The following is a 139,231-nucleotide window of genomic DNA, read 5'->3' as shown; positions in this document are numbered from 1 at the left end:
CTCTCTCCCGCCTGCTGCTCTCCAGGCATCCCTCCGGTTCCTGGACAAGACATATCTACTCTATTATTGAGTCCGTGGGCCCAGAATGGTTCTCCTGGTTACTGGTGTTTGTAAACGTGGCTGCTGAGAGTTACAGGGTTGTGACAGAGTGGATGCTGGCTCCATTTCCGTCCCCTCTCCTTCTATGTCTCAGGGGGTCGCCCACCTTGACTCCCGATACTTTCACTCCCCCAAGGCCTCCCCCACTCCGCCCCTCCAGGTCAGTAGATTGCCTCGAACTCTCTCGCAGAGCTCGCTCCTTTGCCCCGGTCCCCTTTGATGTCAATGGTGCAACCCTCCTCCAGGATCTCGCTGCCTTGTCTCGTGGGTGTAAGTAGAGCTGGAGCCCTGCTCTTCCCCGGCCCCACTCCAGGCTTGGCTGACGGGGCGGCTTGTTCCCCCCAGAGAACGCCTTTCGCTGAATGGTACAGCCCCAGTGTTTCTGTGGGAGAGCCCTAGAGCAGGAGGTTGACAGCAGCGGCGGGGGGGGGGATTGGTATAGGACTAAAAACGTCCTTCCATAAAAGCACCCAGTATTGCCCCTCCTTCCCCTCCCTGGAGTTGCACTGTTAATTATTGCTCTTGTGAGCTTGCTCATCTCCCCCCCTTCTGGTGACTTCGTGTAGCTCTTGTCACCGCCTTCCACCCGTCCTCCCCCGCGCCTCAGCAGTGGTGCAGCCTCCTCCTCCTCCTCCTCTGTCTCCCCTCTGGGGGCACTTAGGTTGGTATCGGCCCTCCCTGTTCTGGGCCGGGGGCTCCAGCGCTCTAGTCGGAGTCCGACCCTGCGCCTGCTGCGTCTCTATTCGGTCCTCCTCCTCCTCCTCCCCCTCCTCCCCCTGCCCCTCCTCCTCTTCTAGCCACCGCCTCATCCTCCTCCTCCTCCTGCTGCCCGGCCGCTGGTCTATGCCCCACCCCTGAGCCCGCAGCAGTCCGCGACATGTCCACCCCGGCTCGGCGGCGCCTCATGCGGGACTTCAAGAGGTAAGGAGGGGCAGCGGAGGCTGGCCGGGGGGCTCGGGGCTCGGGGCGGGGTGCCAGCCGGGTGCACGAGCCGGACCGGGCCGGGGTCGCGTCGGGCCGGGCCGGGCTGGGCTGGGCCGGGCCAGGCCGGGCCGGGCAGGGCAGGGCTGAGCTTCACCACTTGGCGCTCCCTCCGCAGGCTGCAAGAGGACCCCCCCGCCGGGGTCAGCGGAGCCCCGTCGGAGAACAACATTATGGTGTGGAACGCGGTCATTTTCGGGTGAGTCCTCCCAGGGAGCCCTGGGGCGCGCGGGAGGCGGGGGAGGCGGAGGAGGGGGCCCGGGAAACTGGCTGGAGCGGGACGGGACGGGTGCGCCGGGACGGCCTCAGGGCCGTCCCGAGCCAGGGGCTAGAGTAGCCGCTGCTCGGAGTGCTGCTGCCTGCGGGGCTGGGAAGGAAGCAGAAGCGGCGCGCTCCGGGCGGGAGGCCCGCGCCCGGCGATGCCAGCAGGGGCCTTCCCGGCCAAGGGGCGAGGGCAGCCGAGTGCCCTGCCAGGAGCACTGACTTCGCCTCGCTTCTCCCTCTCTTGCAGGCCCGAGGGGACCCCATTTGAAGATGGTAAGAAGCGCTATCCTTCCTCCCTTTCAGAGCCGGCTGTTGAGCTGGGGAAGGAGTGGGTCCCCATTCATCCAGCCCCGTCCCCCTCTTTCTTCTCTACCTCCCGCAGGCGAGAGTAAGCTGCCCTTGTATGGCAGGTTGTTCAGGCTGCTGACCACCTGACTCCAGTTTGGTACCTTGTATCCGGGCTTGTAAAGGGGGCACTAGAGCGCTGATCACAACTGTTTATTTTTGTAGTGTGGGTGCTGTGTGGCTGGCCCAGCGGAAACCCGGCCCCTGTCCCGGGCTTTCAAACTCATTTCCACACCCGACCTGTTGTTAATGAAGTCATAGAATCTTAAAAGTTATTGGACATAAAGATCGCCAACCCCATTCATGCTCTCAACCAATACCAAAAAAACCCCTTCTATTCCTCTTCACCTCTCTTCGTCCCCTTCACTTGAAGGCCTGTCATTTCTAACACATCCTCATTCTCGGGGAGTAGATAGGATAGATTTTATCAAGTATTTGAAAACTGTCCAGAGGAAGAAGGATTAGCCAAGATAGATGGGAAACGGTACAAAGAGGCAAACTTCCTAACAATTACAGGGAGTCAGATTTAGGAGACTTCTTCACTGGAGATAGATTATATACAGGGGATTCTTGTTGGGGTAGGAGTTAGATTACATGGAGTCCAAGGATCCTTCCAACTCTGAAATTCTGAGATTATTTTTTTCACTTTTTGCCAAACTAAACTAAACTAAACATAGTTTAACTGTGCCCTTTAATGGCCAATTAAGGTAAAATACTCAGCAATCCCAAAAGTCTTAGCAGTTTTAAACTATTAAAGATTTAATAATCACAACTTTTGTTTCTTATATATTAAAAAATAATTTCCAGTTGGTGGAATCCACTATCTTGGTACCTCTACAAATCTTAAATTAGTTCTCATTTAACCCTGCATCTTGATGGTGAAAGTGTCTAGAACTAACATCAATGGCCACCTGAATATCTTGAGGTTCTCCCTTCTCTCCTTTCAAGGGGTAACCTTGCCTCTTCAGGTGCTGTTTAGCGAAATAAAAGTATTAAAATAAAAGAACTGATAGAGCGTAAGAAGGCAGTTTGCAAAGGCAAGGTTAAGTGGATAGATAGGTAGCCTCTGAGGCTGGATGACCTGGGTTCAACTGTGGCCTCTGGCTGGTCAGGCTATGTGAACCTGGGCAAGTCACTTCACCTCACTTAACCCCAAGGCATTGCAGATCAGCATTGGTAGAAGTAGTTTCTTCATCCAGAGTTCCCTATAATACCAACAAAATCAAAGGTCTGAAAAATCAGTTGAATGATTTCTTCTATGACAAGAGTTGTTACTTGTACCTAGATTTAATTTTTCACTAATAGATTTGTGTCTAGTTCTTTAAACTTAAGCTCTATGTGCACATTAACAGTGTGTATTTGTTTTAGTAGCTGAGCTTTCCCAGCATTTGTTTTGGTTGGCTTCCCATCTCATTTTCCTCAGAAAGCTTTCTGCTGGGCACAGCTTTATTGTACAGCAAGCACTGTGATGGTTGTTGGCAGTTTAGCTATTTCACAACTGTGTCTGACTTTGGGGGGTGAGGATGGGGGGGGGCTGGAAAGAATTTCTTACCTACCTGGACCTTCCCTTAATAGTGGTTGTTTGTGATGATGTGATAAGTGCATACTGACCTCATTCTTAGGACTAAAAGGCACTGCCCATGCTGAATATGTCTCTCTTTTTTTTTTAAACTCCTTAACAATCAGTATCCTTTTGTATATACTGTAGCTTCCTCAGGTTACTAATCACCTGTGGCTATCTATCTGTCTGTCTATCTGTGATCTTTTTACCAGTCTATGAATATTCATTTATCAGACAAAAGATTTACATAAAAAAGAATTTACCTACCTACCGCATTATTGCCTTTGGCCATTTCAAATGTATTATGCAAATAAGGAGCAATAGAAAATGTCCAAAACAGTTCTTAATCTACCCTTATAAGCTTCAGAGCTTACGGGACCTTACTATCAGTCTTTGGAAGTTTCTGGAATGACCAGTTCCTAAAGGAAAAGTGCAGTTTGAGCCGGAGGGAGCAAAGGAGAGAGGTTGCTGAAGTTATTTTGAAGTGAGAATCATGGGGAGATAATGTCTCATCATTTAAATGCATGCAAAGATTAGACAATACCTTAAATCATAAAAAATTGGCACTAGACACATTGATGTTTACGAGAGACTTCTGAGAGTTTTCTTCAATATCTGTACATTTACGAGAGACTTCTGAGAGTTTTCTTCAATATCCGTACATTAACCTGCTGAAAACTGCTACCTAGAAAAGCAAAAAAAAAAAATTTAATAGCTGGAGTCTCATGCATTTCTAAAGCCTTGTATAGGAGTAGCATTTCAGGGACTCTCAGTAAGCTATAGTGCTTTAAGATTACAGAGTGCATTCCTCACAACAGTTCTGTGAGGGAGGTAGTACAGTGAGTGATATTATCTCCATTTTACAGATGAGGAAACTGAGGCTCTGTGGAAAGGTAAAGTTACTTGCACAGGGTCACACAGCTAAGCATCTTAAGGCATGATTCAAACCCAGGGCCCTGGCTCTAAGTTCCTCAGAATTCTGTCTTAATACACCGTTCTACCTCTCACCCCATTAGTTCTGCAACCACACTTTAAGAGAGTAGATTCAGTACATCGAGGACCTCTCATCCATCCCGTCATTGTAGCATAGGTGCTCCCTCCATCTGTGCAGATTGTAACTGAGCTCTAATTTAGGAGATTGCCTGAGAGTTATTGTAGTAGTTAAAAAAAGATCATCCTGCCGTCAGTCTGCTGGTGAGCCTCTCAGAGTCCCAGCTGAGATGTATTCCATCTTTCCAGCTCGTTAGGACCTGCTAGAACTCATAGCCAAGGTGGGCATTGCATCTTAGGGAGGAAAAATACCTTTTTATTTTAGAGATATGTTCCTAAGAAGTTATGTAGAAACCTTAAAAAAAAAAAAACTTAACCACTTTGAATGCACTAAGGGAGGTTTCAAGTTAATGGAACTTGAAATCCTTCTCTATAAAGTGAAGACTCTTAGTATTGATATTTTCCTAAGTTTGACTTTTTAGTCATCAGATTTCTCTAAAACAAGGTATGGAGTCTTTCTGCTAATGGCTTAGTTGGTACTTTCTCACATTTTGGCCTTCTCAGAAGGCTTAACTTAAATTAAACCAATACAGATTATATAACACTAAGGTTTAATTCTTAAAGAGTTGTTTAAACAAGCTCAAATTTTTGAGGTACTAAAGAAGAGTTAACATAAATACTTTCCATTTGCAAAGTGCTTCGCATATATTACTTGAATTGGACATTTGCAATCATTCTGGCTGTTAGGTACTAGAGATGTTCTGGTTTTATGGGAAACTCAGCCTCAGAGAAGTTACAATGACTGCCCAAGGTCACATAGCTAGCAAATATTAAGAGATGAGATTTGAACCCAGGGCTCCTGACTCCTAAATTGAGTGTGCCCTTGCCCCATGTCTTTGAAGGTATCATGAAATCTCTTGGCTTCAGTGATAAGATGTTTGTCACACTGGTGTTCATTGTTCATCTGGCTGAATTAGTGCTACTGAGTTTTGGGAAGGAAGCTCAGTTCAAGATGATTTTGTAAGTACCTAGTCACCATCTTGCAAAGAAGTTTTGTATTTTTTGTGTCAGCAGAGAAGGAGCCTCTTAAATTGAGGACATTACAGAAGTTGGTGTTAAATTCCTTTTCTAACCAATGGGTCTGGGAAAGATATAAAATTTAATCTGAGCCCTTTGGAATTGTTATTCATGTGTATTTTAATACATATGTGATATAGTCAGATTCCTGCTTTAGGATCTTAGAAAACTGAAATTTAATTAGATTCTGAAATTGGAATAAACATACCATTTTGGAAGGGATGGGAACTCTTTGAACTTTCTGAAGCTTCAAGCACTCATGCAGTTCTGTGTATTTAGAAAGTCCCTGCTACTAAAGAAGAGCTTAAACTTTTTTTTTCCTACATCCTCTAGATGTAGAAAGATCTAAAAGATGATTTGTGACCAGGTGGTAATAAAGAGTTTATTAGTTTATTCCATGACATTTGATTTCTTTTTTTTTTCCTTAAAAAAATGCTTCAAATATCTGCAGTTTTGTTGGTGTGAGTATTCTTTCTTTCACTGACAGAGTCTAATTCTTCTTTAACTGAAATGGCTGTCAAGAGTTGCAGCAGAAAAATTCACCAACTTGTGGCCATCATATAGTGCTCAAAGCCCTTCCAGTTTGGTACAGGGCTTGAGCTTACACTCCACTGGAATAACCTTTGGGAACATAAGGGTATCTCCAGACCGTTTTGAGGATTTGGGGAAATATTATTAAAATTGTAATGAAGGAATCATATAAAATGAGCCTGGGAAGGTAGGTTGGAACCAGACTGGGGAAAGCTTTAAATACCAGATGGAACAGTTTCTATTTTATGCAAGGCATTTGGGAGCCAGTTGAAAGCTGTTGGGCAGTTGGTGATTGGTTTTTCTTGGTAGCAGAGAAACTTGAAAAAAACATAACTTTGGAAAAAGGAATAATGTCAGTCCAAGATAAGCTTCTCAAATTTATTTTTTAAATAGTTATTAGAAGTTTTACAGATCCCACAGTTCTTGAGTAAGATCTGGTTTATCCTTGTCTGATAAATAGAACCCCAGTCATTCTATCATTGATGCCCATTTTTTTAAAGTCAGGTAAACATCTCTGTTTAAGGGTCACCTCCTCTACCATGGTGCATGGATGCCCACTAAATAAATGCCAGTTCATTTGAGTATCAATCTAAACAAAACACAAATAGGAAGACACATCTGTTGGAGTCATATGGGACATTCCAAAACCAAATATGAATGATTTCTGGATGACCTCTGTCACTCATCCCCTTATTAGTGTGAATAATGAAGATAACTGTTTATTGGTGATTTGAATGTCAAGGATTTTGTATACTGAAGTGCTGTGTGATACAGGCATGAAGGGAATGTAGTTTTCAGACCTATGTTCAATTAAAATCTTCCATTTATGGCACTTATAATGGGATTTTATTTACAGAAATGATTAGTGTGTAAGAATATCACTTAAATATTTGATGTTGAATGCTTGAGTAGTATATTTTTTCCTCTAAAATTTTAGAACATAAATCACAAAAAGTATCACAAGAAGAATTACAAAAAGTGCTGTGTTGTTATAATTAGTGCTATGTTGTTCAAATTCTCTGTAGTTGGGATTTTTTTTTAAAAAATGCAACTTAGAGCCTAACTGCTAGGAAGTAGTCTGTACCTTTTGCTAGTTCTTTGTTGTAGCCTGACTGTTAATTTTGTGTCAGACTTACACCTTCTGTGTTTATCCATGGACATGGACCATCCCCCAGACTGGGAATGGGATATTGTTTTCTGGAATCTTAAGTGTTTCAGGAATTGTACTTCTAGGAGTCACTGTTTAACTAATGTTCCATATTGGACAACTAAAGTTTCAAACTGAGAGTTTTATTACTTTTTCTACTTGAAATGAATCTTAAGTCTGGCTATGTTTCCTTTAAAGCAAAGGTGTCAAAATATGCTGCCCACAACACTCCCAAGTGCAGCTTGGACCAGAATAAAATGTAATTGGGAAATATTTAACAAAATGAAGTATAATAAAACATATATAATATTAACATGTGATTTTCTAAGCCAACCTGCAGTCTACAGGAATCCTTATGTATGGTTTAGGGATCCCCGTTTTCTAATTGAGTCTGATACCACTGCTTTAAAGGACTTTACAACTCACAGTTTCTGTTCCCTACTTTTGGTTTAAAAAAGAGAAATAGTAAGTGCTTAGTGGGCATAATATACTATTCTAGACACTGGAGGGAGAAGCAAATAGAAATAGTATGGAAGATAGGTGTGTGTATTAGCGTATCTTAGTTTATGTACTTGGACACACACTACATCTACAAGGATTATAAAATGCTATAGAATCAGATTGCTTGAATTCAAGGGACATTTGAGCCCAGCCTAGAAGGGGGGATAGATCGACTAGTTGAGATGGGAAGGGAGGCATTACAGGAATAGGGAAGAACTGGGGAAAAAGAGCATGGGCCGTGTTGGGAGGAAGGAACAGGAACGGGAAGCCTAGTATATGGTTGGAGCAGAGAGTACACCTCTGGGGGAAGGAGGAGGAGGTAAGAAGGGTAGAGCCATTTTGGGGGGGGCCTTGAATGTCAAGCTAAGGAAAGTGGACTTCATAGAGTAAGTAGTTTTTTAGAAAGTGGTTTTGTTTTATTTTAGGTTTGCTATGGTTAGTTATATCAAAGTTAGTCATTCTGAGCCCAAGATGGACTGTTCTAAAGTTTGAGTAAAACAGTTTAAGCCATGGGTGGGGAATCTGTGGCCTTCTAAATTTTATAGAACAAGGATGGATTCAGTCAAAAGGCTGCACGTAAGGACCTAGAAGGCCACATGTGATCTTAAGGCCGAAGGCTTCTCACCCTTGGTTTAAGCAATTTCAACATTTAGAGTAGTAAAACAGAACTTGTGTTAAAGAGAGTTGGGTGGTGTCATCTCTGGAGGTGTCATCTTGCCTGCCTTTTCCTTCTCTATATATGTGTGTGTATACACACACACACACACACACACACACACACACAAATGATATGCATAGACGTGTATGTATCTGTTTTGCTTGATGCAAATTCTGTTAGCTATGATCATGGGCAAATCTATTGGCCTCCCTGAATCTGTAAAAAACGAGAATGGCTTTTGTACTCCTTCCGTGCACACTGCTATGAGGAAAGAGCTTTGCGCCCCCTAAAGCCAAATACAAATGTAAGCTATTACTAAGCAAATCAATATTGAGTTGAAAGGCTTGTAAATATGGTGGTTTAAACTTTTCTATCTACAGGCACATTTAAACTTACAATAGAATTCACAGAAGAATATCCAAACAAACCACCTACAGTAAGATTTGTCTCTAAAATGTTTCATCCAAATGGTAAGTATAGTGATCATTTTACCTGTCTTTCTTGTGGGAGGGTACTTATCTGTACAATGCATTCCAGCTGGTTTTGCTTGCTTCCAGTTCAGTAAAAGCAGAGTATTTTGTTGAAGGGGTGGGTAGGGGGAAGTGAAATCACTTCCTAGACCAGCAGTCCTCAGACCCTAAATTCTCCCTTAAAGGACTTGAGGTTTTGCAGGCCAAAGTAAGGTTTTGTCTCCAAAGTAAGAGCAGTTAAATGGCTCTTGGATGAGGCTTTCCTAGTAGTTGGGCAAGCTCCCTCTTAGGCACAGTGGGATCAATATTTATTCTCTATAAGCTGAGTCACAATCCCTGCAGTTTGAGTGTGGCTATGGCAACAGCAGCAGAACAGTTGAGGGATTATGTTATTGGGGGGAAGGAGGGGGGAGAGTTAAATTGGGGAAAGACCTGAAATGGCTTAAGAGCAACCCTTCTTTTTCACAGCACAGCCAGCTTTGGTTTGAAAAATGTTTTTCTATTATGATCGTCCTTTAAGGACATCTTGTGAGTTCTTAGTTCTGACACTTTACTCTTTTATCATAATTATCCGTTGGCATATTTTAACATCATTTGCCCTTCTGGCCTTTTCCTTTTCGGAGCGAGGTAGATGATATCTGCTTTCTCCTGGAGACAGAGATGTTTTCTCTTACCTGACCAGTATCCCACTGCTTAGTCAAACATCCCACATGAGGGAGGCCTGCTAGAATCACAGAGGAGCTGAGCTGTGATAAAATGCTGAGCTTGTTGGCCAAGGCCACACAGGCGAGTGCCTTTTAACATGGCCTATTAAAGAACTACACCCAACTTTGTGTACACTGTCAGGGTCATAATAGCAGTGGGTACAGTATGTGTACTGATACAGCTATGCTTTTAGTCTATGCAGATGGTAGTATATGCCTGGATATACTTCAGAATCGTTGGAGTCCAACCTATGATGTTTCCTCCATTTTGACATCCATACAGGTGAATTTTTCTAGTTTCACTAACGTCTATTGAGCATTTGTATACATAATTTAATGTTATAAGGGAAGGGGAAATTATAGCTGAGTTTTCCTTGCTTAATTCTTTTGATGTTTGTAAATTATATTAAGGCACAGGCCACTAGAAAATATTCTACTAGAATTGCTGAGACTAGACACATTTCCTGTCTAGGCACTTGAGTCAAATAAATAGCTCTGGTTCATAGTTTAGCTTTATTTTGAAAAAAAAAATTTTAATGTTGGCAAGTTGAACCTTTATTTTTTTTTTTAGTCTTTACTGGATGAGCCTAATCCCAACAGTCCAGCAAACAGCCAGGCTGCTCAGCTATACCAGGAGAACAAGCGAGAATATGAAAAGCGAGTTTCGGCAATAGTAGAACAGAGCTGGCGTGATTGTTGACCCAGGATGATACAAACGAACAGTCTGGTCATAAGGAAAAAATCCTGTCTGTCCCTTGCCTTCTTTTCCCATTAGCATCATTACCTTAATTTTGTTGAAAACAAAACAGCTGTTACGCTGTTGCCACCCTTCCTTGCTGAAGCTTTCTTTCCTCCCTCCCCTTCTGACATCTGAGAACACCTACTACAAAGTCAAATGTATTGTACTTGGGTTACTTGTAAAAGAATTACTAATACTGAATTCCTTTTCTGTGGTACTTCAACTCCAATTTTAGGATAGTATCGTACATTAACCGTACTTTCCGCTAAGCGTTTAAAATAATGGTTATACACAAGGGTACTTACTTATGTAGCTTCATAACATATTTCTATGCACACATGCACATTAAAAAAAAAACTCAATTGATTAAAGTGATGGAAAATTAGTCCAGGCTGGTCTTGGGAGCATGAGTTTGAAGCACTTACTCTACCTAGAGTTTTCCCACTTGGGAAAACTTGATTCCATGTAAAGTAATCCATTTATAAAGTTGGTCTGGGCTATTCCTGGGAGATGGTACGTTAATGACAGGAAGGAAAAATATTGTTAAATAGGAGCATTGCTTAAATAAGAAAAACAAACCCCACCCACTCACATTTTCAGGTATTAACTAGAGCTATAACTGTGGTCTAGTAACTAGGTATGACACTGAAGGGAAAATCTGTCGGTTTTGAGGTCGGGAGGTAAAGAAACTCCTACTCTGGTTTTTATGTTGGTTGAGAACAAGAGATCCATTATTGACTTTGGAGGATCGAAGCTGTCCCTACAATTTTCTCTCTCTCTTCTGAGTTTAAATTACCCAAAGAATGAAGTACCTCTTGGCAAAAAGCATCTTGCTTCTTCATATTTGCCCAATCCAGAGCTCCGTATCAAGCAGTAAGTATGTGTTAGCCCCTTCAGATTCACGACAGCCTCCTCTTTTTGGTTCAAAGTCCAAAAACCCTTCAGGCTAAGGCTGTCTGGACTTTGTGACAAATGATACCTTTATTAGGACAGTGTGGGACACAGCTTATAAATGTTCTGTTTATGTCCATTGTCATCTTTTGTGCAGCTCAGTCTGTTCAAGTAATTTTGCACAAGTAGCCCATGTAAAAAGTGTACATTTTCCCAGAAATTGTAAATAAAAAGTAACCTTAAATTTAAGGCAAGCTCTCCCAGTCCTACTTTGTTAGCTTAATATGACTTCACAGTGATCAGAAAGTTAGCAGAATCTTGGTACCTTCCCAAGAGCCTAGTTATCGCTTAAAATCAATACCAACATCAAAATTTGACATATTTCTTTTGGAGAGGGGAAATAACATCAGCATAAGTAATAGCAATTTAAAAAAATTAATATGTACAGATGAATCTTAGAAAATATAAACTGTCAGCATAAAATTATATTGGGAGGCGGGGAGAGGGTATGTAAAATCAATCTACTAGGCTAAAAATATGGGCAAACTCTAATCTTACATAAAGCTGGGACAACAGGAACATTATTCCAGGAAAGTAAGACCTCTTTCTCGGTGTCTTTACGTCTTGTGGCCTTTTGGTGGATACTGCCATTAAAGAACATGTGGAGTGTCTTAAAAGGTCTTAGTGCAGTTTGAAGCTTTAGTAACGTAACATACTGTATTTTATTTTCACAATCAAAGGCATAAATGTCATCATTTCAGTGAAATTGAAGGCCTGGAGAGTTCTCTGGAAACCATGAGAGCACCAGTACCTCTAAGAAGTCATATAAACAGCTAGGTGTGTAGTGGATAGAGCACTTGGCTTGGACTGAGGAAAAATCATGTTTTTGAGTTCAGATCTGGCCTCAAATGTTTACTAGCTGTGTGATCCTGGGCAAGTCACTTAACCCTGTTTGCCTGTTTCCTCATCTGTAAAATGAGCTGGAGGAGATGGCAAACCACTCCAGGATCTTTGCCAAGAAAACTCCAAATGGGGTCACAGAGAATAGGACACAAGTAAAAAACGACTGAAGAAACAGTAAGGGTTATTGGGGGGCCTATTCTATATACCCTGTGAGAGCATGGCAACTAGCAGGTTTCACATTCTTCATATTACACATGACAGGATTGTACTGTTGCTATAGAAACTTGCTTTTCACTTTAAATACTTAAATAAAAAAATTGTAAGGAAGTTTTGAGAAATCTACATATGCCAGGAAGCAGGTTGCCTTTTACTGCCTTTGTTTATGCCAAAAAGCCAAGATCAATCAATCACTAGCTTCACAGCCACAAACTATTCCAAATATTCTCTTGCATTTTTCTCCACGAGAAAACTTTGGGGGGGGGGGGTGGAGAAGAATGTCAGTAATAGGTGTGGTGGTACATGGGCAAAAATCATGATTTAGGGTAGGGCACAGCTCTGACATATTACAAACAAATGAAGTTAATAGCAACTAATACTTTTGAAATGGGCAGGCATTTAATGTATGTAAACTTTTAAGTATTTTGATGGCTGTGATGATAGTCAGCTTTGGTGGAAAATTAGGACCTTTCTTCATTGCAAACTGTACTTGTACTATACTACTGAAAATAATTTCTCACATTCATATAGTGCTTTCCTCACAGCCCGTGAGTGATGTAGGGAAGGTGTCATCTGATTTTCATCCCCATTTTGTAGGGCAGCAAACACGTTCAGAAGTCAAGAGGCTTTTCCAGGGTCACAAGCAGCACTTCCCAATTCCAAGACTAGAGTTCATTATACTGTAAGCTTCTTGAGGAGCAGGGACTGTCTGCTGCTTTTTGTAGCCCCAGAGATTGAGCACAGTGCCTGGCACATAGTAGGCGCTTAATATTTATTGACCAGCTTCTATAACGCCAGTCAGAAAAGAGGGGAAAGAGATAAATATCCAAAATAATGTTTAACTTAGCTTAGAAGCAGAGTTGAACCGCTGGTGTCTTTCCTGTTCCCAATTCCTAGCATCTTAAAACTCTAAGCAATAAATCAGGACTACCTTTCTGTCCTAGAACATTGGGGCAGGAAGGAAAAACTCAAAAGTTGTTTCTTCTAAATTCCCAGACACTTTGATTCAGAAACCCAGCATTTAACCAAAACACAAAAAACAGAAGCTTGTTCTACTCACTAACTGAACACAGCCACAAGATGCCTTTAAGATTCTTAGTCACGGCATTAAGGAGTAATGTTCACTAGCTTTCTTCAGAAGATATGGAAGCCAGTCCTGCTCTTAGCAAATAGTGAAACTCACTTTTGTTTTCTTCCTATCAGCAACGGTAGAAGGGGGAGAGTCAGATCCTCTGGAAGGAGGGTAGTTAGGAGGTGAGGACCATGTAGGACATGGTAGGTATGAATCAAAGTTGAATATATTCATCTGCAAAAAAGTAAAAAAAAAAAACCACCCTAAAAAGGACTAGCAACTTTTTTTGGTTTTGGTAGGCAATGGGGTTAAGTGACTTGCCCAGGGTCACACAGCTAGTAAGTTTCAAATGTCTGAGGCCAGATTTGAACTTGTGTCCTCCTGACTCCAGGGCCAGTGCTCTATCCACTGTGCCACCTAGCTGCCCCTACAGGACTAGCAACTTTTGATGAAGCATGAAAGGTTAACTAGGTACACAGCAATCTTAGACTAAAGACCATTATGGTGCTATTTTAGATTGACACCTAATTGTTCTTAATGATACTTCCCATTATTCACTTGGTTAAGATTACAACTTGTAATGAGTACAAAAAAGAAAAAAGAGCAAGTTTCAATAATAGCCTGGAAACATTTACTCAATCCAAAAAGAAAGTTCTGTGATGGATACATCCAAGGATAAATGGTTACTCTGGTTCAAACTTGTTCAAGTGTTAAGATATCTTAATGCTTCAAAGATAACCTGTCCACCATTTCCCAGTGAGCTCCTACTGTTTTTTATAGTATTGACGACTCAGAAAACATTCCTTCAAGAGTATGTGAAAGATAGAGGCTGGAGATATGGTACAAAATTGTTCTTCTTAGGGAAGAGGTGTCCATCTGCTTCATGGCTATGTTGTAATAAGTACAAGTAATTCAACTTTACTTTCTTGAACTTTGATTTTTAGGATATTTTAAAAATCCTTTCTATGCTTCTCTCAAGTGCCGTTTTCCTATAAAATGTCACTTCTCAAAGACTCACTTATTTGTACACTTAAGAGGTTCAGCAACTGTCTAAACATGGTGACTAGGATAAATTATCTGGATTATTGGCTGATACTTTTTATACAAAGTGTATGTTTATTCTTGAAAAAGAAATTAAAAGTTTTTAAAGTACCTTAGCACAAAGTATGAGCTAAAATACAAAATGTTGTTGACAGTTGTAGTTTTATTGTAGTTAATATCATTAACACATTTACTCCAAATCGCTTTGCTCTTTAAACAAATTAAAAATTCTTTTAGGGCAAAATTCAAGGTATACTTCAAAGGGAAGGGGTACATTTGGGTGCATTTTTATTATCACATGATCACATCACAATATAAAATAACTAGTGACATCGAGGACACTTCTGTCTTCTGGACTATATACTAGTACAACTTGAACGAGAGCCTTCCTACAAAAGCGTAAGTAAAAAGAGCAAAGTTTCACAACACTTTAGAATGAGTATTTTCTACAACCAGAGAAAATGCAACATCCTCTTCTATTTCACAAAATGCACAAGTTGTTTACATGATCATTTTGGTCTCAATCTGCTTGAGGCATGACAAGTTCATAATGTCCAACGTGGCCTTCCTGTTTGAGCTGATCTAATAAATCTTCCTTACGCCTTTTTCTACCTACCACCAAATATCTTTCACGGCCTATTCCATGAGATTTGCTCCTAAGACCATACTTCTGGGCAATTTGATGTATTTGTTTCCGTTCATCATTGGTAAGCTCTGTAGAAAAAGTTAAATCAGTGTGGCTATCTGACCGTGCATAATTTCTGATGATCTGTTCAATATCTTTCTTGGCAATTTTATTTCCTCTCTCTACATCAAGACCAAGCCCTTCCCGTTTATGCTGTTCTTTGACTGAGATGGGCTCACGGATACCCTCCCCACATTTCCCTAACCCACCCCCTGTCCACCCCATTTTTCTTAAGAGCCGATTCCCAATGTTATCCTCTTTGATTTCTTGTTTATAAGCTTCTTCTGCTGAGCGACCTCGAATTTCATTTCTTGAGATCACATCCTCAATGGTACCTTTCTTCAGGTTGTTAATGACAGTTGGCTGTGTCTTTTTAAGGATTTTCACAGCTTCTTCTGCAGCCGCATGCTTGACAAATTTTTTCACCCCAACTGCTTCTGTGATGAATTCATTCTCCAGAATCACCTTGCATTTCCACCTTGAGTCTGTCAGCCTTTCAAAAACATACTTGACAGTCATTTTGTTGAACTGAGCTGTATCGTTTAGTGTGCATACAGGGTTTGAAGAGTTCTCATAAATTACAAGATCCTTTAAATCTTTGTTTCCAGATCCCTTAGGTGAATAGCCTACTGTTTGAACCTGTGTAGCTTGGACAACTGGGGTATCAGATTGTGTTTTTTGAAGAATTTTCAATGCTTTAGAAGCAGCTGCATGTTTGCTTACTTTTTTGCTTCCATAACCTTCAGCTAAGCAGTGTCCCTGCAAAAACACCTGACAGCGCCATGTGCGATTTGGCATCATCTCATGCTTGTATTCAATTGTCATTTTGTTGAATGAAGCAGAATTGTTTAGGATTCCAATAGCATCGTTTGCATTTTCTATAAGGACAAAATTGGTCCAATGTTTGGAACTAGAAGCAGAGTCTGACTGCTCTGCCCCATTCTTGACAGAGATATCTTCTGGGGCTTTTAGGGCTGGAGGAAAATCATATGATACACCAATCTGACATACCACAAGGTCATCTTGATAAATATGTCTGAATTTCCTCTTAATTACTCTAACCTCAACAGATTTTTGCAAGAGCTTTATGGCCTGCTCAGTAGCTCGATCCCTAGAACCATTTTTGCTGCCAGCATAACCTGTAGTCAGATAGATACTCTGGCACCTAACTTCACAAGCAAAGCCATCAATTAAAAGTTTTTTACTTCTGGGGATGTCAATAGGGGGGATTTCTTTTAAAGAAGCATATATATACTCAGGATTGGTCTTACATGCCTGAATGCAACGAGTTAACATGTATGTATAATTAATTTTATCACCTCCAAGATTCATCCCTGAAAGGCTCTTGCAAATAACTGCAGAAAGTCTTTCAATAAACTGTTGCTTCCCAGCTACTTCTGATTCTGAAAATTTTACTGAGGGGGAAGCCACAGCAGCTGACTGAGAGGATGGAGGAGGATGGGATGTAGCACTTGGGGCAGGGTTCACACTAGCTGATAACATGCTGGTTGTTGCAGTCTGGTTATTAGTGAGAGCACAACTTGTTTTGGAATACTGAGACTTTTGATCTTGGGAACTGTTGTTAACATCATCTTGGTAGGTGTCTAATGGCGTGATGGTAGAGTCTGCTTGCTGTGTTTTAGTGTCTGAAGGATCTTCCATTCTTTCATCTTTACTACTACTAGCTACAAAGTGTACAGGTTCAAAACGAGGTTTCACCTGGAGTCTGGAAGCAGTTTGCTTTTTGGGAGGGATTTGACCTACGGAATGAGTGAAATTTATAGTTAAAGAAAAGAAGAATTTCAAATATCATTCCCCAAACGCCATACTACAGTTAGTTGTGGTTCAAAATAGAATCTTCAATAGCTTATTTCAGGTTTTTCAACTTTTAACACTATTAAGTGATGGATGTTTCATTAACAGACTATTCAAAAAAGGTCTTTAGTTTCACAGCTGACAATGCTTGGCTTACCTGGGGGGGGGGGGAGGTAATACAGTGTTGCACATGTCAATTTAATTTTCCTGTGTAGGGGGAATGCAACAAGATCGAAAGGGAAAAAATAAAACAACACTGATCTAAAAAGGCACTTATCACTATTAAAATAGAAGAAAAATGTCTACCCAAGTTAAAGAAAATCTCACTATATCCCAGTTGCTAAATAAACTGCTCCCATCATCTCAGCCCAGGCAGTACTAAGAAACACAGACTATCAGAAGCTGGTAGGAACCCTGTACTAACCCATACCTCTTTAGCATCCCCAACCATAGGCCTTCTAGTTTCTGCTTTGTATTATATGACAGCAGTGGCAAAATAGAAAACATCCAATTTCCAAACTTGATCTTAAGGAAAAAAAAAGTCACAGCCTACTGTCCTCCAATCTAGAATCTAGACCACTAAACATGACATTTCATAGTTCCAATTAAGAGTCCTGTACATGGAGGGCAATTAAAGGAACACCAGACTGGATGTTAAGAGACCGGGGGGGGGGGGGGGGGAAGCTAGATGGTGCAGTGGATAAAACACCAGCCCTGGAGTCTGAAGGACCTGAGTTCAAATCCGACCTCAGACACTTGACATGTATTAGCTGTGTGACCCTGGTGGGCAAGTCACTTAGCCACATTAACTAGCAGCAAAAAAAAAAAAAAAAAAGAAAAAAAAAGAGAGAGAGAGAGAGAGAGAGACATGGATTCTGGTTGAGGGCTCTGCCATTAGGCTTAACTGCAAATGGGAGGGCTGGACTAAATAGTTTCTAAGGGCTTTTCCAGTTTTGACATTCTATGATTACCATATTTATAATATAAGTAGAATTTAGTGGTGAGGCATGGCAGGGGTGAACATAATATAGCCAAGATAACAAATGGCTGTCAAACGGTAACAAAAGATGCATTATTAATAATGGACTAAAAACATATATATCATGGGTCTTAATACTACACACCTCCAGAAGCCAACGAAATAGTGACAACAGTGTACCATGTGTACCCAATCATGGTTTGACATAGAAGGAATGTTAAAGCATAAAGAAAGGAGACACCCAGTGGTTATTCACCGGGTGAATTACAGTGTAAAATACTGGACTGCTGTATCTCTGGCCTAGGAAGGTGATGTCACCTTTTCACTAGGGAAAGCCATTCATTTAGGCATAGAGGGAGACATTATTTGGACTATAAAAAAGAAGTTAACTTGTAAGACTCATCTGCCTGGGCTGAGAGGACTAAGGTGACCCCCCCCCCCCATAGCTAAACTTTGTCAAATCCTTGGGGGAGTACAGAATTAACATGAGAAGATGGAGTATACTCTAGGATTTCGGGTCATTTTTACAGGGAAAAGAATTAATTTTTCATTATCACCTGATATAAATTCAATACACAGTAAGTCCGACCTATGTGCCTCCAAATCAATGAAATACATTCTTTTTTTGACTTTGAAGGCTCCATGGTTTCTTTGATCTGAGTCTTTCTACCACCAATTTAGATTATAACCCCTTCTGGCCTTCTCATTCTGGTTTTCTCCCAAATACTCCAGAGAGGAGCATTCAAAATGTACCACTTAACGTTTTATCTTGATCACTCTCATGATTTTCTGTTACCATATTTTACCTACACATCCTGCACACATTTGGAACAAACTTGTGTTGATTAACTTTTCAGAAGACCTTATTTTGAACAACCTAATTGTCCCAAGACTGAATCAGATTAATGAATGGCTTAATTAATGAGTGGCTCCAAATAGAAAAATTTCTGCCTGTGTATATATTATAGCTTATGTCTGACTAACCCTTGGGCAAAAATCTGTCTCCAGTATCCTTGTTCTGTGCTCAACCCCCACCCTTTAGTGGCAGCTTTGCCCTTTCCCAACACATTCCCTAAAATCACTTCAACAGATTATCATTTCATTCTTTCAGGGTGCACACTGTCACCCCATGTGAGGGGCAGGGGAGGGGATTGGATCTGCTCTAGTTCCTAGAAGCCTACTCCTTGGAGCTGTTGGAAGCAAAATAGCATGTGTTTCATCATGTTCAGCTTCTTCCAGCCTATGGCTCACCCAACCTGAGCACAGTTCCACCAGGCTGGCCCCCTCTTTTCCCCAACTGGAGTCATTCCCTTTTGCCTCTGATGAAGACTCCAAGATGCTGGTAATTCAGAGTCCAGTAGAGAGGCAGTTTGGTGGAGTGGAAAGAACGCTGGCCTTAGGTGTCAGAAGAGAACTGGGTTTGAATCCTGCCTCTGACATTTACTAGCTGTGTGACCTTGGGAAAGTCACTTAGCCTCTCTAAGCCTCAGTTTCCTCACCTGTAAAATGGGAACAATTATCACCCAAAGTAACATGAAAGTCAACGTTAAAAAGCAAAACAAAACAACCACCTTGGGTCAAATGTTAACAGACAATATTGATATCATATCATCAAAGTTATAGGCTATAACCTTTCTGTCAACAGCTACAAAAGTGCAAAGTGATGTGAGATTTATCAGTTGTTTAATTGTTAGGGGTATGTGTGTGTGTGCGGTGGAAATACCTTGTAAGGCAATTTGGGTATTTATGGTAAAGTATATTAAAATGGCTAAAAAACATCTGCAGTACCTACCTCACAGGACGGTTGTATAGATTAAATACGGTAATAAATGGTAAGTGCTTTATACACGTTAAGAGTGACCTGGGAATGTCAGCTCTTATTATCACCAACTTTTCAACCCTCCTCTCACCATCCTTGGTCTGGGTTTTCTTCATAACATTCATCCATCTTGGTAGTTGTACTTCAGCATCCCCACCCCTCCCCCCCACCCCTCCCTCAAGCCTTGTGGTCTGTGTTCTCCAGGGCCCGTAAATCCTTCAGCAGCTAGAAAACCAAGAGTAAAGAAGGCCTTGGGCCGGGGCACAGTAGGACTGCCAGGAGCCCCACTGTTGAATGGCAGTCTAACGTCACAAAGATTTATCACCTACTATAAGCACAGTACTGTGCCAGGTGCTAATGGGGACACAAAAAACCAGACATAGTCACTTGGCTGTGACAGAAATACAAACATCATATATACCCTATGCAGGTCACTGCAAAATTCTCCCTATTCTTCATTCTTGCTGGGTGCTCGCTGGCAGTGAGATCCTCAGTTCTTTGTCCTTCTTGCTAGTAGCACGTCCTGGAGAAGTGCTGGGGCAAGCTGATTGGGGGGAGGGGGGAAGGGGGGGGAGGGAAGGAGCAAGGTGGGGAGGGAGGGAGGGAAAGGGAATCTTCAACTCTTGAGTTGTCACTCCCCTTCTCACTTTATTAGCACACACACCCAACTTCCCCTGCATCAGATTCACCTTCCACATCTGTCCACTCACATGGCCACCACCCTAGTTCAGGCCCCAACATTCCCTCTGCATGCATTACTGTAATGGCCTCGTCTTTCCCCACTCCAATCAATTGTCCACACGGCTGCCCAACTGATATTCCTAAATCACAGTTCCAACCATGAGGCTTTCTCAAGAAGCTTAGATGGCAACCTCTTCCTCAAATCAGTATTTAAAGCCCCTCACAATCTGGCTCTGACCTATCTTTCTAGAATGATTCCATATTCCTCCCCACCCAACATTCTGGCCATCCCGGCCTACTTACTGTTCCATGTACATGACACTGTGTTGCATGCCCCTACACCTGGAATGCTCTCTTCCTTCCTCATCTCCACCTTTGGGCAACTTCAAGGCTTACCTCCCAGAGGCCTTCTGTGAGTCCCTTCATTGTCCTTGTCCCTTTCCCCCAACTATTTGGTCATTTAATCTGTAGATTTCTCATATTCACTTATCTGTGTACATGTTTGTTTTCCCCCAAGTAGAATGGAAGTTACTTGAGGGCAAGGATAATTTCATTTCTGTATTTCCAGTGACACATAAAGAGCTTAATAAATACCTGTTGAATCCTGCCCTCAAGGAGCTTGCCAGAGGAGAGAAGATGTACATACTATCAGAGCCATACAAATAAAATATCATGGCACCTAAGAAGACGGAGAGACTGTTTCTGGTCGGGGACATCTCTAGTAGGCAACCAGAAATTTGGGTACAGCCACATGTGTTGTGCATACACAAACAAATCAAGGGGCCATTGTCCCTAACCCTAAGAAAACTTGAAAGGGACAGGCATGTCCACCGATATTCAAATCGTTTTTTCATTTAGGTTGTTGCTACCTAAAACAGACAACCATTTGACTGGCACCCAGGAATCCATCATCTGACAGAATGGGATTAAACAGTTAAGATGATCTTATATTAACTTTATTAGGCTCAGGCAAAGAGATCCAGACTCCCATTCAAAATTCTATTTGCATTTTTCCAAAGTAGAGAAATTGTAATATTTGAGACCTTGTGACCCTATTCTCTCCTTTGACACTTCCTATCTTATTTAACCAAGGGTCTGGGAGGGATGGTGGCAGTAGAATGGCTACATTTTACAATTTCATAAAGAAAAAACAAGCAGTCTTAAGTCAAATATCAATAGGGGAAAAAATCTGATGGAATGTTTTCCAGGTATTAACAAGTCGACCTTCACAGACATACTTTGGTCAACCTCCTATAGTGTCTACTGGGTCCAGTGTCCAAGTTCAAAGCCTTCTACTCTGCTCTTTCTGACTCATGACTAATTCAGCAACATGTGGAAGGTAAAGAATCAATCTGTGGTGGTATTTAAAGAGCTGGAAAAGAGATCCCTTCATTTTCATAGATGAAGAAATTTTTGGCCCAGAAAGGTTACAGAGCTTCCCCAAGGCCACACAGCTAGTCTTGGCTCTGGTTCTTTCCATTCAAGCATCTGTTAAAACTCCTATTTTACACAAGATATTGGAAGAGGCCAAAGTCCCAGTTCTCAAGGAGCCCAGAGTCTACTGGGTGTGACAAACCGATCAGTACAACTTCAAGCAGGGAGCCAAGAAGATCCAAGTGTTCTCACCTTCTTCGAATTATTCTAGAACTAGAATTTTCAGTTAATACATTTTACCCCAATTCTCCTATTCCAGGGCTATGTAGGTAATAAGGGTTTATTAGTTAAGGGCAAATTTCCCATCCAGAGACTATATAGATCTGTATTTTCATAGCAACTTGCAGGCTAAAGAAGTAGGTTCATTTTTAAAAGCTCTAGGCTGTTATCTTTTAAAAATCAGCAGGATCAGTTATTGGGAGCTGCTAAGTTTGTCCATTTAAATGTTTTTTTTTAGAAATTAAGATGAGTAATTTTCATCTCTTAATTAGTTGTTTGGCCAGTCTTACTAGATAAGAAGGACTTCGTACCACATCCATGCACTCAAATTGCTTTTTTTTATATGAAAGAAAGCTAAAACACTAACAATTTTAAGCATTTTAATATTGCAGATTGTAATTTCACTTAACTGCTGATTTTTTTTTTTTGGCTAGGCAATTGGGGTTAGGTGACTTGCCCAGGGTCACACAGCTAGTACATGCTGTGTGTCTGACAGCAGATTTGAACTCAGGTCCTCCTGACTTCAAGGCCGGAGCTCTATCCACTAAGCCACCTAGCTGCCCCTTAACTGCTGATTTTTAAATAGGACAGGTTGGAAGCAAGCTGCACCAATGATTTATACAACTCGTATAAAAACAGCATCAAGGGTGTGTGTGTATCAAAGACGGGCCAGTCTAAGGAGAATGAGACACAATAGATGGAGAGAATCCCAGGGTTATATTGGTCCCCTTGAGATATTAAGAGAACCAGAAGATGGCTTCCAGTGAGTGCACTGGCTAAATCAAATTCTCCTGGGAGGACACAGACAAGAACTGCACAGAAGAGGTTACAATCTGTGTGTTTGTTGGGGGCAGCACCAAATCAAGGAGATCAAAGGTCCACCCAAAGGGGAAAAGTGTGGAACACTAGTCTTCTTTATCACTTATAAATTAATCATAATGAAGAAAATGGTTTTCCTAATAGAGTTCTTAAGAGAGAATTGCCAATTTCTAACCCCTGCCTTAAAGTCTGTTTTCAGGAATGACCTTGGTCCTGACCCATCATACAGAAATAGAATCCATTTTATTTTTAGGAGAAAAAAGAATAATATGGCTGGATTAGGAAAATGAGGGTGCTAAAGTTAAAACTACAGAAGAACTTACTGCCAAGATCTATATCTATAGATAATAGGTATATAGGTATATAGTATATTACACTTTACATATGTGCACGAATACTGTTACCTCATCTGTGCAAGGCACTGTGCTGGGTCAGGGGCTGAGTGGTGTAAAGATACAAAAATGCCAAACCAGACCCACTTTCAAGGAAATGACCACTGAGTGAGGGACACAGCCTACATATATAGAGAGATCATTTTAATAAGCTAAGCACATGAAGGAGGTAGAAAGCAAATGCTCTTCAAGTCCAGAGGCGGGAGCTGTGACATATCAGGCTAGGCAGATCGAAGCAGGGCAAGCAGCAAGTGGGCAGCTGAGGGGGCTGGCATGTGGGCCTATGTGGAAGGAGCAGCACAGGGCGTGCCATTTGAGGAATAGGCATAGTTCAACTGGAACAGAACCAAAGATGTGAAAAGCAATTTGAGCAAAAAGGGAGAAGAGAAAGATAAGGCTGAAAAAGGAACCTGGGGTCAGATCTGTTCAGAGGATTGTGAATGCCAGGCTAATGAGTCTGGATGCAATTGGACAGGCAGAAGGTCTTTGAGCAGTTAAGCGGTTTAGAGCAGTCCATTAGGAAGAAGAATCTGGAAGTGATAGACAGCCTGGTCTGGAGGGGGTCTGGCACAGAAAGAAGTTAAGGAAAAGCTACTGCAACTATCAAGGCAAGAAGTAATGGGTTCTTGATCTAAGTTGGCAGCAGTGGGGAAGCCCTCTGAAGCCAGGAATCCTGTCATACCTAAACTTGGTATTCCCTAGCCTTAGCCTACCCTACCCTAGCCAACCCTAGCCTAGCCTAGCCCAGCCCAGCCCAGCACAGTGCTCTGCCCAGACTAGGGCCTAAGTGAAGGACCCTGGTCACACACTACAATGCAAGAGCATTGATTGTGTGTGTGTGTGTGTGTGCACGCGCGCCACACACACATGCCATCATGAGCAAGCTCCATCTTGGGGGATCTGGTTTAAGTATGGCATGATTTTTATTTATAAGAGTGGATCCCATTCCATGGGCCTCTATGATATCTAGGATACTTATTATTTTATTAAGTGCCCATTCTCCATAAAACTGTTAATAAATGAAAGGATAACAGAACTAACAACTCTCACATCCCAAGTTTGAAAGTAACCATTTTTTACACTTACAAGAATTAAGTATCACCCTCATTTTACCAAATGAAGCAGAGACCTCAGGTTTCTTCAGATCACACATGGAGGAAAAGGAAATATACTCACCAGCACAAGGCGAGGGGGGACGTTTTTGAGCTTTGGGAGCATTAGGCAATACCAGTTCATGTGAAGGCATCTCCCCAATATCAATACCTTCAGCCATCTTGAAAATTTTTTCCATCAATTGTGGGCTATACCTATGTTTGAAGTAATAAAAGATGATGTTAAAACATATAAGAATTAAACTAGCTCCAAAACTTCTAAATGGGCTATTCCCATTATAAGCTGTTATACCTCATGCATGGAAAACTACAAAGAGGGTCTCTGAAATGGCCATGCCTACTTTAGCTCAAAGGGCAAGGGATCCGTACGAGTTTTGGTTTTGACTCGTAACCACTTCCCACTCTTACCTTGGGGTCCCATGAGTGTCATGGAATCAATGATGCCATTTGGGGAGAATTTTTTAAAATGGATGGCAAGTGCCGGTGCTGAATTTGAATGAGGGTGAGAACTTGTCATTTCTGGCATAGTATGCTCCTCAGACCCAACAGCCCCTTTTCCAAGCAAAGCAGAGAAGTCAGTACACAGGTAATAAGCCCACAACCATCCCTTAGAGCTTACGAAGAAATCTGCTCAGGTCTATCAACTCCGTTTCTGAATAGTTCTTCCCAAAGTTAAAAGGAATATGATCCTAGTCTTCTTAAGTCCTTTCCCTCATACCTCCAAACATCGCTGTCTACCCTAAAGTTCCCCATCTGGTAAAGACCATCCTCTATACCAGGCTGTTAGTGGTTCCCCTGTGCTAGCTGTGCTTCAGGGTGGTTCTGGGTAAACCCCCCCCCCCATATTAATGTTTCTGGCTTTTCCAGGGGGAAAAAGTTTTGATAAAAACCCACCAGCACCACCTACTGGCAGCTATTGGCACAGCATATTTCCATACCTGTTACTTCACTATCCACTCCAGATACATCAAACAGGACATTTACTCTATCTGAACTTGGGAAAATCATGACAAGTTACATAATATAGTGGGATCAATTACAAATCTGATATTTTCGAGTCAAATTAAAGCAAAGGAAGATATGAAAAGCCTAGACAACTTCAAGTGGAGGGAACTAAAGGAAATGCCTTCACTGTACTTACATCCACCACCAGAACCCAGGGCTTTAAATAGTCACAAGCTCAAAATTGGTCTTTAGGTCCATCCAAATCCAAACATAGAATGCAATGATCAATTCCATGTGTGACATCCATAAATAACACAAAAATGCTCATTACAGAAACATCCACACATTTGTCCATTGATTTTTTTCTTTTCCAGCAACGCCATTAGTTATAACCACTGCATTCACTCTGCTATGAAATCCAACCATTCTAATCAGACAAAAATATACCTCGGTGTAGGATGGAAATATACTCAATTTCTTCATCCTTTAATAAGAAGCTACTTAAAGTTTAACATTTGGTAATTCTAATGATCAAGGTTGGCTTGAAAGAGGAGAATGAGTTTCCCTCCTTTTTCTGCAGGATGGGGTGGGGATGGGGATCTCCAAGTGTGGAACGTTGCATATATTGGGTAATTTGAAGGAATTCCTCTCCTCTCCCCTCCCTTTTCTTTCATAAACTTTGTTACCAACTGGAGAGTGGAAGGTAGATTTAGAAATGAAAGCGATGGAAAAACAAAAGAGATCAATAAATATGTTTTTTTAAAGCTTACCTAGCACCTAGTTAACAAGAATAGTTACCTAGTGATCAGAGGAGGTATATGAACTATTTACCTCCAGTAGCTCAAAAGAATGCCTCTCAATGCCTTTTTGCATTAGTTTCACTTCTTCATTTGCAGACTCGATGCAGTTAATCTTGACTTATAAGGTTGATGGGGCGCCCCCTAGCCGCCCCCCCCCCCCCCCCCCCCGCCACAGGCCCAAACTGCTCATTTAAGTTAGAAGACACCTTTCCCAACAGCAAGTCCCTCTGAAGCTACTTACCAATGAAACCCAACCCCTCCAGTGCCAGAAATCACTGGGCACAGTATTTAAAACTTTACCATTCAAAGAAAACCACAAACATCACCTCGGATGACAGTATTCCAGAACTCATTGCCATGTATTTTTAATTTCGCAGGAAAGCAAATCATAGTGCCTACAAATCTCAAACTGGGTGCAAGTGATCAAACCTTTGGTCCCCCTCCATTTTCTATCGTGCCTCCTCACTCACTCAGGGACTTGGGGATGTAACAAGCAAGGTGTCTCTACCAAGTAGTGTGACTCTTGAGTTGTTTTCAGACACAGCACTTTAAAACCTGGATAGATTTGACTAGAAACCCTTCTCCTTTAAAACAAATAAAAAGCTTCTGAAAAGTCCTCAGTCCAGTCTTAAATGGTGATTTGCCATGTACTGCTAAGTCAAACAAGAGACACACATCTAAACAAATACACACAAGCTGTGACATTTGCCCTAGAGTAGCTCCCATTTTGGGACCTGGAACAGACACACACACACAGACACACACACACACTCACTCTCAGCAGCATTTACAAACCAGCAATATGCAAGAAAAAAAGGTGATAGATATTCTAGGGGAAAACCAGAATCTATTGTGATTTTAAAAATTCATGTTTAAGCTGTTCAAAAATCAACAAGCCTAGCATTTTGCCAGTTTGCCTGGAATTTAGCATTTTCAATATATCAAGAGTCAATAGCATAAGTAAAAATGAGGATACAAGATGCATAGAGAGGATTTAATAGTTTGACTAGTAATGGCTTACCAAAGAAATGCAGAAAGGATTAAATTGCTCCATTAGGTCCAACCAAGTAAATGAGAGTTGGCACTTGAAAATTAAGCAGAGGTTAGGATTTGTAGTTACAAAATTACTTGTTCAGAACTATTTACAGACTCCTGCCAGAAACTGAACCAAACTTATGCAGCCAAGCTACTGCTACCAACGTCTAGTTGACAGCAGAGGACAGGAACAATTTCAAGTAACTTTTACATAAATCATTGGAATTATTCAGAATGAGCCTTTTAAGTCATAAACCTACCTCTTCTCCTGAAATGATCAAGAAATCCCAGATTTGAAAGGGAAAAATCCTTTCAAAAGCTCCCCTTCTTCCTTTATCAGCAAAGTGATTCATCCACATCACCCACTAGACCAACTGTTAATTTCACAACCTATCCCTAGCCAGCATCTACCATCCTAGGACCAGTTTTAGACCAGTACAGAAGAGATGTTCTTAATAAATAACCTAGGCAGAAAAGCCTGCTTAATTTTAAGATAACTTTCACAATATCAAGCAATTTCTCACAAACAACATAATGGCCAAAATGGACTGCTGGCTTGGTACATACAGCATTGAACAATAATGCTTGGGGAAACAAACTTCTGGCTAATTGAATATTAGCCAGAGTTCCCATATTTAAGTATAACATCATTTGTCAAAGAATTAGGATATAGCAAAAATACAACTGATGCTAAACTATACTAAACACAGCTGTTATTCTCATGATTCCAAATGCCCCTCCAGAGCAATATATAAATAAACACCAAGAATCATTTCATAGGATCTTAGAGCTAGGGCTGGATGGGACCCAAGAAGCCACCTAGTCCAACTCTCTCATTTTACAGAGGAGGAAACTGAGGCCCAGGAAAGGAAAGAGACTTGTCCAAGGTCACACATATGCTCCTAGATCTAGAACGAAAGGGACCTCAGAGGCCATCTAGTCCAACCTCATTTTACAGAGGGGGAAACTGAGGCCCAGGGAAGGGAAAGGACTGGCCCAAGGTCAGAAAGCTACTAACCAAATCTGAACCCGTGTTTGGACACCAGCCCAGAGTCAGAGCTCTTTCCACTGTACCACAGTTGGTACAGATACAGTTGCTAGAAAAGAACAGTGTACCTAAAACGTACTCAAGAAAGGTCTCTCCAGAGTAAATCCCTGATATTATTTTATTACTCTATTTCTCTTTCATAAAGAAGAGAACGCAGAGAAAAAGCTCCAATTATCCAAATTTTCTAGTAGTTCAGATTTTGCATAAAAGGGAGTTTGGGGGCTAATCCTTTAAAACCGTATTTGTGCTGAATAATCCTATGAAACCTGAGGCATATGAACCATACAGGTTTGTTTCTTTTATAGGATAAATTCACAGGAAGATAGACCTGTAAACCACAAACCTGTAAATCCACACCTCACCAACCCCTTGAATCTTTTTTTTTTGGGGGGGGAGCTTCCAGCTTTGTTTTAACCTACAAATTTGAAAGGCATGTTGGTAGAGTGCATAGAGACTGAATTCTTACTAACAAGCAAAGTATAAAAGATATCTTGCTTAAAGAAAGGAAATGAAAATGATTCCTTCTTCATCACTGCTATTAGGCTAATTAAGGCTATTAATATGAGGCAATGAAGCACCATGGCACTGGATCTTGAATCTGGGGATCTGGGTTGGAGCCCTGCCTTTTCCCATTACTCCTTGTGTGACCTTACCTCTCTGGGCCTCAGTTTCTTCATTTTGAAAATAAAGGGGTTAGACTAACTAGATAACCTCTTGGGTTCCATAAAGCTCTCCATCTGTGATGCTCTGAACCCCTGATGCCAGCTCATTCATTTAGCTCTTGAAACAGCAAAGGAAAGAAAAATTCAGCAAAATTTTCCACATGGAATACATGTCAGTCTGGTTTATGTTTCGGATCTGGATCATCTCTTGGAGGCAGAAATTATACTAGGCAAGAAGAATAGAAGAAATGGTTTGTGAGGGTGGCAGCAAATGGAAGCACCATTAACGTCAATGGAGAATGGTAAACTTATACTAGCATTAACCCAAGATAGCTGAAACTTTGTTAGACCTATGCCCTGTTAACTCAATTTTTCATTAAGAAAAAAAAAAAGTCCCACTGAGTTAACTGAGGGCCAAATTTCAGTCAGAAAATGATCAGCTTAGCCCAGACTGGGTTTTGATGGGTGGAGCTGCCCATGGATAGTTTAAAGAAAAACTCGACCTATGAAATGCCACATGGCAGTTTCCTTTGGATTGAACGGGAGGGTCCAAATACCTCTCTATCTGGGAGGCCCCAAAAGGAAGGGGGTGGGGAAAAAAAGACCTGAAGCCCAATCCCTAGGCAGAATGCTACTGATACCTAATTCCACTTGGGGCAAAAATGAAAGAAATCCTTTTCTACAGTAGATTTTCCAGTTCCTCAGCCAGCTTCACTGGCAAAAGCAGGAGACCATGTGTATGTTGTGGCCCAGGACGCTGAGGAAGGAGCCTTCCTAGCTACTGAGAGCCAAGAGAAGCAAAAGGATGTGGGCCAAGCAGCAGAGGGAGAGACACATTCCCCCTTCCAAGGGGAAGAAAGTGCCACACAGAGCAAGAAGGGTGACTGGAGACCAAGGTCCCTGGAAATGGAGGAGGTGGGGAATGGTTTGATGTGAAATCAGAGCCAGGGCCCTAGACCCACCGGGAGGGCAGGGAAGGAAGAGAATGAAACTCAAAGAAAAAGGATGGTAATTAAGAAGAAAGGAAGAGGGAAATGGAAGGAAAAAAGAGAAGGGAGAGGAAGGAAAATGAGAGGGGTGAAGGGAGGGGTGAAAATGAGAGAGGAAGATGGAAGGAAAAGAAGAGACAAGGATGGGAGTGAAAGGAAAATGGGAGGGGTGAAAGAAGGGAGAGGAAGGAAAATGGGAGGGGTGAAAATAAGAGAGGAAGGAAAATGGGAGGAGTGAAGGAAGGTGGGGGAAGGAAAATGGGAGGGGTGAAATGAGGAGAGGAAGGAAAATGGGAGGGGTGAAATGAGGAGAGGAAGGAAAATGGGAGGAGTGAAAATAGGAGAGGAATGAAAATGGGAGGGGTAAAGGAAGGGAGAGGAAGTAAAATGGGAGGGGTGAAGGAAAGGAGAGGAAGGAAAATGGGATGGTAAAAGAAGGGAGGGAAAGGAAAATGGAAGGGGTGAAAATAGAAGAGGATAGAAGAAAAAAGGAGAGAAGAGAGGGGAAGGAAAATGGAAGGGGTGAAAGAGAGAGAAGGAAAATCGGAGGGTGAAAACAGGAAAGGAATAAAAATGGGAGGGGTGAAAATAGGAGAGGAAGGAAAATGGGAGGGGTAAAACAAGGAAAATGGGAGGTGTAAAGGAAAGGAGAGGAAGGAAAATAGGAAGGGTGAAAATAGGAGAGGAAGGAATATGGGAGAGGTGAAAATGAAAGATGATGGAAGGAAAAAAGGAGAGAAGGATGGGAGGGGAAGGAAAATGGGAGGGGTGGAATAGAAGGAAAATAGGAAGGGTGAAGGAAAAGAGAGGAAGGTAAATGAGAGGGGTGAAAGAAGGGAGGGGAAGGAAAATGGAAGGAGTGAAAACGGAAGATGATGGAAGAAAAAAAGAGAGAAGGATGAGAGGGGAAGGAAAATGGGAGGGGTGAAGGAAGGGGAGGAGGGGTCGAGCCGGGGAGAGGGGAGTGAGTCGGGGAGGGGGAAAGCGGGGGAGAGGGAAGGGGAAAAGAGGGAGAGCGGGGGAGAGGGGAGGGGGCGAGCCAGGAGCGGGGGAGCCAGCGGGGGGAGAGACAGAGAAGGGGGAGAGACAGAGAAGGGGGAGAGAGGAAGGGGGGAGGAGAGCCGGAGGGGGGCGAGCAGAGGAGAGACGTAGGCGAGCCGGGGAGGGGGGGAGCGGAGGAAGGGGGGTGCCGGGGAGGGAGTGGGGGGAAGGAAGGCTCCCCGAACCTCGGCTCTGGTCCCCCCACACACACACGCCGCCCCCCTCTCTGGTCCCCCGGTCCCCCAGTCCCCGTCCCCGCTCACCTGCAGCCCAGGAAGATGTGGTTGGTCCATGCCGACGAGAGAGCCAGCAGCTGGTCGAGCGCGGCGCCGGGGTACTTGTGCAGGTGGCGGCAGATAAAGGTGCGCCGAAGCCCCCACTGCCAGTCGCTTTCGTGACTGTAGCGCCACTGGCTCACCACGGCCTCGGGTGGCATCACCGAAGAGGAGGGCGGCGGCAACAAGTCGCCCTCCCGCAGCAGCCCATCGCCACCCTGCGCCATCTCCAACTCGGGTCTCCGCGGCCACCCGCACAACTGCCAGCGACTGAAGCGGAGGTGGGTGGCTGGATGGAAGGCAGGGCTCGAGGGCTGCAGCGCCGAGGCGGTCCCCGGAGACCACTCTCAGGGCGGGGAGCAGAAGCCGGCGAGCCGAGGTCGCAGGACGAGACGATGGTTGTAGCACATGAGGAGAGGAGCGAGGATGTGGGGAGGCTGCGAGCAGGGGAGCTTGGGAGCAGGGGGCGGGGGGAGAGAGGGGCAGGGCGCTAGGGAGACAGGCACGCGTGCGCCGGAAGAGGGAAGACTGGGTTCCAGTGCCTCCCCCTCCCTGCCTCACGCAAACTCATACGTTACGCGAGACCATCCGCTTTCGACATGCGGCCCGAGAGTCCCGAGTGCGCACGCGCTTCTCCCTACCCACCTTTCTAAACTCTCGACCAAGACTCTCGCGAGATTATTCAGAACAAAATCAAATACAACCAAATAATGGCTGGTCACGCCCCGCTGTGACGCCATTATACTGCAAGCAGTGGGACTCGAAGAACTTGATAGAATGTTCTAGAAAGGAGCCCCCCCACCCCGCCCCGCCCTGGAAATGAGTCCACTAATGTCCCTCCCGCGGCGGATGGTGGTGGTCGCCAAAGACCATGGGCGCAGAATCCTTCGATTTCCGCAGTCACGTGGGCGACTCGGCCCTCCAGCGGGGCGGGGCTTAAGGCCCTCAAGCTTCATTTTGACACTTGCCGCAGTATATGTTGCGAAATGCGACAGAAAGATCCTCCCCGCCCCTAACCACCTCAGGAAAGAGATGCTGCAGGGATTTTGAGCCCCATTTTATAGATGAGGGCGCAGGTTTAGAGTGCAAGAGGACCGAGGATAGCTCTTGAACCCAGATCTACCTGACTCTCAAGCTCAGCACTTCACACCACACTCTTCCCTCCCTAAAGATAAAGCAAATGTGTGTCAAACACCCACTATGTGCCAAGGCCCTGGAGATATAAAGACACAAATGAAAATGGACTCCGCTCTCCAGCAGAGACAACATGAACACGTATATACAGAATATACAGAACCTGACCCTGCAATATTTTCTAATAAAGGGAGTGCCCTCTACCAATGCAGGTCAGTCAATAAATGTTTATTAAGTGCCTACTATGTGCCAGGCACTATGCTAAGCTCTAGGGATACAAAAAGGGAAAAGAGACCCTGTCCTCAAGGAGGTCGATCTAATGGTACTGGAGAGACAACATCTAAACAAATACATACACATACACATACATACACACACACACATACACACACACAGACAGAGCAAGCTATATGCAGGATAAATGGGAAATAATTGAGAGATGGCTCTAGGATCAAGAAGGGCTAGGAAAGACTTTCTGTAGAAAAGGAGATTTTAGTTGGGACTTACATTGTACATAAATAGGTGCCTGAAAGATACATGCAGAGTAGATGGAAGCTAACCTTAAATGAGAAGGCTTTAGCAGCTGAAGGTATTATACCGAGAAATTAGCGAGTTGACCACCCAAGCTAATTTTAAATTGTGGACTTTATTAGCGCGCGGCTGCCAGGGATATTCACATCCAAATCAAGCAGCACCCATCAGGGGTTGAGCTAGGGTTTATATAGTGAGTATACAGGACAGGGAGGGGGATGGATCTTTGAAGTCTGGCAAGAGGAAGAGGTTTTTTGGGGGCTGGTCAAGGACACCCTTTTCCCTCTGTGTAGATATGATAATGCTGTGCAAACTTTCTCACAATGGAGGCTTCCAGAGATATGATCTGAGGGCTGGAGCCTGAGCAGCCAGATAAGGGTCTTGCTAAGGAATTTGGAGTTTTCCATGGCCTAAAGGGTTCTACTACCTAAATGGTAAAATAATGTTCTGCATTACAAAGGGACTGGGAATAGCTTCCTGAGAAGGTGGTGTTTGAACTGAGTCTTGATGGAAGCCAGAGATTGTAAGAGGTGAAGATTGAAGAAGGAAAGCCTTCTAGCCATGGAAGAAACACCAGTTTAAAGGCAGAGATGGGAGATGGAGTGTGTATGAAGGAACAGCAAATGGCCCAGGACAGTTATCCAGTACTGACATGTCCTTTCTCAAAGGAATGGGAGATTTGATTATTCCTGTGTCTAGAACAGGATGGGGCAGGGGGAGATGGCAAGAAGATGGTAGTGAAGCCTGGTTAGGTGGATGGGACAAAATATATGGGAAACTCTCCCTAATCCAGCAGCATGACTGGAAGGCAGGAGCTGGGGGTCCGATGGGAAAGGGCACAACCCCATCGTGACAAGCCAGAGTCACTTCACCAATCAATCAGTCAGCTAATAAGCACTTGTTAACTACCTACTACCAGTCAGGCACTGTGTGAAGTACTGGGAATACAAAGAAAGTCAAAAGACAGTTCCTGCTCTTAAATAGCTTGGGAGAGACGACTCGAAAACAGTAATGTACAAACATGATATATACAGGGTAAACTGGTGATAACCAGGGACATCAGGAAAGACCTTTCCTGGAAGGTAGGATTTTAGCTGGGACTTGAAGGGAGTCTGGGAAGCCAGGAGGTAGAAATGAAGAGGCAGAGAATTTTAGGCATGGGAAACAACCATCCAAAATGCCTGGAGTAGGGAGAGGGATTGTCCTATTCAAGGAACAGCTGGGAGGCCAGCGTCACTGGCCAGACACATATCAGAGTATGTAGGGGTGAATAAGGTATAAGAAAACTACAAGGGGGTGGGATTGTGAAGAGCTGTAAAAGTCAAAAAGAGGATTTTTATTTTATCCAGCAGATGATAGAAAACCATTGGAGTTTATTGAGTAGGGGAAGACATGGTCAGACCTGTACTTTAAAATCACTTTGACAGCTAAGTGGAGGGGTGGGAGGATTAGATTTGAGGCAAAGAAGCTCAACTAGCAGGGTATTGCAATTGACTAAGCCTAAGGTGACCAGAGCCTGCACCAGAGTAGTGGCAATGTCAGGAGAGAGAAAGGGACATATACAAGAGATATTATGAAGATCAAATGATCAAGTCTTGGCAATAGATTGGATATGGGGGGGTGAGAGGGAGGGAGGAGCTGAGGATGACACCTAGGTTGGGAGACTGGGTGATTGGGAGGTTGGTAGTGCCATCAACAGTAATGAAGAAATTAGGATGAGAGGAGGAGTTGGGGGGAGGGGAGGGAGAGAAACATAATGAGTTCAGTTTGGGACAAATTGAGTTTAAGATATCTACAACTTTGTTTTCTAGAAATGTATCAAGGGAAAGTTGTAGTTCCTTAAAGCTTTTGTGCTTTAATTTCAAGGATATTGCCTTGGGCACTAGAAAATCTAGACAAAAAGAAAACTTCTTATACTTTGTTTTCCAGCTTGTCTAGGTAATAAAATTACAATTTCCCTACTTAGTCTAATCTTCTGGGAAGATTCCTCCATTTTCCCCAAAGTATGATCATGCTATTTTCTGCCCAAGTTTTGCTTTGTTTCAGCACTTCATCCTAAACATATTTTCCCATCCTGAGCTGAAATAAGTAAATGAGCTTTTAGATCCCAAGTTGGCTATCCCATCCAACTAATCACTGCCTTAGAATCCCTGGGAACTAGAAAATTCAAACATTTCAAATGTGTGTCAGAGTTGGCACCTTTTTCTTGCACAAAGAGGGAAAGTATGTATCCATTTGATGCTGATGGGATGCTTGGGTGCCTTGAGGCTAGAGAGAAATACGATCTTGGAAGTGGGGTCTGTACTTGTACTTGGCATCATATTTCTCCCTAGCCTCAAGGCATTCAAGCACCCCATCAGTGCCAGTACCTGGAGCTAACACTAGGTACTGGTTATCCCTTTTGTTCACCCTCCCCCCCTAGATCTGAGGCCTTAGCTCTGGCTGAATGGTAGTAGAAAGCCAGCCATTTTGGGTTCCCCAAACTCCAGACCCCTCTTCCTCCTCCACCTCCAAAGTTTCCATTGAATCCTTCACTAGCTATTTGGGGAACTGTCACCCTTTCCCACTGCCTTCCCCACTAAGAGATTGGGATCCCAGAGCTCTGCTCAGATAGCTGGTGGAGCTAACTGTAGGCACAGATTGGAGGACCATGTCTTATTTCTAGCTCCTCTACTGGCTTCAAAGAATATCCTTCAACAAACCTCATTAGGTTTAGTGCCTGTGGCCTGTTTCGCTGTGAATGGCAGTTAGTTGATCACAAAAATCACTTAATCGAAAAATCATTTAGTGGCAATTGTCCATGAAAGTAAGAAAGAATTACTGTCAGGGTACACTATTGCCTAGATCAAAACAACCACCAAAAAAAACACCAAACCCTGCCTGCATCATACAATTCTTGGAAAAGTATGTGAGAATCTGAGTGAGGGAAGCTTCATTCTGGCAGAAAATACAGAGTCTGGGTAATGTCCCTTAACAAAAAAGATTCACTGGAACTCCCTGGGTGCTTTTACAGGTCTGGGTACAAGTTATAAATACTTGCCCTGAGGCTTGTTAGAAACTTGAAACCAGAGTGTTAAGAAGTCATTTCCCATAGAAAGAGGGAGTAATCTGAAAGAAAGGTCTTACTGATGGTTTAAGGTAAATCAGTGGACACCAAAGCTGGGAAAGGCCTCCAAAGTCATATACTTTCACCTCCTCATTTTGCACATGAAGAAATGGAGACCCAGAAAAGTGAAGAGACCTGCCCTAAGTTACATGGGTAGAGAGTAGCAGAGGTAGAGTTCAAACCCAAGGCTTGGGAAGCTAAGGCTCCACTCCACGTTCCACTATACCCTCCTGCCATCAAGCTAGATAAAGAATTTTTTTTTTAGGCAATTGGGGTTAAGTGACTTGGCCAGGGTCACACAGCTAGTATGTGTCAAGCACTAGCAATACATAGAAGCAAGACAGTCCCTACCCTCTTACATTCTAATGGGAGAAATGGTTTCTAACTATTCTATCTTTATATTTATTCTATTTTATCCTTCATGCTTTCTTATACTGGAGTTTGGGATACATTGTACAGAGAGGACTAAAAAGGCCTAAAAAGTGTTCAGATAGAAGCCCTTCCCCCTCCACTCCTCAGTTTTCTACTAACTTCACTCTTCCCACTGGTTTAGGGCACATATGGCCCCTATTAGCCCTCAGACTATTCCAAGAGCTAAAGTGATTGACACACCCTAGTCACTGGAGGCAGAAGAGGCTAAATTTGATTGGTTTTCAAGAGGGGCTAATTACCTCTCTCCAGCTGAGTCTCCTGATAGTTTCCAGAGCCTTCCTTAAGGAGGGGAGAGAGGGAGGGTCATGGGAAGATGAGGGAAAATATAGAAGAGGAATGTGATCTTCCCCCCCTACTTCATGCTCCAATTCTTTCCACCTTTATATAGCTTAATTGCCTGCATTAATTGTTCTTCCTTTCCCTTGATGAGATCCAATGGGGTTGAGGGTGTTGGGCGGGTGGGGGATGGAGAAAATGGTCTGTGCTCTCCTCCTACCAGCCCCACCTCCCCATTTCAAATTTCCTTGAGCTCATTTCAGTGGGTTTAATAGCCAAGCCTGTGATCAGAGAGAGTGACCCCTCCTTGAGGGAGAAAAATCAGTGAAATCCTAGAGTAATATTGCCTCATGTGTGGTCAGTCAAAAAAAAAAAAAGATTTATTGATCATTTACTATGTATCCGTCTCTGAGCTGAGCAGCAGAGATACAAAATCAGTCCAACTCTCATTCTAATGGGGAAAACAATGTTTCAACAACTAAGTACATACAAGGTACACATAGTGTTGAGGGAAGGTAATCTGAGAGTCAAAGAGACCAGCCACTGGAAGAAACCAAAATAGCCTCCTACAGAAGGTGGGCTTTGAGCCCAGTCTTGAAGGAAGTTGCCAAAAGCAAGAGGTGGGGGTGAGGGGGCAGAGCACTCCCGGCATGGGGGACAGTGTTTGCAAAGGCAGCAAGATGGAGTGTCCTGTGTGAGGAATGGCTAGTATTGATGGACTGTGGAATTAATGGAGAGGCATAAAGTGTTAGAAGACTGGACAGAAAAAAAGGCCCAGGTTGTGAAGAGTTGTAAATGCCAAACAAAGACTTTTATATTTGGATTAGAGTGAGGAGACCTGAGGCAGGGAGTCTTAAAAGTCTATTTCAGTGGAGCAGAGAGAGAGAGAGAGAGAGAGAGAGAGAGAGAGAGAGAGAGAGAGAGAGAGAGAGAGATAAAGGATATAATATCTAACTTGTGACTGGGAGGATGTGGAGGTATCTTCAACAGTAACTGGCAACTTGGGAAAAGTGGAGGCTGGGAGGAGGACGAGTTCTGTTTTAGATGTGTTGAAGTTGAGATGCCTACAGGACAATCTGTTTCAAAATATTTAAAAGGCAGTTGGTGATTTGGGACTAGAGCTTAGGAGAAAGATTAGTCTTGGATGAATAGAGAAGAAAATCATCTACATAGAGATAGATGATAATTGAACTCATGGGAGCTGATGAGATCACTCAGGGAGAGACTATATAATGAAAAGAGAAGAGAGTCCAGGACAGATTCTTGGGTTCTTCTAAAATTAGTGGGCACAACACAGATGAAGAGCCAGTCGAGGAGATTGAGAAGGAGTGGTCAGACAGCTAGGAGGAAAACTAGGAAAGAGCAGTGTCACTGAAACCTAGAGGTTTTTCCTCCCCTAAAGGGGAGAATCTATAGGAAAGGAGGTTGATCGATAGTGTCAAAGACTGCAGAGAGGTCATAAAGAATAAGGATTGAGAAAAAGCCATTGGATTGGACAACCTCAACTTAGACAGCTTCTCCTGAATTCCCATCTAGGACTTTGTTCTGTTTCCCTTTAGTGAAAGTCCCTGGGACTTTAGCTTGTTTCCCCAGTGGGCATACAAGGAATCATTAACTAGTTCTCCAAGTGGTCATGGAAATGCCAAAAAGGGGGCTGGGGTTAGAGTCAGAAAATCTGGGTTCAAACCTCTGTCACTTACTGAGGTGTGACCTGAAGCAAGTCATTTCACCTCTGCCTCAGTTTCCTCATCAGCAAAATGAAGGGTCTTAGATCTGATGGTCTCTTAGGTCCCATGTAGATGTAGGAGCCTATAGTCCTTTGAAAATAACAATCACAGCTGATCTTGCCAACTTTCTTAATGCCCAGGACATTGGTAGATACTAATAGTAGCTACATTTATTTAGCACTTGAAGGTTTGCTAAGCAAATCTGCCAACAACTCTGGGAGATAGGTGCTTTTCTTATCCCCATTTTCCAAATGAGGAAACTGAGGCTTAGAGAGGTTAATTGACTTGCCCAGGGTTAAAAAAGCCATGAAGTGTCCGCCCTGGGATTCAAACTCAGGCCTTCCTGACTTGAGGTCTGGCACTCTTAGTGCCATGCCAGAATGCCTCTCAGTACTGGCTGAAGGGTGGTTTCTGTTTCCTAGGGGTGTTCTTCCTCTAGGTTCATAAATTTAGAGCTTGCAAATAAGAGGCCATTGAATCCAACCCCTTGCACCTCCTCCCATCCCCAGAGGGAGATAAAGTGACTTACCCAAGGTTCACATAGGATCCTAGGTCTGAAGCTAGAAGAAACCTTGGAGGCCAACTACTCCCCCCCAACCCTGCCACCTGATCTTACAGGGTGGTGAAGTGTCTTGCCTAGGGTCACAGAGAGAATAAATGCTCAAGGTAGGATTTGAACCCCGATCCTCTAACTTCAGGGTCAGTGCTCTTTCCACTGTACTAAGCTGCCTCCCTTATCTAATGATGTCTGTGATACATCTTCACTCTTCCCATTTTTTTAAGCTTTACCTCTGTTTTTATCCCTCAGGGGTCGATAGGACTGTTGTGGAGCCTGTTGCTGGGCCTTAAAGGGGTGTCACAGAAGAATTAGACATTAGTGCTGAAAGTAACAGCCCCTTTTATTTGGGTTGTTTGAGGGGAGGCTTAACTGGAGATATCCAGAGTAGGAGGTGAGGGATAGGTATGGGGCAGGGGTAACAAGGGAAGGATCCTAGGACACTAACCTCCCATAGCAGGGAATGATGGGCCAACACCTCCAAAGTGGGGCAGGGAAGGGATACGAGTAGGGAACTGGCCAGGCCAATTTGGCTCCACAGTCTTCAGGCCTTGGCCTGAAGGAGAAGGGGCCGCACGATGATGTTGGGAGCACACAGCTCCCCAGATCCATAAGTAGGATTCCTGGCTCTGACATTTCCTGCTGCAGAGGTGCTCGAGGAAGCTAAACAGAGCCAGGTGTGGAGGAAGGAGGGGAAAGGGTTTCTCTTAAGTTCATCTAATTGGTTTCCCATCTTTGACATCACAGGCAAGGAGATGCCAATTAGCTAGGAAGCTGGAATTTTCTAGCTTGGAAGGTTCCAGACATTGGGGATTTCAGAAAATGAGCAGAGAAGTAGGGAGGGGACATGTCTATGGCCGGGTTAGATGGTGCAAATCAGGGTTGGGGTTTTTTTTCTTCACACTACAAGGATTTTGTACATAGCATTCACCGACATTTTCTATCTTATAGAGAACAGTGGCTGATCCCCCTACACTCCAGACTAGCATTCGAGCACCCCCCCACACACACACATACACACATACATACACATATTCACATAGACACAGACACAGACACAGACACACACACACACACACACACACACACACACACACACACACACCCCTTGAGTAAAATATGCAAACTCACAAATCTCAATGCTGAGGGCCTAGCTTCCCTTTGCCTTGTGGCCTCTTGCTGTTCTGCACTTTTGTTTCATTAAAAAAAAAAAGACAGTAAGTAGAGAACTATATTTTTTAAAAGTTTAATTGATGCCTTTTAAAAAATATCACAGTTATTTCTAGATATCTGCCTTCCCACTTCCACCCCAGGAGCCCTCCGTCCCTGATGACAAAGAAAACCAGTTAAGGAAAACCAGCTGATAACAGTGCCAATGCCTGACAGTATATTCAACATTTTGTACCACTAGTTCTCACCTCTCTGCCAAAGAGAGGTAAATTTCAGCATCTGTTCATCTGTTGTCATCATTCAGTTGCCCCAGGTTTATTGCTGTCTCTATAGTTTCCCTCTCCCCAAACTAAAGCCTACCTGACCTTTGCCTCATTCCCTCCAGCTGAAGCTCTCTTGACTTTTAGCTAAATTCAGCCACACCAATGTGAGAAAGGCCCAGGAAGCACCCTCTCCACCCCTAAACAGCTGTGCCCTTGGCTACTAGCTGGATATGGGTCAACAAGGTGACATGTCTGTCAGTCATGAAAGCTAATGCAATCTTGGGCTGCCTTCCATGAGGCACAGTTCGAGGACTGGCATCCCATCTTACCCTTCCTGGGGCACCTCACATCTGCAGTATTACATTTGTTTCTGGGTGCTCCATTTAATAAAGAACATTGGCATGATAGACAGTAGCCAGGATTCCAAGTGCCCTGAAGCCCGGGTCATTCAAGAACCAATACTAGGGGTGTTTGGCCTAAGAACGAAGAGACTTGGGGAGATAAATGGCATTCTTTGAGTATATGAAGGGCTAGATACATGGAAGAGGTATTAGAGTTGCTTTAGTCCAGAGATTCCCTAACTTATTTGGCCTACTGCCCCCTTTTAAAAAAAATTTACTCAGTGCTGCACCCCACCTCAAATCTACTTTCCTTAACCCTTTATTTTTTTTAAGTTTGCATCATTTCAAAAAAATATAAAAATGTTGTTTTTAAAAAATGACATATCTTAAATTTAATAATGTATTATAAATTTGTGGGGTTTTTCCTGCACTGAAATTTTAATGACACAATATTGCATCACGTAATGGTATAACATTGCATTGTAAACAAGTCATTACAAGCACATATTACTGCCAATGCATTCTGGACTTCCCCACAAAGGGAAACACCCTCATCTGCCAACACTTGCTTGTTAAGATCTGTAGGGGGACTTGACCACTGATTAGTTATAACTTGCATTATGTGTATTTATTTGGAAAAAAATGTAATCACTATGACTTTAACTCATACAACAGATGAAACATGTACCAACAGTCTTTCAAAATTTTCTTGTCTTCTCTTCTTTCCTTATGCTTCCACTGCCCCTTATTTTTATTCAACACCCCCAAATTGCACCCTAGGCTACCACTGCCCCCCTATCATTCCAGCACCATCCCCCAGGGCGTGGTTTTGCCCACTTTGGGAACCTGTGAATTAGGCAAACCAGCCTAGAAGAATCAGCAAGGCACTGGGAGGAGGAGAAAGGAGGTAGCATGGCAGTCCAAAAGGCACTTATTGGGGCAGCTAGATGGCGCAGTGGATAGAGCACTGGCCCTGAAGTCAGGAGGACCTGAGTTCACATCTGGCCTCAGACCAAACACTTGACATTTACTAGCTGTGTGACCCTGGGCAAGTCATGTAACCCCAATTGCCTAAAAATTTTTAAAAAAGCATTTGTTAAGTACTTACTATGTGTCAGATACTGTGCTAAGTGCTGGGGGCACAAAGAAAGGCAAAAGAAATCCCTGCTCTAAAGGAGTTCCCAATCTAATGGAAGAGATAATATGCAAACAACTAACTGCACATAAACTATATATAGCATAAATTAGAGATAAATAGAGAGAAGGCTAGCATTAAGGTGGATTGGAAATGTTTCCTGTAGAAGGTGGGATTTAGTTGGAAGAAACCAGCTTGGCCAGCTTTAACTTAAAGGAAGCCAGGCAGCAGAGATGAGGAGGGAGCAAATTCCAGGCATGGTGGAAACAGCCAGTGAAAACACCCAGAGTCAAACATGATAGGAATGCCTTGTTTGAAGAATAGCAAGGAGGTCAGAATCATTAGATCACAGAATGACTGGGGAGAAGTAAGGTGTAAGAACAATGGGGAGGTGGGAGGGGGCCAGGTTGGAAAAGGCTTTTTAAGGCCAAACAGAAGATTTTCTATTTGATCCTGGAGGTAAGCCACTGGAGTTTATTGAGTAGGGGGAGGTGGTGGTGATACGGCTGTATCTGAACTACAGGAAAATCAGTTTGACGATTGAGTGAAGGGTAGACTGGAGTGTAGAGAGACCAATCAGAAGGCTATTGCAGTAGTCCAGTAGAGTGGTGATAAGGGCCTTCCCCAGGATGGTGGTTGTGTGAGTGAAGAATAGGGGTCGTATAGGAGAAATGTTATAGTGGTAAAAATGACAAATCATGGCAACAGATTGGATATGTGCAGTGAGTGAGAATGAAGAGTTGAGAATGGTACGGATTTTGAGGAGTCAACCACCACCATCGCTTCCCTACAGGTCCCAATGAAGACAGCCCAGGACATTGAAACCAAGGGCCTGGCCTTCCAAAACCATCATTGAGAGAAGCAATCCTCATAGTAAAGGGGCCTACCTTCTTTGACACCACCAACACCAACCACTGATTGACTGCCACTAGTGGGTGGGCAGGTAAGCCCAAGAGCCCCAGGAGTGGCAGTGTGCCCCAGACCCGGAGACTTACACCACCACCACCTCCTCAATCATCAGCCCTATTTCCAGCTTTGGCCCCTGAGCCATCATCTCAGGACCAGCCCCCAAGGAGATGCAATCTGGGGATAGCTTATGAAGATGCTGTATCCCCACCCCCCCTCTCATCAGCAACCTCAGCTTCTAAAGCCCTGGAAAAGAAAGTTCTCACCACCAGAGTCCTTGGCATTGTCAAACAGTTCAATATCAGGAACAGATATGATTTTATCAATGGAAACATTATAGAAGAGACATTACCATCTGTTTTGCTGTTGCATCTTCAGGACCATCTGACACAGCTGAAACCTTCCATTTCTGTTGTCTCACCCATTAGAATTTGAGCTCCTCGAGAGCAAGGATTGTCTTATTTTCCTACTTCTATTTCCATCAGTTAGCACAGTGCTTTGCATATTAAGTGCTTAATAAATCCTCATTCATTCATTCTGCTTTGCCCCAGAGAACAGAACAAGATTAGTGGCTGGGAGTTAGAGGCAGATTTGGGCTCTACATAAAGGCAAAAATAAATAATAATAATAACGATGATGATGATGATGATGATATAACTAGCATTTCTATAATAATTCATGATTCACAAAGTGTTTTATGTTATCTTATTTGATCCTCCCAACAGTCCTGTGAGGCAGATGTGGTTATTATCCCCATGACCATTAGAGATATTCCTAAGTGCCTAAACTGGTACTGGTATTCCCCTCACCAGAAGTCTTCCAGAAATGGCTGGACCACCATTTATTGAGGGATATTGCAAGAGTCAGAGTTTTTGTCTTTGAAGATATTGGCGTGGGTAAGGCCACCAGGATGGCTACCTTTCAAAACTCCCACAACACCACACCCTGCCACTTGAAATCTGGACTTGACTTAGATCCTTCCTCAGGATCTGGGGTAGCTGCTCATTCTTACCCAACATCTCTCGAGTTTCTGTGTTTTTTTTTCTTTTTCTCTATCCCACTCAGCGTGATTTTTATGTTTACATCAACTTGGGCAACATTCAGCTCATCTTGGAGTGGATAGCATGGTTCTCATTTCCCCTGCAGTTTGACCAGATGAACCTAGGCTGCCAAACTTACCTCTGTGCCCATTGGGCCACCCATCCTCCTTCCCCAGCAGATGCCATTTATAGGTGACAGTGGATGCAACATACAGGTGCCCACTGTCTGTAGGGCATATTAGCTTCCTGATACATGAGGCCTTTCCAACCAGCTAGAAGGGGAGGGCGACGCCATGGCAAGGCATTGAAGGAGATGTTAGAGGGGTAGGGGTCCCATAGCAATGCCCCTCAAATCACACCCCCTGTATGTGGCCTCTCAATTTGCTTGACCACTTCATTTGAAAACCCATCTTGAGCCCTGGGACATTAGCTTACCCTTTGTCTCCCCCAACCCAAATCTCTTCCTCAAATAGAAACTGGGAGGAGTTCAGAAAGCCAACTCAGGTATGCTGTATAAGTTAGAATTGATCACCATAACTGACTAATCTCATTCCCCAGGCAAGAATTTAAATTGCCTCTTCCCTCCTCCCCGGGCAATCCTAATGGCATGGGACACTTGAGATAGTAGGTGAACATTTCTTCTATTTTTTGAGCTTTGCACCCCCAAGTATCTCACTTGCCTTGCCCTTGTTACAGCTCTGCTTTCCATCAGTGCTCTTACCTCCTGCTGGTATATATTGTGTTGATGGGAAGAGATGGTGTTACCACCCTGTCTGCCACAGTCTTTCTCAACCCAGGTCCCAGTGCACAGTTGGGGATGCCAAGCTCTGCCCTTCCCTGGGCAGTGCTTACTCACCAGAATCATGCTCATGTTGAATCCATGTTCCAAACATCCTCCTCTCTCCCTCTCACTGAACCAGAAAACCACAATTGACAACTATGAGTGCTCTTAAGACAATTCCAAACTCTTTGGACACAGCCTTTGGAGCACTGGCTCTCAAACCAGCCTCTTCATCTCCAAATCACCCAGCACCAGCCCTGAAGTTACCATTCACCAGCCTACACTCTGAAGTTAGTCTGGTGAATTGTCTTTTAACCGCTGGGGATGACATTTGTCTATTTTCCTTCCTCTAATCCACAGAAAGACAAACTCCTGAGAGATGAGATGGATCAGATCACACCACCATTTTGCACGTTTTATTTTATTGAAAATTGACACGGATTGTAGAAAGGCTTTGAGCTAAACAGTGCTGGTTCGGAGGTGTTTCTTTTGGCCACTGAGGGCGCTTTGAGTGGGGACACCTTTGAGCAAAAACGGCAAAGGAGAAGAGGATAAGGAAGAGCCTGGAAAACATGCAGAGGGCGGGGTCCCTCAAGAGTCAGCAGAACAGTGGCAAAGGGTGGAGGTGAGGGTGCATGAGAGAAACTAAGAGCACATGGAATCTAGGTGTAAGTGAATCCAAGAATTCAGGACAGATTGACCACATATGGCTAGCTCTTCCTCCTGGCTCCTGGTCTGAGCAGAAACCCTCTCTTAGGATCCCAAAGGGTCCAGAAGCTTGTATTAAAGGGTTATCTTTATTCCTACTTGATTGTACCCTCCTGTCTCTCCCGCCACCTGGGTTTAGCTGGTAGATCCATTTTTCCTCACTTGTTGAAGGACAGATGATGTCTCTTGAATTTCTCTTCCGTGTTTAAGAATGTAGGATATCAGCCGAATACAGAAACCCTTGAACTGGCTTAAAAAAAAAATCCAACCCAAACCAACCCACTTCTACCACACCCATGTGTGGTCTCAGATTGGCCATGAGCCCAATTGGCTCATGTGGTCTCAGACCCTGAGCCGGTCTCAGATCGACCCTTCGTTGCCTCTGGGCACTTATGAGGTGGGCAAGGCTGGCATTGGGCTGAGGCTGGGTGATTGCTGCAGCTCTGTATGACTGAAGTTTGGTCCCCATCAAAGCTGGTTCTCTTGTGCCTTGTTAGGTAATGACAAGGCACTTGCATATAAGAAGATGGCCTCTTGCCCGGCTTAGGGACACATGACCATTGGTAATACTTGTGGGAGGGGGGGACACTGGGGCTGTGTTGTGAGACAATATAGGACCCTAACTCTTCTACAGTGGCAGTCTTCTCCTTTCCACTTAGTGCAGCTGCCGAAGACAAGATTAAAAAAAGCTAGAGAGGTAAAGAAAGAGAGAGAGAAAGAAAACATGAAATTAGCCAAAGAAGTGCATTAAAAGCAAGGAAGTGGGGGAGGGTGAGAGAAGATCCCAGTGCACCATGAGTGTTGGACTCTGGAAATCAGGGCTCTCCAGAGAGCCCCAGGAAATCTGCTGAAAGGGGCTTGTAAGAAGACCACACGCAAGTGAAAATCAGTTTGCTTTAATTAGAACATGCAAGCACTTTTTCAAATCAGCATTTAATATCAAAATGATCTCAAGCAATGGTTGGCAGCCCGAGAGCCAACTTCTTGGCTCCATTTGGGGTGGGGGAGCTGTCCAAGGTACACATAGAAAAGCCCTGGCCATGAGGAGGTGTGCCCTAAAGGCAAACTCTTAAGGCCGCCTTTTGCTTTATATCATAGCAACAATCAAAATTTAGAAAGCTTTCTAAAGGAAAAAAGACATTCCTTTTGTCTTTACAGTAATATTTGGTTACCTGAGAAAGTAAATGTGTTCATCCATGGTTTAATAGCTTGGGTCAGAATTTACTTTCACACATGGGTTATAAGGGGAAAGGGAAGAGCATCTTCTATTCTCCCCAGTGCTCACTGGAAACACCAGGGGCCCCCTGACACTGGATATCCATCCCCATCTGTCAAATGAGTGGGGGTTGGCCTATATAGACACTAAGGCCCCTTTTCAGCTCCGACGGTCTTTGGTTCTATGATGCCTAGGGAATTTATGAAAAGTTCTACAGAGAGGTTGGGCATTGACAAGAAAATGGAGTTCTGAATAAGGTTGTCCATTCTGAGAAGCATGGCAAAGGCAAAGGACCCTGTTTTATGGAGAAGCAAACAAAGGTACTGGGAGGGAAAGGGACTTCACAGGATCAAAGAATGTCTGAGCTAGAAGGGACTCTAGAAGTCATCCAGTTCAATGATCTCCTGTGGCAGATGGGGAAACTGAGGCTCACAAAGGGAAAGGGATTTGACCAGGATCACACAGATAGTTAACTGAGAGATGGGACTAGAAAACAAGTCGGTTGGGTTCCACTGTTGCTGTGTAAATCATATATCCAGAGGAGATGCAGTTTGATATAGTGGAAAGAATGCTGACTTTGGAGTCAAAGGACCTGGGTTCAAATCCCAGCTCGAATACTTTCTATCTGAGAGCCCCAGGACAAATCTCTGGATCTCAACCAGCTCTCCAGTAAATCAGGGATTCTTCCCTTCTAAGGTTCAGGCAAAGATCAAATGAGAACAATTCTCTACAGCTCACTACTCTACAGGGAGATTTTCTTTTTTAATGCAAATAGTCCACCATCAGCGGGAATCATTATTGCAGAACATACTCCCCTAGGTTTCTTTGGGGATATTAGGAAGAGTAGAGATTTTCTATGTCAAACAGGCAACAATACAGCTTCCCTGGGACCAGAAGCCACAAAGACGGCCAAGTATTTGGCTGTTTGGGAGGGGAGCACCACTAGGTATTCACTGGAGCCATTTGAAGTATCTTTGCCCACAGACCACTGGCCCACTGGCCAATCAAGGTGAAGATATTTCAACTCCCCAGTGACTACACCATGCCCAAATAGCATTGGCATTTGGTTGGCAAAAAAGGGAAATGTCTACTTCCCTAGCTTTTAGGGAAAAATCCTCTAATACTAGATGTCCTAAAGGCTAAGGGGGACTCCCCCAACCTCCCCACTAAAAACTCAAAGCAAATCCATACGCCTGTGTATGAACTAAATAAATGAGCAGTGGAAACTGCTGGCTGCACTGGGGAAGGTGACTCAGGCTATGGGGGGGGGACAGACAGTGGTAAAGGGAGGGGCTGATTATTGCAGGGGGGCCATAGCTGGCATGCTAGAAGAAGCTCTCAAAGAGGGAACCTCAGCTTAAAAGGCCAAGTGTGGGTCCATTCCAGCTGTAGCAGGGAAAACTATTCCGTACACAGCCACGGGTTACTGCAAAGGAAGGTCAAAAAGACGGCATGTTAGCTACAACATCATTGCCACAGGACTCCTTTTCTTTCAATCCCCAAAGATTCTTCCAAACTCAGACGCTGCCTGGCACACCTAAAAACTGGCCATACCCTTCTTATGTGGAAATGGGCTGCTCATTTTTAAAAAAAAACTTCTTGAACCCCTGTTATGTGGGAGCCATTTGAAAATAAGTCTCAGGTTGTTAACATTTTTGAAAAGTCCAAATTTTTGGCCAGAAGTCACGTTCAGGACCCTCCTTTGTATCTCCAATATTTTTTCATATGACTATAGATAGCTTTAATTTCTTCATCTGAAAACTGCCTGTTCATATCCTTTGACCATTTACCAACTGGGGAATGACTTGTATTCTTATAAATTTGACTCAGTTCTCTATATATTTGAGAAATGAGGCCCTTATCAGAAACACTTGCCATAAAAATCATTTCTTGGGTTTCCGCTTTCCTTCTAATCTTGCATTGGTTTTGTTTGTGCAAAATCTGTTTAATGTAATGTAATCAAAATTATCCATTTTGCATTTCGTTATGTTGCACTGGTTTTGTTTGTGCAAAACCTTTTTAATTTAATGTAATCAAAATTATCCATTTTACATTTTATAATGTTCTCTATCTCTTGTTTGGTCATAAATTCTTCCCTTCTCCATAGATCTGACAGGTAAATGATTCCTTGCTCTCCTTATGGTATCACCCTTTATGTCTAAATCATGCTTTGTATCTCCAGTAGACACTGCTATTTGCCCTGGGCACTTTGTGTTTTATGTGCTTGACATTTTAAAATCAGCAATGATTTGTCAAGAAAATAAATGACGAGGTGATAAAGAGTCAGCAGGGCATACTCGAATACCTAAATATTTTGTGAGATCAGTTTTTGAGTCTATGGAAGGGAACTGCCACCCCTGGCCCTGGCCAGGCCTTTTGGGCCATCATAAGCAAAGTGCTCCAACATCTCCAAAGAGAGAAGTCTTATCACTCTACTTGTTACTATTGATAACATAAAGCCCCATTCTCCCTCTGGGCTCCATAGGAGTGTAATAACATCCTCTTTGGAACTCACAGAAGAGAAAGCTGTCCTTTTCCTCCTATACCAGCTGAGGAGGGAAGTGCTCTGGTATCCATAAATTCACCATGCTCCCAAGATAAACTTGCAGAGAGGTTTATGCCAACCCAACTTTCAACCTGCAATTCAGAGAAATGGGGCAACTGGATACACCACAGAGCCTTCTTTCACATGGCCTGCCAAAGCCTGGAATTTGGCCTTTCAGACAAGGGGGTTATAATTGGAATTACCAAAGGGACCTTCCTTGGTATCCCGCCCAGTCTCACAACAAGGCCACGAGGACACATGTGACAGGCAAGGGTCATGGTAATAGATATTTCACAAGAGTAGTTATGTGACATTCATATAGAGGGACTCAGGACTGAAAAAGGATGAAGAAGTCGGGTTAATGAGGAGATGAATGAATTTATCAAAAGTCCTCAAAGCAGCAGGTGAAAACCGTAAAAGTCACAGTCCCTAGTGAATAAGCAAGTTAGAGAATTATTATATTAGGCAGAAGAGTCTGGAGCCAAGTCAGAACTAGGGAGAGGCAAGGCAAGCAGCCTTCTAGGGGAGAGCATGTGATGGGAGAAGACATCTGAGAACACTTTTTATGCATGTGTTGTCAATGCCAGAAAACATCTGAAGTGCTGCTTTTGTGACTGCTAGCAGTGTGGGAGCTCCAGAGAGGCACTGCTCTCAGCCCTAGCTGGGCCATACAAGGAGTGGCCTGGAGCCCGAGGACAGGACTGCATCGTCACAAGCTGGAGGAGAGTGGTCATACCCAGCAATGGCGAATTCAGACCTCTGGGAGGTGACTGGCATTAGCTGGGAGGAAAATGATAGGAGCCAGTCTTCTGGGAGTGACAGCCAGCTGGCTGATGGCAACACAGAGGTTTGCTGTATCCAAGATGTGACAGAGAACCTCCCAAAACTTGTCACTTTTGGTGATTCATACGGGTACAAAGGACACCGCCAGAAGGAACCTAGAAAGCATGGCTAAAGATTAGAAAGTCTGAAGTAAGAAAATTGAAGACCTAAGAAATGCAGGTGGTGGAGGTGGGTGGGGCTTTTTTTAATTAAATTAAAAATGTTTTTTAAAATCATGGCTGTCCAGTGAAGGCAAGCAGATTTGGGAAGTGAATTGCTGTTTAAGAATATGCTGTCTGAGAATGGTGATTTGCATTTATGGCCCATGGCTTAAATATAGGAATGACAGGGTCAAGGCAGGGATAGAATACACCTGAGAAGACTTGGTAAGAATAGATTTGCCTGCGGTCTTGCAAGATGAACAAGAGGTCCTGGTGCAAGGAGGCAAATGGGACCTCAGGAATGTCATGGAGATTGGTAGAACGAGAACCATACCAGGAATATGGCTCTGGAAGGGTATAGCTACTTTATCTCAAAGAATCAGGCTAGGTAAAGGTAGGGCAAAGGAGCACTGTATATTATGAAGATATACTCATGAAGAAATCCAGTAACCATAGTGAGGGAAACATGGTGGAAAGTCGGGTTATGAGCAACTGGGGCAGGAACAGAAGTGATGTTAACATTGGAGTATATACTATAGGCAACCTGGACAAAGAAGAACTAGGGAAATTTAGGAGACTGAACGCAAGCAGGACCCAGAACCAGCCTAGGGTAGAGGCAGGGAAAGGACCAGGAAAGGCAAAGTCACAAGAATTTCCTCACTTGCCTTAGCGATCATCTCATCTTCCAAAGGTCAAACAAGCAACAAGGGTAAATTCTCTTGTGGGTGTGAGTCTCACCAACAGAAAGGACTTGTTGGCGTGGGAAATGATGGGAACTCTGGAGAGAAGTGTCCATTTGGTGCTAGAGTTTGTGATAGAGAAGAGAGGAAAGCAGAGCCTGACACATAGCCTAGATTTGGTGAAAGTCAGTTATAAAAGAGAGCAAAGTTAGGTAGGACCCTGTCCATGCCTTACAATCTGCAGGAGCAGTAAGCCCAAGAGGGATGGGAAAGTCCTCAAAAATAGAATTCTGAAGACACAAAGAGAAACAATTCCAATGAGGAAAAGGGGGAGCTGTCTCCACTACTGGTGTCAAACTCATACAGAAACAAGGGCCACTAAACCACATACAAGGATGTCTGCTGGCTGGATATTGACTTAGAAAACCACATATTCACATTATCTGTGTTCTACTGTATTTTCATTTCTTTTGTTAAATATTTCCCAATGACAATTTAAGTTGGCTGGGCTGGTGGGCTACCACTTGTCTGACACCTCTGGTCCAGAGAGATCACTTTGGATACAGAGGGAACTCGCCAACCAATGGAAGCTTTACAACCCCAGGGACTAAAGATGGAAACAAGGGGGGAACAAGAAAGATGAATTCAAAAGCCTCACACAGTCTGGCCAAAACAGTGTCAGGAGGGCTAAAACACAGGAGGAAATGAGGATAGCAAGGAAAGTTAAGGACGATAAACAGGGGTTTGCATGTATATGTACAGTATACCTGTGCATTTGCACATGTACATGCTTGCATATAAGTACTATATGTGTATATATGAGTTTGTATGCATGCATGCTTGTGTATATGTAGGGTGCAGGCACACAATGCACATGTACATGCATGTTTGTGTATGTAGGAGCATGTTTGTATGCGTACAATGCATGTTCAGTGTGCATGCCCATGTACATGTATATGTGTGTGCAGTATACCTGTGCACATGCACATGTGTATATGTAGGTACATGCATTATGTACACGGGTATGTATACAACTAGCTGTGCGACCCTGAGCAAGTCACTTAACCCTGACTGCCTCACAAAAAACAAAACAAAAAGATATACTGGGGAAACAGGAAGATCAAAGAAGAGTCAGAATGGCTGCTCAGGGTGTGGGAGACACTGACTGATGATGGAGAGAAGACGTCACTCAACTCTTTTTTGGGGGGGGGGGCACTTTGGTTTTCTCTGCCAAGGAGAATGTCCTTGGCCTGGAAGAGACAGGAGAAAAAAATGCTAAAAGGAAGCTTCTAAATAAGGGAAGAGGAAGAGCCTTCCCAGCTGCCCTCTAGGAGCTTGAGTCACCTGATCTGGATAAACATGGACAACGGTCTAGGGGGTTGAAAAAATCAGAAGAAATTTCCCTTTCTAACAGGAACATAGACTCACCCATAGAATGGGAGAGTGTTCTATAGTGTGACACAGCCTAACGCTAGTCCTATGGACAAGATGGAACAATGAGATCTAGAAGCTAGTAGGCTTCTGTGCCTGGCTCTGTGTTGGTGAACAATTGTATCAACAATCAGCATAAGGGCAGAGATGGCCTGGCCATTCCCTTGGTTGATGATATCAACCTGGGAGGGCTAGCTAACTGAGGGACAATGCGACAAGAGTCGGGATTCCAAGAGACCTTGACAGGCTAATAGCAGATAACATGAAATAGAACAAGTATAAATTCTTATACCTGGATGAAAAAAAAATAAATTTCGGGGCCGCTAGGTGGCCCCAAAGTCAGGAGGACCTGAGTTCAAATCCAGCCTCAGACTGAACACTTGACACTAGCTGTGTGATCCTGGGCAAGTCACTTAATCTCAATTGCCTAAAAAAAAAAAACCCACTTCACAGGGACAAGAGAGGGGACCCTTGGCTAGACACTAGTTCTGGTGAAAAGGACGGGGGCGGGTGGTGGTCTGCAAGCTTAGTAAAGATCAACAGCGTGATATAGCACCAAGAAAATCACCAGGTTCTTAGCCTGCATGAAGAGGACGCTGTTTCATGCAGGGTGGCACATTTTAGGCAGGACACGGACGAACTGGAGAGCCTTGATTTAATGCCATTTAAGAACTGGACATTTAACCTAGGGAAGACTGGGGGAGGGGTGTGGAATACTATAACTGTTCTCAAGTATCTTAAGGGATGTCACGTGGAAGAGGGCTTGTTCAGTTGAAGTTCCCCTTTATTAGAAATCTTCAAGCAAAAGCTGGATATCACTCCCTTATTGGGGGGCAGGGTGCTTTAAATGGCATTCCTGTTTAGGTATCTGTTGGTCTAGAGGGTTTTTAGGCCCCTCCTAACTCAGAAATTCCAGGATTCTTTAGCAGATGTTAAGTGTACTCTTGAGGACCTACAGAATTCTATAACCCTATACAGAAAGGAAAAGAAGGGACGGCTCACTGAGTGGCACGTGACTCTGGGGAGGGGGAGCCTCCAGGAAGGCTAGGTCTACCGGAAGTCCAAACTGAAAGTTCCATTTCGGAGGGGAGGGGGGGAGAACATTTTCAAAGTGCTTAATGAATAAACAAATTCAAATGTAGGCAGTTTTACTGAACGAGTTACTGAGAACATGTTTTTAGTAACCCTCATACACATATGCACACTTCCCCCTCAGCAGCCCCAGAATGAGCCAGCAGCATCATTTAAACCCCTTCCCCCCATTATTTTCCCTTCTTCCTGAGCACTGGGTCTGAACCTCAGTACCCCTCTTCACAATGAGGAGACTGGACAATTTCTCAGGAGGCATGGCTGAGTGTCTAGATGCTGCAGGCCCCTATATCTCCTTTCTTACTGGGAAAATCAGAAAGTTCAGATTTTCCCCTAGGCCTCCTTGTCTGCTTAGGGGAGGCCCCTTTAGCCCCTGCTTTTTCTTTTCTTTTCCTTTTTTTTTTTTGAAGAAAAAAGAAAAGAAAGAAAAATTTTCTAGATGCTTTTTGTGTTTATAGCACAGACCTTTATCTGCTTCCCACCCCCAAATTGAGCCCTCTCTTGTAGCAAAAATAATTAAACAAAAACATTTGATAAAGCGATTGGATCTGACAAGGCATACACCATTCTGGCCTAGTTGTCCCCTGCCTCTCTGCTGTGAGAAGGGAGGGAGCTTTCATGATCGGTTCCATGGGCCCACCGTTAGTTTTTTTGTTTTTGTTTTTTTAATTACTTAGAGTTGCATTTCTTCTTAGTGCCTGATGCTTTGGGAGGAAGCTTGGGTAACTGAAGTTCCCTGCCTTCTGCCCTAGGTGGAGAAGCTACTTCGGTATCCTGGGGGCCCTGAATAGAGATACCAGAATAGCCAGAAGAATAGCGCAGATAGTGCTTGAAGCTTTGAAACAAATTTCATCTTATTTGAGCTTCAAAGTCCTGGTAGATAGGCAGGGCAGGCACCCCCACCTCCAACTAACAGATGAGTCCCAGAGAAAGCAAATGACTAGGCCAGAACTGGAACCCAGGGCTCCTGCTTTTCCTAGTTCTTTCCCATGGGCTACACTGCCCCCCCCAACCCCTGAGTCCCCGACACTGTGGATCTCAGTCAGCTAAGGAATTTCTCCAGTCTTTTAAACAAATTATCAGCAATTTTAGGGACAATCTCAGATATGCATATAAGTGCAATAACTGTAAATGGACGTATTCATTAGGCTTACTCAGCAATAACAACAACTCATTTTTCTAGAGCTTTAAGGCTTACTAAGTAAGCACTTTGCACACAACAATCCTGGGGGGTAATAACTGCAGGCATTAACATCCCCATTTTATAGAACAGGAAACTGAGGCTCAAAGAAAAGTAGAGTCTTATTAAATGTCAGTCAAGACACAGCTTGCCGGTGTCAGCCAGGATTAGAACCCAGGTCTTTTCTGACTCCTGGCACTTTATACAGTACAGGAAAGAGAATTGGATTAAGCTGTCCAGCATCTCAGAGCCATAGTTTCTCTATCTGATTTCTTTTAAAGGTGTGTGGGGGGGGGCAAAGAGGATGATGACTGCTCCCCTATCAGCTCCAGAGCATTGTTGTGAGGATCCAGTGGGGTGCAAGATTTTGTTGTTGTTCTTCAGTCATTTCAGTTGTGTCCGACTCTCTGTGACCTCATTTGGGGTTTTCTTCGCAGAGATCCTGGAGTGGTTTGCCACCTCCTTCTCCAGCTCATTTTACAGATGAGGAAACTGAGGCAAACAGGGTGAAGTGACTTGCCCAGGGTCACAAGCTAGTAAGTGTCTCAGGGCAGATTTGAATTCAGGTCTTCCTGACTCCAGGCCTGACGTTGTGACACTGTGCCACCTTGCCACCCTACACAAGATATTACTTTCATAAAAATCTGCAGGTAGCCTCCCAGGACAAAGAAGCTATGAGAGACCAGTCCTGGCTGCAGGTATGAACTTGCTGGGAACAAAGGGAATCTCTTTGATGGTGAACCTGGCACACAAAGAAGGGGTGCCTCAAGCCGTCCTGAGAGCAGGTAGTAGCTAAGCCTGTGGCAGAGAGTGTTTTGGGGGTTGACTGACCACAGACCCCAGGAAGGACTCAGGGATCGGTCCCCACCATAATCTCCCATAACCTGGGAAAAAAGGCCAAAGTTTCTAATGAATTAGGGTTTGGTTTGGCCTCCAGTTACAGCAAAACTGACTTAATGAGCTATAATTTGATACTAGTTTGCCTGGGGTTATTTTCAGTGGTGGCCAGAAGAGGACTTGCTCTGAGAATCCTAACCGCATCAGTGGCTAGCCAAGTGCAGTGAAATGGTGATTACATGGAACCCAGCGAGTGGTCCCTTTTTTTGCTCCTCTTCCCTTTCATTAGGAGGAGCCAAGCCCAAGATCAGCGGTTCAGGGATTTAGGACTGAAAACATCATCCAGGGCCTGGCTTGGACTCTAGCCATGCCCAGCTCCATCCCCAGGACTGGGCAATGAACAGGTGCTCTCAGAACAATGACACCAAGGCCTTCATTGAGAGGTGGACTGGGCCTTGGATCTGGAGTTAAGAAGCTGGGTTCAAATCTCAGATCTGTCACTTACTACTGTGTGACCTTGGGCAAGTCACTTCCCTGTTTTAAACCTCAGTTTCCTCAACTGTAAAATAGGAATATAATATCTGTAGCACCTATCTCACAGAGAGGTTGTGAAGGACCCCTAAAGTGCTATGGAAATTGAGAGTGAGTAGTATTAGGAAACCCGAACTCAGGTTGCCATACTCTATTTACTAAGGCAGGAAAGTAGACTTAGACATTTTAGAAAAAACTTTCCATTCAACCTAAACGTTCATTTAAGCACCTATCAAGAGACTACCATGCTAGGCACTGAGAGTGAGACCAAGTTTCAAGAGGGGAAATTTTTTTTTCTGGATGATTAGTCAGTTTTTTCATTACCCAGAATACCCCATTCCATAAATATTCCAGTGAAATGAGGTTTGATCAAATTACACAAAGGAGTGGGGGGACACTAGAGTAAAGCTCCCCCCCCTCCCACTTTGAAATTCTTGCCTCTTCCCTAGGCTTTGAGAAGGGTTGATGAGGCCACACTGAGGCAAGTGAGAAGGTACCTGCTGAAAAGATTGTCTCTGTTTAATGTCTTAAGGTACCAGGAGGTGACTGACCTTTCAAGCCATACCCTCATTTGGTGGCTCCTGGGCTGTTCCCACCATTTGGGCTGCTCAGCAGCAATGCCACCTGCCTGATGAAAGCACCAGCATGCCAGCCACAGGAGCGGGCTTGGCCACTGCCAACACTACCTCCATCTACATCATAACTTCTTCACTGGTAGGGCCTGTATCTCCTAATGACTCTGGCTTTCCCCACAGAGTTGGGTTCATGACCCTGAATGCAATGAGTGCTCAATAAATGGATGAATGAATAGTCTGAGGGTTTCTTGAGCTCCAATAAACCCAATATGCAATTGAGTAGAGGGAGCTCCCTTCCATCTCTGGGCATTCCCTCTCCCCACTCCCTACCAATCCTCAACCAGGCTACAGAGAGGACAGGCCTTGGCCTTAGTGCCAAAGACAGCTTGTTTTCCATCTTCCTTTGGGGCCCGTTCTGACCTGAGAAGCATCTCTTTAAAGGGGCTAGAGAATTCCAAGCACTACAGTCACTAGTGCCCAAGAAGATGCTGCGTTGAAAGGCAGAAGAGGAGACTGGTCTATTTTGGAATTAATCAAAGGACACAAGGAAGCCTTTCAGGACTTGTAGCTTGGGGAAGCCCAGGATTTATACTCCAAACACTGAACTGGGACCACAAGAGATGGAGGATGCCACTCACTGGTTGGCTAAGCTCCCAAAAGCCACAGGAGCTGGAAGAAGAATTATTGTGCACCTCTCCCCTCCGAGCTACCTGGGTCTATTCTTGCCAAGCTCAGAAAGGCTCACCAGTCAAACCTGTATCCTCACAGTGCCTAGTATAGAACTGGGCATAAGGAAGGGGCTCAGTCAATACCTTCTGAATGGTTAATAGGAATTTGTCTTTAGGGTGGCCCGATGGCCTCAGAACTGAGGCCCTTTGCACATGGTGGATGATGGGGTCTTGCTTCCGGGCCGACAAAGTCTAAACATCTTCCCTTTGTGAATTTCCTATGTTTAGCAGTCATGAGGATACTGGCTTGTGCCAAGGGGGAGCCCCTCTCAGACCTGTAGCTCCATCAGGCTACTTCTTCATTCCAGAAAAGTCCAAGACAATCAGGAAGATGGCTCTTTTTTTTTTTTAAATGGAGGAGGGGAAGTGCCCCAGAACCCACTGCCAGGTCTATTGAATTAAGGAATCACAGAATCTTACCAGGGCCCTCGCGCTCACGCAGCATGCAGCAAACAGCAGAGTTAACTGTAAAACAGTGAGAACTGATGAAGATGGAGTGAGGCAGGGAGGGGGCAATCAATACATCATGCAGGTTAGAGGGCGGAGAGGAGACAGGTGGGGATGGTGGGAGGCTCGGGGTCACAGTCCCTCCTGCCAACCTACCAGCAAACATCTGGGTGTGCAAAGTCCACCTTACCTGAACCCAAGCCTCACAGCCTAGAGGAGAGAGCCGTAGCCACCCTGGCCTACTCTCCTGAGCTTCAGGTGGTAGAAGGGCCACACGTGGCTAAAGAGCCTGCCTGGGCTCAAAGCAGGTGAGTGGCTTAGCTCTCATTCTGGAGTTGGGCGAGCTCAGGTGAGGAGTTCAGCTGCTCTAAGCTTCAGCCTCCCCATCAGTAAAATGGGGATAACTACCCTGGACCTACCAACCTCACAGTGCAACTGATGAAATGAGATCATACACAGCAAAGGGATGGGGCCTGGACCCGGGATTTCATTGACCCAGGGAACTTCCAGATCAAGAAATTCCCTCCCCCAATGCTGCTCGGGACCTCCTGGGCAAATGTCTAGGCTTAGAGCTGCTTAGAACACTGAGAGGGGAAGAGGCTTGCCCAGGGTCACACAGCCAGTCTGAGTCAGAAAGTGGATTTGAACCCAGGGCTTCCTGACTCCAAGGCTGGCTCTATGCACCATGCCACACTGCCTCTGTATTCAAGAAGGTCCTTTGGGGAAAAAAAAAAAAACATTTAATTGAGTCAGATCAGGTTATAATCCTGGCTCTGCCACTAACTTGCTGGGTGACCTTGGGCACACTCCTTCCTTTCTCTGAGCCTCAGTGTTCTCATCTATAAAATGAGAGCATAGAAATAAATCTCCTCTGAATTCCCTTCCAGTTCCTACATGAAACACACATGTACTGTAAAATACTACATATGCGAGTGATAGCTCTTATTCTTTGAGTGTGAAAGCAGCCCATAGCAATGTGGAAGTGGACAGTCTCTGTGCTCTTAGGACCCTGCTTTCCTAACTTTTTGACTGACTCCTGTTACTCAAGTCTGGATTTTAAGAACATTTTCTTCAGCTCTTTCCAGTGCTTAGTAATTTCTCTCCTGGTCTCCCTCAAGCAGGGGTTCTTAACCTTTTTTTGTGTCCTGGACCCCTTAGGCAATCTGGTGAAGCCTACAGATCCCCTCCTGGAATAATGTTTTTACGTGCAGAAAATCAAATATATAGAATTACCAAGGAAACCAGCTATATTGAAATAAAGTTATCAAAATATTAAACTAGTTCATGGACCCCCAGATTAGGAATCCCTGGGCTTGAGACAGATGTTTTCCTAGATAGCTCTCATGCCTGGGGGCCTGGAAACCTGAAGGAACTCAGGGAAACACTGAAGGGCCAGGAGAAGTCTCACTTTTCTGGACAATCTCCAAGAGTCCTACTCCTGGATCAGTCTCAATGGGAACAGGAAAGCAGGTGAATCAAGGTGACCTCCTAGAGTAGGCAGTGAATGGCCCTAGGGATTTTGCCACATTTCATACAGTGAACAGGATGCCACTGAACACTAACAGGACATGCAGAAGCTTTTCCTAGCTTACAAATAAGGTTCTGTCCCATTGGTTTACCTCATTCAGATCAACAAATTACCTCCCACTGTCTGCTGAAAGAGGAATCTGGGCACACTCTGCAGACCAAGGACTCATAGGCCCCAAATGGCCCATGCAGGGTAGCTGTGGAAACCGCTGTCTCCTGGAACCACACTAGACAGGGTATGCCTGTACATACATGTACATGTAGGTATATACATGATAAAGAGTGGCTCCTTCCAGGATGCAAACTGATTTCACAAGGCACATCTGCTAGCTTTCAAGGATTTATGTTGCTGATGGCTTCACTATACTGGGTTACCAATTCACTAAAAAAAAAAATAGTTCCTAAAATGATCACTAGAAAAAAAAAAAAAGAAAATCCTGAAAATCATTAACCCTTCCAAATGGGCCTGGAGACAAGGTGGAGGTGACTTAGCTGTGAAATTTAAATCACTCTCTTGTTGCACAAACTTCACTGAAGTCTTTTGCTGAGTGGAGAAAGGAGTCTGTGTCTCTCATTGCTGGATACCTGGGGATCGAACCCAGGACTAAAGAGCTGATGATAAGAATAACAGCAGCTTACGTTCGATAGGGCTTTATGTTTCAAAGTGCGTACCTCATCCTTTATACCTACCCGTGGAGTTAGGTAAAGCAAATAGCATTATCCCCATTTTTCATATGAGGAAACTGAAGCTGAGAGAGAGGAAATGACTTGCTCAATGTCACACACACACATACTACATCATGTATACATACCACACGCATATACCATGTACACACACACACACACACACACACACACACTCCAACAAAGAAGTGGCAGAATCATGGTTCAAAGTCCCAAGCCTAATGCTCTGTCTTCCATCCCATGGGGCCTTTTCCAATATGTCCCCCATCTCCCTGGTCTCCTCTGGGGGGCTGAATGAACACAGTCAAAAACACCTTTTCCTTCTTCTGACTTTGGGAGAAAGGGCTGAGAATGCTTTCGTCTCACCCAGCTGGAAGTCAGCAAAGGAAGCACAATTAGGCTCTCCTTCTGCTAGCTTGCCAACTCTGATGATATGTACATCAGCCTCTCAAAAGTTGAAAAAGTCTTCCCCCCAACTTGGGGTCAAGTTCTAGACCAGGCAAATAAGCTACAGTAGCCAGGGGGCCTATAATGGAACCAGCTACTGAGGGGCAGATGAGGGGCATGGAAGGATGGGAGCAATGGGGAGCCTGGGGCATGGAAGGGTGGGAGCAATGGGGAGGCTGGGGCATGGAAAGGGAGGGGCAATGGGGAGGCTGGGGCATGGAAGGGGAGGGGCAATGGGGAGGCTGGGGCATAGAAGGGGAGGGGTAATGGGGAGGCTGGGGCATAGAAGGGGAGGGGTAATGGGGAGGCTGGGGCATGGAAGGGTGGGAGCAATGGGGAGGCTGGGGCATAGAAGGGGAGGGGTAATGGGGAGGCTGGGGCATAGAAGGGGAGGGGTAATGGGGAGGCTGGGGCATGGAAGGGTGGGAGCAATGGGGAGGCTGGGGCATGGAAGGGGAGGGGCAATAGGGAGGCTGGGGCATAGAAGGGGAGGGGCAATGGGGAGGCAGGGGCATCGAGGGGGAACCCAGCAGTGCTTGCTTGGGTAAGCTGCTCCATTCACTGTTAAGCTGTGTTGGCCACAGCTGCTGATAGCAGCATCTGGATGAGAGTTTAGTTAAACAGCAAGCATGGGCCAAAGCCTAAAGTTGGGTATAGAAGAATTACAGTTGACCTAGATGCTGAGCTCACCCTAACTCCCAGGCAATATGCTTCCCATTTTGGTCTCCTCTTTCTCTCTCTCCCACTGCCTTTTGCTTTTCCTTCTGGCCCCTCCTGGTCTTTTCTCCTCTTGTGTTCTCTCTCTCCTTTTTCTTTCCCTTACCCTGCCAGCTGCAGTCACTGAAAGGGCCAACCCTCCCGGACAGGCAGAGCCCCTGGGGCCCCATTTCCCCATGCCCTCCAGGCCTCCACCCCAGAAAACCTCGAAGCACCAAGGCTATCCCAATACCAGGCCCGATCTTCAGTAAGTTCAGGGTAAGAGCCCCAACTTTCCTGTGAGAATTCGGGGGAGTTGCACAGACAAGATTCCCAACAGCAAAGTCCCTCCCGCAAAGGCCTATTCATACCTGAAGCTGCCCTGGGGGGAGCAGGAGGAGGAAGCTAACCCCAAACCCCAATTGGCCACTTACTTCTTCTTCTCCTTGTCTCTTTTGAGAGTCTGGGAGCTCCCTGCCTGCTGTCCCTGGGACAGCTCAGCAGCTGACTTCCTCTGTTTAAAGGCATTCATTTCTTCATCCAGAGTCTTCTTTTTGTCCTCCAGCTTCTTCTTCTCCTCTTGGTGTATCTTCTTCAGACGGTCAAATTTCTCATGCAGCTGTAAACAAAAGAATGAGGGACAATAAGCAATTTTATTTTTAAAAAAAATCTGCACAAACAAAATCAATGAAGCTCAGACAAGAAAGGAACCTGTCAACTGGCAGAGGGGGGAAATCTGCATCAAATATTTCTGATGAAGGTCTCATAGCCAAGAAATTTAGGGAGCTGATACAAATCTGTAATGCCAAGAGGCAACAAGGCAGTTGGGTGAAACTCAGATAGAAAGAGGGACCATAAGGATCCCTGCCAGTGCAAGCAACTTAGAAAACCACACATTAATACTATGTCCTATTGTATTTTTATTTATTTTGCTGAATATTTATTTTGTTAAATATTTCCCAATCTGGTTCCCTTCCCCCTCAGCTCAGGAGTGTTGCTGGCCAGGATGTGGACACCAGCTGAAAGTCTGACACTACTGTAGTAGATAGAGCTAATCTTGGCCCACAGGGACACCAGGGTTCAAGTCCTATCTCTTACATGTGCTGGCTGTGTGACCCTGTGCAGGTCACTTAATCTCTCAGTGCCTAGACTAGATATTGCAGAGAAGGGGCCAATCTGAATTGGTAGAATGATTTTCTCATTTGGGAGTTTCCTAGACCAGTGAAATCCAGGTCTACTGCCTATCCCTATAAAAGACCAATTTTCTAAAGCAGAATTGCAAAGTATTAACAATCACATGATGAATGCCCCAAATTCCTAATAAGGCACTGTACTGGATATACAAAGACCAAAACTGGAAATCCATGGAATGAAAAGCCAGGGGAGATTGGGCAGAACAATCTATAAAGTAGCTACTTCTTTGCCCCTGGTTTCACAAAAAGAAGGAGAAGAATGTAGATTACAGTTTCTTAACCTTGGGTCCATTACCTTGTTTATAAAATATACTTTGACAACTATCTTTTCATATAATTGGTTTCTTTTGTAATCCTTTCTATCTCATCTTAACATGTTTAAAAACATGATTCTAAGAAGGAATCCAGAGGCTTCACTAGACTGCCCAAGGGGCCTAGAACATACAAAAGGCTAAGAAATCCTGATATGAGACTGTCCCTGACTGTGTGAAGCCACATCAGGACCTTGAACTTTCAAAATTGAGAAAACAATCAGGCCTGTGCAGACCTTGAGGGCTGAGGGCCCAACGACCCTATGGTCTTATCTATCCAGGCAAAGAACACATGTGCCGGACAGCAGCTGCTGTCCTCAATGTCCTCTGGGGATGAAGGGATCTCATCAAAGCCCCTGGCTTTTTCCTTCCCTTCACTGTTAGAGGTAAGCCAGGGCTGGGCCTCAAGTTACCTCTTTCTCGGCTTCTTTGAGCTCTGCTTCTTTCTCTTTGACTCTTTGGACAAACATTTGCCTCATTTCCTCTTCCTTTCTCTGTAGCTCTCCCAGGAACTCATTCCTCTTGGCTTCGTAGGTCTCCTGCAAACTATAGAGAAGACCAATTCATCAGCCCATTCCTCCAGATGGCTTGTTTGGCAGAAGCAAAAAATAAAGGTCCCTGATGATAATATCTGGTTCTTACTGGCTCCTCAGAGGCTCTATCCCACCCCCAGTTCTGTAGGTGATGGACACACTGGGTCACAACGCTGCAGCCAGACCACCTACTTGAGCATGGGGAGTGCCAAGATCCCAGCCCCCTCTGACCCCTACCTGCCCACTCTCTTAGAGGGCTAAATCACCCTTCTTTTCAAGCTAGGCCTTACGTGCTCCCTTGTCCCACAAAGTATCTCTTGGACCTGCCCGGTGATGCTAGGAAGGCTTTTTATCCCACAATGAGAAATAAAGGGTGGCTATCAGATGTTTTCAACTTTGGGCAAAGGTGGGGGGAGGGCTGGATGCCAATGGACAAGAGCGCTGTTTCCAGATTCAGAGGATTCAGGGTCAGAACCACCTCTGACACTTACTTTGTGACATCGGCTAGTCACTTCACTTGAGCTAAAAGCTCCAGCTCTAGCTAGAGCTTTGATCTGTGTGACTGTGGATATGACCTTTCATCCCTTTGGGCCTCAGTTTCCTCCCCTGTATAAAGGAGGTGGGGTGGGTGAGCTAGGGGGTCTCTGAGGTCCCTTCCTGTCAGGGCTGTGCTTGGGCTGGCTCAAATTGGCTCTCAGAGTTGAAAGGCAAATCTTCACTGTGAGCATTTATATCTCAGAAATTACCCAGTGCTACAGATGAGGGATGGATTTTTTTTTTTGTGGTTTGTCTAGACCGGAGCTATCAAACAGGCAGTCCCTGGGCCACAGCACTCCCCAGTGCAGCCAGAACCAGATTCAAATATGACTGGGAAATATTTAATAACTAATAAACAAAAATACAATGAAACAGAGATAACACTACATTTTAAAACTAAGTCAATATGGGCGCGGGGGAGGGTAGGGATTCCTATGTATGCATTAATGGCCTCCATTTCTATTTGAATCTGACACTGTTCTAGACTTAATAAAGCGATGGAAAAAAATGTTAATGTGAAGATTACACTTAAAAGTGTGTCCTGTGCATATTTTTCCCCCAGAGAATCGATTGTTAAACATTTACCAGCAAACCCCTGCTTCCAGCTCTACACCTAGGATCTTTGGTGTGACTTTGGACAATTCACTTCATCTCCCTGGGCCTCAGTTTCCTTTTCGGTAAAATGAAGGGGTCTAGGACACCAGAGGTTAAGAACTTCTGCTTATAAAAGCCAACCTTCTAGAATGCTTTTGACTAAAGTTAATCTGACGCCCTCTGGTGGCAGCCAAGGCGCAAACGTTGCTAGATTTTCTGCAGGCTGATTCTCTCATAGGCTTTAGTTCTTTCCCCCTAACAGCAAGCTTCATGAATGGGCCCCAAAGCCTTCCTCACCCTCAGCTAACCACATGGAGAAGCTAGCTAGTGTATTTTGCCAGAGGGGCATGCCTGGAGTCCCAGGTCTCCCTCTGGCCCAGGCTACTTGGCCCAGGCCGTACCTAAAAGGTTTGTTGTCTGGGTCGGTGTCCTGGAAGCCCATCTCCTCCAGTTTGCAGCGACGGTAAAGCTCGTAGTGCCGGCTGTGGGTCTGCTCCCGGAGGTCCTCCATGTTGACTCGGATCAGCATCTCCCGCAGCTTCACAAAATCACAGTGGGCCTCATTCTCGACTGCACAGTTAGCACGGCCCAGTTTGGAAAAAGGAAGAGCCCAGCAATGGAAATCAAAGGAATTTATGTTAGTGAATCTCATCACAACAATTAATAACAGGCCTCATTTCTAATTTTCCATTGTGTTCACCAAAGCTAAAAGCCCAGCACATCAGAATGAGGAGAGAGCCCAGAGGTCATGTCCTCTAACCCTAGGGCCCTTTTAGAGAAAGGGAAACCCAAGAAGTCAAGATGACCCCAAGGTGGCAGGCAGCCAAGGCTGGAGCCCAGGGCATCTCACTTCTAATTCAGTGTTCTTCATAGCACACTTTGCAGATCTGACTTCACAACTGCAACTTTTTAATATGAAGAATGAAAATGAAAATTCCAAGCCCCCAAATCTTTAATACTGCACTGTCTAATAAGTGCTACAGCAGAATCTCTACTAGGCAAAACCCAAGTAACCTTAACCATTTAATCCTACTCTGAGACCAATCATAAGAAAACAAGGTGATGCCTGGGGCTAAAGCAGAAGGAGAAACTTGCAGGGAATGGTCTAGAAATGAGGGGTCCTTAACCTCTGTGGTGGTCATGGACCCTTTTGGCCTGAGTCTGGTGAAGCCGATGGTCCCTTGTTTCCCCATGATTGATGGAAATGCCAAATTTGCAGTTAGAGGTTAGTGAAAATGAAGACCTGACTTTCTCCCCATCCAAATTCATGGACCCCTTGAAATCCATCTACAAAGCCCTGGTTTTCTTAACCAGGCTCTGATCCCCAATTGGCCTGGTCTCCTGAACCTTCCCCATCACCATCTCCAGGCATGGGCAGGGATCAGAATCCTCAGCCAGGAGATATTGAGTCATGCTCACTAGACTCTGCTTACTGAGGTGGAGAAGTAAGTGGACTCAAGCATTTTAGGGAGATTTCTTAAAAACCAAAGGGGCAAAAGATCCTTACTTAACCAGAAAACCAAGCTGCTAGCTACTGCCTAGCTCTCTGGGGCACCAGTTGGAAGAGGAGTGGGCAGCCAGGATGGACGGGAGTGCTGTGACTTGATGACAAGGAATGGAGAAGGAAAGCCAGTGTAGATGGCTCCTTCATTCTAACACTTGCCCTACAGATTCCCCGACACAGTGCTGTGCCCTATGGGTACTGCCCTGCAGACTCCCTCTCACCCTGCACAATGCCCCATGGGTACTGCCCTGCAGACTCCCTCTCACCCTGCACGGTGCCCCATGGGTACTGCCCTGCAGACTCCCTCACTCACCCTGCACAGTGCGCCATGGGTACTGCCCTGCAGACTCCCTCTCACCCTGCATGGTGCCCCATGGGTACTGCCCTGCAGACTCCCTCACTCACCCTGCACAGTGCCCCATGGGTACTGCCCTGCAGATTCACTCACCCTGCACAATGCCCCATGGGTACTGGCGGGCCTTCACCATCTTGTTGCCAATCTTCAGTTCTTCTGTGCTGCCAACAACTGCAAATGGCAGGTGGCCCTGGAATGGAATGCACGTGCATTCAGGAACACAGGGAAGGCAAAGGGAAGCTGCTGCTGATTTCAATATCCCTGTCACCAGAATGAGTCACTGACTTTTGTGCATCATTACTGTGCTCACTCAGGCTCTGCCCCTGAAGGCCTACGAGCGAAGACAGTGCCCACACAGAGGACAGAGGGATACAAAGGGCAAACAAATCCACATGGTGGGACAGAAGGGACCACTCAGCTTTCCTCTAACAAGCTTTATGAGATGCCTCCAAGGCACTGTGCCAGGCGCTGGGGCTAACAGAGTCAAAGCATTTAAAAGATAGTGCCAGCCCTCAAGAAGCTTCCATTTTATAAGGCAGGAAATACTTCTTTCCAAGGGGAAATGCCCTCCTTCGCTTCACTGCAGAGATGGTGGACTATGGCTGAGGAACACCAGGCACACTAGCAGACCCAGACAATGAGCTGGTTGCTTTGGCTAACCTGCTTTTTCCCTCTTTCTCCTGTAATCTTCGTTATGAAGGAGGGTCCAAATGCAAGGGGGGATGAGAAAGGATATTTTTGGAAATGGAGGTGATATAATAAGAAAAGGCAACAATAACGATTTTTAAAAGAAGAACCCATTAAAAACAAGAAAAGAAGGGTCGTTGTCCATTCCTGTGGGATGTAGCTTCTTGTCACGCCTTCCAGCCCACTGGCTCCTGTCCCCAGCCTTTCTTCTGGCCTGCAGTAAGCTAAGCAAGGACTCCGGAGTCCTGGGCTTTGTTTGGCTATGTGATGCCAGCCATCGAGCTTGGCAGCAGCCTCCCTTGCCAGCCTGGGAAAGTGTAGGGATTCATCAGCAGATAAAGTCTGGAGCTTCCCCCGATCCCCGGAGGAATGTTTTCACGCCACTGAAGATGCTCCTCTCCCAGGACCTGGCTCTGCCCCCTCCCTGGCCCTCTGGCCCATCCGCCTCTACCCTAGTCCAGGGCAGTGTCCCCCAGCGATAGGCACAGCACACAGAGACACAGAGCCGCTTTAGCAGGCTCGGAAGGGGGAAGGAGCAGCAATTTCACCTGAGCTGTTTTATCTTTGGGGAGAAGGTGAAGCCATGATGGGAGACTCAGTCTGGGGCTCTGTGACCACTGGTATAGGTATCTAAGCCAGGCCATCCCTGGGGGCTATATAAGTCCCAAAGGTCTCCAGGCCCCATCACGATAGGTAAGACTGGGTAGGGCGCAGAGGCTGACGGGCTGCAACACAGCCTGTCTGGGCCTTTCCTGGATGTCATCACCACCCTGCCTCATCAGCAAGAGGGACATGGAGGAATAAAAGTGAAAATTGGGAGCCATTCCCTTGTGCTCAAAAGCTCCCAAATCCCAGGAACATAATGAAGGCAGGAAGACTCAAGGCTCCCTGGAGGGAGTTCTGTTCATTTCAAAGTGGCTTCGTGATTGCCAGTGTCAGGGTCACTCCAGCCTCCTCTCTCGAGTGTGGCATTTCATGCCTGCAACTCCCTCCCCACCAAGGCTGCTTTGGAAATGTCACAAGACTTCCCAGGGCAAACTCCCTTTAAATTGGCTTCAGAGTCTGTTCTAATAATACTTCCTATGGTGTTTGCTCACTTCAAAATGCTTTCACATCTCAGACCTTATTCCATCCTAACACATGCTGGTGAGTCAGGCTGGGCCAGTATTCTTTGTTAACTCTAATTTGATAGTTGGGGAAACTGAGGCACAGAGGAGTTGAGTGGCTTCCCAAACCACAATGCCAAGTGAATAGAGCACTGGCCCTGAAGTCAGGAAGACCTAAGTTCAAATCCAGCCTCAGACCAAACACTTGACACATACTAGCTGTGTGACCTGGGCAAGTCACTTAACCCCAATTGCCTAAGCAAAACAGAAAAAAGAAAGAAAGAAAGAAAGGCACAAATCACAAAGCCAGTATCCTTTGTTAATCCCATTTGATATTTGGGGCAACTGAAGCACAGAGGAGTTGAGTGACTGCCCAAATCACCACGCCAGGTAGTGTCAAAGCAAAGAGGAAAAGCCAGTCTGCCAACTCCCAGCCCAATGGCTTTTCATTGCTTGGTTTTCCTCTCCTGTCCCATGATGCCCCAGCAGTCAACCACAGCACTGCTTTCTTTTTCCATGACAGAGGGGCCCTAGAACAAGAGGTCCCTGGGTTCTGCCCTCAGAGGCTGTGCACACTGACTGTTGCCTGCTCCAATGACCATCATGCCCTTGCCCAGAGGTTCGAACACTGGCACTGGGGAGCACTTGGCAGAACCCAGCTGCCCCATGTCCCCAGGGCAGCAGAGAGGATGCAGTTGGCCCAGCTGCTCTCCCCACTGAGGGGATAGCAGCATCTGATCTGCCTCCCAGCTAAATGACATCTGATGAAAGTCAGCTAACTGTGCAGGGTAGGAAATGCAGAAGAGCCCTGGCCCTGACCCTCTTTCCCTCTGTTTGAGAGAGCTGCCTATCCAAAAACAAGCCCCAGCATCATGTAGGGCAGAGTGGAACAGGGACACACACACACACACACACACACACACACCCATACAACTCCTCCCAAACATACACACACACCACCCCACTTGGGAGACTGGAATCTTGGTTCCATTCTTCCAACAGGAAGAATCTTCTAGGTTCCTATGAATTGGTTCACATCTCTATAGGCCCAGGCATCAAGACATTACCAACTCAGGGGGAAATTTACAATCACTCAAGGGACAGAGGAGATCACCTCCCAAAAAGATTATTTTGACTGCACAAAATTAAATAGCTTTTACACAAACAAAATCAGTAGAACTAAATAAGAAGAGAAATCTGACTGGGGAAAATTTTTTCATATAAAATCTCTCATAAAGGTCTGATAGCCACCGGCCCTGGAGTCAGGAGGACCCAAGTTCAAATCCGGCCTCAGATACTTATTAGCTATGTGACCCTGGGCAATTCATTTAACCCTGACTGCCTCCCCCCCCCAAAAAAAAATAGAAATGAAGGTTTGCTAGCCAAAATATATAGGGAATTAACAAACATTTATAAGATCAACAGAGGCAACATCGCATAGTGGGTAGAGAGCCAGCCTCAGAGTCAGGAAGACCTGGGTTCGAGTGTTATTTCTGATATATACTGTGTGACCCTGGACAAATCACTTAACCTCTCCCTGGCCCCAGGATGCTCTCTAAGACTGTGGTTGCAGAGAAGGAAGGTACCAACTTGCCCTGGTGAAGGGAGTTTCCTCATCTGAGAGGCCCCTATATGAAAGCAATCCCAGCTCTAGTTCTATCCCTATCTATCCTTATAAAAGAGCAAGAGCCATTCCCCAATAGCTAAGTGATCAAAGGTTAAGAACAGCAGCAGTAAGACATTCTTTATAAATCAAGTGACTGACTGAAAGGCAAAACAAGACAAAAAGCAATCAGCAAGTCACACGGCCTGCCTTCAAGCAGCACTGTACCAATGCCTCCCAAAGACTGGTGATCGCCTCTCATCTCACAGATCTCCACCAAAAGAAACCGTCAAACTCTTCTATTTTCAGTTGAAAACCTTTCCCAATCTGTTTGCACTCTACCTTTCCAAAATAATTTCCCATGATGCCCCCTCATGCACCTTGAAGCCCAGCCAAGTTTGTCTCCTTGCTGTTCTTTGTCCACAATATTTTATCTCCTGCCTCTGTACCTTTGCCTAGGCTGTGCCCTATACCTGGACTTCACAACCTCCTTTCCTCCTACTCAAAATTCCTAGCTGCAGTCAAGGCTCAGCTCAGGCAACACCTTAAGAAGTCTTTTATGATACCGCTAAGTACTGTTTTCTTGGTCCTCAACTTCTATTGTATTTATCTGTTTACTATCTCCCTGTCTCCTCCTCTCCCAGGAGACTATAAGCTCCTTGATATAACCGCATCCACACTAATAGGCCCTAATAACTTTGCCAACACAACAGAACCAACCCTAGCACTCACTTTGGGGGATGAGGATAACCTTACATCTCCAGGCTTTCTGGATTAGTGAGGGCCACAGGACCCGTCACAGTGTCCCAAGGGGCAAGCTTTGGCCCACTGATAATCCGCCTGGTAGCACGGGACAGTCAGTCACTTTCTAATCCCACTATGTGAGTTCATTCTTTCCTGGACCAACCTTGCTTCTGATACTCTTGCACCACTTTGGTGCAATGGAGGCTTCCAGGACCCTCCTTCTGCTGTTCTGAAAGACTACTCAGACTGGACTTGGCTTTCTCTCAATTCAGCTATTAGCTCCCATAAGCCCTGTCCATTAGGAGCTCCCTCCATTCAAACAACGTTCTGCTGAGGCCACGGAGAAGCTCTCTCCCCATCCGTCTCTCTCGTTAGTCACTGGTCATTTCCAGGAAACGCAGGTCTTGTCTATGGAAATTATGCCACTGAGCCATTGTGCATTTAGACTTGTGGGCTCCTCGCTCTCACCTCAAACAGGGAGCCAAGGCGAAGGTAAGTTAGACAGAACACAAGTATTCTCTTCCCTGAGGGAGCAGGAGGCTCCCAGGGAAGCCTTGGGAAGGGGCCTCAACGGGATCCAGTGTCCCAAAGATACTGGGGCTTCTTGCTCTTGGCCAGTGCTAGACTGACTCTATGACCCTGAATTCAGGTTCTCCTTCAATATCCCATGAAGCCCTTCTAGTCCTGATCACAGCTGAGCTTTGTTTTATTCCATAAGCCTCCAATCAAGAGGGAGGGAGGGATGCCACCGCTATCACAATCTGTTCTCTAACCACCAGGCAATACTACCCCCTGACTGGGTGCTGGACAGCACAGAATGAGCCAGAACCAAGAGCCCCACTGGGAGACTGTACCAATGGACTGGGGCGTAGCAATCGCTCAACCAGCATTCACTTCTGAAGTGCCTACTATGTGCCAAGAGGGCCAGCCAAACTCAGAGACACTCAATCCTCCGCCCTGCTCGTTTGTTGGCCGCCTCGCCAGCCCTGCCGTGAACACATGGACAAAAGGAACAGCGGACCACTGTCTCAAAAGGGCTTTTATTACCAGGTCTTTCCTGAACTTGGATCCACAAGCCCATGATGTCATTAGGAAAACTGATGCCTCTCAGGAGAGGGAGAGAAAGCCTTTCCCTAAACAGACCTCTTCTGGAAGCCATTAGCTCCGCCAAGGCCCAACACTGGGGATTGTGTTGGGGCCTGATGAACTGGTGGGCTCTCTGCCGTGTACATTACTCATTCCTCCGGAAAGGAGGGAGGCATCTGGCAAACTCTGGGCTTCATTCATATTTCCTCTAAAGTAAAACAAAACCTTAGGCAGGAGGAAAGAAGAGAAAGGAAAACATGGCTCCCCAGCCAGAAGGCGGCCCTGTGCACCCCAAGTTTCATTCTGTGCTCCCTCCCATGTCAGGCCTGGACCCTTTGTGATCTGAGGTGGGAGCATGCCGGGGCTCCCCAAGCCAGCTGCCTGACCCACAGACTGCAATCTCCTTGTGCCTTGGGTTGTAGTTGCTTCCCCAGCAAGGCCCCTGTTCTGCTGGGGTTAAACAGAGTAGGTGGCAAAAGGGGTGGAAGGAGAAGACTGGCCTCCCTGCTCCAGATTCTTCCCAGCGTCTGCCTTTCCCCATCCCTAACTCTCTTGCTTGTGTCTTGAGAAGTTGGCCTAATAACCGGCTTGGGGACCCAGTGACTTTGTCCCAGGGTGCTGAAATGGGGGCATTCCAGTCACTACCATAATGCTACAGCCGTCTCCTGGTGCCTGGTAGTCTTGTGCTGCTATATAGTAATATATATAATATAATAGTAATCACCCCGAGCCTGCCAGAGCCCCCTCACTATGACACCCTCTGATATCGACAGAGGCCGGCCTGGTCTGTCTAGCCCCAAGCCCAGGGTGACTGGACGTGAGATCGCTGGCTATCTCCACTCCCCAGCCCAGGTTTCCTTCTCCCATCTGCCCCCATTTAAAAAGTCCCATCCCACGTCACTATTAAGATCGCCCCCCTGGCTACTCAGACATGGTGTGGAGGGCCCTCAGTGGCCAAGCTAAATAAGGGCCAGCCCTTAGGACGCCAAAAGAGCACAATTACCCAGGCTTTGCAGTGACTTTAGCCAAATAACCCTATCTAGCAACTGTTTTTGCAACAGATTAAAATATTCCCAGCTACGATTCTGTATGGAGCTAACAGATGTGACCAGGGTCTATGAATGATCAAAACAACGCCTGGAGCCGGAAGGGACCACAGAAGCCACCTACTTCAACCCCCTCATTTGTACACAGGAGGAAACTGAGGCCCAGAGAGGCAAAGTGGGTGTCTGGGGTCATACACCTAGTAAGTGTCTCAGGCAGGATTTGAACCCAGATCTTCCTGACTCCAAGCCTACCCCCCTTTCCACAGCACTACTTTTGTTCAGTCATTTCAGTCATGTCCAACTCTTTGTGACCCCGTTTGGGGTTTTCTTAGAAGAGATACTGGAGTGATTTGCCATTTCCTTCTCCAGTTCATTTTACAGATGAGGAAACTGAGGCAAATGGGGTTAAGTGACTTGCCCAGGGTCACACAGTGTCTGAGGCTGGATTCGAACTCAAAAAGATATTTTCCTGACTCCAGGCCCAGCACTCTGTCCACTGCAGCACCACCTAGCTGCCTCTCCTATTGTCAGCCTAACCTGCTGGACTGCTTTTGTGTTAGCCACAATCCCTGAACTCAGATTGCCAAGAACTGCCTGGCTGCTCCTGCAATATGATGGTTCAACTGCAGTTTTCCCTTCTGGAGCTGAACCTCAGGGCTCTGACTCACGTTCATGGTCCCGTTGAGCTCAGCCACCGACTCATCATCAGTAGGGAACTGGTAGATTTGTACTCCATTGCTCACCAGCTCGCTTGTGATTTTGATTTTGAACTTGGTTAGTTCACTCTTGGCAATAGCATCTGATTTGGCAATGATGGGGATGATGTTGACCTGTGGGAAAGAAAGTGATGAGAAGCCACTCCATGGTCAGTGGAGCTTCGGGAAGCCCTAAGTTCTAAGCGATTGAGGCAAGAAGCTCAAGTCAGATCTATGAGTTATATGAGGAGAGCAGGCCCTTGGTTGGGATAACGGAAAGCAGATAGCAATTCCTGGAGAAGAGACAAAGGCTAGAGGGGCTGGAAGATGGCAGGTGCCAAGGGTCACAGAGGAAAGATGGGGCCTCTACCTCCCTCTCTCCCTTCCAGGACAATGGGGACTGGGCTCGGGTGGGAGTCAACACCTACCAAACAGGGATTTTCATCAAAGGGGACCTTCGGTGGCTAGCGAGCTAGGCCCAACCGTCCAGGATAGAAAGAATGGCCACACTTTGAGTGTGGTGATGTGTGGGTGACGGTGTAGTGCCCCTCCCCAATCCACCCCCACCTATTCTCTGGTGCTTAAGGCAAATCCTTTCCTTCCAGTGTTAGAGAGGAGGCTCAAATGTGTCCTCCTTCCCCCAAAGAGAGGGCCCTCCCTGACTGACATTCATCCCCATGTGGAAATGAACGAGCAGAGCCTTCCCTGACAGCGAGCGGTCATAGGGGAGGAGAGAGGAGGGAGCCTGGGTCCACTGACAGATGCTTTGCTTCCAGGGCCCAGCCAGCCATCACCTTATGCATGGGTGTTCCTGGCCCCTGAAGGACCCAGCCTCACAAGTGGCAAAGCAAGTCAAAGGTCAAGTCCCACTGGCAGGGAGTGGGTGAGGGGCATTATCTTGCTAGATGAGGGGTGGCTGGCTATGGGGGACATGAGGGCCAGACAAAGCTCAGAGAAGCTGCCAAGGCCCTTTGTCTAGAAGGAGCCTCACGTGGTTGACCTGTGGCCAGTTGAGTGCCCAGCTGCTTCTGGCCCACTACCTTGCTGTCCAGCTTTTTCATGGTCACCAGGTCCAGAGACTTCAGGGAGTGGCCCGTGGGGGCAATGAAATACAAGCAGACATGGATGCGGGAGTCGTGATAGCTGTGTAGTACCCTTCGGATCTTCAGCTCCTCCTGCAGGTATGCCTCGAACTGGGCATCAATGAACTCCACAATGGGCTTGTAGCTAGAAGGGAAGAAGAGAAAACGTGGCCCCCGGGGGGGACAACAATGACCTCAGAGAGGCCCCTTCCCAATCTTCTTGATGACAGCTAGCGTTGCATAGTGCCAGAAGACTCGAAAAGTCCTTTGGAACCTCATTTGATCCTTACAACAGTCCTGTGAGGTCGGTGCTATCAATATCCCCACTTTATAGATGGGGAAAATCAGGGCCAAGAGCCCTTAAGTGACTTGTCTAGGGTTACAGAGCTAGTGTTTGAGGTAAGACTTGAACTCAGTTCTTCCAGACTCCACTATACCACCTGTATCAGATCTTCCGCACTCCTAAAGCCACCTATATCAGCTTAGTTTCCATGCCTCCCAAACAGACCAATGACCTTCCAGTCAAATTATTCCAGTCTTCTCACTGGTGGCTACAATGTGCAGGATCATTTGTATTTCTGGGTTTTTGCTCATAGGCTCCTAGATCTAGAGGGACGGGACCTCATGGGCCATCTTGTCCAACCCCACCCTCCCCATTTTACAGGTGAGGAAACCAAGGCTGAGAGAGATACGGTGATTTCCCTGGGCTCATGTAGCTACTAAGGATCAAAGGTAGGATTCGAATCCAAGTCTTCCTGGATCCAAGTCCAGCACGAGAAAGAAGGGGAAGATAGGTGGTGTCTGATCTGCAGAAGCACTTCTAAAAATGGTGCCTTTTCTTTCCTCTCATACTCCCTTGGGAGGAACACAAAAGGAAAGGAAAGAAACAGGAAGAGAAGAGAAAGTGTTTCCTGTTCCAGCAGCCTCTCCATTATTCATATGTGTATGTGGAAGGGGTAGGGGGCAGATAGAGCACATAATCCCAAACCCCCACTAAAACAAAAATCTCTTCTATGTAGCTTTGGAATGCACTCCCCCCTTCCTAATTGGAGGGGGATTCAGGATATTAAAATGTACATGACCTGGGGCAGGGGATATAGAGAGGGAAAAGAACAGGCCTGGGTTTGAATAGTGTGGGGAAAGAATCCTTGCTGGGATGACACAGGTCTGGGGGAAAGATGGAAGAGGACATGAGGAAGCCAGGAGTGGGGCCAGGATGGACAGCAAAGGAACAGGCCATGGTGACCAGGGAGACCCAGATGGCCCGCTGGCTCACTCCCCAAGGCGGCCCTGTCCTGCCTTTAGGGCAGAAACCTTCCTAGGCCCGGCCAGGCCCTGCACAGCCCCTCCTCCTCCTCACCTGTCCTCCTTGTTGATCTGGTCTCCAAAGCCCACGGTGCTCACCACAGTGAGCTTCAGGCCCACGTTACTCTCCTGGAGGTCATAGGTATTGGAACGGAGCTGGACGCCGGGCAGGTAGTGGGTGGTTGTCTCGCCTTCCAACTTGGTGTTGAACAGCGTGTCCATGAGGGTGGACTTGCCCACACCTGTCTCCCCTGAAAAATCAAAAGGCCCAGGGGCCTTCCATTACCGCCATAGCCCCTTCATGACCTCCTTACCCCCAGCTCTGAAGACAGCAGTGTTCTGCAGTCTCCCTCCAGCCCCCACATTACCACCTCCTAGCTTCCTTCAGATCCCAGCTAAAATCCCACCTTCTACAGGAAGCCTTCCCAGATTTCCCTTGGCACAAGGGCCTTCCCTCTACTGGCCAGCTGGCCAATTTATCCCGTATAGGGCTTGTTGGTGAATACCTCTTTGCTTGTCTTCCACAGTGGATTGTGAGCTCTTTGAGGACAGGGCTTACCTTTTGCCTTTTCTCCTATTCCTAGCACTTAGCAGAGCATGTGCTTCATAATGCTTACTAACTAAAGCAGTGACATCAAGCTCAAACCGAGAGGGAGGGCCCCCAAAGCATACGTAAGCATCCCAGATGGCAACACTTTTATTTTTGTTGTTCAGTTGTTTCAGTGTGCTCTTTGTGACCCTACTTAGGGTTTTCTTGGCTAAGATACTGGGGTGATTTGCCATTTCCTCCTCTAGCTTATTTTACAGATAAGGAAACTGAGGCAAACAGGGTGAAGTGACTTGTCTAGGGTCACACAGCTAGTAAATGTCTGAGGCCAAATGTGAACTCAGGTCTTCCTGACTCTCTGCCCAAAGCTCTATCTACGACACCACCTAGCTGCCTCAATGGCAGCATACTGACAGCTTTAAGGTATAATGTTATCTGTGTTTTATTGTATTTTTTTTTGTTTTGTTAAATATTCCCCAATTACATTTTAATCTGGTTGGGATGCAATGGGAGTATTGGGTGCCCCACAAAGCCACGATGGTGTTTGACACGTCTGGATTAAAGTGATCTTCCTAAAATACAGAACTGACCATGTGTCTGTTCCTCTTCTCCACTTAAAAACCTTCACTAGGGGGCAGCTAGGTGGTGCAGGGGATAGAGCACCAGCCCTGGAGTCAGGAGGACCTGAGTTCAAATCTGGTCTCAGACACATAACATTTACTAGCTGTGTGACCCTGAGCAAGTCACTAAACCCCATTGCCTAGCCAAACCCCCCCCCAAAAAAAACAAACAAAAAAAATCTTCACTAGCTCTCCATTGACTTGAGGGTAAAGTACAAACTCCTCCAACTGCAATTAAGCCTCCTAATCTGGTTCCCACCTACTTTTCCAGCCTTATTTCATAGAAATTCCCTTCACAAGCTAGCCACAGCTGTCACAGTGGCCTGTGAGCTATTCCAACCTTGAAGCATCACGGGCCTGCACATTAAGCTCTTCCCTCACTGATGTATCCATAGCCTCAAATTTTTCTCTCTCAATCTCTCTCCCCCTCCTCCCCTCCCTCTCCTTCTCTTCTCCTTTCTTCTCTCTCCTTTTTCCCTCTCTGTGTGTCTCTCTCCCTCTCCTCTTTTCTTCTCCCTCCCTCTCTGTGTCTCTCCCTCTTCTCTTTCCTTTTCTCTCCTTTCTCTCTCTCCCCATCTCTTTTTCTCTCCTAACCTTGGCTCCTCCCTCTAGCGGGCTCCCCCCCCTCCTCTTCTCTCTCCCTTTCTCCCTCTCCCTTTTTTTCTCTCCCGCCTCCCACCCCTCCCTCTCTGGCTCCACCCTCCTCTCCTTTCCCTTCTCTTAGAGGTGTACATGTTATATGCCCAAGTACAATATAAACTCCTTAAGGGCAGACTACTTTATTCTTTCTCTTTGCATCCCCACTGCCCAAACACACTAATAAATGTCTAATAAATGCTTCTTGAATTGAATTAGAAGGCGTCTTTTGAGATTCTTAAGCCATCCAACCCTCTCATTTTACAGAAGAGGGGACTGAGGTCCCAGAGGCATGAAGTATTGACTTAATAATGTTGTTCTTATCTCAAGTGATGCTCAAGGCAGCTGGGTGGCTCAGTGGATAGAGTACTTGGCCTGGAGTCAGGAAGATCTGAGTTCAAATGTGGGCCCAAGACACTAGTTGACCTTGGGCAAGTCATTTGACCTCTGTCTGCCTTAGTCTTCGTAATTATAAAATGCACATAATAATATTACCTACCTCGTGGGATTGTTGTGAGGCTCAAATGAGATCATGTTGGTAACGTTAGCGCCTGGCACATAGCAGGTACTTAATAAATGTATATTCCCTTTTCTCATTCCCTAAGGTCTTGCTGCTAGTGGGTTCTAGTGGCAAGCTAGGAGCCTGGCGTCCTTTCTGCTCCACCCCAGTGCCTGGCCCTCCTGATCAAGTCAGAGGACGTCCATGACAGCAGGTTGACTGTGCAGGCCCTCTGTGCTCCCCTGCTTGTTTCTAACCTTCACCTTTGAGGAATTTCATTGCCATGCTTTTTGCTTCTGGGAAAGGGGAGACAATTAGCCGTTGTGAATAACCCAATAATACCATTACCAAATTGTATAGCAGAAATGCAAACGCATTTCAATTTTGCAAGTCATTTTCTGTCCATCAACAAGCATTTATCAAGTGCTTGCTACGTGCCAGACACTGTGCTAAGCCATAGAGATACAAAAAAAGGCCACAAAAAGCCCCCAGTCCCTGCCTGCAAGGAGCTTACATTCTAATGTTGAGAGGGAGGGAAGGAAAGTAGGCGGGAGTGCAGTGGGACAATCTTTGGATAGCTGGGGCAGAGGAGGGCGTAGCTGCCAAGCACGAGGGTCTTTCAGCAACGGGAGGAAATGGACATGAGAGCTACTGGAGAGGATGATAAGCTGAGATGGGCACTCCTGCCACCCCTCCTTCTAGGCCAGGGTACCGGAGATCCAGGCACCATCCTTAGACAAGGGATGCTGACTTAGATAAATGCCATTTGAATTGTTTTCCCATGAATGGAACCTCTACTCTTCCTTCGCCTACTGCCCTCAGGCCCAGTGGTGAACCCTGGGAGGTGGCTGCCTGGAGCTAGGGGGCAACACATTGCTGTGCAAGACGCTATGTAGAGAATTTTCTTTACCCTTCAAATACAAAGTTAGGGATCACTAGGTGGAGCTGCAGTGGATAGCGTACCCCGGGCCTGGATTCTGGAAGACTCATCTTTCTGAGTTCAAATCTGGCTTCAGACACTTCCTAGCTGTGTGACCCTGGGCAAGTCATTTTACCCTGTTTGTCTCAGTTTCCTCATCTGTAAAATGAGCTGGAGAAGGAAATGGCAAAACCACTCCAGCATCTTTACCAAGAAAACCCCAAATGGGTCTATGAGGAGTCGGATGTGACTGAAACGACTCAGTAACAACACAAGAGATTATCAGCCAGTCCTGGGTATGGATGAGTCTGTGTGTACACATGTGTACACATGTGCACACATGAGAGAGGAAGAAAAGAGAAGAGAAAAGAAGAGAAGGGAAGGGAAGGAAAAAGAGGTAAAGAAAGACAGAGTCCTTGAACTGGTTCACACCTCCTCCTCCCCCATTTCATGCTGGAGCCTGGCAGCCAGGCGCAGGAGGCTGGCCTTCCCATCCTCTCTGAAGCCCCATGTCCTTCCTCCTCCACCCCCACCTGGCCCCCTCCTGTCCCACTGGGCCAGGCTGCTAATGTGCTTAGCAGACAGGGTGCGTAGGAACGATGCCAGGCAGATCTTGTTTCCAGCCTGGATCTGCAAAAGCCATTAGCAGAAAAAACCCACCAACACCAGCCGTTTTTTTCCCCCTCCAGAGCAAAGGAAAGTATCTGGCCCCTGGAAAAGCTTGTGGAGGGCCACCTGCCTAGTATATCTGAGAGGTGGCAGACTTGGCTGGCTGGCTGGAATGAGTCACCCCCAAAACTGGGAGAGGAGGAAGTCGGCCCAGCCAGTTAAGTGGGGACCAGGGCCCCTAAGCAGCAGATCACATTTCCTGTACCAAAAGCACGGCCTCACCCAACATTGTTTTTTTCTGACTTGTTATTACCTGTGGGTTTTAAGACCTAAAGGAGTATGGGCCAGCCTCCCTACCACCTTATGTGAAATACATTGCCCATTCCACCCACACCAGAAATCCAATAGCCACAGCCATAGAGGGATGTTGTACCAGCTCAGGTTTTCCTAAGCAAGCACCACGCTTCTGGAGGACTTGCTCCCCATCACCCATGGCTCTTGATCTTGTATCCCTTCTGTGTGTTTCTGAAGATTCACAGAATCTCTGAGCAGGAAGGGGTCTCAGATGCTCCGACCTGACCAAGAATCCACCCGTACCCAAACATACCCACACACCCACACACCACAGACACATACCCACCACACAGACATACATACACACCACAGACACACACACACCCACCACACATAACACAGACATACATACACACCACAGACACACACACACCCACCACACATAACACAGACATAGACACATACACATACCACAGACACACACACACAACAGACACACACAGACACACACACCCTACAGACATACCCACACACCCACCACACAGACATACACACATGCCAGACACACACACCATAGACACACACACACCACACATACCACAGACATAGACACATACACATACCACAGACACACACCCCTACCCCCACCACAGACACACCCACACCCACCACAGACACACCCACCTACCATAGACATACATACACACAACACAGACATACATCCCCCATAGACACACCCACACACCCACCAGACATACACAACAGACACACACATACACACCATAGACACACACACATACCCCACACATACCACAGACATAGACACATACACATACCACAGACACACCCACCCCCACCACAGACACCCCCACCCCCACCACAGACACATCCACACCCCATAGACATACCCACCTACCATAGACACACATACACACAACACAGACACACACACCCCACAGACACACCCACCACACAGACATACACACATACCACAGACACACACACACATCATAGACACACACACACACCTCCACCCCCACCACAGACACACCCACCCCCACCACAGACACACCCACCTACCATAGATACACATACACACAACACAGACACACACACCCCACAGACACACCCACACACCCACCACACAGACATACACACATGCCACAGACACACACCATAGACACATACACACACACCACAGACATAGACACATACACATACCACAGACAGACACATACCCCCACCCCCACCAGACACACCCACCTACCATAGACACACATACACACAACACAGACACACACATCCCACAGACACACCCACACACCCACCATAGACATACACACATACCATAGACACACACACACCATAGACACACACACACACCACACATACCACATAGACACATACACATACCAGACACACCCCCACCAGACACATCCACACCCCATAGACACACCCACCTACCATAGACACACATATACACAACACAGACACACACACCCCACAGACACACCCACCACACAGACATACACACATACCACAGACACACACACACACCACACATACACATACCACAGACAGACACACCCCCCCACCCCCACCACAGACACCCCACCCCCACCACAGACACACCCACCTACCATAGATACACATACACATAACACAGACACACACACCCCACAGACACACCCACACACCCACCACACACATACACACATACCATAGACACACACACACCATAGACACACACACACACACCACACATACCACATAGACACATACACATACCACAGACACACACACCCACACCCACCACAAACACACCCACCTACCATAGACACACACACAACACAGACACACACACCCCACAGACACACCCACACACCCACCAGACATACACACACACCACAGACACACACATACACACCATAGACATACACACACCCCACACATACCACAGACATAGACACGTACACATACCACAGACACACACCCCCACCACAGACACCCCACCCCCACCACAGACACATCCACACCCCACAGACACACCCACCTACCACAGATACACATACACGCGACACAGACACACACAGACACGCACACCAAACACACACACACACACACACACGTCCTTCACAAACGATTTTCCCGTTGCTTGGGCCGACTCCTCTTTTCCCCACATCGAGGTACCCACATCGAGCCCAAATCTGGTCTTGGCACCGGATGCCTGTTACTCCTCCAGTCTGCCCTTTGGAGTCATGTAGAATAAGTGAGAGGCAACATGATCTGGAGGACAGATTGTTGGACTTAGAGCCAAGAAGGCCTGGGTTTAAGTCCTACCTTTGATGGATTGTGTGACTCTAAGGAAATAATTTCACCTCTTTTAAAACTCAGTTTCCTCTTCTGTCAAATAAAGAGAATGGATTAATGACTTGCCCAGGGTCACACAGCCAGCAAGTATCTGAGGCCAGATTTGAACTCAGGAAGATTAGTCTCATTGACTCCAGCCCTGCTGCACTCTATCCACTGCAGCGCCACCTAGCTGCCTTTAACTTTGCATTTGAAGGGGAGAGAAAATACTGATACTAGCTCTAGCTCTAAATTGATCACCCTTTGATAAATCTAAACTCTCTCTCATAGTATAGCCCTTCATGATACATTTGAAAGGAGCCATCACGTTTCCTCCCAAGGCTTCTCTTCTGCAGACTAAACACCTCCAGTGTCTTCCATCACTTCTCATGTATTTGACATTGGAGCCGTCCCAACATATGGATGCTATAAATCTGAGTCCTGCTCAGGGTATGGGAGACAAACAGAGCAGCTCCTCTGTCTCTGGGAGGTTTCGGCTTGGCTTTCCATGCTCTGGACTGTATGTACCTTCTCTCTGCTTCACACGTGCATCTTGCATTATGGGCAAAGACCCAGAGACTCTGACTTTCCTATTAGATGGAGAAGGTACCCAGAATGAGAGGGCCCCAGGAGTCAGTAAAATACCTCCTTAGAGTGGGAGATTCTGAAGAATTGTAACCAAGCCCCCTACCCCCACTAGACTTATGTTCTCCCTGCCTTCTTCCTTTCCCTTCTCCTTTTTTCCCTTTCTCTATTCCCCCTCCCTCCACCTTGCCAGGGCTAGAGAAGTTGTTCTCAGCTTCTGATCAGTATGAGAGTAAAACATCCATGGAATCCCAGAAGCTCTGAGATGGATGGGCCCCCTCTCCCCCTATGGCCATGTGATCTAGGGCATCCCAGAGCAAAAAGGCCCTCAATGGTATCTTGGACAAGATGACATCCAAACTCTGCTTGGATACCTCCAGGAAGGGGGAACTCACTACCTTCCTGCCTCTGTTATTTATGACCCCCAGTGGAACAAGTCACTTAATCTCTCTCTGAGCCTCAGTTTCCTCATCTGTGAGATAAGGGAATCAGATCGTGTGATCCCTATGGCCTCTGGGGCCAAGCAGAACCAATGTAATCTTTCTTTCACAAGGTGGCTCACCAAACGCTCCAAGACAGTGATGACATCTTCACTCTCAATGTTCCCAGTAAGGCTTCTCTTCCCCAAGTTCAACACCCCTTTTACCTTTCACCGTTCCCCATGGGTCATGATGTCAAGGCCCTTCACCATTCTGGTCACCCTCTTCTGGATATTCTTCAGCTTATCAATGCCCTTCCTAAAATGTGCTGTCCAGAACTTAATACTCCAGGTGTGGTTTGACTGGGACAGAGGAAGGCAAGACAACCAGATACCATGTCTCCCTGTTGTAGCCTAAGCTCAAAACAGCCTTAGTTTTTTTTGACTGCCATATTCCAGTTGATAGACATCGTTTATAGTACACTAGGACTCCCAGATCTTTCCCAGACAAACTGCTGTCTAACCTTGCCTTCACCATCTTATACTTGTGAAGTGACTGTTTGTGACTCGAGTGTGAGACTTTGTTTTGGGAAGACTAGATCTGTAATTTCATTGGTATAGGGAATTCCCTTTGCTAATGCACACAGGCATCTGCTCTGCAACTTCTCGTCCTAGAAAGCCGCCTAGGGCACTGAAAGAGTTAAGTGGTGAGTGCCCAGGGTCACACGGCCAGGATGGGTCAGAAGGCTTCCTGACTCTAAGGCCTGGTGCCTCTACCCATGATACCACACTGCCTCTAAGACTTTATACAAATCCTTAGTAAACGGCAGTTTTTATGACGCTCAGCCCAACCTTTGAGCCTGTCCAGATCTTCTGAGATCCTGAATCTGTCAGCCTGTGGTATTAACCAGGCCTCTCCACAGTGAGTAGCCCTCATTAACCCCTACAGTTCCATGTCACCTTGGGCAAGTCACTCACTGCTCTGGGCCTCATTTCCTCCCTCCTTCCTCCCTCATTTTATGAATGGGTCGGATTAGATGAGTTCAAAGGCTCTTTCTTCCCCAGCCCGCTCCAGATCTCACAATGTAGCCCTTTGCCCTGTTTCCAATCAGTCCTCTTCCCTCTGACTGGGGCTCGACCAACATTCCTTCCCAGCTAAAATGCCGGTTAAATCCTTGCAAAAAGTCCTGGACTATTTCACCAGACTTTTGTCTTGTCAAGTCTGGCTTAAAAGAGCAGATAACCTGATGGGTCTTAGAGCTCAGTTTCCCTCTGGTGCACTGGACGGGATGGGACCTGATTTGGAAAAGAGCCTCGGTGCCTCTGGTGACCCAGGCGGACCCCCAGAACCAGAGAACAGCAAAGGTGGCAGGGACCTCATGGCCCACTGAGGTCCAACCCCTTCCTTTAATGTAGGAGGAAACTGAGGCACAGAGAGAGGAAAGGTCTTCTTTGAGACCTCTCTCTGAGGCCATCTGGTCCAACCTCCTCATTTGATAGATGAGGAAACTGAGGCCCAGAGGTTAACTGACTTGCTCAAAGTTAAATAGTAGGAATCCTTGATCATTTTACAGATGAGGAAACTGAGGCCCAAAGGTTAACTGACTTGCTCAAAGTTAAATAGTAGGAATCCTTGATCATTTTACAGATGAGGAAACTGAGGCCCAAAGGTTAACTGACTTGCTCAAAGTTAGATAGTAGGAATCCTTGATCATTTTACAGATGAGGAAACTGAGGCCTATGAGACTAAGACCCGGCCTTCACACAGCTCACAGCTGGCGACAGTCTGAGAGGGACTTCAAGCCAAGGGCTCCTGACCCGGAGGCCAGCACTGTTCCCCTCCAGGAAGTTACGACCACATGTATCTGTGGCCCCAAATATTCATCCCTTTATGGCCACCCCAGTGCTGAGCCTCTAATTTTAGCCAGCTCGTTCCTGGACCAGAGGTAGCCAATCCTGTGCTGGGTTTCCCCCTTGATGTCTTTGCCAGCGTGGGAGAGTCTGCCAGGCTTTGCAGTATGGAGGAGCCAGGGGCCATGAGGAGTCCCAGCAGGCCTTTAGCGGAGGAGTGACAAGAAGGACAAGGACGGCAGCTCCCACTGGCACAGCACCACCAGGCTGGCACTAACGGATACGACACGCACATTTACAGATGATTATGATACGGAATGATCGGTGGGGATCGTGTAAGTACAAGCAAAATAAGCATTTGGGGGGTGATCGGGGAAGACTTCATGGAGCAGGTGGCATAAAGCAGGGTCCCAAGGGAACAGAGGAGGTACAGATGCCAGGCACAGGAGCAGCAGAAGCAAAGGCATGGTGGTGGGACAACATGGAGAGGTGATGGAATGTCAGTAAGCCAGTTTGGCTGGAGTTCTGCTCATGGAGGAGAGGAGTGGGAAGGGAGGAGGGAAACGTGCATTTATTGACTGCCTATTATGTGCCAGGCGTTGCGTTAAGCCCTTAACAAGCATGATCTTACTTGGTCTTCACAGCAACCCTTTGAGGTAGGTGCTGCTATTATCCCCATTTTATAGGTGAGGAAACTAAGAAACAAAGTGATTTGCCCAAGGTCATACAGCTGGTAAGTGTCTGAGGCCACATGGGAACAACACAGGTGTTCCTGACTCCAAGCCCAGTGCTCCATCCACTGTGCCACCCAGCTGCCACTAAAGGATTATAAGAATTAATACTCAGAATGTAGGCTGGTACCAGATGGTGGAGGGCCTTGAATGCCAAATAAGGATCTGGTAGGCAACAGGCTTGGAAGAGAGAAGGGACACGGTCAGCCTGACGAATAAGGGAGAGAAATAGTGTGGTGTAATAGAAAAAGTGTTGGAATCGGAGTCAGGAAAACCTGGGTTCAAATCTTGCCCCTTTCACTGATTAGCTGTGTGCTCCTGGGCCAGTCACATAACTTCTCTGAATCTCAGATTTCTCATCTGTAAAATGAGGGCATTGGACTCCACAGCTCTAAATCTCTGATCCTCTGAGTCAGACCTCATTGTGATAGATGGGACAGAAGGGGAGAGAATGGAAACAGGGAGACCCATGGGGAGGCTATCACCATGGCCCAGACACTAGCGAAGAAAGGCCTTCACTGGGCAGCAGCCACGGGAAGAAAGAGGAAGGGTCAGAAGTGAGAGATTCCCATTGACCTTGTATTTAATTTATAAGAGTCTGTGTGTGTGTGTGTGTGTCTCCGTGTGTGTGTGTGTGTGTGTGTGTGTGTGTGTGTGTGTGTGTGTGTGTGTCTTTCTCCCCACCTCCCCTTCTCTCTTAACACCACAGGCTAACAGATTCAGGATCTCAAAAGATCTGGACAGGCTCAAATGTTGGAGTGAATGTTGTAAAACTGCATTTATCCAGGATTTGTGTAAAGTCTTAGAGGGTAGAGGTACCAGCCTGAGAGTCAGGAAGCCTTGGGTTCAAATCCTGCCTCCCTGCTTCTGACTCTCTCTCTCTCTCTCTCTCCATACACACACACACACACACACACACACACACACACACACACACAGACACACACACGGAGAGAAAGAGAACATACATACAGCTATAGATATATGTACACATACATATATAATATATTTTGTATGTTTTCTTCCCTTTTACAATGGAAGGTCTTTGAGGCCAGAGACGGCTGACTTTTTGGCTCTGTGTGCCCAGAGCTTGGCACCAGGGCCTGGTGGCACAGAGTAGGTGCTTAAGAAATGCTTACTGATTCCTGGAGCTTGCAGAGGCAGGGCAACTCAGCGAGGTTAGACCACTCTGCCCAAGATGCCGAAACAGGCCTCGGCTCAGAAAGCAGCTGTCCTATCCCCTGGCCCGGCAGGGTCCATGGGCTGGTGGAGTCCCCCAAACTGTGCTGGGGCAGCCAGGCCAACTGGACTCACCCCACTGCCCCCAGCTCATAGATGAGCAAGGTTCCTTAGCGTTGAGGTAAGAGGCTTAGGCCAATTAACTCCCTCCCAATCCTGTGCAGGCTCCTGTTGGCTGTTAGGGAGAGCTTTGGTAAAAATAAACTTGACAGGAGAGTGCTGAGCTTGCCAGCCCCATGCAGAATTTCCATGGGGTCTCATGCAGCGCTGTCCCACATGGCTTAGCCCCATATTCTCCTTCCTTGGCCAGGACAGCCGTCAAGCGAAGCCAAGACAAGAGCGGCTGCCTGCAAAAACAATCGTGGAGAGAAGGAACTACAAAAAAGCAGCATAATAAGGCCATCTGAATGAGATTGGGCCGACACATCATTTAACCTAATTACCTACAAAGCTCCAGCCCTCCATGAAAAATCCCCATTCCGTAATAGAATTTCCTGATATGGAAATACTCACCCACACACAGGATGTTGAAACAGAAACCCTGGCTGACCGATTGATTCACCAGCTGGTCGGGCAGGCTGTCAAACCCCACATGGCCAGTGAGGGGGATTGTCCGGCAATTTTCATCCTAATTTGATCGGGTGGGGGGGGGGGGGGGGAAGATGAAGGGGGGGAGGGAAGAGAGGGGAGAAAATAAAAATGATGACATTTTGAAAAAGGAGAACTGTGTTTCACTTCTCCATTCAAATGTTCTCCACCCTAGGAAGTAACACCCACCCAAGCAGACTGTGGTATCTCTTCCCTGTGCTGCCCCCATTCCAAGACAGCTCAGTAGTCACACAAGGAAGCTTGGCTCCCCCTTCTCCTTTTCATGGAAACCCTTCCCATCAGCTCCAGGTGGGAACTCCAGGTGGGAGTGACCACTTGTCCAATGACTTATGACTTTCCCTTAACCCTCATGAATGTGACTCAAGGATGATGGCAAGGACACACCTTGCCCCTCTGTGGTTCAGTGGGATCTGTTCTCTCCTCTTGGAGTTAGCCACGCTCCTGGAAAACACACTCCCCTGACCTCGGCGGCTATTAACGTTAATAGTATGACGTGGGAGGATGAACACCCAAAGGCTGAGGCAGGTAGAAGGGGTGCATGTGCGTGTTTGTGTGTGTGCATGCATGTTTGTATGTGTTCATTAGGATGGCACATGTCAGAGGGACTGAAAGAAAGCAGCCATAATGAGACACTGAAGGCAGAGCTGTGAACTGGCCCAGCCAGTCCAGAAGGCGATTTCAAACTGTGCCCCCAAAGTCACAAAACTGGACATCCTCTAAGACCTTGTGAGCGACACTGTGACCAGGTCCATATCCCAAGGAGATCCAAAAGAGAGGGACAAGGACCCACAGAAAGGTTTCGAGGGGCCCCAAAGTGGAATCAAAGGGAATGCCCACGTATTGGGGAATGGTGGGACAGATCATAGATGTGAATGTAAAGGAACGTCATTGTGTATGCCACGAGAAATGACAAAATGCGCAATTTCAGAGGAAATTAGGTCTGCCTTGAAGTGATGCCAAGAGAAGTGAGAATGGGGGGAACGACTTGGAAAATGCCAACAGCATTACAAAGAAAGGCAACTTGGGAGGACTTTAGAGGAGGTGTGAGGCTAGAGGACTAAGCCAGGGTGCATGCACCTCCCCCCACCTCACCAGGCATTTTGAGATACGGCCAATGAGGGACTTTGTTTTGCTGGACGAGGCATGCGTGTCAGAAGGGGTTCATATTTCTTTTTCTCTTGGTCAGTGGGAGGCTAGGGGAAAGGGGAAGGAAAGAGAAGAGGCATTTATTAAGCACCTACTATGTGCCGTGCACTGTGCTAAGCACTCTACAAACATTATCTCATCTGGTCTTCACAATAACCCTGGGAGGTAGATACACTATGAAGCCATTTTACAGTCGAGAAAATTGAGGCAAATAATGGTTAAGTGACTTGCCCAGAGTCACACAGCTAGTAAGCTTCTGAGTGGGGAGGGCAGTGGAAGGGAGAGATAATGAATGCTGGTAAAAATTCATTTTTTTTTAAAGGATATACGCTTCTCCATTAAAACAAGAGCCCCCTGAGATGAAAGACTTTTGCTTCTGGCCCTCTAACCCCAGTGCCCAGCACAGCACTCAGAACATAGTGAGCACTTAATCAATGTTTGTCGATTGGCTGGTCGACTGTGTGGGTATGAGCACAGCATACGTGAACATCCATCACCACAGACACTTCACACGCACAGCCACATTGACAAAAGGCCAGGGTGGGGCTGGGGTGTGTGCCGGAGGAGAAAGGAAAGAGAAAATTGTGCTTTGCCAACAACAGCACCAGACAAGAGAGGAAACTGTAGAAAAGGACATTTCTGGAGCTGGGTTGGGTATGAATGAGGTTTGGGCTGTTGACAGCAGGAAGCCTGAGGCAGCATCCTGGGCTGGGTGAGAGGGGATAGTTGGGTCTCTGGAGCCCTGCTCCTTCCTTTCCCCTTGTGAGCCGGAGCTGACAGTCACCAATTGGCACCCCCAGATCCCCTTGCCAAGAGATGCCAGCATCACATTTCTCCCAGAAGCCTCCTCTCCTCTCACATGGTCCCATTGGGGGGTGCCAGCCCGGGCCTCCCTGGCCGAGGGCAGAGGTTCCAGACATCGGAGGGTCAGACTGCCCTGCCACCTCCCCCACGAGAAGGGCTTTGTTCTTCATGGGGCAGGAGCTCCTGGGAAGCTTCCTACACCAGGCCTGCTCTGGCTATTAGCAGTGAGTGCTGCATCCCAGCAGGGCCCTCAACTATCCTGACAGCTCCGGCTCTTCATTTCTAAACACTTGTTGTCTCAATTCAAAGAAATAAAGTAAGATGTGAAATCTCCTACTGCCAGGCCCTCCCCTGTGAGGATGAGGCAGGGCCTTACAACCAAATGCATTTTCTCATTAGGACCTCACTCCACAGCAGCTTCCCACACTGGGACAGCCCCAGCCCTGGGGTTTCCAGAGCTGTTTTATCACCTCCGACTGCTCTTCCTGTCTCTTTAGCCAGCCAGCATCCTTGGTAGAGGAAAACCACTGCACACCCAGAGAAGATTCCAGCCCCAGCAGGTGGGGGGTGCCAATGACTTTGTGGACATATTTTTAATCAGTTACTTAATAAGAACGTACCTGGTATGCAAAGCCCTGAAATAGGCTCACAGCCAAGCTGGGGAGACAAGACAGGCAAAAATGAAAACAAGGCAGTCCAAAGCAAAGGGCTAAACTGCATGGTGTGGGCTATGAATGTTACAGATCAGAGGTCAGAACAGGAAGACCAGGGTGGGATGGGGTGGTTTGGAAATCACAGATAGGGAGAACAGCCCAGGCAAGGACAGGGAAGGCACAATAAGAGTAACATTCAAGAGGACAGTGAGGAGACCATCCTAGTGGAAGGGAAAGGCCTATCCAGAGGAATAGTGGGAAATAAGGTTTGCTAGACAAGGTGGGGGTCAGATTATATATGGGCAGCTAGCTGGTCCAGTTGAGTCAGGACAGATCTGAGTTCAAATCCTGCCTCAGACATTTACTAGCTGTACAGCCCTGGGCAAGTCACTTAAACCACTATCTGCCTCAGTTTCCTCATCTGTAAAATAAGGAATTATTATAATAGCACCTATCTCCCAGAATTATTACGAAGATGAAGTTAGATACTGTTTGTAAAGTACTTTGCAAAAGCTCAAAGCACTATATAAATTCTAGCTCTTACTATTATTATGTTTGGCACTGAATGCAGAATTGAAGCATTTAGTTAACAGGAGTCGGGAACCTGTGGCCTCTAGGCCACATGTGGTCCTCTAGGTCCTCAAGTACAGGCCCTTTGACTGACTCTAAACTCCACAGAACAAATCCCCTTAATAAAATGATTTGTTCTGTAAAACTTGGACTCAGTCAAAAGGCCGCACCTGAGGATCTAGAGGACCACACGTGGCCTACATCCCAGAGTAGCAAAAGCAAAAGTGAAGCAGTCTGTGCACATGCATGATCCATATCAAATTACTTGCTTTCTCAAGTAGTGGGGAGGAGAGGGAGAGAATTTGGAACTCAAAATTAAAAAGAAAAATCTCAAAAATTGCAATTATATGTGATTCGGAAAAAAATAAACATTTGTACTTGAGAAAAAAGAAGATGGGGCAGCTAGGTGGCACAGCAGATCAAGCACCAGCCCTAAAGTCAGGAGGACCTCAGTTCAAATCTGACCTCAGACACATAATACTCACTAGCTGTGTGACTGGACAGGTCACCTAACCTCAATTGTCTCACCAAAAAAAAAAAAAAAAGATAATGTATAAATACTGGGCCTGCTCCAACTGTAAAGGTGTGCCTTTGGGACCAGTATTTGACAAACAATAAAAGTGATGATGAAAATCAGACAAAAAAGGGAGGCGTCTGGGCACGAGGATCAGCTGTGTGTGACAGCAAGCAGGTCACATACTTTCCCTCTCTTGGCCTCAGTTTCCTCATCTGCCTGGGTCCCAAAGGCCTGAAGCACCAGGCAGAGTTAGCGATAGGCCCCGGCTCTCCTGACTTTGAGTTCAGTACTCTTTTCCACTATCCCTCATGACCCCTAACTAAGGCAGAGCCCAACCTCGCACTAGCAGACTGGGCTCCTTGACTTGGCTGGGAAGACTAATTAAGGGTAATCAGCTCGCCCAAAGTCAGCCAGTTAGTTAACAAACAATTAGTGAAGGAGAAAACAAGAAAAGATTTTGCAAAAGCTGGTATCTGAAAGTCAGGCAACAATTAGTCTACTGTGTGCCAGGCACTGGGCTAAGCACTGGGGAGACAAAGAAATGAAGAAAACAGTCCCTGCTATCGAGGAGCTCTTGGCCTAATGACAGAGGAGACGTGCAGAGAACTCCCTCCAAACAAGGCGGGTACAGAATGGGGTGGGAATAGTCTCAGAGGGAAAGGCTTCATGACAAAGGTGGGATTTGAGGGAGGCCAAGAAGCTGAGATGAGGAGAGGGCCTAGCGTGGAGGCCAGCCAGTGGAAATGCTCTGAGTGTCTACCTGTGAATCATACCAAAGGTACTGGGGAACTCCAGATGTGGAAATTCATTCCCAAAATATTAAACGTATTTTTCATGTTAACTGAGGGTTGAAGGTAGAGCCCCCCCCCCACCTTGGATATATTTGCGCACTTTTTTGCTTTAATAAGTCAAAGCTGAGTCTTGCCTTGAGTCTAACACGAGGTAATGTGTGTAAATGAGATCATATATGCAACACACCGAGATAATGAAGGTAAATGAGATGATATGTGGAAAGAGCTTTGCAAACTTTGAAGCAGTATTCAATGTTAGCTATTATTATTGTCATTATTACTTCTTTGATAACTGAGGATTCTGCAGAACATCAGTCATGCTGCTGAATATCAGTTTTGACTGTTCAGGGCAGTTGATGTAAGGAGTCACAGTTGGACTGACACCAGCTTTGAAAAAAAATCTCTTCTTGCTTTCTCCTTTGGGTCAAGCAAAGCAAATCCACTGTGGAGAATGAAAGGCCCCCATTAGCGGGGTCCCAGTTCCTTGAGGTCTCACTTAACTGCTAACAGCGCACAGTAGGTACTTGATTAACACCACTACAGAAAGCCAGCTCTGGGCGAACTGATAATGCTCACCAGGTCCAGCAATGGCAAGGCTAGTGTGCCCGGAGGCCATCTTTGATGACGGGGGACACCATGCTAGTACACAATAAGGCCACACAAAGCCTCCTCATCTTGGCCCACACTGCGCTGGGCCCCAGGGCACAAGCGTCTCTGTTTCCTAGCGAAGTCTTTGGGGCAGCAAAAGCCATAGTAATGCTGTCAACAGAGCTAAAGGGCAAACAGTAGAAGAGACCTGTTCCTTTGAGAGCCATCCTCACCCCCACCTCTCCAGCTCCATTTCCTGTTTTCTCGTGGCCTACGGCACCTCCATTTTCAAAGGACGGTTATCTAACATATTTCATTTCATAGGCAGATACGGCCATCTCCTCCTCCTTGCTGCTTCATTAAAGATGTACCAATTTAGTTTCTGATTGAACACCATCAGGTTTATTCTCCAAAGAGGGAGGAGCCAGGTCTCCGAGCTGGACTTCTCTAAAATTGCCACTGCTCTGAAATATAGGCAGAGCCTGCAGAAAGCCCAATGCAGATAACACAGCCAGTGAGCAAGCCAGATCCAAGGCCTCTGTGGACTGACAGTCTCCAGTTGGCATCTCCCAAGTCCTTCTGAAGCTGTGCTCCTCAAGCCAGTGGCATTCATTCTAAAGGATCTCTCTCTTACACACACACACACACAGGTTTAGAGTTTGTTGAAATTCCCCTTGGGCTTCCTGCCCCCAAACACCCAAAAAGAAGGGGAGAAAACCTGGTATGCATTTAGCTTCCCCAGACAGGTACCTTAGGGGGCAGCCATCTTGAATGAGACAGAAGGCACCATGCTGAATTACGGTCCTACTTAGCTGATGAGAAGTAAGGCCTACCAGGGGTGGGGAACCTATGGCCTCAAGGCCACATGTGGCCCTCTAGGTCCTCAAGTGTGGTCCTTTGACTGAATACAAACTTCACTGTGAAGTTCAGTCACAGGGCCGAACTTGAGGACCTAGAGGGCCACATGTGGCCTCAACGTCGCAGGTTCCCCACCCATGGTCTAAACTATATCCTTGAAGCTGTTTTATTTGTCTGGAGAAAAAGAAGGCAGCTACTTAAAGGCAGGGACCATATACCTATAGAATCTCCCTCCAAAAAAATGTCATTCTTCCCCATATACCTATGGCCCTATAAACTCAGATTCACTAGAACCCTAATTGAACAGATTTTTTAAATTTCCCTATTCCAGAAAAGGGTACATCATAAGAACCCAAGCTAACCTTAGGGATTTAGTCAAAAGCATAATTTCCAAGAGATGTTCATCCCAACTCCAGTAGAATGGAAGCTTTTTGAAGGCAGGAAGGAGTCTCCTTTTGCCTCCATTACCCCAGCACCCACAGTGAGTACTTAATGAATACCTGTGGATGAATGAATGAATGAATACTTGTGGATGAATGAATAAATGAATGAATGAATACTTGTGAATGAATGAATGAATATGAATATATGAATGAATGAATGAATGAATGAATGAATGAACGAATGAATGAATACTTATGGACTTAAGCTCCTGGACCTTCTCCCTCTCCAATCTAGGACAGTAACCTCTGGGGTTCTGAATGAAACCCCGAATGACTCTCAGGCAGCAAACAATAATCGAAAGATGGTCACTAGCCTCTGCTTATAGAACAGGCAGAAAAGTGGACTCCAGCTGTTTCAAAGCCTTCCGGCAACAAGGAAAGAAAAGAGTGGGTTCTTGCTTCATACCCATCTGACCAGAAAATACAATTAACCAGACTGTCCTATCCTCACCCCCTGCTTCACTGATTTTACTGTACAAAAGGCATGGTGCATTGTGCTGAAATACAGTAAAATCCTTGAATAACACACCACGGAGTACTGAGAGACAGGCCCAGATTTGGGCCAAGTCATTTCACTGATCTGCAAACCCCAAACATGCTGGGATGGCCCCATTTGCTTAGCGCACAGTGTGGCTTAATGGGAAGAGCACTGTGTTTGCCGTCAGAGTTCTTGACTTTGAATTCCAGCTCTTACTCATGGCTAGCTGCGTGACCCTGGGCAAGTCAGTGGCCCACTACGGGACTTCATTTCCTCCTCTGTCAAACAAAGTGGGAGGAGTGTGACTAGACGGCCTCTGATGAGATGAGGGGCTCAGAGATACAGAGAAATAAATTTAGAATACATGCCAAGAAGTTTGGGAAGAGGGAAGTGCAAAGATGAGAAGCATCAGTATCAGGAGATGCCTCATGGAGGAGAGGACCATCAAGCCGTGGCCAAAATGGAGGCAAGGATTCCAAGAGGCCTAGGTGAGGAGGGAGAGCACACCAGGCCTGGGAGACAGCCTCTGCAAAGGCATCTGAAACAAGGGATGGGGAACAACAGGCTGGAACATGGCCTGGGTGAAGAGGAGGAAGAGAGAATCAGTGAGGAAAGGGAGGCTAGAGCCAGACTGAGAAGGGCTTGAAATGGCACTAGGGAGCCACTGATGCTTCCTCAGCAGGGGAGCAACAGAGCAGTGGACCTATGCCTTAGGATGAACAGCAGGGCAACTGCATGGGGGAGCAGATTGGAGAAGGGGAAGGCTGGATTCCAGGAGACCAACTGGAGGCTATGGCCTCCAGGAGATGGGTGATGAGGGCCTGAACTAGGCTAGACAGAGAGGAGGGGACAGATGTGAGAACACAGAGGAAGAATCCATGTGACATGGCAACTGACTGGACATGGCAGATTAAGGGGACAGTGAAGAGTCATGGGTGACTCCAAAGCAGAAAACCTGGGTGACTAGAAGGATGGCTGTACCCTCAACAGAACTAGGGATGAAGTTATGAGGGGGGGAGGGGAGGGAACACACATCTAATAAGCACCTACTGTGTGCCAGGCACTGTGCTAAGTGAGTGATAAATATTATCTCATTTGATCCTAGGAGGAGGGTGGATTTTGGAGAGAAAAGAAGGAATTCTGTTTTGGATGTGTCTGAAGTGCCTATGGGCCATTCTGATGGATGAGTCCAAGAAGCAGCTGGAGATTCAAGATTGGAACTCATGAAACAGACTAAAGCTAGATAAATGCTTCTGGGAGTCATCGACAAAGAGGTGATAATTAAACCTGAGAAAGCTGATGATTTCACCAAGAGAGAAGAAGAGAAGGTCCGAGAAAGAGGTTTGGGGACATACTCACACAAAGGGGAAGGACGCACATACTCTCAAGGACATGGATATGCTCTTACATGGTGGGAAGCATGTGGATATGCTCATACATGGAGAGAAAGATGTAGATACGCTCACGCATGGGGAAAGGATGTGGACACGCTTGTACATGGGGGAAGAACATACCATCAGAAGCAAAGGAGACAGAGAAGGAAAGATCAGAGAGGGAGGAGGAGAATCAGGAGGGAGGAATGTTACAAAAATGCATGGAAGAAGGAGTATCCAGGAGATACATCCAGGGGGATGATCAATATTGTCAAATGCTCCAGAAGGGTCAAGAAGTATGAAGACTAGGGGGCAGCTAGGTGGATAGAGCACTAGCCCTGGGTTCAGGAGGACCTGAGTTCAAATACGGCCTCGAACACATAACATTTACTAGCTGTGTGACCCTGGGCAAGTCACTTAACCCCACTGCCTAGCCAAAAAAAAAAGAATAATAATAATAAGAAGAAGTATGAAGACTGAAGAAAAGCCGCTGAATTTAGCGCTAAAAGGTTTCTGGTAATTAACTTGGGGGAGGCCACTTTCAGGTCAAGGGTGGAGTAGAAAACCTAGATTGCAAGTGATCAAAGAGACAGTGTGGGGGCCATGGCATGTTTTAAGTCCTTTCAGTACCTGGGATGTACTTCCTCTGGGCCCAGAATCTCGAACTCATTTAGAGCAACTAAATGGTCTCATTTCCTCATCTCTCTTGGGTTTCATTTCCCTCTTTTCAAAACTGGAAAAGCATTATGGTACAGTGGGAAGAGAGCTGGATTTGGGGTCCCAGGACCTGGGTTTATACCTTAACTCTGCATTCCCGGTGTGCAAGTCGTTCCACTTTGAAGGGCAACTAGGTGGCACAGTGGATAAAGCTCTGACCTTGGAGTCAGGAGGACCTGAGACAGCCTCAGATACTTGACACTATGTGACCCTGGGCAAGTCACTTAACCCCGATTGCCTCACCAAAAAAACAAACAAAAAAAAAGTCACTCCACTTTGATGTGCCTCAGTTTCTTCATCTGTAAAATGAGGTTGGCCTAGATGGCCTCAAAGGTCCCTTCAAGTTCTAAATCTGGGACCCTAAGGCAGTGCCAGTCCCGGCTTCTGACATTAGCTTTTTCAAAGGTGGCAGAATTATCCCAGGATAATTAATTAGGAGACCCCTCCAGCTCCCTGCCAAATGGCAAACATTGAAATCAGAGGGGATACCAGAAAGGAAAACAGGGCTGATGGTGACCTTGGTAGTGAGAAACAAGATCTCAAAGACTGGCACTGCCCATATATGCTATATCTTTACAGCAGACTGGAGGCTTCCCAAGGGCAGGGACTGCCTCAACATTTTGTCCATGTCTCCCCAGCATGAGGCACAGTGCTTAGTAATTACTTGCTGAATGAGAAATGTCAGGGGAAGTGTGCCCTTCATGAAAGGCTTCACTGTACTATTCCTTTAGGGAGGCAGCCCTTACGGTACTCTTCTAAGATGATGCCATTTATGGATATCAAGCTTTCCAGACCACACCAACTGCCTAAAGCAAGGCATACATGTAGAGCCCCAAACTAATGGATCACTTGTGTTTCCCCCTTTTCCTTCCCCAGATAATCAACCAACTGAGAAGCATTATTAAGTGCCTACTGCATGCCAAGAACTGTGTTGGCTACAGGAGTTTCTAAAGGAAAAAAAAAAAAGAAAGAGATCATTCCTGCCCTCAGGGAGTTTACAGTCTATTAGAGGCATCTGGTGGCACAGTAGACAGGGTGCTAGGCCTGGAGTCAGGAAGAACTGAACTCAAATCCAGCCTCGAACACTTAGCTGTGTGGCCCTGGGCAAGTTACTTAACCTGTCTTTGCCTCAGTTTCCTCAACTGTAAAATGGAGATAATAAAAGCCCCTATCTCAAAGGATCACTGTGAAGATCAAATGAGATAATAATTGTAAAGTGCTTAGCACAGTGCCTGGCACACAGTAGGTGCTCTATAAATGCTTATTCCCTTTACTAACAAAGGAAACAACACATATACAGGTATATGGAGACAAAACAGACCCAAGATGGTTTGGGAAGAGGAGACCCTCGAAGCTGGGTGGAGGGAGCAGGAAAGGCCTGAGCTGTACTTTGGAAGATGCTAGAGGTCTAAGTATGGGGTAAAAATGCCTTGTCTGCATCTCTGAGCCTCCCAGAGCTGCTTAGAGCACTGAGGTTAAGTGACCTGGGGTCACATAGCTGTCTTCCTGGCTCCACAAGCAGGTCTCTTTAACTACTGGGCCACACTGCCACACACACTCTCAACTGGAGGGGAGCAGTGATCCTAAAATGGCCATTGGGCTCCTTGGGGGTCAGAATATGAAATAGTACATTACACATTTACGAAATGTCTACTGTGTATGGATACTGAAGGGACTTAGACAGTGGGGGCTAGTCTGGCCCTAGCATCCTGAGCACTCAGAGCAGGGAAGGGGTGGAAATGCATTTTGTTATCCAGCTAGGACGCATACCCTAAATAAGAGGCTGTAAAGAGAGTTGGGCCTAAAAGGAAATCAGCCAGAGGACAAAAGGAAGTAAGGCTCACCCATCATCGAGGCTCTGGAAAGGTCCAAGTGAGAATGGGCAGGGCCTGAGAGCTAAGAGGTCCCAGGCCCAGGGAACCACCATTGCTGGGGTCCCTCTTTTCTCTCTCCCTGGCTGGCTTTTTGGTAGCCCTTTGCCCCTCCCCCTCCCCACACCTGTAGGCCTTGGGCTGCCCAGTGTTTTATCGATGAGGCCTCAGGGTTTGAGAGGTCACAAGGATTGAAACTACCCAGATTCTAGGTAAGATATCATCCTCAGGCCAAGGATGCCCCTCCCTCCTCAGGGTGACCCGGAAGCAGTTTCCCTACAGTGGTCACTATTCACCCACCTGGAAAAATGCAAAAAGGTCAGGTCATCCCCACCCCCATCCCCCTGCCCAGGTGCAAAAGCTCAACTGCCCTTTGAGGGATGCCCGAGGCTCCCCCAGGGAGACAGCACTGTATAGTGGCAAGAGGACTGGACTTGAAGCCACAGGCCCAAAGATCTGGGGCTGGCCCTAATTTTACAGAGGAGGAAACTGAGGCCCACGGAGGTGATATGAGTTGCCCAAGGGTACCGGCTGGATCCTAGATCAAGAAATGGAAGGGGCTTCAGAGACCATCTAATCCCACCTCCTCAGATTACGGGGGAAGAAACTGAAACCCAGGAAGGAGTCAGGAGACTCCTAACTAGCCATGTGACCTGGACAAGTTATTTCATTTCACTTGCTGGAGCCTCACTTTCCTTATCTGTAAAATGGGGATAATAATACCCACAGTATCAACCAGGGTTGTTGTGAGACTACACGAGAGTGTGATGAGGCACTGTCTTCATCATCAATAAACTGACCCTGCTTACTAGGAATCTGACAAAGAAACCTGTTCTCTCCTGTCTGGGCTGCCTGATGCCCCCTCCAGGGCCAGAGGGGTCAAGGTGTGAGAGGGATACTCCCCCCCGACCGGCCCTAACCCCTCGTGGCTTCTTTCCCATCCATTCCCTAAAGGCCCTGGCCCCTGTGAACCAGCTCTGGCCAGGCCTCTCTCCTCCCAGCTGAGGGCTCTGCATAATTCAGCAGATGGCTGATTGTCTCTAATGAGAAGGCAGTGACGGAGAGGGGAACAGCATTTCTCACCCTCCCTAGCGTGTGCTCCACCCCCCTATCCGTGTGCAGGCGGCAAAGAAACCCAGTTTCAAGCCCCTGTGGCAGACACCTCCTCCTGCCAAGCTCAGGAGGAAGGGGCTGGGTTTCTAATTTATCCCCCCCACACCAGTTGTTCCTTAAAATAATCTCTCATTACTTGGATGGTGGCTCCAAGATGCTTATTTAAAGCATTATGGGGGGGGGTGGAGAACCAAGACAAAATAGCCCGAAATCCATGACTGAGCTCTCTCACTGTTAACTAAGCTTTCTACTGCTTTATGTGAGCAAAAGGGCAGGGTGGGGGGAGGGGACACCAGGGCTCTTGTGATGCTTTCCTAGAAATACGAACGAAAGGAAGTGTTCCTAAAAGGTTGGACTGTCCCAAAGGGTGCCTCAGTTTCCCCATCCATACAGTGAGGAGATGAATACTACTCCATTGTTGGGAGGTGGGGGCCGTGCTGTCAGGGGTAAATGGCATCATATGGCTAAGAGCCCTTTAAGCTGTTAGAAGCAAGCCATATTAAACTAAGGTATTATTTTTATTACATAATCCTATTATATAATATAGTCAAGTCAGTTCTCCATACCCATGGTATTTCTGTGGGTCATCCATCCACTGAGATATCCCAACACCCCTTAAGAGTCTGGACAGCACAAATCAATTGAAAAGTTGGTTGGAATATAGGGGAAAGAGCACAGGATGGAGGTGGGGAAGGGCGTCTGGGAATTGGGGTCAGAGCTTCAGCATTTCCTCTAACTGGCAGGGAGACTTTGGGCAAGTCATTTCATCACTCTGGGCATCAGTTCCCCTGCCCCCTCCCCAAATGGAATTGAGAAATAGGAACACAGATTTTGAGCTGAAAGGGGACTTAGAGGCCCAGTCCAAACTGCCTCACTTTATAGCTGAGGAAACTGAGGCACAAAGGGGTTAAGTGACTTGCCTGGGGTCACATACCTAGGGAGTCAATGAGACAGGATTCAAATTCAGGTTTTCCTAATTCTGGGTCCAGCAATTCTATCCCCTGGCTAACTGCCCTACTGACATCACAGTAGCATTCTGAGATTCAAAGAAATGAATAGATGTGAAAAGCAGAAAGCACTAGAAAAAAACCATGAGGTATTCTTCCTGTCTGGTTACTCCACATGTCGAAGTCTTCCCTTGTAGAGACAAGCCCCTAAGCTCTCTGAGGAAATGGGTCTCCTGGTCCCTTTGTATGCCCTCCCATGTCTGGCACCGGGTCTCTTAAATATTGTTGACTTAACCAGGGTTCTTAACCTTGGTTTTGCGAACCTGAGGGGTTTTGTTAGAGTTTGACAACTATATTTCAATATAATTGGATTCCTTTGAAATACTCTGTACTTTATTTTCTGCATTTAAATCCTTTATTCTGAGAAGGTCCATAGGTTTCCCCAGAGTGACTGCCCAAGGGGCCCATGGTACAAAGAAGGCTAAGAGCCGCTGGGGCCTGCAAACAGTGACGTTGCCCAGGACTCTGCTTGCTGCAATTCATCGTCACAGGACTTGGTTGTAGCGATGAGCTAACCTCCACCCTTTCCCAGCTTCCCTATTTCTGTCAAGGGCGCCATCATCCTTCCATTTACCCCTGGTCCCCAAGCGTGGAGGGATCCTCAGTGCTTCATCTCTCCCCTGCGCTTCCAACCAACTGTCAAATCCTGCCAATTCTACCACCACATATAACCCCTCTCCCATGTGCCCCCTTCTGTCCTCTCATCCAACTACCGCTTCTGCTGCTCAGGCCCGTATTCCTTCTCCCCTTGACTACTGCCACCAGACTGGTCTCCAGTTTCCCCTCTTTTTGAATCTCCACCACAAAACAAAACCTTCTGAATGCACGTCTGGCTAGGCCAGTCCTCTGCTCAAGAAGCTATTGCCTCTAAGGCAAAATACCTTAAGATACCCTCCTGGCATCTAAAGCCTTTCACAATCAGACTCTAGCCTCCCCTTCTAGGCTCATTACACATTATTCCCCTTCACACCCTCTACCTTCTAGCCAAAGTGACCTACTTCATGTTCCTCATCAACAGCATCTCCCATCTTTACCCTAGGCAGTCCCCTACACCCGAAATTCATTGCCTCCTCACCTCTGCCTCTTAGAATCCCATGCTGTTGTTCAGTCATATCTGACTCTTTGTGACCCCATTTGAGGTTTTCTTGCCAAAAATGCTGGAGTGGTTTGCCATTTCCTTCTCCAGCTCACTTGACAAATGAGGAAACTGAGGCAAAAAAGGTGAAGTGACTTGCCCGGGGTCACACAGCTAGTAAGTGTCTGAGGCCAGATTTGAACTCAGGAACTGTATTTAAGCCTTTTCTGATCTCTGCCCCTTCCCCCCACCAGGCAATGGTGCTTGTCCACTCCCAACCCTGGCCAAAATGGTCCTGGGTTTACCTTTTATATACTTTTTTTATATTTCTTTATCTGTGCACATATTTTCCTCCCTGCCTCTACTCCATAATGTAAGATCCTTGAGGGAAAGGATAATCTTCCTTTTGCATGTATAGGCCAAGAACCTAGCACCAAACCTGGCATGGTGTAGGTCAGGGGTGGGGAACCTTTGGCCTCGAGGGTAGGGTAGGTGCTTAATAAAAGTTATCTATTGATCAATTTACCCTAAACTGTGGCTCTGGGTTCTCTCTTACCTTTTAGTGATGGACTATCCCTTCCATAGCCCTCTGCCCTGATTTGGGCCAGGGCTTCCGCTGGCCCACAGGGAATCCTGCCCACACTTAAGAAACCCCACTATTTTGCCCTTGTTCCTAGGAAGGAACAGCCTGCAACCACATAGCTGGGTTCTCCACTGCTATTAGGCCCAGTTCTGGCCAAAGGGTATATATAGCACCATTTCCCCTGATCGGGGGCTCAGTTATAACCTTGAGGATCCATCAAGGAGAGAGGCTAATGTTCCATAAACAAAAGGCAGACGTATAGCTGGAGAAGAAACAGGGGTAAAGCGAATAAGGAGTGATACAAATATTTCCAGAAACCCATATGACATTATAGCAAGGGCTGGAGCACATGGCTTCTTAGTATTGAGAGCTGCAAGAGAATCTGGTGATCTTGTCCAATCCCCTCATTTTTTTAGATAGAGAAAGTGAGGCTGGGGGTGAAAGGACTTCCCGCTAAAAATAAAATTTGAACTCAGATCCTCTGATCCCAAGACCAGGGCTCCTTCTGACATACTATGCTCTGTAGCTTCTCCTAATACAGTAGGGTCTTGGAAGATGGGACCCAGCCAGAGGGAAAACAATAATCTATAGGGAAATACAGTGTCTGTAATCCCTGAGTTTGGGCTTTTCTTAAGGGGAACGGAACTCCGTGATGACATGCTCCCACCCCCTTTAGAACATCTGACCCACGGCCATTTATCCAGAGGGCCTTGGCTTCTCCTGCCCTCCCATCTAGTCAGAGGTGGGGGGCTATGGGTTCAGAATATCATATATACTGAAAGATACTGGTCTGTGTGTGGATTGGTTTAACTGAACTGCTTTTTTTCACTTTGTTCTTTTAAAATATTTATTAGAAGAGATGGCTCCCTGGGGAAGGGAGAGGGGAGGGCTCCACTCCAAAATGAATGTGATATAAAAACAAAAGGCATTAATAAAAACATTTAAACACACAATAGAGTGGTGCTAATGACGTCAAATTCACAGATTCATATGCGAAGGTGACCAGCTCAGCTTTACTAGAGAAAACATTGTTCCCAGGCTTTTCCCCTTGGCCAGGTTGGGTGGGGATTGTTGCTTACCACCTGTGTGACCTTGAGCAAGTCATTTCCTTTCTCTTGGCCTTAGTTTCTTCCTCTGTAGGATGAAGGCTTGAACTAGATGATGTCCAATGACCTACCAGCTCTAAATTCTACAGGCCTTTGAATACCCAAGTGGTGAGATATGGTGGGAGAATGCCTAACTGGAAGTCAGAAGCCCTGGGTTGGGGCCCCTGCTTATCTATTTCTTTGTTTCCAGTCTTTAGGCCCTTCTCTGGGCCTCAGTTTCCCCTCTTTGTAAAATGAGGGACTCAGATGATCTCCAAGAGCTCTTCTGGCTTTTAATTGTACAGTCCTAATTGCTAGCCATGTGACCATGGGTGAGTTCCTTTCCCTTTCTGGGTCTCAGTTTCCCCTCTCTGTAAAATGAGGGAGTTGGAGGAGAGGATTTCCAAGATGCCTTCCTTCCACCTTATGGGTCTATGAAACACACAGATAAGCCAGACAAACCAACTCAAAGGCCAATGGAAATGTTGGCATTTGTGGCATTAAGTATTTCAATTAAATAAGTGTGATATCAGACAGAGCTTGGACTTGGTATCTCTTCTGGGCATTGCCACTGACTAGCTGATGTGACTTGGGCAAATCTCTTCACTCTTTGATGTCTATTTTCCCCATTTAGATCCTAGATTTAGATCCCCATTTAGAACTAGAGCTGGCAAGGACCCCAGAGACCATCTAACCCAACCCTTTCCTTTTACAGAGGAAGAAACTGAGGCCCAGGGACATTAAGGGACTTGTTTAAGGTCATATACAGAATCCCCGATCTGGAGCAGAAAGTCTTCAGAGATCTAGTCCCTAAGTCACTTAAGCACACCAATCCCAGCTGAAATCACAACTGTCAAGAGCTTTGCCAACCCACAATTCAATATATACACTTGAAAAAACCCTGATTTTGTGGGTGTGGGTATTTCTTCCACTAACTCTTCGTAGATATGGTAGATGGTGTTTGGGTTATTATTATTACTATTCTTCCAAATGTGCTTGTGGTCTGCAAAGCAGGAATGGAAGGTCCTAGGTCACTGTTATGTGATGCTGGGCACCTCCCAGGCTGGAAAACTTGAGGTTTAAAAATGGACATTTTTCCAGAGTCAGCTGCCAACCCAAAGAGATGCACAGTTTGAGATCCTGACCCTTTTCCCTGCATCCCCATTGAGCTGGTCTGGCTCCCCAGGTTTGGGCAGCGGAGCACAATTACCGACAAGAGAGGGGCCGTATCCAAAAAGCCCCGGGCTGCATCAGAATGCAAGCAAGGTCAGGGCAAAGGTAGAGGGGCATAGCCAAGCCGGCCACCAAGAAACACCCCACGCGCCCCACCCCCCGACCCTGAAGCACAGCCGGACGGACCCAAACGCGGAGCCACGGGGACACTGGTCCACCCTGGGTGCTGCGCGAGCGCGCTCACACCCCTCCCCCCGAGCTCTCAGAGGGGCCCGCATGCGGACCCGCACTCCGCTACACGTGCGGGCAAACAAGCAGAACCACAAAGACGGCCGCGTAGGGAGCGCCCCAGAGCCGCCGCCGCGCGCTCCGCGGGCGCGGGACACGGGGCGCGGGGCGCAGGGCACTGCCCTGGCTCGCGCCCTCAGCCTCGACCCCGCGCACTGCCCCGGCGGGCAGAGCGTGCCCCGCCGCCGCCTGCGCGCGGGGACCAAGCGAGATGCTCTGGGGGCGCGGCGGGGGTCCCGAAGCGGCCACGCGTCCGCCGGCAACGCCCCGGCAGCCGGGCGAGGACTGCGGCTCGTAGGGTGCCCGGGCAGGGGCGGGCTGGGGGCCCGGCGGGTTCTGCGCTGTGGGGCCATCCGGTCGTCACTCACCACCTGGCGCGCCACATCGGCCGTCGCCATCGCCCCCTCCCCACGGAGGAGCTCGCGCTCCGGGGCTGCCACTGTGCCGGCCGCTGCCGCCGCCGCCGCCGCCGCCGTTGCTGCTCGGGCTGCAGCCGCCGCTGCTGCCGGGACTCTGCCTCCACTGCCTTCGCCGCCTCTCCAGCTACTGCACAGGAAGCCGGGGCGCTTCTCCGACAAAGAGAAAGTGTTACACTTTGGGCGCGACCAAGTCAGGCGGGGGGGGGGGGCAGCGCCAAGGGAACGCCCCCTCCCTCCCCCGCCCCTGCCCCTTCTCTCTTCTCCCCTCCTCCTCTCCCCGCCAAACTCAGCCTGCCTTAGATCTTCCACCTCCTCCAAGGGGCCAGAGGGCCGAGAGCGGCCTTCAGGGCCGGTCCTTCCCCGCCTCAGGCTCCTCCTCCCTCGCTTCCCCTGCCACCCGGGCCCGCGACCTCACTCCGAGGGCGGCGGGGGCTCAGGCTCCCCTCCAGGGCCTGGCCATGCCACCTTCCCCCTCCTCCCCCCCACTGGGCTCCGTGGTACGTCCCAAGCTTGGCCCAATGGTCACACACACGCACACACCACTACCCCCCCCATCCCTGAATCCCTAGTCCTGGGGTTGCGGGATAGGGAGCTCCCACCCCCACCCCCGAGCCCCGTGCCCTGCTCTGTCCCGGTTGCCCGCTGCAGTCCGCATCCAAACCCCGTGGGCGCGCGCGCGCTCACACACAGACACACACATACACACACCCCCAAACACGCTTACACGGACACACGCTTACACACATTCACCAGCTTACCCATTAGCAGACACACACACACACACACACACACACACACGCGCGAGCGCACAGAGACATTCACACTCACATACATGCTTACACACGCGCTAACAAACTCACACTTCCGAGAGCGCACATACAAGCACACTTACACACAAACATACACACTCGCTCGAACCAACACACAGGAACACACAAGCCCCTCCGCCTCCCAGCCCGGGACTCCAGCTGTCCCCAAGGGCCAGCAGAGATCCAGCCCTGGGGCTGCGGCACCTGCCATCACCGAAACCAAGTGCTGAGGGTTATGGGGGAGGGGGAGTAGAAAGTAAGGCGGGTACAATTCAGCCGCTCAGGGTCCAGACCTGAGTCCCTGGAAAATTCCTTCTCCTCTAACCTAGGACATTGTAGGAGCGAGGTGTTCTTTACACTCGTAAGGGAACCTCAATTCAGAGAGCCAACCTCTCGGAACCATGGGGCCTTCTGGCTGCTCCAGGCTTGGGGCTCAGAGTGTGTGCCCCCTTTTGTGTGGGCATCGGGACTTCCAAGAAAGAAAGAGATGGGGAGGGGGGAGTGGGGAGGAGGGATGAGAAAGAGGAATGAGTAACCTCAATTCTCTCCTGTCTGTACAATTTGATTTCCTCTTATCCCTCATTCCTGACTTGGCAGGCTGAACCAAGTGAGAGGAGATGATGAAGCTTGGCTCAGGGGCCCCAGAGCAAAGGCTTCCCCCTCCCTTCCCCTGTCCTCTTGTCCAGTCCTCTCTATTCCTCCCCGCTCACCCACCACCCCTGTTTTCACTCTCTCTTCTCCCACCTATTTGTTCTTTCTTCCTCTCGGTTATGAGCCGTCCTTCGGAAGGCTTGGGTGTCTACCAGAGTGATGCAAGCTAGAAACTCAACTCCTTAGCTCTTCCTAAACTAGGAAGGTATTAGACAAGCCTGGAGCAGTGAGGAGAAAGGGAAAAGGAATGAGAGACTAGGAAGAGGGGAACAAGTTGAGAGAGAGGTCAGGGAGAAGGGAAGACAGAAGAGACAGGGAAAAAGAAAAGAAACCAGAGAACCAGAGATGAGACAATGTGATGTATTAGAAAGTGCACTCACATCCAGAATCAGAACCTGAGTTCAAATCCCAGCCTGCTCTGTTATTTACTACCTGTATGACCTTGGGCAAGTCATTTATCTTTGGGTTTCACTTTCCACGTGTGTAAATTGAGAGACTGGACTAGCTAGCCTCTGAGATCCTTTCTAAGTATGCAATCCTAAAGGTGACAGATTTAGAGCTGGAGGGGCCTGGAGTCTTACTCCTTAGTTGTACAAATGAGGATACTGAGGCCTGGAATAGTCAAATGACTTGCCCAGCATGACACAGCTATTGTGTCTCAGATGGGGCTTGAACCTAGGTCTTCCTAACTCCAAGCCCCAATGTCTTATCCACTACCTCACGCTGTCTCCCATAGGAACGAATATGGGACTATGAATACCTCCCAAATGTATGCTACTTGGAAGAGAAAGAGAATGGGGAGGGAGGGAGAGAGACAGAGACAGAGAGAGAGAGAGAGAGAGAGAGAGAGAGAGAGAGAGAGAGAGAGAGAGAGAGAGAAGAAGAAGAAGAAGAAGAAGAAGAAGAAGAAGAAGAAGAAGAAGAAGAAGAAGAAGAAGAAGAAAGATCAATCAAAAAATACTGTATACCTAGCACCACGATGGATACTATGGAAATAGGGAGGGTGGGGTGATATGGGAAAAGATGAGCATTGTAAGCTCCCCATGCTTCGAAGGGAACTAAACAGATAGTGATGATTAGAGAATGCAGTGGATAGAGTGCTGGGCTTGGAGTCAGGAAGACCTGAGTGCAAATGTGATCTCCCATACTTACTGGCTATGTGACCCTGGGCAAGTCATTTAACTCTGTTTGCCTCAGTTTCCTCATCTGTAAAATAAGCTGAAGAAGGAAATGGCAAACCACTCCAGTATCTTTGACAAGAAAACTGCAAATGGAGTCACAAAGAGTCAGACATAACTGAGCAACAAAAATATGAGGTGATAAAGGATAGGAACTGGATGTGAGATTCCAATGGCATAGGGAACTCCCAGATTAGGAGGGAAGCCCTGCAATGCAAGCTGGCACATTTTCTTCCATTTATAGTTTTAGGGAGCTGCCTGGGTTCTGAGAAGGTTAAGCAGCTGTTCAGGGTCATATAGCCAGTATGTGTCAGAGACAAAACTTGAACCCTGGTTTTCCTGGCTCCTGAGGCTGGCTCTATCCCCTATACCACACTGCTTCAATTGAGCTGATGGTGAAAAATAGTCTTAGTCAGTCAGTCAAGTAAATAATTCACAAGCATTTATTTTATTATTATTAATTTTTTTGGAGGTAGTCGAGGTTAAGCAACATGCCCAGGGTCACACAGCTAGTAAGTTTTCGAGGTCACATTTGAACTCAAGTCCTCCTGAATCCAGGACTGGCACTTCATCCAGTGTACCACCTAGCTGCCCCCCACAAGCATTTATTAAATGCCTCCTATGAGCCAGGCACTGTCATAGAGTCTTGGAGCTGAGAGGGACCTTGAAAATAATCTGGTACAACCCTGACATTTTACACCTCGGGGAATTTACAAACAGGAAGTGACTGGCTAAGGTCACTCAGCAAGGTAGTGAAAGAGTCAAGACTTGTGGGTGGGAATGTCCACTTGGAGATACAACTCTGAAGCTAGAGTGAAAGGCCAGGACTGGAGACAGATCTAGAAATCATCAGATTGCCACCTGTCCCTCCCCCACCCCCCACGTGCCTCCTGCTTCCTTAGTCCCTATTATCCAGAACTATTGCTCTGAGCGCTTACCCCTTCCTCTTACTACCTCCCTCCTCCTTGCCCAATTTAGCTCACCCTTACTGCCCTTTCCCCATCAACCAACTAATCAATCAATGAGTATTTATTAAGCTCCTACTTTGTGCCAGGTACTGTTCTAGGTGCTGGGGATGCAAAAATAAAAATGAGACAGTCTCTGACCTTGAGGCCCTTTCATGGGGGCAGGATGGAGGGGGCAGAGACATTATTAAGTGTATATGAAATATAGACAAAAAGAAAGCCGAGGTCAGTTGGAGAGGGGTAATAGGGGACTAGTAGGTGAGGGGATGAGGAAAGGGCTTCATGTAGGGGGTGTCACTTGAGCAGAGTTTTGAAGAAAATGAGATTTTAGGAGGCAGAGGTAAGTATGTTCCAGGCACAGGAGACATCAATGCAAAAACCATCTCTGAAAGTTCCATGTTGAATTGATTATATACATACATACATATGTACACACATACACACCAGTGTGTGTGTATATATGTATCTGCATATTTAAAAGCTATTTGTACATAGTAGACGTTCTTGGTAACATGTGCAATCCTTTATTTCTGTTCTATGATGTATATGGAAAAGCTCATTTTATTTTGGTGTTGCTAATTTTTAAAAGAAAAAAGAGAAGCCAGAAATCCAGTTTGACTGAAAGTGGAGTGCAGGAAGGGCAGTAATGTACAACAAGGTTAGAATGGTAGGTTAGGGCCAAGTTATAAAGAGCTTTAAAAGCCGGAAGAACTTAAATTAGATCCTAGAAGAAACAGGGAGCTATTTAGAGTTTATTGAATAGGGGTGAAACCAAACATGATGAAACCAATACTCTTTTTAAAACATGCTTTTGTTATGAATTTGATGAACACAAATATTTCCACATGCAAGAAGAACAGAAAAAGATTGCATGTGGAATTGTGAATCTATTACATGCAGCTTGTTTTTTCAAAGTATATATTAAATCTAATGTGATAGTACCCACACTACTCAGCTTGTCAGACCTACTAGAAGAAGAATCATTCAACCCTTCCCTGTCCTGTCTTCACTTCCTACCATTCAGAATCACCTAGATTTAGAGCTAGAAGGTATGCCCAAAATCATCTAGTCTAGCCCCTTAATTGTACAGTTAAGGAAACTGAGACCCAGGGAAGTGAGATGATTTCCCAAGGTCCCTGGGGTAGCAAGTGTCAGAAGTGGGATGTGAACTCATGTCCTTTGACTCCAGAATCAGTATTCTTTCCACAATACCATGACCTCTGAGTCATTCCTCTACCCATGAATCCCTCACTGCCATTCTGCCCTACTAATCCTTGGAGTGGTGCTGTATTGGATAGGGTGCCAGGCCTGGAGTCAGGTAGACTCCTTTTCCTGAGTTCAAATGTAGCCTCAGATACTTAACTAGTTGTATGACTTTGGGCAAGTCACTTAACCCTGTTGGCCTCAGTTTCCTCATCTGTCAAATGAGCTAGAGAAGGAAATGGCAAACCACTCCAGTATCTTTGCCAAGAAAACCCCCAAATGGGGTCATGAAGAGTCGAATGTGACTAAAAACAACTAAACAACAACAATCCTTGGATTGTTTCTCCCCCAATGGAAGTTATGAAACTGTGCTGATGGAGTCCACTACAAATTTACACCATCTGCTGAGTCCTTACTGCTATGTGGCAATCATGTCTGATTGACTCCCTGTCATGTCCTCCTCAGCAACTGTCCCAAACCTTCTTCACTGTCCTCAAGCTCCTCAATTCACACCCACCATGCTTACTGTCAGCAAATGACCTCAAAACCTACTCTACAGAGATCAAGGCCATCTGACATGGGCTGCCTTCAACTCCCCTCCTCCACTCTTCCTATGTCCTCTTTTACCCTCGTCTCTTTCTCCTCCAGCCTAAGAAGGAGCAGAAATCTCCCCTGTAAAGGTCAACTCCTCCACCAATGTCCTTGATCCTATCTCCTGCCATCTCTTCCAGGAGCCTGCTCCATTAAGCATCCCCTCTCTTTCATCTTCAATGTCTCCCTGGCCCTCTGGTTTCAGTCCTTCTATTTACCAGCCCCTTTTTATGTTCAGGTTGTCCTTACCCTTGCAAGAACTCTCTCTGACTCTGCTACCCCAGAAAGTTATGTTATCTTTCTTCTTCACAGCCAGATTTCTAGAAAGAGTAGTAACTACCATTTCCCAACTACCTGCTCATTCCTCAACTCCCTCTAATCTGGTTTTGCATTACTGTCCTTCTACTGACACTGTTTTCCCCAAGGTCAGCAATGCCTTTCTTATCATCTAGTTCAATGTATTTGTTCTCAGTCCTCAGGCTCCTTGATAACACTGCAATATTTGCCACCATTGACCTCTTCTTCTTTATCATAGGACCAGAGATCTGCCCTGGGAAAGGACCTTAGAGGCTATTGAGTCCAACCCATTTGTTATGCAGAAGAGGAAACTGAGGCACATAAAAATGAACTTACTTGCCCAGAATCACACAACTAGGAAGCATCTTAGGTCAGATTTGAACCCAGGTCTTCCAGTGTTCTGTTCTTTTCACTTTAGTACTTCTTTTCTTAGGACTCTCTCTCTTACTTTGACTTTAGTCCACCAGGCATTGTGTTAAGTACTAAGGATACAAAGAAAGGGGGGAAAAGTTCCTACCCTCAAAGGAGATTACATTCTAATCTGGAGAGACAGGAAGTAAATAATTAGATATAGGCAAGATGTGTACAGAATCGATGGGAAGCAATCTCAGAGGAGAAGGAATCAGTAGCTGGGGAGATGGGGAAAGGCCTCCAGCTGAAGATGGACTTTGAGCAGAGTCTTGAATGAAGCCAGGGAAAATAAAAGGCAGAAGTGAGAGAAGGAGCATTCCAAACATGGAAGACAGCCAGGAGATGAAATGTTGTGTGTGTGAAGAACAGTAAGGAAGACAGTGTAGATGGATTATAGAGTGCATGGAGGGGAGTGATAGGTAACAAGACTAGGAAGGTGAGAAGGAACGCTGTTCTGAAGAGCTCCAAGTGCCAATCAGAGATATGTGTATTTGATCCTGAAAATAGGAGGGAGTCATTGGAACTCATTAAGGAGAGGAAGGTGACATGGTCAGAATTTTGTTGTTGTTCCATTGTTTCAGTCACATCAGACTCTTTGTGACCCCGTTTTGGGGTTTTCTTGGCAGAGATACTGGAGTGGTTTGCTATGTCCTTCTCCGGCTTATTTTCCAGATGAGAAACTGAGGCAGAGTGAAGTGACTTTCTCAGGGACATACAGCTAGTAAGTGTCTGAGGCCAGATTTGAACTCAGGAAGATGACTCTATCCACTGCACCACCTAGCAGCTGATGATCAGAATTACACTTTAGAAAGATCACCTTGGCAGCTGAGTGGATGATGTATTGGAATAGGGAGAGACTTGAGGCAGGGAGACCAAGAGATGATGAGGGCCCGAACTAGGGTTGTGGCTATATGAGTGGAGACAAGGGAATCTTTAGGAAAGATGTTGTGATGGTAGAAATGATAAGATTTGACAATGGATTGGATATGGGAAGGAGCGATGAGAGAAGGTGATACTAAGGTTGAGGGCGTGTCCAGGTAACTAGGAGTATGGTGGAGAATTTAACAGTAATGGAGAAATTCTGGAAAGCAATTTGAAACTATACTCAAAAAGCTGTTAAAATATGCATACCCTTTGACCCAGAGATACTCCAACTAGGTCTATTCACCAAAGAGATCAAAGAAAGAGAAAAAACGACCTTTGTATACAAAAATATTTGTAGCAATTCTTTTTTGGTGGTGGCAAAAAATTGGAAACTGAGGAGGGTGCCATCCATTAATTGGGGAGTAGCTGAACAAGTTATGGTATATGAATGTGATGGAACACAAACATGCTATAAGAAATGATGAAGGGGATGGTTTTAAAAAGACCTGGAACACTTGCATGAACTGATGCAGAATGGAGTGAGTAGAACCAGGAAAACACTGTATACAGTAACAGCAATATTGTAAGCATAATCAGCTGTGAAAGACTTAGAGCTCTGATCAATACAATGACCAATCACAATTCCAGAGAACTCATGATGAGATATGCTGCCCACCTCCAGATAGCTAACTGATGGACACAGAGGACAGATTGAAGCTTATTTTTTTCTTTTTCTTTTTTTGTTTGAAGACGGCTAATGCAGAAATTTGTCTTGTATAACTATACAAATTTGCAATGGGTTTTGTTTTTCTTGCTTCCCCAGCGGATGGGAGAGGTGGAAGGAAGAGAGAGAGAATTCGGTACTGAAAATAAAACAAAATTGAATTTAAAGAAACTATAATAAGAAAGTTCAGAAGGTAGGAGGGTATTGAGGAAGGGGGGAGATATTGAATTGTGTTTTGGACATATTGAGTTAAAAATACTTATCAAGTTTATCAAGCATTAAGGTCAAGATGTCCAAGAGTCAGTTGGAGATGTGTGATTATAATTCAGGGGAGAAATTAGGGCTGGTTTTACAGCTCTGGGAATCAAGTGCAGAGAGATGCTAATTGAACCTATGGGAGCTGCTGATGAAAGTCACCAAGGAAGAGAGTATAGGAGTAAAAAGAGAAAAGGGTCCAAGACAGAGGCTTGGGGGATGTCCAGTTAGAGGGTGTGATGTGGATGAAGAACCAGCAAAGGAAACTGATGATCAGTAGGATACATGGGAAGAGAACCAGGGGAGACCAGAATCGAGGAGGGTGATTGACAGTGTTAAAGACTGTAGAGAAGTCAAGAGGGGTCAGGATTGAGAAAAGCAACTATTTTCAAAGACTTGAGGGGAAAGGAAACCAACCAGAAAGCTATTGTGATAGTCCAGGTGTGAGGTGGTGAAGGCCTACCTCAAAGGAGAGATTAATGAGTGCCCACCGATGGTAGAGGGAGATCTGGGAAATGGTGTTGGGGAGCAAGGCATATTCCAATTCCCCCACCTGGACCAAAAAGGCCAAGATTGCCCACTGCATCCTGGGCCATCGCCAGTTGTCTTGACCTTTGTCTCATCACTGGTCTGCAATGACTGGAGGAGAGATCGAGGCTGATGACTTTGCACCTCACTCAAATCCAGTTCATATGAAAGTCAAGACATCACACTCATGATATCATTGGACCTCTTCAAGAGCAAAGGATAAACAACAACCATATCAGTGTGATGGTGTATGAGTGGAGAATAGGAGACATATAGGAGAACTGTGGTAAAGGTAGAAATGACAAGACAGCAAGTAGTTAAGTGTGGGAACTGAGTGAATCGCACTGACTCCATCTTGTGACTCAATCCTGGGGCTAGTTCAGTTCCCTTTCTTTTCAATTACGGGTCTAATCCAAATTCTGTCTTGTGAGAAAACTTTATCCAGTGGTGGGAGAAAACCTTATTGTGTTGTTTGAACCTAGCCCTGCATGTCTGGGAAGCTGGACCACCTCTCCCTGCTGCTTAGAGACTCTTAACCAAGGACCCAGGTTATGCTGACCAAAAACACAGTCAGAACCAAAGACTGATACGAGGAGCTTTTTTTCACAATTGTGCATCTCAAGCAACCCATGTTTTATATGAAAACTGGGTTTTGACTGTACTGATACTGATCAATCTATTACTATCTCCATCTTACTTCGATTGTTCACAGACCCTTGCGGGGAGTGGGATGCCTCTTCTTCTGATTTTAGGGCACCTGTTCACTCTGCCCCTCCCAACTTGGAAAATCCCAAATCTTTCCTCCAATTAGAAATCAGATCACCTAATTTTGTATCCTGATTAATTTTTTCCTTTTAATTCATTGGTCTCATTTGATTAATTATTTTTAATATGTAAAAGTCTGTATCCCCTCATATTTGGGATCCAAGCTGAGGAAGGGGCCTGGTCATGATCTGTTGGGCAGTTGGCATGCATTGCTTAATAAATCGATATGCTCAGAAACTCAAACTTTTGTTTCCTGTCATTTCACCTTTCACCGGCCACATTGGCAACAGATTGGATGTGTGAGTGCAAGGGTGAGTGCAAGGGAAAAGCTGAGGATCAGATCAGAGGTAGGGTACATGAGGAAGCCCTGGCTTTACCCCAGGACATCAGCCTTTGTCTCCTCTTCTGACTCTCCCGACCCTCATGGAGAAGGAAGTAACCTGGGGCCTGTGGGGAGCAGCCCATCGGCTCCAAACACCACTGTCTTGCATCAGCAGCCTGTCAGAGTCCCAGAGGAGGGAACAGGGAAGCTGGTGTCGAGAAATCAGCTGCAGCTCAGTGCTCAGGATGAAGTACACACTCCTCTCTTCCACCTTCTTTCTTCTGCCTAGAATTCTCTCCCACAATTTCCACATCACCAAAAAAGGTGAATTCTGGGAAAGAGTCTGCTTGCTATAGTCATTTCCAGAGTTTGGCATCTTTTATGGGGGGGAGGGTAGGAAGGCGACAAGTTTGTACTAAGCAGCTGCTGTATGCCAGGCCCTGTCCTAAGTGCTTTACAAATATGATCTCATTTGATTTTCTCAGTCACTCCAGAAGAGAGGTGCTATTATTATCCCCATTTTGTAGCTGAGGAAACTGAAACAAACTATGGTTACGTGACTTGCCCAGAGTCACACAGCTGGTGTGTACTCAAGTCTTCCTGACTCCAAGACCAGAGCTCTATCCACTGTACCACCCAACCGCATAGCTGATGGCCATGTGCAGCTGTATATCTCATCCTTAAACTCAACACATCCCAAACTGAACACATCATCTTCCCCTTTAAATCGGCCCCCTTTAAACTTTCATACTTCTGTTGCTAGTGCCTTCATTCTCAGAGTTTTCCCTTTTCCTCAACCCCCACATCCCATTAGTTGCCAAAGCTCATCTTTTGGTCTCCCATTTTTCCCTCCTCCTGGCACCATCCTAGTTTGGGCTCTCCTTATGTCTTACCTGAATAATTGTCATTACCCCTAATTGGTCACCCTGATCCCAGGGTCTTTCTTCGCCAATTGATCCTTCACCCCACTGCCAGAGTCGTCTTCCAAAGGAAGATCTGGTCAGAGCAATCCCTGTTCAATGGCTCCCCATTGTTTAGAGGAGAAAATCCAAATCCCAGGGCCTGGAGGCTCCTCAATCTGACTTCAACTTCCTTTCTTTCTTTTGCTTTTTTCCCAATTCTTAAGTATTTACTGTGTGCCAAGAATACCTTTGGGTGAGGAAAGAGAGGCTAACAAAGTTTAAATGACACAGTCCAGAACTCATGGAATTTGTAGTCTGGTGGGGAATACGACCCACACAGATAAATATTACACAAACTTATGCATGACTGACCTCATTTCCTGGTCACAATGTTTCATTGATAATTTTGTTGTTGTTGTTGTTGCATGATGGAAAGACCACTGGCTTTGGAGACAAAGGGAATGAGTTCAAATCTGGCCTCTGAGTTCCCTTCCAGTATAAAACTAGGATCCTATGTGTGACCTTGGACAAGGCTTTTAACCTCCCTGGGCCTCAATTTCCTCATCTGTCAAATGATAGACTTGGGCAAGATAGCCTCTGGGATCATTTCCAGCTCTGGGTCTATGAGCCTTTTGCATCATGCCTTGATGGAAAGTTGACCTTAATATGCCACAGCCTCCATCCACCCACCCCGTGACTTTTCATCGACCTTTCAGTTAGCTGTGATTCCTTGAAAATGGTACAGTTCCATGATAGACATGGCATCACAAGGGAAACTACTGGAGTCTGAAGGTTGGGCTACTGTAGTTTGGGATCATGGAAAGCATTTCCCAGCCACAACCCAGTGCAATGTCATCCTTTTTCTCAGGCTTAGGCCCATGATCAGTGTTTTTCCAGGAAACACATCCTAGGTCTGATCTATCTTTCTTGAAAGATGATATCTAGGCTCTTTTTTTCATCATGGCTTTCAGATAGTCCAAAAATTTTTAAATTCTCTCTCCTGGATCTATTTTCCAGGTCAGTCGTTTTTCCAATGAGATATTTCACATTCTCTCTTCTATTTTTTCATTCTTTTGGATTTGTTTTACAGTGTCTTGATTTCTCATAAAGTCACTAGCTTCCAATTGCTCCATTCTAATTTTTAAGGAAGTATTTTCTTCAGTAATCTTTTGGACTTCCTTTTCCATTTGGCCAATTTTTCTTTTTAGGGCATTCTTCTCCTCATTGGCTTTTTGGACCTCTTTTGCCATTTGGGTTAGGCTATTTTTTAAGGTGTTATTTTCTTCAGTATTTTTTTTGGGTCTCCTTTAGCAAGCTGTTGACTTGTTTTTCATGATTTTCTTGCATCACTCTCATTTCTCTTCCCAGTTTTTCCTCTACTTCTCTTACTTGCTTCTCAAAATCCCTTTTGAGCTCTTCCAAGGCCTGGACTGATTCATATTTTTCTTGGAGGCTTTGAATGCAGGAGCTTTGACTTTGTTGTCTTCTTCTGGTTGTGTTTTGATCTTCTTTTCACCAAAGTAAGATAATATAGTCTGACTCTTTTTTGCGCTGCTTGCTCATGATCCTGGCCAATTACTTGAGTTTTAAACTCTTTGTTAAGGTAAGAGTCTGCTTTCAGTGTGGAGAATGTACTGTCCCAAGCTTCAGGGGTTTTACAGCTGTTTTCAGAGATACTTGTAGGGACCTGTAAATTTTCAGTGCTTCTAAGGTGCTATGATCAAGGGCGAGGTGTTCACTGCTTTCCTGGCCTGTGCTCTGGCCTATGAGTGACCACAAGCACTCTTTTCTGTCTTGGAACTGTGAGGATTTTCTCTGTACAGCCACTACAAGCTCCACCATGCCAGTGCTCCTCCTTGCCCAGGACCACCACCCAGAACTGTGACCCAGATCCAAGCATGGGCAAAACAAGAGATTCCTGCCTCAGCACTGGCAAAAAGATCCCTGCAATCCCCCTCTGGTTAGCCATTGGATTCCCCCTCAGTCTGTGGGCCAGAAGCTCAGGAGGCAGCTGCCCCCCCCAGGGCCGCCCTCTTGGGGAACTGGATCTGAGACCTTGTGTTCCTCTCTCAGCACCACTGAAACAGACTTTTCCCACTGACCTTTTAAGTTGTCTTTGGCATTTGTGGGTTGAGAAGTCTGGAAACCACCACAGCTACCTGTGATTCAGTCCTCTGAGGCCTGCTCCAGGTTTGCTGCGGCCTGCGCGCCCAGGCCAAACTGTGCTCCTCTTTCCGCACGGCACTATATACCTTTCTAATCAATTATCCAGGTTGTCTTGGGCTGGAAATTTGTTTCACTCTGTCTTTTTGTGGGTTCTGCTGCTTCAGAATTTGTTTAGAGCCATTTTTACGGGTATTTGGAGGGGTTTGGGGGAGAGCTCAAGCAAGTCACTGCTTTCACTCCACTGTCTTGGCTCCGCCCCCCCATCTATCTTTCTACCTTTCCCATACTTCTACATTCAAGTCAAGTCATCAAGTTATTTATGAAGTGATTTACCATGTGTCACGCATTGTGCCAAGCACTGAAAATGCAAATACAATAAAAAAGAAGGCAGGTCCTGCCTTCAAGGAGTTTACGTTCCCATGGGGGAACACCATACATGAAAAGGGAACTGGAAGAGTGGGAAGAAGGTACCCACTCCAGGGGCATGATGGAGAAGGCCAAAGAGTCAGGATTAGAGCCAAGAGTGAAGGAATGAGAGTGGCTGGCTTGGGTACCGCCTGAAAATGGAGGTTCCAGAGCAAACTCACCAATTAGAAGAGGGGACCATAGGGGCACAGGGTATGCTCCAGGGTAATAAGACTTCTAGGGTATAGTGAAGATGTACAGAGAGTAAGGACCGGAGCAGAGAGAGGAGAGCAGTCCAACCAAACTGGACCACAGTTCAAAGCCAGCTTCAGACACTTATTAGCAATATGACCCTGGGCCTTTTTGTTCATGCAGTCCTATGCAGGATAATAGTATCCTAGTCCCAGAACTGGAAGAGACCTGAGAGTCCACTGAGTCTAATTCCTTCATATTTCAGAAGAGGAAGCCAAGGCCCAAGGAGGGGAAATGATTTGTCCAAAGTCACACACAGTATTGGAGATCTAAAGCCGGAAAAAGCTCAACTTTCTCATTTTATAGGTTGAAAATGGATTGTTTCTTTCCTTTCCCCACACTATCACTGCCTATTGAAATTCTGATTATCCTTCAAAGCTCAGCTTAGGTCCCATGTTTTGTTTTGTTTTGTTTTTGCTTTGTAGGCAATTGGGATTAAGTGACTTGACCAAGGTCACACAGCTAGTAACATGACAAATGTTTGGTTTGAGGCCGGATTTGAACTCAGGTCCTCCTGACTTCAGGGCTGGTGCTCTATCCACTGCACCATCTAGCTGCCCCTTAGGTCCCAAGTTTTCCATGAAGTCTTCCATGATCTCCACCATCACCTCTCCCCCAGCTAGAAGGAGGCCCTCCCTCTACCTTGAATCTTTCTTCCTTTTTTCTTTTCTTTCTTTCTTTTTTTTTTTTTTTGGTAGTCAATGGGGTTAAGTGACTTGCCCAGGGTCACACAGCTAGTAAATCAAATCTTCCTTAGCGCTTTGTTTGAACCTCGTTATTTATGTGGTAGCTAATTGGAGCATTGGATATGGTGCTGGGCCTGAAGACAGGAAGACCTGAGTTCAAAGCCAGCCCCAGACACTTATTAGCAATATGATCCTGGGAGAGTCACTTGTCCTCATCTGTCTCAGTTTCCTCAACTGTAAAATGGAAATAATAATAGTACCTACCTCCCCAGGTGGCTATGAGGACCAGCTGAGATAACATGCTTGTTTCCTTCCTTTATATGCATGTCTTTTATCCCCTACCAGATGGAAGGCTCCTTGGTTGTATCTCATTGTTCTTTGTATCAAAAGCAACCAGCACAGGGCCCTGTTCATAGTTAGTAAGTGCTTCAATTACTGTTTGTTTGACTGTTGTTTCTGGACTGTCCATCACTAACATGGCTAAAACATGCTTCGACCTGCCCTGGGGCAGCTAGGTGGTGCTGTAGTGGATAGAGTGACCAGTCTGGAGTCAGGAAGACCTGAGTTCAAATCCAATCTCAGACATCTATTAGCTGTGTGACCCTGGTCAAGTCATTCAACTCTGCTTGCCTCAGTTTCCTCATCTGTAAAATAAGCTAGAGAAGAAAATGACAAACCACTCAGGGATCTTTGCCAAGAAAACCCCAAATGGGGTGACTAAGACACAACTGAACAACAGAGCTGCACTGATGAAACTGATCATCTTCCCACTGAAAGGTGGTGCCCAGAAAGGCCTCAGCTGGGTCAATCATGTAGGGTGCCCACCCACACAGCAGACCAAATTGTGACAGCCAGTTGGAGGGACTCTTCCCCTCTGGCTATTGTCTCTGTGATTCTGGGCCTCATTTCCATACATTGAGGCCTGCCATTAGACATCTGGGTCAGACTGAGTAATTTTTAGAGTTTTCCAGTAATCTGTATCACTTTTCCCCAGTGTGTGTGTGTGTGTGTGTGTGTGTGTGTGTGTGCACATGCCTTGGGGGCTGCTGCCCAGAACCAAGGGTTTTGGTCTCTGGCCTAAGATGGGGATGGCCCATCCAGGTCCCCAGGGAATTGGTTTCATTGTGGATCCATGCTGGTTCATACATTCTGCTGAGGCTAGGAGGTCTACTTGGAGCATCTTCTGGAAGGGGTCAATGAAGACACTGAATCAAAAGCTGCTGCTGAAGATGGAGTTCATCTGAGACACTCCGACCCCTACCACCACCTTAACTTAGAAGGAGAACTGAAAAGCAGGGCAAGCTGGTTTGGGGACTGCCAGTTGTTGTTAAAGCTATGAAAATGGATGAGCTCTTTGAGAGAGAAGCAAAGGAGAAAAGGGAGAAGAGGCAGAGATTGGAAGGGTTCCTGTTTCAAACACCCCCTAGCATCCTGTTGCTTATGCAAACTACACTGAGCCCTCATAGTGGGTGACTCCAAATGCCATGACAATTCCAAGATTCAACATTGACTTTCCTCTCTTTGTTTAGTGTTTTCTGAAGGCAGGCAGGCAGGCAGGCATATCATAGGATCATAAGCTGGAGCTAAAAGGGACCTCAGGCATCATCTAGTCCAACGTTTCACCCTTCTGGGCCTCAGTTTCCTCCTCTGTAAAAGGAGGGGGTTGGACTCTGAGATCCCTTCCAGAGCTAGACTTGTGATTCTAAGCCTTGGTCCAAGGGAGGTAGGAATGAACACAGGATGAGTTGTTCCAATGAGGGTGGGCCCTAAGCCTAATGAAATGGAAGGCGGGAGGAGAAGAGGGAGGGAGCTATTTTGTCACATGCTGTGAAGATACAAAAGTAGGAGCTGGAAGGATCCTGGAGCAGGGAGGGTCAAAAAGACCCCTTTCTGCCTCTAAAATTCCCATATTCCTCACTTTGTAGCATGTGAGATTATAATATGAGGAATGATTGATTTTGAGCCCATTTTTCAGGTGAGACCTGGTGAACAAGGCCCAAAACAGGGCAGGTAGGGTTGGATGGCCTTACTATTGCCACTAACTTTCCAGGTCTTCTGCCTGACACCTGGAGTGGGGAATGATGATCTAGGTCAATGCCTCACTTCAACAGCCATGAAAGCATCAGTCCCCTTTGCCAAGTCTGCCCCCAAATAGCTTCCCAGATTGATGATCCAGTTGGGGAGAGGGGAAGTCCATAACACTGCAAGCTTTGTAATCTCATCCTATAATGAATGCTATAGACAAGAAATAAGGCACATTCATTGTACCGCTGGTGCTTATGGTAGAGAATCTCGGAAAATGAGCCTCCTACCAGCTGAGGACTCAGTATCGATCTCAGGCCCAGTGGACACGTTACATAGACAGAAATACGGGAAAAATAGGAATTTGAAGACACAATGCCTAGGTCCAAGGATTCCCACAATTAGGAAGAGGAGTCCAAAGAAAAGTCTACGGGGCATTAGCCAGCTGGGAGGACCAGGATCTTTGTTCCAAGGAGCTTGTCCCCTACAGCTAAGAATATTGTGCTGAGGAGATGAGAGGCTTTAGCAACCAAGGCTCTCCTGGCACCAGCAAGGCAGGGTTTTTGCTGGTTCCTGGGGCAAGGGTTTTCTACTTCTTCAAAAGGAGATGGTGATGGTGGGAGAGACGGGAGGGTGGGGGGCTATGACTGTGAGCTTTAAGCTAAAGAAAATACGGGCTACGTGGCCTCTTCCCTCAGGAAGGGCCAGCTGAGGATTTCAGCTAAGACAGAGGCTGTTCCTTCCATTTGTATGTGGCATGGTGCTTGATACTGCCCGGGGCTATTGAATTTGTGAAGTGGTCTGATGCAAGGCGGTTTCAGAATAATTAGATGGGAGAGCAATGTAAAGCAATGGGCCTTTTTTCCTCGGAGGCGACTTCTAGCCTCTCAAAGGGGGAATCTAACCCTGACAAATAAATTTATAGATTGATATTTTCTACATGTCAGGAGTCAATTTGGGAGGCAGAGAGCAAAGAGGAAGGGCTAGCCTCAGGTCCAGCTATGGCCCATGGGAAGTCTGGATTGGAAAACTTCTGGTTTCCCTTCCAACCTCATCTAGGAATTGAAAGTGAGGAGGAGCCAAGGTGGGTGAATTACATACTCTGCAGCTGCCAGTTTTGAGGGGCAGCTGGACTCTGGACATGTTGATTAGAGAGAGAGAGACACTGCTTTGAATCTGACTCTAGCAGCATTTATTAGCCAGTTGTATATGGGCAAGTCATTTCCACCTCAGTTTACTCCTCCATAAAAATGAGGGCAATAATCTTAGCTAACATCTGCATAGATTTTTACATACACATCATCTCATTTGAGCCTTACAAGTACCACCTCCACCCCTGCATGTTTCCTCCAAGGAGGAAACTGAGGTTCAGAGAGGTTAAGTAATTGGCCAGTGGTCACACAGCTAGTGCTAGTCAGAATCAGAGTTGGGATTTGAACCTAGGTCCACAGTCCCCCATATCTTTGAAGGAAGAAAGGAGGCCATCATATTTTCTTCCTATAAAAATGTTTTATCACTGATGTTTTCTGTTATGATACCATTATCATTTCCCAGTGACTCCCCCCTCCTACCACCAGTAGAACCCACTCTTGAACAAATAAGTTCAGTACAGTTAAGCAGAAGAAATCATCATACTGATCAGGTATCAGACAATGTATGCCTCATTCTGCATCTGTAGTCCACCACCTCTCTACTGAGGCATACTCTACCATCAGCCCTCAGAATTCAAGATTGGTCATTTCTGCGTTGATCAGAGTTCTAATCTTTCAATGATTTTTTTCCTTTGCATTTCTGCCCAGTATACTTTGTACTTTCATAAAATAAATTTGCATTATTACTTCTGCTCTCTCTACCTCACCAGAGTATCTCAAGGATCAAAAGAGCTGGTACACACATCAAACACTATAGAAATATCACCTCCCTGGCTTCTTAGAAATGGAGGGAACCAAGGTGTAGATTTCATCTCTAGGGACTAGGAAACATTTCCCAGGGTTTACCTTGGAGATAAATAAATCTTGAAGATATTGCTATTGTTGTTTGTCCTTCTTTTTTTCCTTTTTTGCTTTTTGGTGAGGTAATATCAGGATTAAGTGACTTGCCCAGGGTCACACAGTTAGTAAGTGTCAAGTGTCTGAGGCCAGTTTTGAACTCAGGTCCTCCTGACTCCAAGGCCAGAATTCTATCCATCCATTGCACCACCTAGCTGCCCCCTTGTCCTTCATTTTTGAAGAGGACTAATGACATCCCGGATGATGGCTTAACTCGAGTGTGAATTGGATTTAAGTGAGGCAGAGTTGCACAAAGTCACCAGCCTCAATCTCTCTTTCAGAGTCATCAAAGCCAAGTGGTAAGACAAAAATTAGGATGACTGCCGATGGCCCGAGATGCAGTGGATGACCTTGGCGTCTTTGATGTCTGCTGAAACTCTAAGCACTCCTCAGTACCTGCTGCAACTGCCTTATCTTGAAGATAATATACAAGTGGAAGCAGAGATGACAACTCAAAAGCAAAGGTTTAATATCATTGAAAATTGATGGGATGGGTCTTGTAATAGTGTGATAGAATATGACTATTATGAGAAATGATTCATTTGGATCTCTATTCTAATCATCAGTTTGATATTTTACATAAATCATATAGGGATAATTAGATAAGATAGGCTCATATAGCAGGCCTTTAAAGCAGGCCTCAAACTTCAATGTAGTGTTCACTACTTGTTTGCCAGTTATGAAGCTCACTTGCACAACTTTAAGAATGCTGACAAAGATATCTCCATCCTGTTTTACTCAAATTCCATGGCCAAATCCAGCATGGGTGGGATGCCTTGATTCTTTGGAAAGTCCCTCAACTTATTTTTGTATCTCCAGATCCCTCTCTCTTGCCCAACATGAGCAGGCAACCATCTTCTGACCACTTGTTCGCTGGAAATGACTCTTGCCTTGGCTATCTTAATTTTTGGCCCTTGAAGCAAGGTCTATCAACCAATGGGATTCTGTACTTTATGCAGCTCCACTTGAGTGTTCAGGTATCAAACCTGGTATCAAACCCTGTAAAAATAAGATCCTGTAAGAAGGGGGCATCTCAGATTGTGAGGAAGATCTGATGTCCGCTTCATTAGAGGGGACCATGGACCCTTTAATAAAGTAACATTGGCTCAGAGCTCTGCCTCAGTTTCTTTTATTGCAGATTGGACAATTTAAAACTCCACAATATGGAAGGGAACTGAGTAGATAAAAGAGGGGGCATAATGGCATTGATTAATGAGAAAATATATTTGTATTAGGAAATTGAAGAGGGGGAAAGATGGATGGAAGTATTTGGGTGAAGACTGACAGAGAGGGAAAAGAGAAGCATTATTATTGTGGGAGCATACTACAGAAAACCTGAAAGGGAGACAAAAGATGGGGATCTTGTGAAGCAGACAATCCCCTGCTACGGAGTCATGAGAAGACAGTGGTGAGAGTCTTCAATCATTCAGACATCTGCTGAAACTCCCCCTCCACAGAAAGTAGAGCAGCTGATAAAATCTTGCCTTGCCTTAATGATAATTGCAGCCTTCAAAAGATGGAGGAAGTGCAAATTAGCAATGACAAAATCCAGAAACAGTCATGGGGGGAGGGGGGTGGTGAGAATGTAGGCTAATCCACCATCAGAGGAGCTGACTTGGTCCGACCATTCAAGAAAACAATTAAGAATTATGGGAGAAAAGCGTCCATACCCTTTAACGATCATTAATCCCCCTACAGGGCATAGACCCTGAAGAGGTCAAAGACAGAAACAAAGATCCAATAGAGAGCCAAATATTTATAGCAGCACTTTTTTGTGGAGGCCAGAAGAGCTGCAAGCAAAGTGGGGGCCCATCCATCGGGGAATGGCTGAACAAACTAGGACATGTGTGTGCCTGTGATGGAATATTACTGTGCAGTGAGAAATGACAAATGTGAGGAATTTGGAGAAACGAGGAAAGATTTGTATGAGCTTATGAGCAGTGAGGTAAGCAGCGCCAGAGAAAGACTACCGCTATGGAAATGAAAAGGTCACTAAAGAGGAGCCAAATTCTGAGTAACTGAAAAACCAATAATGATCCCAGAGAAGAGGAGATAACAGCCTACCTCCCTGTTCCCTGCAGAGATGTGGGGGAATATGGAGGCAGAACATTGTAGACATTGTCAGATGTGGTCACTGTATCTGTTTTTTTTGCTTAGCTGGTTTTCTTTGTTACAAGGGAGGGTTCCATCCTAGGAAGGGAGAGGGGTGGGAAATGGGGCTGGGATCTCAAAACAAAAGGCATCAGTAAAAAAAAAAATTTAATACACATTGAAGGAAGGGACGATGTCAACTGTTACTCTGGGTCTGGTTCTGACCCAAAATTAGGAGCCAAATTAGGAAAGAAAAGCAGCCTAGTGAGCTGGACAGGGCACTGGACCAGCAGGTTCAAACCCCACCTCAGACACTTACTGGCTGTGTGGCCTTGGGCAAGTTGCTTAACCTCTCTGTGCCACCATTTGTGAATCTGTAAAACAAAGGGGTTGAACTTAGATTTCTAACTTCTCTTCCAACTCTGGAATCCATGAGGCATGATAAAGCACTGGGCCTGGAGTTAAGAGAACAGCTAGGTGGCGCTGCAGTGGACAGAGCCCTGGGCCTGGAGTCAGGAAGACTCATCTTCCTGAGTTCAAATCCAGCCTCAGACATTTCCTAGCTGTGTGACCCTGGGCAAGTCACTTCACACTGTTTGCCTTAATCTACTGGAGAAGGAAATGGCAAACCAAAACAGTATCTCTGCCAAGAAATCCCATGGACAGTGTTGACCTACTACGGTCCACTTACTAGCTGTGTGACCCTGGGCAAGTCACTTCACCCTGTTTGCCTCAGTTTCTTTATCTCTAAAATGAGCTGGAGAAGGAAATGGTAAAACACTCCAGTATCTTTGCCAAGAAAACCCCAAATGGGGTCATGAAGAGTCGAACACGACTGAACAACTGGAGTCAAGAAGACCTCAGTTCGAATCTGGCCTGAGACATTTACTAGTCACTTAACTTTTGTTTGCCTTAGTTTCCTCAACTGTGAAATGGAGATAATAATAGCACCTGCCTCCTTCTAGGAATCAAAAGAAAGAATATTTGTAAATCCCTTAGCACCAAGCCTGGCACATGATAAATGTTTGTTTCCTTCCTATCATTCTGTAAAACTTGGGATGAGGGGAGGTGGAGAGGAGAGGAATCACTGCTCCATTTTAGAATGGGGGATTGAGAAGACACTGAGCATTCAGTGGGCTGATAGTGTCCCATGGCTTTAAAATCCAGGGGAAATCAGTCCAAAGACATGGAAACATCTCAAGGGTGAAATTCTGAAAATGGCAACATAAATGATTCCAAAGGGAAAGAAAAGAGGGAGCTACCTAAAGAGACCATTGTGGACACACAGAGGGCCCATGGCATAACCTGGACTTTTAGAAGATGTGTCAGGGCAGCTAGGTGGCTCAGTGGATACAGCACCGGCCCGGGAGTCAGGAGGACCTGAGTTCAAATCTGGCCTCAGACACATAACACTCACTGGCTGTGTGACTCTGGGCAAGTCACCTAACCCCGATTGCCTCCCCCTCCCCCCCCAAAAAAAGATGTGTCTAAAAAAAAAAAAGATGTGTCTAGAAAGAGGAGACCAAGAGGATGATGAAGGATGCTGATGCTCAGAATGAACAAAGGCTAGTGACATGAGCTAAGGACAACAAAGTTGTGCTGGTGCTTCAGTCATGTCCGGCTCTCCGTGACCCCATTAGGGGTTTTCTTGGCAGAGATACTGGAGTGGTTTACCATTTCCTCCTCCAGCTCATTTTTACAGATGAGGAAACTGAGGCAAACAGGGTAAAGTGACTTGCCCGGGGTCACACAGCTAGGAAGTGTCTGAGGCCAGAGTTGAACTCAGGAAGATGAGTGGCTGGGCCTGGCACTCTACCCACTAAACCACCTAGCTGTAAGAACAATAAAATGGACTTAAAAAAAAAGCTTTCTTTTGGTTTTGTGTCAAAGCAAGAGCATGGTGGATTGACAGATGACCTTGGCACCAGGCAGACCTGGGTTCAGGTTCTGCCTCTGGCACATACTGGCAGGCTGTGTGACCCTGGGCTAGTCTCTGAGTACTCTGGTTCACTCTCCGAGATGATGAGTTTCAGAGACAGTGCCTGACCTCCATCAGTAGAGGAAATTTCCTCTCCTGGGAGTTCTCCATACCAATGAAATGATGGATTCTGCCCCTTTCCTGAAAACTGATGATTAAGACAAGATCAAAGGAGTAGGACAGCTGCTCAGAGCGCATGAGACAAGAAGTAACAATGAAATCAATTTACCTCTGATCAACTCTGATCTCCCTCCTGATTTCTCTGCCAAGGAGAATGGTCTTCTGACTAGTAAGAAGAGAACAAAAATGTTTAACTGTAAAGTTGGAGGCCCAATAAGAGTCCCCAGGTCCCCTCAATGAACTCAGACTTGAATGAACTATGCCCAAGGAGACTGAAAGAACTTGCCAATGTGGTTGCTGGCCTACTGCTCACAGAATTATTCAAGGGCAAATATTTGCTGTTGTTTAAAAAAGAGAAGAGAGTGAAATCTGAAAATTAAAGGCCTCTAAGCACTGGGTGGGGAGTCAGGAAGACCTAAATTCAAATCCAGCCTCAGATACTTACTAACTGGTTTCTGCACTACTAGCACTGAACACAGGAGGCAGTTAGGTGGCTCGGTGGATAGAGCACTGAGCCTGGAGTCCAGAAGACCTGAGTTCAAATACAGCCTCAGACACTCACTAACTGTGTGACCCTGGGCAAGTCATATAACCTTAATCCACTGGAAAAGAAAATGGCAACCCACACCAGTATTTTTGCCAAGAAACCCCATGGACAGTGTTGACCTACTATGTCCACGAGGTCACAAAGAGTCAGACATGATTGAATGACATTACAACAGCAAATGCCTGTGAGCTTGACTTCCAATCCTGGCAAAATTTCTGGTTGTGTTATTAAGGGGCTGGTTTGTGAATACTTAGAAAGGGAAGTAGTCATCGTCACTAAGAGTGGTTCATCAGAGAAGTCAACTGAACTCATGCAGCATTAATTAAGTGCCTAAGCCCTGGGCAATGACTTCCCAACATTTACAATGTGAAGAAATCTGTCCCAGAGGAATGATTGCCCAGGGATGTGGGGAGGGAGGTAGGCACCGGGATAGGCAGGCATGGAAGGGATCAAAGTCCACCAGCAAAGGCTTCCTGGAAGACAGTCAGTCTTCCACGCGCCATGGCAGAGAGGAAGGTTTCAGGGAATATGGTCCTCTGAGATAATTTTGTACACTGAAAAACTGAGTGGAGGAATATGGCTTCAGCTTGAGACTGAATAATCATTCATGCTCCTTCCTCAGCCCTGAAAACTGAGCTCCTTAAGGACAGAGATGATGTCTTTAAAGTGTATTGGTTCAGGAGTCAGAAGAGACCTGGGTTCCAATCCTGCCTCTGACACTACTTGTATGACCATGGAAAAACCACCAAACCTCCCTGGGTCTCAGTCCTTTTATCTGCAAATCGGGGTGGGACGAGGTGGCCTTAGCTGGGCCCTTCCAGCTCTAACTCTGTGATCCTGTATGTAACCGTTGACAAGTCCCTTTACCTCTCTGGCCTCAGTTTCTCCATCTGGAAAATGAGAGCTGTTGCACTAGATGGTCTCTGAGGTCACATGGTGCCAAGCACACTGGTACAGGGCACTCTGCATAAGTTGGGTGCTATTAGCATTACTTTAGAAGATGACCATGGTTTGGGGATGTGAGTAGAGTGGTGACTTCCTCGTGTAGAAAACCATGAATGCCAAGGGCTAGTGTAGGTGCCACCAGAGGCTCTGAAGTCATCAGAGTGGTCAGAATCAGCTGGATGGACCTGCACATCTGGCCACTGCTCCCCTGGAATGAGTGTCCCTAGGGCCAGAACTTGGGTGGGGCAATCAATGCTTTGTCCCTGTAGGGACAGAATTTAAAGGATGCCCGATCATCCTTGGAAGCATGGGGAGAGTGGCTATGGGGCCTCCACTGGAGGGTGACATGGGAGGGATAGCACCATTGAGACTCTGGGCTTCTAGGGAAAATGGGCTTTGGCCACTGGTAATTCCCCTCCATCAGGGTCTAGGCACCTCCTTTTCCCTGGGCCTCCAACAGCTCTCACATCCCGTGTGCTTTTAACCCAAGCTTCCAGAGGGGAACAGTGTTCCACCAATTATTAAGCTTGAGAGCAGGGGCCGTCTCCAGTCATCCTGATCTACGTCTGGCCACTGGACCCAGACGGCTCTGGAGGAGAAAGTGAGGCTGGTGACTTTGCACAGGCCTCCCACACTTATAAATCCAATTCACGTGCAAGTCATGGCATCACCTCCATCATGTCATGGTCATCTTCAAGAATGGACAAACAACAGGGCCCATCTATCAACTGCTCTAGTACTAAGGCCCTGCTAAGACCTCTCATTGTGGTGAATAAGAGGCTCAGATGTCAGGGAGTGGGGGGAGAGAGGACTAGGATTAGAGGGCTCTCAGAGAAACTGCACCCTAGGCCTGCCCTCCAAGGGCCTGGGCAGCCTCCTGTTAGGAAGCTCACAGCCTTCCTTGACTTGTGAGGGCCCCAGTCCTTTTCTCTTATGTCCAGGACTTCCCAAGATTGAGAGGAGATGGGTGCCCTACTGGGGGTGGGGGAACCATTCATGACCTTCAATGATATCTACTCTTCTGCCCTATCCTATTCTCTTTCCCTACACAGTAGGGCAGCTAGCCCTTCGCTACACCCAGCTTGAAGCAGGATCTCACCCAGCATCAATCTGAAGATGGGGGTCTGATGTCACATTTGGACAAAGTTGGCCGTTGAAGAGAGAAGAGACATGTGGATGGAGAAGGGGATTGGGCTCCCCTCTGCCCCTCTGATCTAACTAGCATCTAGTTATCCAGAATAGTTAGTTGAAAACGGCTCCTCCAACTCTCCTCCCTTTCACCACCAAAGTCCTATAAAAAGCTGTCTACACTCACTACCCCCACTTCCTTTCCACCCACTCTTCAGCCTCACCATTCAACTGAAGCTGTTCTCTCCAAGGTTAGTTACCAGGATCTCTTTGGTACTAAATCCAAAGGGGTTTTTTCAGTCCCCCCACCCACCCACCCCCACCCCCAGAGCCTGATGCTATCACTTGGTCATCCCTTTCTCTTGCATATTCTCCCCTTCATGAGTTTTTGTTTCACTCATCCCTCCTGGTTCTCCTCCTCCGTGTCTAACAGCTCCTACTCTATCTCCTTTGCAGGATCATCAGCCATGGGCCCCCCACCCCCCTAACTCCCAACCATGGTGTCTCCCAAGGCTCTGTCTTAAGCTTTGCTTTCTCAACACCCTCCCTTTCTGTGATCTCATCGGCTCTCATGGATTCAATTATCGTCTCCCAGATCTATTTATCGAGCTTTAGTTTCTCTCCTGACCTGCACTCCTGAATCACCAGCCTGCTAGTCATCTCCGCCTGATGTCCAGTAGGCATTTCAAATTCATGTTCAAAACAGACATCATGCTCTTCCTTCCTTACTCCCCCTCCCCACTCTTCTAAACTTCCCCATAAGGTACCAGTCACCCTCATTGCCTATATCTTGTTAGTTACCAAGTCTTGTCAATTCTACCTCTATGAATCTCTACCAGCCATCTCCTCTATGCTCACAACCACCATGCTGGTACAGGCCACCATCACCTTTCACCTGGACTGTTGCAACAGCCTCCTAACTGGTCTCCTTTTCCCCCATTTCTCCTTTTTCCAATATAAACTACTGCAAAAGTCATCTTCCAGGGACAGCTAGGTGGCACAGTGGATAGAGATCCGGCCTTGGAGTCAGGAGGACCTGCGTTCAAATCCAGCCTCAGACAGTTGACACTTACTAGCTGTGTGACCCTGGGCAAGTCATTTAACCCCAATTGCCAAAGCAAAAAAGAATTTTTTTTTTTTTACAAATCATCTTCCTGAGGCTATATGAACTGATACAGAATGAGGCAGAACCAAGAAAAATAAACACAATGATGACAATGTAAATGCTAAGTGGGACCATGGATAGAGCTCTGCCCTGGCTTCAGACACTTCCTAGCTATGGGACCCTGGGCAAGCCACTTCACCTCTATCTGCCTTAGTTTCCTCATCTGTAAAATGGGAATCATAATAGCACCTATCTCCCGGGGTTATTTTGAGGATCAAATGAGGTAACATATAAATGCCAGCTATCATTTTTTAATAAAAAGAACAAAAAATTGAAACTGGATTCTGTGTAATTGTATTGGCCAAATTTGGCCCCAGAGAAGAGTTGATAAGATGCACCTCTCAGTTCTTTGCAGAAGTGGAGGACTATGGCTGCAAAATGCTGCATATGCTGCCAGACATGCTCAATGTATTTGGTTAGTTTTGTTGAATTGCTGTTTTCCTCCTTTTTCTTTTTAAATCTGTGCTACAAAAGATGACTCATTTGGTAAAGGAGGAGGAAGAGATATTTTCAGAAATAAGGTGGTGTAAAAATAAAAATTTCCAATAAAAACGACATTAAAATAAATAAAGTAAATCTTCCTACGAATGTTCAGCCACACCTTACTCAGGAACCTTCAATGGCTCCCTGTTGCCCCTGGGAAAAAATTTCAGTTCCTCAGCTAGGTATTTAAAGCCTTTCACAATCTGCCTAGCCTACCTCTCTAGGTTTATTGTACTCCCCCTATATTACTTCTCTTCACACAGTCTATATTCTACCCAAACCGACCTACTCAATTTTCCCCAAACTCAGCCAGTTCATCTCACACCTGCATGCTTTTACCTAAGGCGTTCCCCATGCCTGAAAGGCCCTCTCTCGTCACCTCCACCTCTTAGAATCTCCAGTTTCCTCCAAGGCTCAGTTGATGCACCACCCGGTACGTGTATCCCCCTGTTCCTAATGGAAAACTTTCCAGATTCCCCTAGCTGTACGTGCCCTCTCCCTCCTCAAATAATCATATGTACCCTTACATGTTTATATGTAGATATGTATACTCCGTGAGAGATTTCGTTTTGTTTTGTCTTTGTATCTTTAGTCAAGGGCTATATAACCAGGAGTCTGGGGATAGATTGGGGGGGGCATGAACTTAGATGGGGGAAAATTATATCTTTATGTCACTCATCTCTAACTGAAATATAACATTTTCTTCCATCACAAATGGAGGTAACAAACCCAATAGTACCGGACTTTGCCAGGATGCCAGAGAAGCCTATGACTCAAAAAAAAAGGTTCAGGTCCCCGCTCTGGGGCCTGGCAGAGGGCACAACACAAGAGAGGTGCTTCATAATTGTTGGATTGAATTGGCTTAGATTGGGTGAATTGGAAGCCGCAAGCTGCTCAGCTTCAGAGGGAGAAGTCTTCCCTCCTACCCTCAAACTGGCATTCCAAGCTCTCAGTCCTGGCCTCTCCTCTCCCTTCCCCATCCCCTAAGTTACCCTCAGCATCATGGGCTTACTTGATTGCTATATTCTCTAATTCCTGGGGAGCCTGAGAAACAAGGGGAGATTCAAGAGGCAGCTCAGATACTTCATTATGCTTTAAATGCATATATACAAGTGAGAGACTGGCTCTGCTTTTGCTCCCTGGCTCTACTCAGGCTATGTGGGACCTCTCTGTCCTTAGAAGCTGCTTCCGTTCTCACTCCGGACCATTAAGGAATGAAACTATGGCAAGTGATTCTACTGCCATGATTTTACAGCTGCTCCCAGTGTTTGGCAACCGGCCAAGGAACAATACCAATGGCCAACCCGCTCTAGGTAAGCTGGCAACAAGAGACCTTGCAAGTGTCTCATGTCTCCCAGGGATGCCAGCTGCTTAAGTGGAATGGGAACATGCTAGGCTTGGACAAGGTAGACCTGTTCATATAATGAATCTTGAGAGACCGGGCACGGTGGCCAGAAGGATTAAAATTATCCTGTCACCTCTGGGCCTGAGAAGGGGCTTCAGGGTTGAATGAGGCCACCTGGGCACGTAACCCTCAGGCAATCCATGCAGAGGAAGTTGGTGTTTCTTCTCCATATGGAACAGAAGGTAACAAGCTGTGGATTGGCAACTGGCTTTTGTCCATGTCTTTTAGTAAAATCCTCCATAGAGGACCCACCAGACATACTGGAGGCCTTCTTCTGGAACTTTTAATATTTCATGGAGACTAGGGGCAGCTAGGTGGCACTCTGGCCTTGGAGGCAGGGAGACCTGAGCTCAAATCCGGCCTGAGACACTTGACACTTACTAGCTGCGCGACCCTGGGCAAATCACTTAACCCCATTGCCTAGCCAAAAAAAAAAAAGTCAATCAAATATTTCGTGGAGACCAGTGCTCAGGATGTCCATCTCTTCCCTCTTACCCCTTCACTGCCATGCCATTGGGTACACCACATGCCACCTCTCCTAACCCCCTTTCTACCTCTCCTTTATGTGCTGTCTTCTCTGACTAGAATGTAACCTAGAAGGGATTGTTTTGACAGTACAAAGATGAGGTGAAATGTAAGATGTTTATCCAGCAGTCCCACAAATTGCTTCATGTTTAGATGATTAAGTTTCAGCCTCCAGGGAGAGGATAATCACAGTTACCTTGTTGCTCCTGATTGCTTAAGTTAATGTACTCTTGTAAGGTCTTAGATGCGTTAAACATTTCTTCTGTGTAGAGGAAATAGCTCTCTTATACTTGATTGCGACTGTTAGAATACCTTTCTGTTCCCCACTATGAGAAGACCTTAGATATGAGCCAAGCTTAGATCTTAAGTAATGTTCCCTAGGACTCTGGAGTGGGGGCTTGAAAAGAACCAAGGAGTGAGAGACAAATAGGCTGACCCTTCTTTTTGGTGGTCAGTTTCTCCCAAAACCAGGGTTTATGCCTGGCTCCACAGCTGAAAATGGGGAGAAAGCATCATCCCGACCCCCTGAGCCCAGCAGTCATTCTTATTGGGAAACAGGTTTCCCTGGTCTCTTAAGGTCCATGAAGTGAATGTATCTGCCCTTCACACTGGATCTCTATGCATTGCCAGGGATCGGCTCTGCTCAGCTTGACTCTTGGTGGCAGAATAAGGAACAACTGGTGAATGCAGATTTAGGCTCAGTATCAAGGAGAACTTTACAATTGTTGTTGATCATATCCGATTCTTTGTGACCCCTTTTGGGGATTTTATTGGCAGAGATACTGGAGTGGTTTACCATTTCCTTCTCCAGTTTATTTTACAGATGAAGAAACTGAGGCAAACAGGGTGAAGTGACTTGTCCAGGGCCACACAGCTAGGAAGTGTTTGAGGCCTGATTTAAACTGAGGTCTTCCTGACTCCAGGCCTGGTGCTCTACCCACTGTACCACCTAGAATTATTCAAAGTGGAGTGAGCTGTTGGCTCATTCATTTATTCATTCATTCATTCATTCAATAAGTATATATATTAAACACACTGCTGGGGGTGGCAGGGTGGATACAACACACACACAAGGTAAATGTGATTCAAGATGAGAAGTGACAGAATATTCTAGAAAAAATTGATTAGGGGAGGAGGAGAGAGATCCTTTTTAGCTGTGAGAAACATCCCAAGTGCCTAACATAGTGTCTTACATAGGGCGAGTTATGAATATTCATTTGAATTAAATTGTGGAAGTAACCGCAGAACTAGTATCTCTTCTCTTGTCTCTCTCTGTCTCTATATGTCTCTGTCTCTGCTTTCTCTTCTCTGTCTCTATTACTCTGTCTGTTTCTACATCTCTGTCTCTGTTTCCTGCGTTCAATGTCTCTAGGCTTGGAGACTGTCTCATCAGTGGAATATGACGGAGATAAAGATTCAAACGCCATCAAGGAATAGAAGAAAAAAGGTGTTTTGGTTTAAAAAAAAAAAAGGAGAGGGGGCTGCCTTGGGAAAGGGTAGGGTTCCCCTCTCTGGAAGTTAAGGCTGACTGAGGCCTTGCTGAGGTGGTTGTCATTCTGATTCTTATTTAGGCTGCTGAGGTGCCTCCTAGCTCTGGGATTCTGGGTATTACAGTCTCCTGCCCATTTGCTGAAGCTAGGTGTCACTGCAGTGGATAGAGTGCCAGGCACTGTCATCTTTGTGGGTTCAAATCCAGCCTCAAACACTTCCTAGCTGTTTGACCCTGGGCAAGTCATTTCACCCTGTTTGCCTCAGTTTCCCTATCTATGAAATGAGCTGTAAAAGGAAATGGCAAACTTCTCTAGTATCTCTGCCAAGAAAACCCCAACGGGGTCACCAAGAGCCAGACACAACTGAAGATGACTGAACAATGGTAATAAAGCCCACTGGATGTAGTGGTACTATTTGTGAGTAGTCACAAAGGGCATTCAACTATCAGGGGCTGGAATGCATTCCAAATGTGGGGGCAGCCTCAACAAAGGCACAAGGGCAGGACTAAATGTGGCCAATGGAGGGAGCAGTGAAGAAACCAGTGTCATTAGAGTAGGAGTTTCTGTTTAGGAGTAGTGAGAAATCATTGAGTTGTGAAATGAGGGACGAGGTTATGGAAACTTTGCATTAAATTTAATTTAAACCAAAAAACATTTAAGCGCCTAGTGCATGCAGAGCTCTGGCCTAGGTGTTAGGGAAGGTCACTGCCCTCACTGAGCTCACAATCTAAAGAGGAGAAGATGCCAAGAAAGGCACAATATTATGTAAAAAGTACATTGGGTGGGTGGGGAGCTGCTACTTGAGGAGAAAGAAATCAGGGAGGACTTCCTGGAGGAGCTGGCTTTGGCCCCCAAGAATACAGAAGCAAAAGCACCTCCCTCATTTCACTGATGAAGTGAGGGCCTACAGGTGTGGAATAGTGTATGCATTATAACACACAGCTGATGTCTCCGAATTGATTGGTTAGTTTTCCCTTGGTTTGATCTTTGATCTTTTTTTTTTCCTTTTTGTTGAGGCAATCAGGGTTAAGTGACTTGCTCGGGGTCACGCAGCTAGTAAGTGTCATATGTCTGAGGCAGGATTTGAACTCAGGTCCTCTTGACTCCAGGGCCGATGCTCTATCCACTGCGTCACCTAGCTGCCCCAATCTTTTATCTTTTTACAACAGTAAGATTGCTACTAAGGAGGATAGAAGGAAATATGCAGAAATAAAGATGATATAAAAACAAAAGGAATGAATTGAATATATATTTTTTTAAATAAAAGATGAATAGTTTAACAAGTGAAGCTGAGTGTAGCATCCTAGGAGCTGAAAGCCAAGAAAGGTAGTTAGGATTTGGTAGAATGGGCAAGCTGGTCAGGAAGGCCTGAGTTTAAGTCACACCTCTAACACATAACTGGTTGTGTGGTTCCGGGCAAGCCATGAGTGGCCTCTCTATGACCCTGGCAATTCTTAAAGGCTCCAAGTTGCCAAAAAGTTTCAGATCTGCCTTAGGAGAGGGGATTTCCTATATATATCTGAGAAAACAAAAAGCAACCGACTTATCAGAAGCCAGCCTTGGAGTCAGGAAGACCCGGATCCTAGTCCTGTCTCTGACACATACTGACTGTGCAACCCTGGGCTCTAAGACCCTAAGTTGTACAAGCAGGGACCTGCTTTAAATGAGTAGAGAGAGTTTCTTTATGAAAATGTATTTTTTATTTATTTCACTAAATATTTCCTGATTACATGTAAGAAAACTTTATAACATTTTTAAATGTCCCGTATTTTTCTACATCCCCTCTAGCATCTATCATTTTCCTTTTCTTTTTTTGTCATCTTACCCAATCTGATAGGTATGAGGTGGTACCTCAGAGTTGTTTTAGATTTCATTTCTTTAACCAATAGTAATTTAGAGCATTTTTAACGTGACTATTGACAGCTTTGATTTCTTCTTCTGAAAACTGCCTGTTTATATCCTTTAACCATTTATCAATTAAGGAATGGCTTATATTTTTATAAATTTGGTTCAGTTCTATATATAATACATATAACATATTATAATATATATAATACATATATATGGAACTGAGCCAAATTTTTATACGTACATACATACATACATACACACACAAACACATATAGGGCCCTTATCAGAGAAATTTGCTAGAAAATTTTCCCCAGTTTCCTGTTTCCTTCTAATTTTGTTTGTGCAAAACCTTTTTAATTTCATGTAATCAAAATTATCCATTTTGTTTCCCATGATCTTATCTGGCCATAAACTTCATAGAAGGAATTTCTTTTTTTCTTTTTCTTTTTCTTTTTGCTTTTTGGCTAGGCAATTGGGGTTAAGTGACTTGCCCAGGGTCACATAGCTCCTAAGTATCAAGGATCTGAGGCTGGATTTGAACTCAGGCCCTCCTAACTCCAAGGCTAGAGCTCTACCCACTGTACCACCTAGCCGCCCCGAGGGAATTTCTTCATCTCAAGTTTATGCCAATAAAATCACAGGTTCAAATGTTTTTGAAATCTTATTTTTATTAATATGTTTTATGATTACAACACCTGTATTTCTCAATATATCCCTCCTCTCTCTCAGCAAGCCATTCATCCCTTATGATAAAGAATTTTTCAAGAGCTAAAAGAGCAGTCCAGCCAAATCAGTCAACTTATCAGTCATGTCCAACAGTACATGAAAGATTCCACACCCATAATTCCCCACCTCTACTGATTTCATTTTTAGTTGAATAAATTTTTATTGATTTCATAAATGCTTCCAGATTACACATAAAAAATTAACATTCATTTTTTAAGATTTTGAGTTTCAAATTCCCCCTCTGTTGATCCTCCCCCACCTTTTGAGAAGACATGCAATATGATATCAATATATACATGTGAAGTCATGCCAGACATATTTCTATATTAACCATGTTGCAAAAGAAAACACACACACACACATACATACACACAAAACAAGACAAATAAAGAAGGTAAAAAGAGTGCTTCAGTCTGCACTCCGAGTTCCTACTGATTTCATTTTTAAGTTAGTATCATTAGCCTTTAGAAACACCACTGTTCTTTCCTGTAGGAGCCTTCCCCAGAAGGAAACCCAGTGTGACATGAGTAGCATTATGATTCCTGTCTCCTTTGGCAGATGAGCAGGGGATAGGCTCACTGCTGCTTAAAGGTCCACTGAGTCAGTGCCTTGCCCTGACTTGGTGGCCAATAAAGGGACTACTTTGTCATCTCAAAGCACTACGTTTTACTCCTCTTTTGAGTTGGTTGAAGAGTGAACAAGGGAGCAAGAGGAAAAGTTGACCTTTCCTCGGCTCGGCTCAGCTCTGAGGTGGGTTGGACCCAATGTGCATTCAAAAAGGAAATATTTTGCTGTGGGAGACAAGGCTCAGCGGGCAACAGGACCTGGGAAGGTCCCAGCAGTGGACAGGTACTAAGGAGTCAGAACAGGACGGGTAGCTGGAATGTCAGGGGACTCCGACATTCCAGGAGTAGCCCCTAATCCAGGGGTGGGGAACCTGCAGCCTTGAGGCCACATGTGGCCCTGTAGGCTCTCAAGTGCAGCCCTTTGACTGAATTCAAACTTCACAGAACAAATCCCCTTCATAAAAGGATTTGTTCTGTAAAACTTGGACTCATTCAAAAGGCTGCATCCAAGGACCCAGTCAGCGGAAACAGCTATATGGAATACTATATAGAGCACTGGACTTGGAGTCAGGAAGACCTGAGTTCAAATCCTACCTCAGACACTGCAAGTCACTGAACCTCTGTCTGCCTCAGTTTCCTCATCTGTCAAATGAGAGGATTGAACTCCATAGTCTCTATGGTTTCTTCCTGTTCTAAATCTATGATTGGATGATCCTCTAAGGTCCAGAAAAACTGGTGACTGGTATGAGGGTGGTTCAGCAGCAGTGAGCAGTTAGCCAGACTATGGTTTGGGGCCAGGATGCTGATCTCTGCCAGGCCTTGGGGGAATAAGGCAGGGCCCTAGTCTCAGAGGAAGAGACTGGGCAGGAAACCAAGGCAGAGCCTCAGGCTCAGGGTGTTGGACCTCTACCTACACCTGCACCCTCTTTTACTCATGCTTCAGGTCCCACCTGCACCCTGCTCTGTGGCTTTTTACCTCTTGAATCCCCAGAGTCTAACACACAGAAGATAAGACCGAATACCACAGAATGGAGATGGGGCCTCAGAAAATGAAGCAGTAGCCTGGTTGGTGGAGCCAGCTCCAAGGTCAGAGGGCAATGGGGAGCAAGTCTGCCCTTGGCGAGGTCTGGAGTCCTTGTGGAAGGGCCAAGTCAGCCCAGAACCCAGGGTGGGACGGATTCTGTGGGTGGGGATTTTGGTCCCAGCAATGGGGACAAAGGCATTGGGAGGTCAGGAAGCCAGGCCATTCATGACACCTCCTTTGTGCTGCTTCCCCCAGCACCCTCGAGCAGGAACTTGGCTCAGAAGCCACCTGGGACCCCCTTGCCGAGCTCCCTAAGGAGCCCTGCCAACCCACAGACCCTTCCGGTACCTTCCTTTCTCCTTAGGAACTGATATTCCTAAAGCACAGAGTTGTCCATGCCAGCCCGCTACTCTAGCCTGAATCCCCACTCTCAGAACAGTCACATCAGAAAGTAAAACCTGGTCTAGATAAAGAAATCCAACATAGCTCTTTTGGACATGGCCAGTGGGGGAATTTGTCTTCTTTGACTATACATATTAGTTATAAGGCACTTCCTTTTTTTTTTTCAACTGTTCAGTTGATAAGAAATAGGAAAAATAGAAAAATAAATATTTAAACTCTGAGAGACTTAGGAATTCTGATCAATACAATGTGTTGTTGTT

The 139,231-nt window shown here is 45.9% G+C and overlaps 3 protein-coding genes across 7 annotated transcripts; 1 reads left to right on the top strand and 2 right to left on the bottom strand.

Moving 5' to 3' along the window:
- The first annotated feature begins 703 nt into the window (after positions 1-703).
- Positions 704-11,207, top strand: UBE2A (ubiquitin conjugating enzyme E2 A). Its single transcript, XM_020975114.2, has 6 exons — positions 704-1,020; positions 1,199-1,279; positions 1,592-1,617; positions 8,535-8,624; positions 9,523-9,611; positions 9,900-11,207. The coding sequence occupies exons 1-6, from the start codon at positions 977-979 to the stop codon at positions 10,026-10,028; spliced, it is 459 nt and encodes a 152-aa protein (XP_020830773.1). The 5' UTR covers positions 704-976; the 3' UTR covers positions 10,029-11,207.
- A 3,487-nt stretch (positions 11,208-14,694) lies between these two features.
- NKRF (NFKB repressing factor) lies at positions 14,695-31,545 on the bottom strand. Of its 2 annotated transcripts, XM_020975113.2 has the most exons (4): positions 30,929-31,545; positions 24,210-24,340; positions 19,910-20,032; positions 16,546-16,635 (listed from the first exon to the last, which is right to left on the bottom strand). In XM_020975113.2, the coding sequence occupies exons 1-3, from the start codon at positions 31,165-31,167 to the stop codon at positions 19,944-19,946; spliced, it is 459 nt and encodes a 152-aa protein (XP_020830772.1). In that variant the 5' UTR covers positions 31,168-31,545; the 3' UTR covers positions 16,546-16,635; positions 19,910-19,943. The 2 variants fall into 2 exon arrangements, with proteins under 2 accessions (XP_020830771.1, XP_020830772.1); XM_020975112.2 differs by lacking the exon at positions 19,910-20,032 and having other exon boundaries at positions 14,695-16,635; positions 30,929-31,529.
- A 14,067-nt stretch (positions 31,546-45,612) lies between these two features.
- On the bottom strand, positions 45,613-104,657 carry SEPTIN6 (septin 6). Of its 4 annotated transcripts, none has more exons than XM_078147927.1 (11): positions 104,431-104,656; positions 86,834-86,948; positions 75,079-75,274; positions 73,677-73,863; positions 72,610-72,771; positions 65,763-65,859; positions 64,212-64,380; positions 62,560-62,692; positions 61,077-61,261; positions 57,262-57,306; positions 45,613-45,735 (listed from the first exon to the last, which is right to left on the bottom strand). In XM_078147927.1, exons 1-10 carry the CDS (start codon positions 104,458-104,460, stop codon positions 57,303-57,305), a joined length of 1,278 nt encoding a protein of 425 aa, XP_078004053.1. In that variant the 5' UTR covers positions 104,461-104,656; the 3' UTR covers positions 45,613-45,735; positions 57,262-57,302. The 4 variants fall into 4 exon arrangements, with proteins under 4 accessions (XP_078004053.1, XP_020830776.1, XP_020830777.1 ...); XM_020975118.2 differs by lacking the exon at positions 45,613-45,735 and adding an exon at positions 45,927-47,688; XM_020975117.2 differs by lacking the exon at positions 57,262-57,306 and having other exon boundaries at positions 104,431-104,657.
- Positions 104,658-139,231: the final 34,574 nt, after the last annotated feature.

Source organism: Phascolarctos cinereus, unplaced genomic scaffold, assembly GCF_003287225.1.
Source record: "Phascolarctos cinereus isolate Bilbo 61053 unplaced genomic scaffold, phaCin_HiC Scaffold_8;HRSCAF=390, whole genome shotgun sequence".
NCBI lineage: Eukaryota > Metazoa > Chordata > Mammalia > Diprotodontia > Phascolarctidae > Phascolarctos > Phascolarctos cinereus.
This window is presented reverse-complemented; position numbering and strand designations above follow the sequence as displayed.

Bases quoted from the DNA above. Each gene is read 5' to 3' on its own strand.
- UBE2A (XM_020975114.2), top strand. From the start codon at position 977: ATGTCCACCCCGGCTCGGCGGCGCCTCATGCGGGACTTCAAGAG. The intron at 1,021-1,198 runs GTAAGGAGGGGC...CTCCCTCCGCAG, and splicing joins CTCATGCGGGACTTCAAGAG to GCTGCAAGAGGACCCCCCCG. The intron at 8,625-9,522 runs GTAAGTATAGTG...CTATGCTTTTAG, and splicing joins TAAAATGTTTCATCCAAATG to TCTATGCAGATGGTAGTATA.
- NKRF (XM_020975112.2), bottom strand. From the start codon at position 31,167: ATGGCGCAGGGTGGCGATGGGCTGCTGCGGGAGGGCGACTTGTTGCCG. The intron at 24,341-30,928 runs GTGAGCGGGGAC...CTTCAAACATAG, and splicing joins CACATCTTCCTGGGCTGCAG to GTATAGCCCACAATTGATGG. The intron at 16,636-24,209 runs GTGAGTATATTT...CTCATTCCGTAG, and splicing joins TCCCCCCTCGCCTTGTGCTG to GTCAAATCCCTCCCAAAAAG.
- SEPTIN6 (XM_020975115.2), bottom strand. From the start codon at position 104,460: ATGGCGACGGCCGATGTGGCGCGCCAGGTG. The intron at 86,949-104,430 runs GTGAGTGACGAC...CGATCAAATTAG, and splicing joins CCGATGTGGCGCGCCAGGTG to GATGAAAATTGCCGGACAAT. The intron at 65,860-72,609 runs GTGAGTCAGAGC...ATTCCATTCCAG, and splicing joins AGCTCAACGGGACCATGAAC to GGCCACCTGCCATTTGCAGT.